The sequence below is a fragment of the Lynx canadensis genome, chromosome E2 (assembly GCF_007474595.2).
Source record: "Lynx canadensis isolate LIC74 chromosome E2, mLynCan4.pri.v2, whole genome shotgun sequence".
NCBI lineage: Eukaryota > Metazoa > Chordata > Mammalia > Carnivora > Felidae > Lynx > Lynx canadensis.
The window spans coordinates 47,839,134-47,975,332 of NC_044317.1; the positions used below are offsets into that span (position 1 = coordinate 47,839,134).

Sequence of the window (136,199 nt, forward strand, 5' to 3'; positions counted from 1 at the left end):
GATGCCCCCTAGGCCTTGGCTTGGTGGGGAAGCCATTCCCAGGGACCCCAGCCTCAAGACCTTGCCTAGAGGGTTGTTGTGCTCAGAGACCACCTCAGGGAGGGAGGGGTAGGGATTGCGTCTGGTCTGGAATGGCCTCCTGGAGGCCTTGGCTTGATGTGGGGTTGTGTCCTGGACCCCATCCCCAAAACCTTGCCCAGGGAGTTGTACCTAGAATCTGTCCCCCTGTCCTTGGTTTTTTTGAGGGGCAGGTCTACGTCCAAGATCCCTATCTTCAGGGCCTTGGCAAGAGAGGGCCTGTGCCCCAGACCCCCTGTCTCTCAAGCTTTGGCTTGGTGGGGGCCTGTTCTGGACCCCCCACCCAGGCCCACCCTCCCCAGTCTTGGCACCCTCTCTCCATCCGGGCGCCGCGGCCGCCTCCCACCCTCCGCCACATCAGCAGCGGCGCCGCCCCCCACCCGAGTCCCCCCTCTCCCGCCCTTCTCACGCTGGCCGCCGCGCTGCGGGACATCCAGGGCCCGGGCGCCCCCGCCTCCCGCGGCCCCGGCTGGGCCCGGATCCCCGAGCGCTGCTGCTGCTGTGGCGGCGGCGGCGGCGGCGGCGGCAGCGCGGTCTGACGCGGGCCGGGGCCGGGGGCCGGGGGATGGTGCGGGATGCACGCGCGCGAGCCTGCTCCGCTCCCCGGAGGATTCCGTTCCGGGGGCGGGGGAGCGCCCCTCCTGCCTCGGCTCCCCGCCCCAGCCCCGCCCATTGGCCCGCCGCCTGCGGGATATGCAAAAAAAACCCCGCCCCGGCCCGGCGCCTGGCCGGCTCAAGCCCCACCCCCTGGCCGGCAGACCACGCCCACACGCAGATATGACCCCCGCCTACTCCAGCGCGGCCACCGCCCCGCCACGCCCATTGGCCAGTCCCCGGTTGAGGCAGCATGTGAGCCTCGCAGAGACCTTCCCCCCCAGGCCCATCCTGGCGTGGGCTCTCTTCCCCTCCGTGACCCTTGACCTCCGGTCCCCTTCTGTTCCACGTCCGCAAAAGAGTTGCTTCGGGAAGCTCTTTGCCGCCCCACATACCCAAATCTTCCAGCTAACCCCACGGTTCTTCCAGCCTAGCGGGGGCGGGCAGGAGCGGTGACGAGGCACTTTTTGCAAGGAAGGGGAGGGGGAATGAACAGACCCCGGCATCCTGGTGCGGGAGCCCTTGGCTTTGGGGGCGGGGGCGCGAGGCTGGGACCTGGGCGCGGTTCTGGCCGCCACTGCACCCCAGCTCTCACTCAATCCTGTGGGTTTGGCAAAGCAGCTGGCAGGGGCATTACGGCCCATTAGCAAAGGCGAGGTTGCTGGGAGCCGAGGGGAGGGAGCGAGGTGCCTGGGAGGTGGCCGGGGCCGGGGGGGGGGGGGGGGGGGGGACGGGGCGGGGAGGGCTGGCCTTCTCAGCTGCCATGGCCTTTTCGAGCAGGTGGTCAGCACGTGCGGGAGGGGGGGGCGGGCAAGTGGGAGGGAATGGGTAGAAGGAGGTTCCCGGCAACAGATGGCCCAGGCAGGGCTGGGGCTTTCAGACCAGAGGATGGGAGGGGGTTGGCCATCTGCACCTGGAGGCTGGCTGAGAGCTCCTCCCCACCCCCACCGCCACCCAGCGCAGAGAAAAGAGCCGGGAAGGGGAGAGCCACTTTTATTCTGACTGAAGTTTCAAACACCCTCCCTTACCCCCTCCCCAACACACAGAAAGGATGGAGCCCGGGAGAACGCAGCTGGTGGAGGGGTGAGGGCAGCAAAGGTGAGGGCTGCCTCCACCAGCCACCGCTCCTCCCGTTTCACTGGCCAGATCCGTGAGAGACCTGACCCAGAGGTGTGGGGCTCCCCATCTAGATGAATCTGGATCTGCATGACTGGGTGCAGAGGGCCTAAGGCTCTTAAACGTTGGCAAAAATAAATTAATCCCTGGTGTAGAGTTCCTGGGTGCCCACACGGGAGTGGGAAGATCAGGATATGGGGGTGTGAAGTTGGGAGTTCCCTAGCTGGAGGTTTCCCCAGCCCCGAGGAAGGGAGTTAGGCAAGAACCGGGAAATCAGACCGGGTGGTCCCCAGGCCTGCAGGGGAATGGAAAGGAGGCATCACAGCAGTGGATGGCCTGCTTTGGGGCCAGAATCACAGGATGGAGGCCATCTAAAGGGTCTGACCCCAAGTCCCTTCTGGTCAGGAGGCTGCAGGCAGAGGCTAGGCCTGGCGACTGGCCCAATAGCGGTGGTAGGTGTCCTGGAAGAGGTCCCGGCAGGCGATGTGGGCACGGAGGCGGGCGCAGGCCAGGAAGGCCCCTGCCAGCTTGCGGTGCAGGGCATAGGTCTCCTCCGGCGGTGGGCGCAGCCGGTGCTGCAGCAGCACAGGGATGAGGCCCTGCACTCGGCGGGCAGTGTCACCTGCCCCAAAGTCGTAGGGGCCCTGGGTGGCGAAGGGCTCCCCCAGGATCATCACTGCCTCCACGTGGGCATCCGAGAATGCCTATGGACAGGGAGAGCAAGAGACCCGCAGTGTGGCATACAGCCCCCCACTTAACCCATCTCCCTCATAGTCTCAAGTATAAACACAAGCCCCCTACTCCCTGAGGAGTGTTAAGTATCTGCCACTCCTTCCAGAACCTCTAGGCCTCCCCCAAATGGCTCTCTACTTCCTCTCAGAGCCTCCAATAGAAAAGTGGCCCTCAGTCCCTAGAACAGAGAAACAGCCTCCATTTCCCCACCCCCAGTACCCACTAGCAGTCCCCCACTCCCTCCTTCTAGAAGAGATAAATGGGGCCCATTTCCCCAGGGTTTCTGTGTAGCCAAGTAGCCCTCATTCCCCCACTCCTCCCCAGAGCCCCCCAGTACAGATAAGCAGCTCCCTACCCACCCCCGCCCCCCAAGTGTTTCCCAACCTTGGTTTCAAAGCCTGTGAGGAATTTGAGGTCCCGGGATTTCTGCAGGACCCGGTCTCTGTCTCCATTGGCTGCTGCCATCACCACCTGGGAAATGGGTGTTCATCAGAAAGTCAAAGGCCAAGGGAGTGGAGTTCAAGGAGGGCTCTTGAAAACTGGAGATGAACCAGCTAGAAGCCTGGCCCTCCCTGTACCCACCTGCATTCTTGTCTACTTAAGCCCTCTCCCCTAGAAGCTGCTCCCTCCTCACCTTGCCCCTATCTATATCTCCCTCAAGACTGTTCCAGAACCTGGGGGTGGGGGTGGTCAGGGGTTCTACCCACCTGGCCTGGAACACAGTGCCTGCCTGGAAATTACCACAGTGAAACAGCCAGAGGGAAGTAAATGTCAAGTCTATTTGTGGGTCCACACACTCAACTGGACAAGGATGTGACCATGACCCAGACCTGCATGTGAGGTTGCCATGGGGCCATCTCTGTCATTGCCTGGTTGTCTGTCTCCTACAGGGGCTTGGAGCCCCAAGAGAACAGGGATCCCGGTTGTGCTTAGTCCCATGTGGCACAAGGTCTGGCATTCAGGAGGTCCTTGGTGAACCTTTGTTTGGCAAATTAGTGTGCGGAGCTAGGCACCTTGCCAGACGTGAGTGCACGTGGGGAGGAGAGCAGGAGTTGAGGGCGCGGACAGACAGAATCCAGAGCCAGCCTGCTTGGGCTCCATCCCAGCTACTTGCTGGCTGAGAGACTCTGGGCAAGTCGCTTTGCTCTGGGGCCTCCACTTTCTCATCTGTGAAGTGGGGATGATGAAAGTGTCTTCCTCATGGGTGGCTGCAGGGACAAAGGAGGTGGGATCTGTGGGGTGCTTAGCACTGAGCCTGCCTGTAGAAAGAGCCATAACCATGATAAGCTACCATTATTAAGAGGTGCATGTGAAGGTCCCTACTTCACACAAAAGGACAAAGGCTGACTGGGGGAATAGCAAGGCGAGGAGTGGAAATCTGAACCACTTTCTTGGGAGGAAGGGGAATACGGAATTAAATGTGGCAGTTCTAGTCTGTCTCAGTCCCCCCTGCCCGAGCCTGTCTGGCCATCTGTCAGGCCTGTGGTCCTCAGGGACTGGTGTGACAGGGCTTTTTTAAACTGGAAAAGGCTGGAGAGACTGGAGGAGAGCCTTGCCAATAGCCCTGGGGGAGAACGGGGGGACACACAAGATGTCCCAACTACACAGAGAGAGGCCTCAGCTTTGTGCCTCCAGTGGCCTTGAGAGAGGGCCCAAGGGGCCTGTGTGTATGTGTGTTTGTGGGGGGGGGGGGATTACCAGCCCCTCCTTCCTGTCCTTATGTCACCAGTGGCCCCAGCATCCTCTAGTCCCCTAGCCAGAGCCCTGGGTCTTGTCCTTTCTTCCCTGTCCTGGGCTCCCAGCCCCCAGTCTCCCAGGCTACCTGCTATTCTGAGGGAGTTTTCTAATTCTCTGTGCTTCCCTGCTCAAATCCCTTCCATGGGTCCCCATGGTACCTGGATTAAAGTTCAAGCTGCAAAGCATGGCTTTTCAGACCCAGAGTGATTTGGCCTCAGAGCTGGCTCCTACTCTGTCCTAACCTGCTGGCCCAGTCAGAAATGAACTTCCTTTTGGTCCTCTAGGACTTCCTATTGAAAGTGTGGTCCTGTACCAGTAAGCTTTGACATCACCTGGGAGTGTGTTAGAAATGCAGCATCTTATGTCTGACTCCAGACCACAATTTGCATTTAATAGGATCATGCTGGTCATGGGGGCTGTGGGGTTCTCATATACACTAAAGTTTGAGAAGCACTGCTCTAATGGGAATATCCCTTCTCTCCTTTTGGCCTTTTTATGTTATCAGTCTGGAATACCCTCTTTGCCTCTTCCTGACTGGTCTCCTCATCCTTCAGGTTTCTTCTCTGAGGCCTCCTCCTCCAGGAAGCTCTCCCTGACCCCCTAGGCTGGCCCAGCCTCCCCCTCTGGGGTCCTACAGTCTCCTGTGCTTCCCCATTCCAGCCCTGACCACTCTGGGTCCTTACTGTCTGTTCCCCTCCTGGTCTGTGAGCTCTGTGAAGGTGGACAGTAGGTTGGATTGGTTGCTGTTGTCCCTGGGCCCAGAAAAGGGCTGGGCACAGGGGGAATTATCAGAGAATATTTGGATTGATGAGTAAATGAATACAAGACCCAGGTCAAATGGCTAATCTCAACAAATAAATGAGATGCCTTGGAGGCAACGGGACGCCACCAGTAAGTGGGTGGGAAGGACGGGCAGCAGAAGTGAGGAAAGGCTTCCTGAGGAGAGCTGTGCCCCCCGCCCCCACGAGCAGCCTGCCAGGGAGGTATCTGAGTGTAGGGCTGAACACTAAGGCCTGGGACAGCCTGGGGTGTGGGGAGGTGGCAGGATGGCCACTGTGGACCTCTTAGAAAAGGGCTGGTCAGGGTTTGGGAGCCTGGGCTCTGGACCTAGGCTCCCTGAGTCTGGATCCCTAACTTCTTTGAGCTCCAGTAACTTCCTCTGTAAAGTGAGACTAAAAATGGTCCTGCCCCCACACACTATGATCAGGTGTCACATGTATAGCACCTAAAGCAGTGCCTGACATCATATTAAGGGCTTGGTATTTGTTAACCATTACTATTACTTTTGATTTCTTAACTCCAGACATGATACTGCTCCTTCTCCCCCTCACCTCAGTAGTGGGCTTAAGGCTTGGCCCTTCAAAGACCCCAGAGTTGGGGGGACTCACCTCGATGTAATGGTCTGTGAATTCAGTCCCAAATTCCCGGCTTGCACCGAAGTCCAGCAGGGTCACCTGGGAATGGGAGATGGTAAAAGGGATGCTGGGAGTCCACCCCCCACCCCCACTGTCCATGGTGGGGGGTGGGGCACCCAGGTCCATTCCCACACCCTGCCTCTCCTCTCAAGAGTCCCGGTCTGGCTGCCTCCCTGGGTTCCTGGCTTTGGGCCCACGCTTCCCATCCACCCCTGCATAAAAACTGAAGGGACATGGCTTTTATATTTCTGGTCCTGCTTATTTTTATAATAACAGGTTTTAGGCATAGAAAGAAATCTAAAGAATAAAATACGTAGAAAAGCGAAATGAACACCCACAAATCCCACCACCCGGTTTAAAATATTAAATACCTCCCACGGCCCCCAGCCTGTCCTGTCCCCATCCTCTCCTCCAGGGCCACCACTTTCCTAAAGTTATTATTACTAAATTATTATTTCCTGAAATTCCCATGTGTGAATTTCTATATTCTCTACATATTCGGGTATCTGTGAACGATAAATAGTAATGCTTTGTGTGTTTTATAACTTCCTTCCTACTGGGGGCACCTGGGTGGCTCAGTCGGTTAAGCGTCCAGCTCTTGGTTTTGGCTCAGGTTATGATCTCACAGTTTGTGAGTTCGAGGCCTGTGCAGAGCCTGACAGTGCAGAGCCTGCTTGGGATTCTCTCTCTCTCTGCCTCTCCCCTTCTCGCTCTTTCTCTCAAAATAAATAAACATTTAAGAAAACTTCATACAAAGGGTATTTATGATAGGTGTCCTGCAGCTTATTCTTTGTGCCCAGCATGGTTTTGCAATGTATCCCCATTGCTATGTGCAGCTCGAGCTCATTCATTTTTTTTTCACTACTGTGTAAGGACTTCGTTGTGTGAATATATCACAAGGCGTTTAGCTGGCTGATGGACACCATGGTTACTTCTGGGTTTGGCTATTAAAAACAGTGCCCCGTGGACACATGTGTAAGAGTTTCTTTAGGGCAGCGGGGTTCACACTATTGATCACAACCCACAGTAAGAAATACAGATTATATTGGACACCAGTGCCCATGCACACACAAATATAAGGTCAAACAAAAGCATCCTGAAATACTCTGGATCCCTCCCAGCTGCGACACACTGATATTCTCTACTCTGTGGCTTTAAAACAAAAAATGCTGTTAGGGGCACCTGGGTGGCTCAGCATCCAATTCTTGATTTCAGCTCAGGTCATGATCTCACAGTTGTAGGATCGAGCCCTATGTTGGGCTCTACACTGGGCGTGGAGCCTGCTTGCAATTTTCTCTTTCCCCCTCTCTCTGCCCCTCCCCCACTTGTTCCCTCTCTCTTCACTCTCTCTCTCTCTCAAAAAAAAAAAATAAATAAAAAAAGATGTTGAGACCCAGTAAACTGATGTCAGGACTCCTATCACACCCCCTTACCTGCAGTTAGAAAAATACTTCCAAGCAGTTTGAGCCTAGGAGGGATACAGGGTATCTGTGCTCTTGGGGGGGGAGGAGGTGTCAGGGGACTGAGGCTGGAGACTCAGTGGGGCCACATCACACTCAGCAGAAGGCTCAGACTTGATCTTGAGGCGGCTGGCGAGCTGCAGAAGGGACAGCTTGGCCAGATTTGTTTTTAGAAAGATCCCTCTGGGGACAGAATGGGTACAGACGACTTTGGAAAGCCATCTGGCAGCCAGGCACGCTAAGTCTTTCAGTCCAGACCCTCGGCCACCCTGTGTCCCCTGCTAGGAACACTCTTCGCTGCTCTTCAGGTGGCCCTCCCCTTCTCATCCTTCTGGTGTCAGCCTGAATGGCACTGCCTTTGAGAAGCCTTCCTTGACCTGGCCTACGCCGTGCTGAGTCAGCCACTTTCCCTGGCTTCCGCCAGCCCCCTGTGCTTCCCCATCACTGCCACTCTGGCCCACGTTTCGCCATCGTGGTACTGACTACTCAGTCAATCACTGTCTGGTCACGGGTCCCTCCGCTGTTCTGGGAACTCTGAGAAGGGCAAGGATCAGAGTTGTCTTGGCATCACTGTCAAGAGGCAGTAGGCGCTTGGCGCGTTCAAAGTGAATGACAAGCGCGGCAGTGATGATGAAGAGCCTTCCGTCAGCGGTGCCACTGGGCAACCACTGCCTCGCAGAGATTCCGTTTGCCAGCAGCCCTTGCACCCAGACAGGCTGTGTGACCAGGTCTTATCAATGGAATGGTATAGGGAATGATGGGCCACGTCTGGCCAAAGCAGTTAGGCAGGGCGCTACCCTCTTAGCTTCTCTTTCCCCTTTCACTGGAAGGAGAGCATGGCAAGGCCTAAGGGCATGGCACAATCACAGAAGGGAAGGTGCCTGGGTCCCTGAACCACCGTGCGGAGGACGGCCACTCCGGCCTGTTATGTGGGTAATAACTACTATTGTGTTGAGCTACTGAAATGATCGGGTACTGTGTGTTACGGCAGCTCATGGACCCTGATACACATCCTAGGGAACCAACCTGGTGGCTGGAGGCATCGTACAGGAAGTTGGCCCAGTTGGGGTCCGTCTGCATGAATCGGAATTCAAACAGCTCCCGCAGACACAGCCTCAGGAGCTGGAAGCAGATCTGGAGTGGGGAGGAGTAACAGACGTCACAGAGTCGGCCCCTGTAAAGCTCTTTCTGACCGGAGAGGGAGGACTACGTGTCTAGCCAGCCCTGCCAGCACTGACCTGGGGCAGTGCCCTCCCTACTGTCCCCTCAAGACCACATACCTGGTTCCGGATGTCCTGGCTTAAGCCCTGGCACTGGTCCAGGGGGACCCCTCCAGCCAGTTCCATGCCCAGCACCCGCGTTGTGCACAGCTCCTCAATCACAGCTGGCACTCGGAAGAAAGGGTCACCTGCCAACAACTGCCTGGGACAGAAGGGAAGGGAAGGGACGGGACTTCATCCTTCAGGCCCCTGGGGCCCAGCTTGAGGCCTCCTCCTCTTCCTCCGAGAGGTGCTCCATGAACAGCTTATGTCTTGCCTTCCCTCCTGCCCTCCTCTTGCCTGTCTGTCCTGAGTGATGGACGAGGTGACGTTCACTCAGATATTTCATTCGTTCACTCATTCACCAAATATCTCCATGGTGCCTACTCTGTGTCTACCCCTAAGCTGGACGCTGCTGGAGCCCCAGTTACTGCTTCCCTACCGAAAACACCTCTATGACTTCTGGTTGCCCCAGGAGGAGTTCAATGCACTAAGCTTGATGAGCATTACTTCTTCATCAATTTATTAATTAATCCATCCAAAAAGAAGTCGCCGATATACAAATCTCCAAGTCCACAGTGATACTCATCGGCAAGTCCTTGGGGTCATTACTCTGAGCGCTGGTTAATACTCTGACTCCTTCTTGGTATCTGTCCCTGTGCTGGACGAGGCTGAGTGCCAGAGGGGTGGATGAGCTCTGGGCCTGCCCCTTGGACACCAGAGACTCTAACAAATATACAAACAGGCCGATAATCGACTGAGGTAAGTGTGTCAACATAAGATTTGGGAGGCAAAGATTATGAGCAAGGCTCGTGGTTGGGACCAGTGGGAGGGCTGGGCGGGGGGTGGTGCAGGGGGGCAAGGAGGTCGTGAAGGCCAGGGGAACGATGTGGGTTTTATTCTAAGGGTACTGAGAAGGGGGCTTCCAGATCTCACAGACGAGTGCTCTCGCCCAGCCCGCTTCATCCTGTCCTCTTCAAGGCCCCGCTTTGACGCTTGTATTTTTGTCCCTGTTATAAAATATTCAGTATAAGGGGCGCCTGGGTGGCTCAGTCGGTTAAGCGTCCGACTTCGGCTCAGGTCACGATCTCGCGGTCCGTGAGTTCGAGCCCCGTGTCAGGCTCTGGGCTGATGGCTCAGAGCCTGGAGCCTGCTTCCGATTCTGTGTCTCCCTCTCTCTCTGCCCCTCCCCCGTTCATGCTCTGTCTCTCTCTGTCTCAAGAATAAATAAACGTTAAAAAAAATTTTTTTTTTAAATATTCGGTATTTGAGCCACTCCTGCTGGGCTGATTAAAGCACAATCCCCTTTTTCCTTCACTCTCCTATGAGGAGGATGCTGTCCCAAGCATGCAGATTTCAGCCACCCAGGCTGCTAAGGGCTGACCTGGGACTGAATCCCACATCCGAGTCCAGGGCCCATGCCCCTAGTCACTGTCTTCTACTGCCCCTTCTCTTGCTCCGTATCTACAGACCTTGGCTCAATAAACCCGTGGGCCATGCTGTGGAGGGTCTCACCGAATGTATTTTAACTGCTGCACATCACGATGCTTCTAAGATACCACCACATAGTTCCCTGTAGCTGGTTCATTGATTTTCGCTGCTGTATGATATTCCGCTGATGGGTTATGCCTTCATTTATTTATCTACCCTACTAGATGAACTTGGTAGTTGGGTTGTGTCCACTTTGGGGCTATTGCTGCTCTGAGCATTCTGGAAAAGACTGATGGTATACACAAGCCCAAGGGGCCCTGGAGCATTTATTTAGCAAGGAGGGCAATTATGGGGTTGTATGGGAATATTGAGCCTTGACGATGCCAAACTGAATGCTTATCTCAATTTCTCTCCCTGCCCACGGTATGTAAGGGTTGGCCTGGAGCCCTGTCCTCTCTCCCTCGCATCACTGTCAGACTGCTTATTCTTTGTCCAGCGGAATGACAGTATCTCGCGGCATGACTAAGTGCCTGTCGACAAGTCCTTCTTCCTCCTGACTCCATGTGGTTATGTGTCCCATTCGACAGATGAGAAAAGCGACAGAGAGAGGAAGTGGCGTGCCCAAGCTCCCAGAGGACCCAGGGGGTAAATCAAGGCAGGGGTGAGGGAGAGATGGATGAGCAAGTGAAGAGAATAAAGAGTTTGCAGGTCCCACCCCAGGGTTCCAGCTGCCAGCGGCTGGGGGGTGGGATATCCATTTCCCTCTCCTCCTGGGAGGGAAGCAAGGGGTCCCGGGGCTGGGGGTGGGGGTGGGGGGGGCGGGGCAGGGACACAGGGGGCTCAGCTCACCTGAAGTTCTGGGCACAAGCCGCCTCACGGCGGTAGTCACACTCCCAGGCCAGCTCCTGCTGCAAGGCCCGCAGGCTTTGCTCAGCAAACAGGCCTGAGGGGGCAGCCGTGTCAGCCAGGGCAGGCCACGGCCTGCCCCGCCATGACAGCAACCCCCAGGCTTCCACCCAGGGACGTTTTCTCTCGCTGTCCGTTTGTCTCTCGAAGCCCCTCATACCTTCTGCTCCGTGCCTCTTACCACGTCGTCTGTCCACACACCTGCCGTCCGGGCCCTCACACGGGCCTCTTCTGAAGTCTCTCCTGGGGCCTCTCCCACAGGCTTGTGTACCAGTCCCCAGGCATCTCTTCTATGGTCACACACACCACCTATTCTGTCTTTTTCATAGCCTCTCACACCGTTCTCACGGCCTCGAAATCTTGTGTCCAGGACTCTCTCTCTCTCTCTCTCTCTCTCTCTCTCTCTCTCTCCCTCTCTCACACACACACACACACACGCGCGCGCGCACGCAAGAGGTCCTGCTTACACTCCCTTCCTGCTTCTGTGCCTCTTTTCCAGACCTCCAGTCCCTCTCTGGGCACCCTGTGTGTCTGTTTCTGACTTTCAGCATAGCCTTCTGTCGCTGGTTGTGTCAGAATCTCTAAGTTCGTCTTTTTCTCACACACTCAGGTTCTCTGGGCTCTCCCTGCCGTGGTGTCCCTTCTGTCTCAAACGCGTGGACTCACACATTCGCCCACACTCACACCCTGCCCCGAGCCCCACTCTCTCCCTTCAGGGTGTCCCCGCCGCAGCCAGGGCTGGAGTGCCGCCTCACCCTCGGGCAGGGCCACATTCATCTTCAGCACTGCCAGCAGGTTCTGGATATCACTCTGGATGCTCTGGGCAACGCCTGGGTACTGCGAGCAGGAGCAGGGAGGGACGGAGAGCGGGGGTCACTCCTCCAGGACAGCGGGGTGCCCAACCCTGCCCTGCCTCTCTCCTCACCTGGATCTTCACGGCCACCTCTGTCCCATCCCTCAGCATGCCCTGGTGCACCTGCCCGATAGAGGCAGCAGCAAAGGGAACCTCCTCCAAAGAGGCCACCTTGGCCTGCCAGTCCCTGCCCAGCTCCTCTTCGAGAACTCTCTGGGGACAGTGGCCAAAAGAAACAACCATCATCACTGTTGTGGGCAATGGAGTTCACTCTGTGCTGAGCGCTTTATGTGTTAATGACCCCGTTCACCCCATGCTGGCCTCTGGGCTAAGCTCCTGGCTACTACCCAACTTTACAGATGAGGAAACCGAGGCTAAGTCTGTTGGCAAAGGTGACAAGCCAGGTGCTGGCAGACCGAGAGACCCGGCCTGAACCTGTACTCCTGAGGCCATGTGGGCTATTGTGGGGATTGCTATTACCTAAAGTCAAGACTGATAATAATCCTTCATTATACTCCTATATTGTATCATCAACTCAAGGTTAATGTGATAAAGAAGAAGGGGCGCCTGGATGGCTCAGTCGGTTGAGTGTCGGACTTCGGCTCAGGTCATGATCTCATGGCTTGTGAGTTCGAGCCCCATGTTGGGCTGCGTGCCGACAGCTCAGAGCCTGGAGCCTGCTTCAGATTCTGTGTCTTCCTCTCTCTCTGCCCTTCCCCTGCTCGCACTCTGTCTCTCTCAAAGATAAAAGAAAAACATAACGTGACGAAGAACTAAGGGGCACCTGGGTGGCTCAGACGGTTAAGCATCTGACTCTTGGTTTCGGCTCAGATCAGGATCTCACGGTTTGTGAGTTTGAGCCCTGCATAGGAGGCTGTCAGTGCGGAGCCTGCTTGGGATCCTCTCTCTCTCTCTCTACCCCTCCCCAGCTTGTGCTCTCTTCTCTCTCTCTCTCTCTCTCTCTCCCTCTCAAAAATAAATAAATTGGGGCGCCTGGGTGGCTCAGTCGGTAAGCGGCCAACTTCGGCTCAGGTCGTGATCCTGCAGTTCATGGGTTCGAGCTCTACATCAGGCTCTGTGCTGACAGCTCAATTCTGTGTCTCCCTCTCTCTGCCTCTCTCCCACTCATGCTCTGTCTCTCTCTCAAAAATAAATAAAACCTTAAAGGGGCACCTGGGTGGCTTAGTTGGCTGAGCATCCTACTTCGGATCTTGCAGTTCATGAGTTCGAGCCCTGTGTCTACGGACAGCTCCGAGCCTGGAGCCTGCTTTGGATTCTGTGTCTCCCTCTCTGTCTGCCCTTCCCCTACTCATGCTCTGTCTCTCTCTCTCAACAATAAATAAACATTAAAAAAAATTTTTTAATTAAAAAAATGAAAATAATAATAAATAAACTTAAAGAAAAAAAAAAAAGAGCTAAAATTTACAGAGGGCTTCCCATGAGCCGGGTCCTATCAAGAGTGGCTCGGAGAGGGGCAGTAATACCCAGGGTCACGTGGTGAGTGAGCAGAACAGAGATCAGAAGGAAGGGAGGCAGCTGGATCCAGATTCCACACCCTTAGCCAGTTATTAGAAGAACAGCTCGTGTCTTGGGCACTTACTCAGTGCCAGGCACTGTGCCAACCTATTTACAGACATGATCTCCTTTAATTAAAAAACCAGTACTAATAACAGTTAGAACTGGCATGTCACTTACCGTGTGCCAGTGGCCCTTTCTAAGTGCTTTACCTATACTGATTTATGTAACCCTATGATGTAGGTGTTGCCATCACCACCGCCATTTCACAGATGAGGTAACTGAGGCACAGAGAGGTCAGGCCACATGTCTGAGATCACACAGGCGGTACATGGCAGAGCCAGGATTTGAACTCACAAAGTCTGGCCCCCAACCACGGCACATCCCTGCCTCTTTAGGAGCCGTGACAGAGCCCTGAGCCTGCCAGGGACTGGACCAAGCGCCCTGCACCACTCTCTCATTTAGTCACCTCAGCGATCCTCTGAGACGTGTTTTAGTGGTCCCCATTTTACAGACAGAGAAACTGAGGCTCAGAGTCAGTCAGGGAGTAGGGCCATGAAGCCAGGAGGGTCAGGCGGGTGGAGCATGCCTCCCTCACCAGCCCTCCCCGACCGGGCACTCACCAGCATCTGCCAGCGGGGCATGAAGTCGGCACTCTGGCGGACCCGCTCGAAGATGCGCTGAAGCTGGGGGCTGATGAAGCTGTTGTCTTGGGAGACAGGGGGACAAGGGGAAGCGGTGAGGGAGGAGGCGAGGGAGGGGCCCCGTGGGAGTATCTGAAGTTGGTGCTTGTTGGTGTGTGGGGGTGGGGGAGACGTGAGGTCAAGGGTCAGGAGTTGAGGCTCACGCTGTACCCTGGATGCTGAGCATTTGGCCAACCTTGAGGGCGGCCCCCCGAACTGTACACAAGGTCTGCACGATCCGCTCGGCATTGGCCTCTGACAGGAAGGGACTGGAGCCTGGCCGGGTGCCGCTCTCTGTGGGGCAGAGAATAATCATTTGTGTCACAAGCACAAAAATAATCATTGTAGCACTACCGCATAATCCCCAGAATGGCTAAAATGAAAAAGGCAATGCCAAGTGCTGGCAGGGACGAGGAGCGGCCTAAACACCCACACTGCTGATGAGTGTCGTGGCACGGGCCCTCTGGGAAGTTTCCAGTAGAGCATACACCTATACCTGGTGTAACTTCTCTCCTGGGTATGTACCCAAGACAGATGCATGTGTGCGTCCGGAGAGTCCTAGAAGGTTCCCAAAGAGCACTCCTCAGAACAGTCCCCCACCAGAAACAACCCAAGCGACAGTCCATTGCATGAGCAAAGGCATGTTGGAAACAGTCACAAAGTGACTCCTACAGCATTGAATGAACAGCCTGCGTCAACTCACAGTGACACAGAGGCATCCCTCCAACAGAACGTTGAGCCAAAGCGGCCAGACACATGTGAGAATACGTTGTCCGATTCCGTTGGTCTAAAGAGCAAAAACAGTCAAAACTAATCTTGGGGGTCAGAAGCCAAGAGGGTGGTTTCCCCTGGAAGGAGAAGTGGCCAAGAGCGGGCAGATAGGAGCTTCCAGAGAATGAGAGGAAGTGATTCTCAAAGTGTGGTTCTAGGAACCCTGAGGGCCCCTGAGACGCTTCAAGGAGGCTCTGTGAGATCAAAACTACTTTCATAATAATATTAATGTTATTTGCCCCTTTTTATTCTCATTCTCCCATAAATGTTCGGTGGAGTTTTCCAGAACCTCCATGACCGGTGATGATGCCATTTTTTTTTGTAATTTTTTTTTTTAACATATATTTATTTTTGAGACAGAGAGAGAGAGAGCATGAACGGGGGAGGGTCAGGGAAAGAGGGAGACACAGAATCTGAAACAGGCTCCAGGCTCTGAGCTGTCAGCACAGAGCCCGATGCAGGGCTCGAACTCACAGACTGTGAGATCATGACCTGAGCTGGATCATGACTGAGCCACCCAGGCGCCCCGATGCCATTTTTTTTTTTTATTTTTATTTTTTTTAACGTTTATTTATTTTTGGGACAGAGAGAGACAGAGCATGAACGGGGGAGGGGCAGAGAGAGAGGGAGACACAGAATCGGAAACAGGCTCCAGGCTCCGAGCCGTCAGCCCAGAGCCCGACGCGGGGCTCGAACTCGCGGACCGCGACATCGTGACCTGGCTGAAGTCGGACGCTCAACCGACTGCGCCACCCAGGTGCCCCGCCATTTTTTTTTTTAAGAGAGAGAGAGAGCACAAGCAGGAGAGAGGGGCAGAGGGAGAGGGAGAGAGAGAGAGAGAGAGAGAGAGAGAATCTCAAGGAGGCTCCACACTATGTGTGGACGCGTGTGGAGCCTGACGCGGGGCTCAATCTCACGACTGTGAGATCATGATCTGAGCTGAAATCAAGAGTTGGACGCTTAATTTACTGAGCCACCCAGGAGCACCGATGCCATTGTTCTGACAGCTGATGGAATGTGTGTGTGTATTCTTGTGTTTTAAAATGTTCTGTTTTAATCTCTAATGCAGTAAATACCCATAAATACAACGCAAAAATATAATCCATAAAAGGGTCTTTGGGGTCCTCATTCTATTTTTTAACAGATTGAGATATAATTCACCAACCGTGCAATTCACCTCTTTAAGGTATACAGTTCAATGGCTTCTAATATATTCAGGGCTGTACAACTATTACCACAAGCAATTTTGGAACATTTTCACACTCCAAAGAGAAACCCCATACCTATTAGCAGTCACCCCCCCCCCCCCACATTTCTCCCAACTGCCTCCCTCTGAGCCCCTGGAAACCGTCAATTTGCTGTCTCTATGGATTTACTTATTCTGTACATTTCATATGGATGGGCTCACACAATGTGTGATCTGTTGTGTCTGGCTTCTTTCACTTAAGATAGTTTTAAGATTCATTCACATCGTAGCATGGATCAGTACTTCATTCCTTTTTACAGTCGAATCATATCCCATTGTATGAATATAACACATTTTGTTTATCTATTCTTAAACTGTAAGGGTGTGCAGACTCCTGAGACCAAAAAGTTTGAGAACTGCTGCCTTAGGGTTTCTTGCTCTGCGGAAGCAGATGTATCCACTTTGTGAAAATGAACCAAGCTTCGCGCTTAGGATACGTGCACAGCTCCACATATAAATTATACGGTTACTCACTAAAGCATTTATTTATTCATTTTTTTAAAATTAATGTTTATTTATTTTGAAGGAGAGAGAGACAGACCGTGAGCAGGGGAGGGGCAGAGAGACAGGGAGACACAGAATCTGAAGCAGGCTCCGGGCTCTGAGCTGTCAGCACAAAGCCCAAGGCAGGGCTCGAACTCACAAGCTGTGAGATCATAGCTTAAGCTGAAGCCAGACGCTCAACCAACTGAGCCACCCAGGCACCCCAATAAAGCATATATTAAGCTTTTATTTATTTGATAAAAAAAATGTACTGAGCTCTTTCCCTAGCTAGGGCTTGCCCTGTGCCAGGCAGAATTCCAAGTGTGTCTGTGGATTCTTTGGCTCAGTCCCCACAATCAGCTCAGGAAGTAAGAACTACCAATGCCTTGGGGCGCCTGGGTGGCTCAGTCAGTTAAGCGTCCAACCTCAGCTCAGGTCATGATCTTATGGTTCATGGGTTCAAGCCCTGCATCAGGCTCTGTGCTGACAGCTTAGAGCCTGGAGCCTGCTTTGGATTCTCTGTCTCCCTCTCTCTCTCTCTCTGCCCCTTCCCCACTCTTGCCTGCTCTCTCCCCCCCCCCCCCGCCCCTCTCTCTCACAAATGAAAAATAAACATTAAGGAAAAAAAAAAAAACAGACAACAACCAATGCCTTAATTTTCAAGGTGAGGAAGCAAGACATTCAGAGAGGTACAGTGCCTGGCCCTGGGTCACACAGCATAGAAGTGGCAGAACAGTGTGTAGACTCAGTATGGCCTTACCTAAAGCCTAATCCTCCACTTATACACGACTTTCTATTTTGAAAAAAATCCAAACGAACAGAAAAGTTGCACACACAGTATAATGGACACCTGCACACCCAGTTCAAACTTTTCATGTTCTGCCTCACCTGCATAATTTATCTGTGTGTGTGTGTGTGCCCAAACACTCAGTTTTGCAGACCATTTACATGTAGCTGCACTCAACCTGTGCTAAAAGTAAGGATATTCCCCTACACAATCACAGTGCCATAATCACGCCTAAGAAAATGAACACTAATTCTCTAATATCTCTAATACCCCTATTCAGATTTTCCCATTTGTCCCCAAAAGTCTTCGATAGTAACTTTTCTCAAACTGACATGTAATTATGGGTCACACATTTCATTTGTCAGTTCTTGTGGCCTTAGTCCCTTTTTAATCCAGAATATCTACCCCCATTTTTGTTTCCATACATTAATTTGTTGGTGGAATCTTAGCCACCAGTGCTAATTTCAACACCTCTCTTTCTATCTGTTGACCACAGACCCCCTGACACTCCTATTTTTCTCACATGATATACTTCTCCCCATCATGACCCTGAAAGCGTCTTCACAATGACCCGAAGAGGTGGGTACATCATCATCATTGACATCATCCATTGTCCAGAGGAGGAAACTGGGGCTCAGAGAGGTGAAGCCACTTGTGCCAGGTCACACAGCAAAAGGTCAAGGTCTGAACCAGGCAGTTGGCTCACTCACCTGATGGTAGATGTCCTCCTGGCAGGGACTTCTTGGCCACCTCAGCCAGCACTCCCAATCCCAGGCCGACAGCCAGTCCTGGGGAGTAAGAGAGAAGGCTGGGTACCTGCTTGCCCCGGGCTTCTCCCCCGACCCCCTGTCTGTGCTCAGCCTCTCCCTAAGCAAGCTGTCTCCCAGCTTTCTGTTGGCAACTCTTTGTCTGTCTTTGTCCCCAACTCAGTCTCTTACCCACTCTCTCCCTGCCTGGGGTTCCCTTCAAGGTACAGCTGCCTCTTTCCCTACTCCTCTCTCCACGTCTGTCTACAGGGTCAGCAGTTCTCACCCCTGGCTACACATCTCAGTCACGTGAGGAGCTTTGGCAAATACAATGCCCATTATCATGGCCTGAGATGATCCTTGGAATTTATGTGTGTGTGTGTGTGTGTGTGTGTGTGTGTGTGTGTGTGTGTATACATATACACACACATACATAGTTTAAAAATGCTTTATTTATTTTTGAGAGAGGCAGAGACACAGAGTGCAAGTGGAGGAGGGGCAAAAAGAGGGAGACAGAGAATCCAAAGCAGGCTCCAGGTTCCCAGCTGTCAGCTCAGAGCCTGACACGGGGCTCAAACTCACAAACCATGCGATCGTGACCTGAGCTGAACACCTGAGCTGACGCCTAACTGACTGAGCCACCCAGGTGCCCTCATATATATTTTTTAAGCATCCTAGATGATTCTAGTGTGCAGCCAAGAGTAAGAAGGCCCCCAAACGATCCCCCTGAGTCTCTCTGTCTTCCTATGACTCCCGTTTCTCTGTCCACACTTCATCTTCTTCGTGCCTCTCCTTGTCTAAGTTGGTTTTTCTCCATCTCTCCCCCTCCACATGTACCTCCACATGGTACATTTGTTTTGGCCTCTTTCTCTCTGTCCCTTCTTCTGATGTTATCTCTCAGCCTTTGATTTCCTCTGCCTCCTCTGTCTCCTTGTCCCTAAAGGCATCTTGAGTCTATCTGCCTCTTGCACTATCCCCATTCCTGTAAATAATTGAACTGGCATTTTCTGAGCACTTGCTACCTGCCAGGAACCATTCCTAGCACCTTATATGCATTGCCTCATCTTGTCCTCACACCTGCGTGAGATAAGTTTCACAGAAAAACTTCCATTTTACAGAAAAGGAAATGGAGTCTCAGAGAAGTTAAGTAACCCGTCCAGAGTCACAAAGCGAGGATGTAGCAGAATCAACCCCTTGAACCTTGAGCCTGGAATCAAAGCTCTAACCAGTGCATTTGACTCCCTCTTTAGACTGTGAATCAGTATCTTTAAAACTTGAACCATCATCCATACTAAAGAAGACACCTGCATTATAACAGTAGATATGTATACATACATACATATATATGGTATGTATATAAATAGATACATGATACATATGTAATATAATATAAATGTATGTTATATATACAATATATGTAATGTTTCATGAAACGAAAATTTCCTTTACATGTGCACCCACATATTCCATTCTATTCTTTTGGATGCTGGCTGCAATCCATTGAATTATTTCATGCAGATCGTGACCTGAAGTTTGAACAATCCTGCTGTATAACATAGGGTCAAGTCACTTCTCTTCCCTTAGACTCCATTTCCTCATCTACAGAATGGAAACTAACACTCATCACTTCTGTGCCGAGATCGAGTGCACATGGGGCCTTGCACATTCAAGCTCTCAATAAATGTTACCTTCCTTTCTATTTCTCTTAGTTTTGCAAGCGTTTGCCTTCCTTCTCTTTCCATCTCTTACTCCTCTTCCTGTCTCTGATTCACCCTCTCCCTTACTTCATTCTATAAATGTGGCCTCCTCTCTTCTAGGTCACAATTTCCCACAGTCACACCTACCCCCAAAGTTGGCCAAGCGGCTGATGCGGGAAGCGGGCACCTTGCGTTCTCGAGAGCGGTCGCTCAGCTGGGAAATGGGGAGAAAGTCTGAGGGTGGGAAGTGCCCAGGGAGTCCAACCAACCTGCCGCCATACCCTTCCCCAAGCTTGGGAGGCCAGCTGCCTTCAAGGGGTGTTGCTGGGTAGGTGGGAGACAATGATACCTGGGGCCGGGGTGTCTTCCTGATCCGAGTCTCCCGTGCCCTGCGAATGTCCTCCTCACCCAGGCCTCTGCTAGGCCCACCCTTATGGAACATTTGGGCCCAAGAACCCCCACATGGCCCCTGCAAGAAAAGTGGATATTGGTAAGGAGTGGAGGACACGGAATCCTGGCCCTTTTGGACCCCTCCCTGTTATTTTACCCCCTAAGGCCTCCCTCAGCCTCTTCCGCCTAGGAGCACTCCCCCCCCCCCCCCGCCCCCAGTCTCTTACCCACCAGTGGAGCCCAGGCCCCAGGGCCCCACAAGGCAGACCAACAGTCCGGCCCAGTTGTCCACAAGTCCCCCGCAGTAAGCCCCCCACCTCCAGCCACATCGCCTGGGGGAGAACAGGAGGGATTATTCGGGTAGGAGTTGGCACTGCCCTCCTTGCTTTGCCTTGTCTTTGCCAAGCCCTCACATTCCTATGTGTCCACCCTAATAGTCCCACCCACCAAAGATTTCCTCTCCTGTCGATAATTCCCCGAATTTCTCCTGGTTCCCTCTCTGGTTGCTAGGAACCCATAGCTCTTCCTGCGCACCTCCGAAAACCCACTTTCGCCCTGTCCCGCTCCCCGCCGTTGCTAGGGTCCTCCCCGGTTGCTAGACACCCACAGACCCTCCAGGGCTACCTCTCCACTCCTCTGAGCCCCCCTCTTGCTAGACACCGCCTTCCTCTCTGTTGCTAGGCACTCACAATTCCTGCCCCCCACCCCCGTCCATTACTGGGCACCTCCCCCCGTTGCTAAGCACCCACTGTTCCTTGGATCCGGGTCCACTACGCGCCGGGGCCTCTTGCGCTTCCGGGAATCTCCGCACGCCCGCCCACTCCGGCCAGCTAGCCAATGGCGGAGCAGCAACTCACTGACTGGCACGTAGAACACCCCGCTGTGCGTGAGGGGCGGGGCCTAAGGGTGGGCGTTGGGGCCTGCTGGGGATTGTCGCTGCACCGCAGCAACGCGCACGTGCCATTTCGTGCTCTTCCGCTCACCTGAGTGCCGTGTGCTTGGCAGACCTTTCTCTTCCCCACAGTCTTTTTTGCAAACATCCTTTACAAACTCCGCATCTCTGCTCTGCACGAACATCTTGCCAATGTCCCTTCTTACTTTTGCCCCTAGCAGGCTGGATGTCCCCTTTGAACACGTCCTCCCAGCAAACATTTCCATTGCCCTGGGAGCCCCTCCACTTTGCCTCTGCTTCAAACACCCACAACCTGGCACCCAGCCTCTTCCCTTGCACAGATAAACCCCATGCCTTGCTTGCCAACTGTCTCTCTCTCATACTCTCAACTCTCCTGTGTACATAAACCCCCTCATGCTCAGCCCCTTGCACACTGGGCCCCTGTTCTCTCATACACCCTGCTCTCTCCACTCCCCGCCCACCTGCGGGATGGTGTGAGTGGGGGCCCTCTGTTTCCTGTAGGCCTGACATTTCCCAGAACACACTCAGCCAAGATTCCCAGTGCTGAGTCAGGAGCCCTGGCATCCCAGAAAACCAGCTTCCAGTCCATCTGGGTGTGTGTTGGGGGGTGGGGATGGGGATACAGGCAGACTTAAAGCCTGCCCCCCCACCCCCCCCCAACAGGCTGACTCACCCCTCCTCACAGTCTGGAATAGAAGCAGCTGGCTGGGGCATCTCTCCCACGGCTGGGAGAAGGAGCGATGTGACTCTTCCCTCACAGAACCCTCCCCTCCCACTCTCTAACCCCTCTTGTCGGGAATCAGACCTCCCTGTCTCTGTGCCTGTGCTATGTGAGCCCACTTTCTGGACTTCATCTTCCCAGCCTATATGATTTGTTAGGGGGATCCTGCTATGATTTTTCACTGGTCTGTGAAGAGATGACTCATTTTAGAGCCCTGGGCCTGTGCCCGATGCCCCACCCCCAGATGACTCATTTTCAAGACAAAACACCCCCATCACCTTCCAGACCTAAGGGTCTGACTCAGGAGCTGGGTGACAGCTCACCCTTGGGGGCAAAAATACATAAAAAGCACCTATGACAATAACTAACCCCACAGGACCGTGGCTGATAGTGTGAAGTCCGGTGCCACATGGCTCACATTTATGGGGTCATATCAAATAGCCTGGTGGTGACCAGCAAAGACTAGCTAGAGGCTGGCCGATTTCTCAGCCTCAGGGTTCCATCTGTAAAACGGGGCCATAGCATCCTCTCTTGCTCCGTGTTAGTGAGAGAAAGAGATGCAGTGAAATAGCGTCTGTAATGAGGTTGGCACAGGACCTGGTACGGAACAAAAGCTCTATACATGAGAGAAACTTCTTATGGAAAAGTCATTCTTTCCAAAATTTCTATTAAACACTTATCATGTACTTTTCTAGGGGCCACAAAAGGAAGAGTCCAGGAAAAAGTATTTGCCCTCTGGGTGCTGGCTTCCAATGAGGGGGACAATAAACAAAATAAATAAGTATATTTAGTAAGGTGATACGTGTTAAGGAGAAAAATAAACCAGGGAAGGGAGGCAGGGAGTGGAGAGAAAATTTTGAAGTCAAACAGGGTGGTCAGGGAAGACCTCGCTGAGGAGGTAGCTGAGGAGGTAACATTTGAACAGAGACCTGAAAGACGTGTGGGAGGGAGCTATCGGAATATGTGAGGGAAGAACATTCCAGGAAGAGAGGACAACCAGTGCAAAGGCCCTGTGGTGGAAAATATCTCAGTGAAATAGCAAAGAGGCTGATGGGCATAGTGAGTGAGGGGGGAAAGACAGAGGAGAGCCGGTCTGGGATGTAACCAGAGCCGGGTCACTTAGGGCATCGTGAGGCACAGTAAAGACTACAGCTTTTACCCTAAGTGGGATAGGAACCATGGAGGGTTCTGAGCAGAGGAGGATATGATCTGATTTAGAGGAAATACTCAACTTCTGGCTCTTTCTCCAACACCCACAGCCTTAAACAAGTTATATTGCCCTGTAGGCAACCAAAGTCCAGGCTTTAGGTTAAGTAGGCCTGAATTCAAATCTACACAACTTAGATGTGTGATCTTGGACTCACTGCTTTGTCTTTCTGTGCCTCTGTTCTCCTGTTTGTGCAAGGGAAAATGATGATCCCTACCTCACAGGAGTTGGGGTATAAACTGGCAGGTACAGCACTCGGCACAAAGCAAGCGTACAAATGTAAATGTTGTTATAAATAAGTAAAAATTCCCATAACAGTCTTGCGAGAAAACTATTAACGCTAACCTTTTTACGGATGAGAAAACTGAGGCTCTGAGGAGACAAGACTGTGGGGAAAGATCATCCCAAAAGTGAGTGTTGGAGCCAGGATTTGAAAACAGGCATCCTCACTTTGCCTTTAGATAAATTCTTTCGCTGCTCTGGGCCTTAATTTCCTTGTTGTTCAAAAATGCTTGGCTCTTGTGGCATTGAACACACGTTTTCGAAAACAATACAATGGTATTATGTATCCTCATTTTACAGGTGAGAAAATGAGCCTGGGGCTGGGGCAGGAGCGGGGAAACATAAGTCACACACTCAAGGTAACACTGCTAGGAAGTGGCAGAGGCGGGTCTCGAACCCAGGTCACTAGAATTTCCGTCTTTCAAAGTCAGTCCTTGCCCCCTTTGAAGAATGGGCGCGCTGCTAGATTCGTCCCCGAAGGTTCCAGGGAGGCTAAACTGGATATTCGAGGGTGTAGGAAGATCGGATTCGTTGCAGGGGTCTAGGAAGGGATCCCACCGGCCCGCAACCAGGACCCCGGAACGCAGTACACAACCTGGACGAGGATCTAGCGCTCGGAGCCCACCCTGCTTCAACCCCCCAGAGGGCGGGGCCAGGCAATGCCCGTCCCCCTTTCGTCACGTCCGGTGGGGCGGGGCTTCGGGGCTTTCCCGGGGCGCGGGGGAGGGAGTATCGGTTAACCCCTGGGTGGCCGGGCGAGCTGGAGCTCCGCGGGCCGGAACCCGGGAGTTGGGGCTCCCCAGCCACACCCCTCGCGGGATTTAAAGGGGCAGGAGGGGCCGGGTCGGGTCGAAGCCCGAACCTAGGGAGCGGGCATGAGGCGCTGCCCGTGCCGGGGGAGCCTAAGCGAGGCAGAGGCCGGGGAGCTGCCGGGGGCGGCCCGCATGGGGCTAGAGGCGCCGCGAGGGGGGCGGCGGCGGCAGCCGGGGCAGCAGCGACCTGGGCCAGGAGCAGGGGGCCCGGCGGGGCGGCCGGACGGGGGCGGGCCCCGGACCAGCCCCGAGGGGTCCAGCCTCTACAGCGAGCCCGAGAGGGTCGGCCTCGGGCCTGAGCCGGGGACAGACGGACAGGTTGAGCCTGAAGCAGCTGGCCTCGGAGCGGAGACTGAGCGGCCCGGCCCCAAAACGGAGACAGACATATCTAGCCTCCGGACATATCCAGAAAGGAGCAGCCACTGCTCAGAACTGGAGACAGCTGGTCCCTGGACGGAAACTGGGACAGATGGCTTTTTGACTGATTCACACTGGTCTGACCTCCAGCCTCAGCCAGAGAAGGCCAGCCTCTGGACACAGCCCGTCGTTGATGGGCCCTGGACAGAGATAGAAATACATGGGTCACAGACCCAACCAGAGAGGGCCAAGACCTGGGCTGATAACCTCTGGACCCATAGGAACAGGTCCAGCCTCCGGACTGAGCCAGAGGGGGCCTGTCCCTCAACAGAGCCAAGTGCCGATGGCTCCTGGAAAGAATTGTACACTGATGGCTCCCAGATACAACAGGATACTAAAACAGCCTGGAAGCAGGTTGGCACTGATGGTTTCCCAACACAGCAAGATTCTGTTGGCTCCTGGACTCGGCCTGGCACTGATGATCCCCAGACACAAGATACTCATGGACCCCAGACAGAACCTGGGACAGACTGTCTTTTGGGGGAATCCAAGCAGGATGGCCTGTTAGAGGAACCAGAACCCAGGGAGTTGGGGGCTCACCTGTACTCTCGCCTGGAGTGTAGCCCCTTGACCCCTGTGCCCCGCCTCATCATCACTCCTGAAACACCTGAGCCTGATGCTCAGCCAGTGGCACCCCCCTCCCGGGCTGAGGGGGGCAGTGGCGGCTTCTCCTCTGCCTCCTCTTTCGACGAGTCTGAGGATGATGTGGTGGCCGGGGGCGGAGGTGCCAGCGACCCCGAGGACAGGTCTGGGGTGAGTGGGAACCGTTCTGCCCTTGGGCCACATCTCCCCAGACCCCTTATCCCCCTGCCTTTGCTTTGAGAAGTTTTCTAGCACCCACGAGCAATTTTATCTCCAGGTACCTCTTCTATCTGTCGACCTCCTCCCTCTGACAGCCAGGTTACCGACCCACTCCAGGCATCCTCCTGATCCTTTCCCTTTCTCCTCACCCACTGCCTCCGGTCCTGGGGTCTAAAACGGACAGCCACTGGCTGACTTAATGGTGCCCAGGGACTCCTGAAATTGTGTGATCGTGGGAGTCTGTGTGTGTTTACACACATATTTTTGAAGCAACTGTGTATGATTTCTGTCAGATCCTCTAGAAGAGCACAAGTAAAGGAGAACAGAAAGGGTACACTTTTTAACCTAAGTTTCTAAAAAATATTTTTATTTATTTTGAGAGAGAGAGCGAGCGCGCGAGCTCACCTGCAGGGGAGAGGCAGGGAGAAAGGGAGAGAATCCCAAGCAGGCGCAGCACCGTGAGATAATGACCTGAGCTGAAATCAAGAGTCAGACACTTAAACGACTGAGCCACCCAGGTGCCCCTTTACCCTAAATTTTTAAGGCACTGTGGCTGCCTTAAGGGGTCATGAACCTTTGCCACCCTTTAGCCATTTGCTTTTGTAGGGAGTGAGCCCCCCCCCAACTTTTATCAGCTTCTCAGAGGGCTGTGTGAGCCCCAGACGCTGAGGACCCCCAGCTTAGCCAGGGACCTTCTGGTTTCACCATTGCTTCCCAGCTCCCCAGGGGGCCCCCTGCACACTCTTGTTTACATCCTCCACCCTCACCGCCACCCCCCCCCCATGCCCCCCACCTTGGGTGCGGTTCTCTCCTGGTGAATCAGGAGGGCTGGCAGGGCAGGTTCAGGGAAGGTCAGCTGGGAGGCAGGTGTGACAGACTCAAGTAGGTTGGCCTGCTGGGCCCTCCCATTGTCTGGGGCCCCTGGCCAGAGTCTGCCCTGAGCCCCCCTCACCCCACGGGGGCTCCCTTAGGAATGTGCTCACACGTGTGGCCACAGGTAGAGACAGACCTGCCTCAACCTGCCTGTGCCAGAGCACAGGAGCTGACCCTCTGGTCTTTCTGCCTTAGCTGTTCCCTCCACCTACTCTCTCACGTTCTTGGCATCTCCAAACAGCTGATCTGGGAGTGAATGGGGAAAAAAAAATAGCAACTAGTACTCACGCCCAGCTCTGTACTGAGCTCCTTGCTCGTATTAACTTTTTTAATCCTTACAGTAGCCCTATGAGGGAGATACTGTTATTATCCCCATTTTACAGATGAGGTCAATGACACTTGTCCAAGGTCACACACTTTGGAAGACACAGAGCTGGGATTCAAACCCTTCGCATACCAGGCACTTTTCTAAGGTTGTGTATGTGTTAACCCTTATAACAGCACAATCACATTGGGACTATTATTGTCTCCATTTTATAGATGAGGGAACAGGTGTGCAGAGGTGAGGTCACTTGCTTAGGGCTGGCCAAGCCTGGTTGGAGCCAGGATTCTAACTCAGTCCTGGCTGAGTTGAAAACCCAGTTATTTCAAGCTCTGTGGTGTATGGGTGGATCCGTCCCTAACTTGCTTTCTTCCCACGCCTCCGTGTCTCCAGTTTTTCTTCATCCTTCCAGAATCTGCTTCCAAGACCCACCTCTGGTCAACTCTTGAACTCTCCCTGCTTTTCATCACCCTCCGTGGCTCCCCAGGGCCCTCCAGATAGCGATCAGGAGTTCAACCCTGTGTTTAGAGCTTCCTGTCTCCAGGCTGCTTCCCGCATTCAGCTTCCCTTCTCCCTTCCTAACCCCCCTCCACTGCAAGGAGGCCAAAGTGCACACTGTTCCTCGAACGCCCTGCCACCATCCTGCCTCAGCTCGTGAGCTGTTGCTCACTCATTTCCCACCGCCCAGAAAACAAACCCTTGCTTCCTTCTGGCTTAATTTTGAAATCCATCTGACCTTAGAAGTCCCACAACTTTCTTCCTTTCCTCCCCGCTTCCTTCCTTCACACATCCATCCTGTCCTCCTAATCAGACCACTGACAGTCTCTGATCCTCTGGTATGTGTCCAGCCCTGTGTTGGTTTTGCTAGGGACACAGCAGTGACTGAGACATTACCCTCATGGAGCTCCCAGGCCAGTGGAGAAGACAGGCCCATCACCATACAGAGTGGTCAGGGGGCTGGGATGGGGGACGCCTAGTGTCGTGGGAGATCGCAGGAGGTGATTGGCCACACCTGAGGTATCAGAGAGGACTTCCTGGAGGAGGGGACATGGGAGATGAGACCATCATGAAATCATCTGAGAAAGCGCAGATTAACCATCAGGTCCAAGAAAGAGACAAGATATGAACTGCTTATGATTAAAAAGAAAAAAAAAGATAGTTAGAACTAACCTCCCTCAATCCAAGCAATGCTTTTGGAACAGCTGTTGTGTGCTAGGTCATGGGCTGGGGACACAGTCATAACCATGACAACCCCAATCCCTGCCTTCAGCGTTTATAGCCCAGCAGGGCTGTAGTGTGTAAGCCCAGGGCAGTGGGTTCAGAGTTAGAACCCCAGCACTGTGCTGTGTGATTTAGGCAAGTGACTTCATCCCCCTGAGCCTCTGTTTCCTCTGTAACACAGTGTCAACAATCCTCCTGGGGTTGTGTTTTTAGGATTAAGTAGGTTATGGCTCACCGAGTCTTTGTCATTGTGCCTGGAATGTTCCAGGTACTTAGTAAACAGGAACCTTTATTAATCACCTCCCCTTCATGGCTGGCAGCTGGAGGGTGGAAGGAATAGCCCTTCCTGAATCCCGTAGTCCAACACCCTGCCTCTGCTTGACCTTCCCACTGTCAATTAGATGTCTGCTAGGTAGCTGGGCTCTGAGTAGGCGGGAGAGAACATGGCCTTGACCCCAGGGTAGTGGGGGGATGAGCCACACAGATTCCTTCTCTGGAGAGGACCCATTCTCCTAATACTTGTCTAAGGGACTGCCATATGCCTCGAGCAGAGAATGTATTCATGTGTTTGCACGCGTGCTCATACATGTGAATCAGACTATAAGCCAGTCTCAAGAACCTCTTGATTGAGTCAACGTGATACAATGAAATCTTTGTTTTCGGTTTGCTTTACTGGTTTTCTCTTGCTGTTCTCTCTCTTTCTTTGCTTCCATTTATTTTTTTCTTTCCCGTCATTACTTGGTATGCGTGTCTCCCTTTCTGTCTTTCTACATTTCTCTCTTTGTCTTTTGGTAACCTGTCACTGTATTAGTCAGGCTAGGTCAGGATTTGCTGTGGTAACAGGCAACCCCCGAACTTAGTGACTTGGAACCACGAAGGATTATTATCGTTGACACTGCACATGCACCATGGGCCACTGGTGGGTGACGTCTTCACTCAAGGCCCAGACCGAGGAAGCTTCTATTTCTCTTTCCACACTCCCCACCCACTTCCACAGCAGGGAAAGGAACATGGAGAATCACGTACTGGCTTTAACGCTTAGGCTCACATTTCACTTGCCAAAGCAAGCCAGTAGCCGAAGTTCAAGGTAGCAGGGATGTCCCTAGAAGGGAGGATGGGCTGGAGCTGTTTGGTGAGCAGCTCTCCTGACTGCCCCAGTGTCCATCTCTGTCCCTCTCTGTCTCTGTCGTCACCTTGCCATCTGTTTCTAATTGTGTCTTTCTCTGTGGTTCAGCCTCCATTCATCAAGTCCTGCCTCTATCATTTTCTCCAGAAGGTCTGACTTGGTTTCAGGACAGAAGTGAGGTTTCCAAGTTTTTGGTGTGTGACCTGGCCTATTTTTACTCGTTTGAAAAGGACAGAAAGACAAGGGTCTAAAGAAAATGATGACGAGGACAGAGAGAAATGGACAGACTCTTCCCCACCTTTGCTGAGGCCTATGGGGAATCTCAAGACTGCTGAACTAGTGGGCTTCGCTCACCCCAATGAGCTCGGGAGCAGCACTCCCAGGAAGCCCCCTGGTCCACCCGCTTCCCCTCCGTGCTGCATCCCATCCCCCGCCCTCCCCAGCCTCGGCAGTGACCCCACCCCACTGTACCTCACAACAGAACAAACCGTGGAAGAAGCTGAAGACAGTTCTGAGATATTCGCCCTTCGTGGTCTCCTTCCGAAAACACTACCCTTGGGTCCAGCTGTCAGGACACGCTGGTGAGAGCAGGGGTGCAGGGGACGGCCGGGTGGGGGGGCGGGCAGACAGGCTGGGCAGAGACAGCTGAGCTGGGGAAAGAAAGCTACAGGGCCATCCTCTGTAGTTCAAGTCTCCCCGTCTGTCAAATGGGCTTGAGGACAGTCTCCACCTCCTGAGGCTGTTACGGGAAGTGCTTAGGCCTGGGCAGGGGCTGAGGGCCGTTCCCAGTGCCAGGGGGATGGGGAGCAAATCCTCAACCCTGGGGGAAAAATGGTCCTGGGCGCAAACCCTAATTCTGCACTTATTTACAGGTGATCCTGGGTAAGTTACTTCCTCTCACTGGGCCTCCTCACTTGTAATATGGAGCTAATCCTACCTCCTTTGCAGGGTTCACTGGAGAGTTACCATCAAAATATATATATATGAAGATTGAGACACAGGCCCCTCATAAGTAGAAATAATCATTCCTCAGCCTCTCCGTGTCCAGAAAATAGTAGGTGCTCAATAAATAGCAGCTCTAATGGTTTCTCCCAGCACCTAGTGTGATGTCTCTGGTGCATAGCGGCACAATGCCTAGGACATAACATATTTTGTAAAGGGCTAGATGATAAACGTCCTGGGTTTTGTGAGCCATACGGTCTCTGTCACAACCGCACAATTCTGTTGTTTTAGCACGAAAGCAGCCAGAGATGATACATCAACACATGACTGTGTCTGTGTTGTAATAAAACTTTATTCACAAAAATGCGTACCGGTGGGGACAAGACAGATGGGGCCCACCAGCAAAGGAAGATAAGAAGGGAGCTTACCTACCTAGTGTATCCTTAGATCTGAGTCATCGAAAAGGCCAGCCCCCACCCCCACACCCCCGACACTGTAAACCCGGGGCTGCCGTCGCCATGTTTTCCAGTTACTGAGTTAAAATACCAAAGAACCCTCAAAAGTTAGTGGTGGTTAAAAGAAAACTTAGTGGGATAAAACAACTGTTTTATTGCACTCCCGGGTTTGGGGTCAGGAGTCCAGACCGGGCATGGCAGGGATGGCTTGTTGCTACTCCATGGAGTCTGGGGTAGGACAACCTGGAACTGCAAGGTGGAAACTTTTGAAGTTCATTCACTCACGTGCCTCACAACCGATTGTTGGCTGAGTCTCAGCTGGGGCCGCTGGCTGGAGAGCTTATATGTGGCTTCTCTGTGGAGCAGCCTGGGCTTCCTTACAGTACGGTGGCCTCAGAGGAGTCAGCTTTTTTTAGTATTTTTTTAAATTTTTAAATGTTTATTTATTTTTGAGAGAGGGGAGAGAGAGAGAGAGAGAGAGAGAGAGAGAGAGAATCTAAAGCAGGCTCCAGGTTCTGAGCTATCAGCACAGAGCCCGATGTGGGCCTCGAACTCATGAACCATGAGACCGTGACCTGAGCCAAAGTTAGACGCTTAACCAACTGAGCCATCCAGGCGCCCCTCATTTTTTTTTTTTTTTAAAGCTTATTTTTTTTTTTTTTTTTATTTTTTATTTTTTTTAATTTTTTTTTTTCAACGTTTATTTATTTTTGGGACAGAGAGAGACAGAGCATGAACGGGCGAGGGGCAGAGAGAGAGGGAGACACAGAATCGGAAACAGGCTCCAGGCTCTGAGCCATCAGCCCAGAGCCCGACGCGGGGCTCGAACTCACGGACCGCGAGATCGTGACCTGGCTGAAGTCGGACGCTTAACCGACTGCGCCACCCAGGCGCCCCTAAAGCTTATTTATTTACAGAGAGAGAGTGAGAGAGAATGAGCAGGGGAGCGGCAGAGAGAGAGGGGGACAGTGGATCCGAAGTGGGCCCTGCACTGACAGCAGAGAGCCCAGTGCGGGGCCCGAACTCACAAACCGCGAGATCATGACCTGAGCCACAGTTGGACGCTTAACCGACCGAGCCACCAGGCGCCACAAGGAGTCTGCTTTCTTACGTGGCATCTCCGGACTGCAAAGGCAATCGTCTCTGCCAACAAAGTGGAGGTCACATCTCCTTTTGTGACCTCGAATCTGAAGTCACGGTGTCACTTCTGTCAGAAGCCCTCCCGGATTCAAGGAGCGAAGACTTAGATTCCACTTCTTGGTGGGGAGTGGTGAAATTCTGGAAGAACCCGTGAGACAGGAACTGTTGTTGTGGCCATCTTTGGCGCGTACAAGCTGAAAATACGATTTGCCCCAATAAGGGTTTGTAACGCTGATCTACACGGTCTGTGCGGTCCGGGAAATGCCTGAGTTGTCAGTTGACATGAAGTGGCCCCGGGCGCCAGCACGGCGGGACTCCAGGCAGAAGCAGATGCAGAGCTGCTCTGGAGCCGCACGCTCTCGAATCTGACCTCACACAGACTCCCACAGCCCGTCATGAGCTCACAACCCGAAATGACAAAACAAGTGAGGCCCCTACATGCTGTGGTGAACAGGACTCTGTTGAAATGAGGAGCAGCAGTAGGCCCTTCCCTTGCCGCGTGTTGGCTAAGACTTCGAGAGGTGCAGGGAAGGAGAGAAAGCCTTCTGGAAGGGGTCAGGCAAGATGAGGGCAGCCAGGATCTGACGTTCGCGGGAGATGAGGGGAGGCTCCGGCTGATCCAGCTTCTGACCCTCTCGCCGGCTGTGCTCCCATAGGGAACTTCCAGGCAGGAGAGGATGGTCGGATCCTGAAGCGTTTCTGTCAGTGTGAGCAGCGCAGCCTGGAGCAGCTGATGAGCGACCCCCTGCGACCCTTCGTGCCCACCTACTACGGCATGGTGCAGCGGGATGGCCAGGCCTTCAACCAGATGGAAGATCTCCTGGCGGATTTTGAGGGCCCCTCCATTATGGACTGCAAGATGGGCAGCAGGTGGGTTTAGCCACAGGGCAGATGCAGAGGGCCAGCGTTGGGCATTTTGGAGATGGTGCCTGTCAGGTCTTCAGAGTGGTAGTACCCGCATGTGCTCCCACCAGCAGTGTGTGAGAGTTCCAGTTGTTTTTATCTTCTCATTGGGTGCTTGGTATTGCTAATTGTAACCATTCTGGTGAGTGTCTCATTAGGATTTTAATTTCTGTTTCTCTGATGACCAAAGAAGTTGAGCGTTGGGTTGGCTGGCCACTTGGAGATCCTCTTGTGAAAAGTGCCTCTTTGAATATTTTGCCCAATTTTCTTTTCTTTTCTTTTCTTTTCTTTTCTTTTCTTTTCTTTTCTTTTCTTTTCTTTTCTTTTCTTTCTTTCTTTCTTTCTTTCTTTCTTTCTTTCTTTCTTTCTTTCTTTCTGAGTTTATTTATTTTGAGAGAGTGAGTGAGCAGGGAGGGGGAGAGAGAGAGAGAGGGAGATGGAGAGAATCCTAAGCAGGATCCGCACTGCCAGCACGGGGCCCAGTGTGGGGCTCGAACTCAGGAACCATGAGATCATGACCTGAGCCAAAAGTAGTCGGACGCTTAACCAACTGAGTCACCCAGGTGCCCCTGCCCATTTTTCTGTTGGGCTGTCATTTTCTTTTGGATTTGTAATTCTTTATATATTCTGAATACAATTCCTTTGTTGGAGACTCACATACATACACACGCACACATTGTCCAGCTTTCCCATTTCACTCTCTTAATAGTAGCTTTTGATAAACAGAAGCACTTTTGATTTAGGCCAGTTTGTCGTTTTTTGTCATCATGATTAGTAGCTTTGTGTTTAAGAAATCCACCTACTCCAAGTTCATGAAGATCTCCTATGTTTTCTTCTACAAGCTTTATTGTTTTAACTTTCACATCTAAATTTGCAATCCATCTAGAATTAATTTTTATATATGGTGTGAGGTAGGGATTGGGGTTCTTTACCCTGCCCGCCCCCTCCCCCCCATGTGGCTATTCTCTTGACCTGGCACTGTTTATTGAAAAAATTTCCCTTTTTCCACCGAATTGCTGGGTCTTCTGTGTCATCATTTGGGTGAATGTACACATGTGTGTCTGTTTTTAGACTCTCTTCTGGTCCATCGATCTATTTGTCTGTTCTTGTGCCATCCTGTGGTTTTATAACTTGCCTTGATATCAGGGAGTATGTCCTCCATCTTTGTTCCTCATAGTTTCCTTTGCCACGTCCTCTTTGTCCCAGGACCTACCTGGAGGAGGAGCTGGTGAAGGCACGAGAACGGCCCCGGCCCCGGAAGGACATGTATGAGAAGATGGTGGCTGTGGACCCGGGGGCCCCCACCCCTGAGGAACACGCCCAGGGTGCCATTACCAAGCCCCGCTACATGCAGTGGAGGGAGACCGTGAGCTCGACCTCCACCCTGGGCTTCCGGATTGAGGGCATCAAGGTGAGGCCAGGAGCTGCTAGCCTGTCACCAGAGTGCTGGGAGCTAGATCTGAGGCCAGGCTTCTTGGGGAGCATGGGCATCAGGGAAGGCTGGAAAGAAGCAGGATGTGGAGAAAAAGCAGGAGACTGTAGAAGATGAATAGACGGGGGCTCTGGGAAGCCCTGTTTCTCTCTCACCCCCATCACTGACCAAGTTTTGTTTATCTGTCTCCTTGAGCAGCTCCAGATTCTGTCTCCATCCCTCCCCGCAGCCCCTGGTCCAGCCCATCTCTCCTGCCCTAACCTCCCTGGTCTCTCCCTCCCTAGCCTTCCTGGGCTCCTGGGTTGTGGTCTCACCCCCTCTGATCCTCATCCAACACAGCAGCTTGAAGAATCCTTTTCCCCCCTTATGGGGAGAGATTTTCTTTTTTCTGTCCTTCCTTCTTTCTCTCCTTTTTTGTAAATTACACCTAATTATTTGAAGAGGTATTCACACAGTTCAAAAATCAAAATAACATACTGGGATATACAGGGGAAATCTCTCTCCTAGCTCTGCTGATGTCCTTCCCATTCTGTCCCTCCACCCCCGACCTGCTCATGGGGAACCACTTTTCTATTTTTTCCTGCAAATACAAACAAATGCAACTGCATATCCTAACGTTTCCTCCTCCCAGTCTTACACAAACGGTGGCAGAAACCTGGACAGCTTTTCATTCCATAGCAAGTCTTCCTTCCTTCTTTCCTCCCTTCCTTCCTTCCTTCCTCCCTCCCTTCCTTCCTTCCTTCCTTCCTTCCTTCCTTCCTTCCTTCCTTCCTTCCTTCCTTTCCTCTCTTCCTTCCTCAGTTATATAATAGCTCTCTGTGGATGTGACACAGTCCCCTACAGATGGCCACCTGCGTTTCCACTTTTTGCCATTACAGACAGTGCCTCAGTGAATCACTTTGTACATGAGATACTTTGCAAGTGTATAGGTTTAACTGTAGACTAGATTCCCAGGAGGAGGAAGACGGGGTCAGAGATGAAACGCGCTGGGAATTTTGTCAGAGATTGCCACATTCCTTTCACAAGAGTAGAATCATTGTGCACCCCGCCTGTTTCCCCGCCTGTTTCCCCACGGCCTCGCCTGAGGCACCTTTCCAAGTTGTACAACCTACTGTCATTCTCCTATTCAAAACCCTTCCATGGCTCCCTAGTCCCCTCGGGAGAAGTTCTCTGGCCTAGAGGGCCCTCCAGGGTCTAGCCTCATCCCTCCTCTCTCCCTCCCTCTTTGTCTACCTTCAAGCCACAGTACTTTCATTTCCCTGAAAGAGTTTTGTTCTTTTCCTGCCACAGGACCTCTGCACATGCTCTTCCCCCTACTGTTCCCTCTGATTGATACCCGGTCATTTTCCTGTCTCCTTTCAAATTTTGCTTCCTCCAAGAAGCCCACCTTAATTTCCATCCTGCTCAATCAGGGCCCTCTCTTTACCTCCTCATGGCTCCCTATATTCTATTATTGTGTTCTCTCCCTTTGTGATGATTTTAGTGTTCTATACCTGCCTCCTTCACCTGACTGTGTCTGTCCTATTACCTCCATGTTATCAGCACCCACACAGCACCTGGCACAGTGTGGCAGAATGACTCAGGTGGCTTCTCTGTGCCCCCCTCAGACATAAAAATTATTAGTCTCATTTATGGAGTGCTTACTTAATTGTGCGCCAGGCACTGTGCTTTGCATCCTACATATCCAGTCTCCTTTAATCCTTATACCAGCTTTAGGCTGTCGATAGCAACGCAGTCCCCATTTTCCAGGTGAGGAAACTGAGGCTGAGGGCGGTGAGGTGGCTTGTTTAGGGCTGCCCAGCTAGGAAGTAGCAGAGTCACGGTTCAAAGCCAGATCTACCCTTCTCCAAAGCCCACTTGGCTAAACCGGCTCAACCAGGGGGTTCAAGGTTGGACTCAGAAGGACTGGTTGCTCTGGAGTGTGATTTGGGGCTGGGTGGAACTGGGCTGAGCAGGTGGGCTGGCTCCCCCTGAATAACCAGCAAGTGTGAGGGGCAGGCAGGGGGTCCCAGGAAATGCCTGAGGCTGCTTGGTGTCGGGCGTGAGAAGGAAAAGGTGATACTGGGCCTTCACCCCTTGCCCTGCAGAAAGCCAATGGGACCTGCAACACCAATTTCAAGAAGACACGGGAGCTGGAGCAGGTGACAAAGGTGTTAGAGGACTTTGTGGACGGGAACCGTGGAATCCTGGTGAGCGGGACACCGGGCCCTGTATTTAGCAGCTCAAGCCCACCGCCATCATCGCTGCTTGTAAGGCAACGGTCTTCTGCTTTAGGCCGAGGATGGCCAATACTGGCTGGCGTTGCTCACCATCTGCGGTCAGCTGGTGGCTTGGCTAGCGCTGGCTGGTCTAGGAGGGCCCTGCTCCTATGTCTGGTGATTGGCTCACGACTTGGCCGCTTGCCTCTCATGATGCAGCAAGCTAGCCTGGGCTCGTTCTCAGCGTAGAAACAGGTGGCTCCGAGAACAAGTGGAATTGTAAAGTGTCTTGATTGGCTGGGCTCAGAATGGCCACCATTATTTCCACCATGTTTTATTGGCCAAAGCAAATCTTCTGACCCAGCCGAAATTAAAGGGACTCGACTCCACTCTTGGCGGGAGGAGCTGCTAGGAATTATGAGTATGCACATATTCTCCCAACCACACTCTTGTCTGTGTTACCCCAGTGCATCCAAGCCCCCACCCACCACCCATTTTCCCCGTGGCTCCTTTGATCCCCTCCTGGCTGTGGTCTGCTCACTCCTTTGAGGGTATAGGATGAGGTCAGGCCTCAAGGTGGGTAAGGACCCACAAAGTCCCTGTGCTGACCGTGAAACGCTCCCTCTCACACAGAGAAAGTACGTGGCGCGCCTGGAAGAACTTCGTGAGGCTCTGGAGAATTCCCCCTTCTTCAAGACCCATGAGGTGCGAGCCCCCGCTGCCATGGGGAGCAGAAGGCCATGTGTGTGAGGGTGGTGGGAGGTGGGGGGTTGGGGGTTCAGTGGGGGGGGGGGTCAGCGCCTGGCAAACAGCTGACAGATTACCGGGCAAGGCTATTAAAAGGAACCCCCAAGGTTTGGGGTTTGCTTTTTGATGGTAGGCAGCAAAGGGGATTTCAGGGGCTCAAGACAGGTGGCCTGGAATGAAGGCTGTTCCACACTGGGTACGGGACTTACTTTCTAAGGCCTCAGTTTCCTCCTAACACGAAGAACAATGGTGCCTTCCTCGCAGGGCTGCTGAGGTGTGAGACCAGCAACTGTCGAGTGCCCTTTGGAGCATGGAAGTACATTTAACTCCTTGCTCTTAAAATTATTTTGTAATCATAATTATTTCCAACTATCCGTGTCTGCATTCCTATTTGGTGGCTCCCCCCCTCCCGCATCCCTCCCTTCTGCAGCCCGCGTGTCTCTGGAAGTCTGGGGCCGTCTCAGCAGGTCTATGAGGTGGGGATGTCGCAGCGTGTGTCCTTTCCCTCTCCCTCCTCTCTCCAAGCTCTTCCACCTCCCCTGTCAGGTCCCCCTCACTTCTTTTTCCTGGCGACTCCTGAAAGATCCTTGATCTGGGAGTCGGGCTGCCTGGGTTCGAATCCTGCTCTACACACCTCAGCCACCTGCGCCTGGGAGTGTTTCTGCAGACCCGTCTCCTTGACAGGCAGGACGGGCTAACAGAGCACCTGCCCTGTGGGCGTGGGGAGGACGAAGCAGGTTTATATACATGGGAGCATGGCCCACAGTAAACCCACGGCATGTGCCAGCTGTTACCGTCATGTTCATTATCATCAGATGTCATCCTCGTTGCCGTCCTCATCACTGCCCTTGGGCTTTACACACCAGTCACAAAGAGGAGGCCTGGGGACCTCATCCCTTATGTGCTCATGTTCGGTTTCACCCACCTGGTGACTTAGCATTTTAAAAAATGAGCTGCCAACATCTAAAACATGAGACTTCTGGTTTACCTGGCACTTTGGGAGATGTGGCAGCACCGGGCTGCTCACCATATGCCAGCAGGCCAGAGTGGGGTGGAGGCTGCCTCCTCTGCCAGCCACCTGCTCACCTGCCCCGTCACCTGGGTTCTCTGGGAGCAGTGGAGTTTGAAACCCGACTGGAAAAGGGGAGGGGCTTGCCCACCTGGAGTCACATGGAGGCAACGGAAGTACTGTTTCTAAAAAACAAAGCCAAAAAAACCCAAACCAGCATCTACCGAGGGCAGTGTGTCGAGCACTGCAAAGTGCTTCATGGAATGCTGCAATGACCTTAGCATCACCATTCGACAGATGGGGAAACTGAGGTCTAGAGAATGGAAGCCCCATGCCCTAGGGTCACCAGCAGCCCTCTGCTGGGTCTGAGCAGTTCTCCAAGGGGAAGAGATTATCCGCTTCTCCCGTGCAAGATTCTGCAGGTGTTTGTACCCCAGCTTGGAAAAGGGTAATGGTTAACATTGTCGTCTGTTTGCTATACTGGCAACTGTTCTAAGAGCTTATACGGATGAATTCCCACATGTAACGTGCAGGGCAGCCTTTGAGTAAATGGTACGGTTATTCCCTTATTCCCACTTTGTATGTGAGCAAGCGGAAGTACAGACAGGTTAAGTCACCTGCCCAAGGCCACCGAGCCAGTTAAGAGGCCGAGCCAGGATTTGAACCCAGACAGCCTGAGTTCAGGCTGCAGAGTTCAGCACCCTGCTCAGCTGCCTGCTGGGGAGGGGACCCAAGCCAGTGCCTGCCCCTCCCCCTAACCTCCCTCCTCTGTCCCTGCAGGTGGTGGGCAGCTCCCTCCTCTTCGTGCATGACCACACTGGCCTGGCCAGGGTCTGGATGATCGACTTTGGCAAGACGGTAGCCCTGCCTGACCACCAGACGCTCAGCCACCGACTGCCCTGGGCTGAGGGCAACCGTGAGGATGGATACCTCTGGGGTCTGGACAACCTGATCCGCCTCCTTCAGGGGCTGGCCCAGGGTTGACCCACTTGCCCACTGCCGGGTTGACTTACTGGATGGTGCCCATCTGGCTGGCGGTGCCCCGAGATTGGCCGTGGGGGTTGACCTCGGGGTTAGGAGAGGTTGCATTGTTCACCATGCAAGACATGAGTGGAAGGCCCGGAGGGCCCTGGAGCCCAGGCAGCGCCCGCCCCTTTCATGATACAGAGGTTTTGAAGACTGGAGAGGGGATGTGCCATGGCTGCATCCCACCTTGTATCAGAACCAGACTGGGCCCTATGACTAGCCAGGAAGGCTTCTGAGGGGCGACGTGCCTCTTGCCATAGGGATGACTGTAATCACCGTCTCCTTGTCAGTCCTCTCCCGGCTGCAGGCTGGCTCCCGGAGGCCTGGGAAGGGTGAATTTCCTCTCTGGCACCTGGGGGAACCAGACCTCACCTGTGAACAAATGCAGGAGCCACCTGTCTGCCTGGGAGAGTCACAACCCCATCTGTTCCTCTGGGGCCATTCCAGCGCTGACAGAGGTTCAGGAGGGTGTGACACCACAAGGTCTGAGAGCTGCTGCTGTTGGGCGGGGACCCAGTTCTCTCTGTCCTGCCCTCCCCTGACCCCATGGGATCCTCCCCACTCCTAAGAGAACTCTGCTGACCCCCTGGCGACCCAGGCCACAGCCACGTCCTGTGCCAGCACTGACTAGCACAGCCTCGTTCCTCGGGCACCAGCCTCAGCCTTGGGACCCCCTCCTCCCACCCCTGACCCCCTTTCCCTTGCTCCTAGCCGACTGGTGGCAGGAAGGGCTTTCAGACCTAGAAGAGGAGGCTTGGGAATCAGAGCTGCCTTCCTCTAGAGATGCAGGGTAGGTGGCTGTGACCGAGGGCTTGCCGCCTGGTCCAAACCAAAGACCCCAGCACCTTCTCAGGTGTGGGTGATGCCCCTCCGTCCCCCTCCTCCTGCACCTGTACCTTGGGCTTCCTAGTCTAGGAGGCTGGGAACCAGGCACCTCCCTCTTTCCTAAGCTGAAGCTCTAATGTGTCTTCCAGGCCTGAGGAGGCGTGCTCCTTTTTCTACAAACTGTCTTTATACTTATTTATATGAGAGGTAGTCGTTAGCTGGGGCAGCGCTGGGGAACAGGAGGCAAAATCGCTTCATGTGCTTTCCCCCTGTGACGACGCCCCAATAAATCACATTCAGCGTCAACTTTGTGGATTTTTTCTTTCGCATCTGGGGCGTGTGGGCTCAAAGCTCATAATTTCACCATTAGCGCTGGGCGGGGTAATGGGGTGATGACCCGTTCAGGAGAGATTCGGGCGCAGAGCAGGCTGGTTCACTCAGTCAGCATTTACCAAGCTGCTACTCAGGTACCTGGCTCTGTGTCGGACAATGTGGGGGACATATTAGTGACCAAGACAGCTCCAGGCTGTGCCCTCGGGGGGCTCCCAGGACAGTGCACTGGACAGCGCCAACCAGGGTGTCCGGGCTGGTGCAGAGTGGCCAGGGCGGGGACACCCCTCTCCTGATTAGAAACACTGCACCTTTGCTGGGCACTGGGCTACACGAGTGACCAAGGCAAACCTGTTCCTCCCCTTCCAGAGTGGAGGCAACAGGTATTCATTCAGTGAATAACCTTTCTCCACGTCTTCTAGGCACTAACTGCGGGGTTGGAATCCTGGTGCTGCCGCTTGGGAGCCAGGATGTGACCTTAGGCCAGGGGCTGCTCCTCTCCAGGTCCCTGTGTCTTCATCTGTAAAATGGGGGAGGATCTACTACCTTCCCAACTTGAAGAATTTGATAAATTAGCACTTACAGTCCAGTTTCTCAATCAGAACACCAAGGTCAGGGAGGGGCCTAGCCTGGGGCTAGGGAGTCTTCCCTGAGAAAGAGAGGCCAAAATAGAGAATGGAGTTCTCCTCAGCAGAGGGGCAGGGGCAGGCGAGTGACACTCGAGGGACCTGAAAGGCCAGTAAGGCTAGTGGCCTGAAGTGTGAGGAAGAACAGTCAGAGATCAGGAGAGATGAGCTGGGGCTGGGAGACTCCCTCCCATGAGCAACAAGTTGCTGCTGGAAAGCTTCTCTGGAGGCAAGTGTTGAGACCTGGTCTGCATTTTAATGCTTACTTATTTTTGAAAGAGGGAGGGAGCAGAGAGAGAGAGACACACACACAGAATCCCAAGCAGGCTCCAGGCTCTGAGCTGTCAGCACAGAGCCCGATGTGGGGCTTGAACCCACGCACCGTGAGATCATGACGGTGCTGAGCTGAAGTGGAATATTCAATGGACTGAGCCACCCAGGCGCCCCACCTGGTTTGCATTTAAAAAATTTTTTTAATGTTTTTTGAGACAGAGACAGGGCATGAGCAGGGGAGGGGCAGAGAGGGAGACACAGAATCCCAAGCAGGCTCAGAGCCTGATGCAGGGCTTGAACTCGCGAACTGTGAGATCATGACCTGAGCTAAAGTCCGACGCTCAACCGACTGAGCCACCCAGGCGCCCCTGGTTTGCATTTTAAAAAGCAAGGCTTCCTAGGCTCCATGGGAACAGACTGGGGGGCAGCAAAGGGTCTAGTGAGAAGGCTCCAGTCCAGAAAGAGGAGGATGGTCACCAGTGAACAATGGCTGGATGCAACCTTCAGGTGGGACAGACGGGACCTGCGGGTTGACCTGTGGTCAGTGTCTTTCCTGGACAGGGAGCTTGTCTAGCTGCTCCTGGCTTTGCCCCCAGCCACACAGTAGGGGCTTACTACCGGGGGCGAGTGTGGGAGGAGACATACGGGGAGTGGGACGGGGCCTCTGCATGGAGGATCTCTGGCTGGAGGTCCGCAGGAACAAAGCCCACTCCCACGGCTGTTGGAAAAAGGACACTGGGGCACTCTTCAAATGGTGACAGAGCCGAGCTGTGGCCGGGGGCCCTGTCACCTGGCTCAGGGATGCAGCAGGCTAGCAGCTGGAGTCCTTCGGGCTGAGGAGCAGGGCCTGGCCACAGAGGCCGGCCCGCACCCCTCCAGCGGGCACCACGTATGCCCGGCCATCAGCGGCCCGCGAGGGTGAGAAGTCTGTCAGCTGCAGGTTGCTATCCCGGACCCGGTCGTAGTCCCACAGCTGGTAATGCCAACTCTTGCCCTGCTTGGAGAGAAGGTAGACGGCTCCTGGGGAACCTTCCTCTGGCAGGGATGGCGGCTGGCGGGCTGTGCTGGGCACCGGGTGGAACAGACCTGGCAGCTCGGGGTCCTCAGAATAGCCGAGGCCTGGCACAGCCTGCGTCCCCAGCAGGACCCCTGGGAGGAGAGCAGAGGCTGTGAGCTGGAGTGAGCCCCCCGCCGCAGCCCTTCAGGGTAGGTGTGGTACCACCCTCACACCACATTACAGAGAAGTCAGTGGGTCATGGGCACACAGCTGGGCTGGGACTGACCCAGGGTATCTGGCTCCAGGCTCCAGGCTTTTTAAAGTCCCGCCTCCTCCAGCCTGGTAGCACAGGGAGGGGAGGTGGCATTAAACAGAGCAAGCATCAATCACCCGATCCTCTCCTGCTGTCTAGTGAAAAAAACAAAAAACAAAAACAATGCTCAGTGGAGCCCTCGAGGCCACAGACCCCGGCATGGGGGGAGCCTCAATCCAGGCCACCTAACGTGCGAATCAGCCTTCTTGTAGGCAGCTGGGAACGACCAGGCTGATCGCTGTTTACTGACACGAGCAATGTGCCTGCGTCGTTCAGATTTTATGTACTTTGCCCACTGTCATCCTGATTTCCAGAGGGAGAAATGGAAGCCCAGAGTCACAGAGCCTGGAAGTGGCTGGACCAGACCTGGAGTCCTGTTTGATTCTGAAGTCAATGCTCTGAGCTTCTGTTTACAGAAACGGTGACACTGGCAGATACTGAGTCACCTGCTCCCTGCCAGGTCCCTGCTGAGTACCCTGCTGGGACAGGGACAGTCCAGCCCCAGTCCCTGCCTCAAGTATGAGTGAAATGCCAGCATGAGGGTGAGAATGTAGGGGTGACGGGGGCTAGGGACATCCAGGGATGCGGGAGGGAAGACCTACCTGTGCTCACTGCCCAGTGGGCCTTGTAGCCCTTCCTCTGACACGGCTCGTGGTTGAAGTCCTCGTCGTAGCTGCCACCGGGGTTAAGGCCAAAGCTGCGGTGTGGTCCTGGGAACGACCCTTCCCCATCCCCACCCAGCTCCCTTCTAGGCCCTGGGATACGGGATGAGCAAGGGATGTCCGGAGACGAGGTGCCGCAGGACACGGTCTCTGTTGGGACCACCCAGGCCACCGCAGAGCAGCTCAGCCTGGCAGCCCAGTGCCTCCTGGGCCAGCTTGCCCATGTTGGCCACTGCAGGACGACACAGACAGAAGGATCACCATGTGCCTGGCTCCAAGCCACGGGCTAACTGAGGATCGGCGCCTTTAATCGTCACCACAACCACCACCTCTTTGTACAAATGCAGAAAATGAGGCACAGAGACGGCAAGCTGCGTGTCCACAGCCACTTGGCAGGAGGTGGCAGGGCTGGGCGGGGGAATGAAGACATCCTGTCTCCAGAGTCCAACTCATAACACTCTACTGGGTGGGGAGAAGGGCCTGAAGAACGGAACGGGGTTTCCTTGCACGCCTGGCTTGCGACCCTTCTGCACCCAACTCACCGGAGAACATCTCTCCCTGGGCCGTGTAGCCTCTGTCCACGGCCATCTGCACAAGTCTCTCCAGGGGGATGCCGCTGGGCGGTGCCAGGAGCGTGCCTGCCATCCACAAGGCCACCAGCCCACACCTGGAGAGAGACAAGCCCAGTCCCTGAACCCCTAAGTCGGGTCTTTACTGGGCCCTCTCTGTCCCGGAAGCTGGAGTGTGGGGAAGAGGTCTACTGCACTGGGGGTTTCCCTCCTTCTCCCAGGCCCGGTGGGGAGACCTCACTTCCCCCTTCCTAGGGGAGAGGGAGACCATGGCCTGTGGCCAGGGCTGGAGGGCTGCAGGGACAATGGGAGGGTGGGGAAAGTCACCTGGGCTTTCAGGAGGAGGACGTGTGGAAGAAGCGGAGTCAGAGATGAAGACCGTTCGCTTGCTTACTTGCTCATCCATTCCAGCAGTTTACTCCGCATGCGCCCTGGACCCCCGCCCCCTCAAGTTCCCCCTTTCCCACCCCTCCTCCTTGCCTCATGCGGGCTGAGATGAACTCACGCCCCCCACCCTACAGATAGGTTCTCTGGAAGCACAGCAAAGGCAGACAGGGGTTGGGGTCCCAGATCAGGGCACGTACTGAGGGCCTTCCTGGATGAGGGAGGGCAGGTCGGCACAGAAGAGGATCCACTGCAAGTCACTTCTGAAACTGAATAAGAGCCGTGCTCAGGTCACAGGGGAACCAGCTCCTCGGTCCCCCCTTGAGGTCTGCCTGTCAACAGTATGATTGGAAAAAAATAGGATAAAACAGGCAGAGAGAGAAAGGATTAGGACTGAGGTCCCTGGGTGGGGAGAGACATATTTTGGCACAATGCTGGGAGTGTCTGACCACAGCAACCCCCCCCCCCCCGCCCCCCCGCAACCAGGGGTAAGTCTCCTCTTAAGAATGTTAACAGACACTACCTACTCCCTCAGGAATTTGACAAAAGACCTGACTAAATATCAGACCCTAGGGGCGCCTGGGTGGCGCAGTCGGTTAAGCGTCCGACTTCAGCCAGGTCACGATCTCACGGTCCGTGAGTTCGAGCCCCGCGTCGGGCTCTGGGCTGATGGCTCAGAGCCTGGAGCCTGTTTCCGATTCTGTGTCTCCCTCTCTCTCTGCCCCTCCCCCATTCATGCTCTGTCTCTCGCTGTCCTAAAAATAAATAAACATTTAAAAAAAAAAAAAATATCAGACCCTAAAATCTTACAACCCACAAGGAACGGTGGGGCCATAGACCACCCCTCTTACAATGGAAACGAGCCAATCAGGAGTGGACAACCCAGCACCTAGAGTTGTCCAGCCAATAACCTGAGAAGGAACAAGGCGGAAGGGCGGGGACGGCGACCAGAACCTTAGAAAACAAGGACCCTTGCCTATAGTCCTTGGGCGTTCACTTTCAAAGGTCCCCTCTGCAAAGAGCACTTTCGTACTATTCTTACTTTCTCATCTTATACTCCAGTAAACTTTTGCCTGCTGCTCATTTTGTGTCCACCTCTTCACTCTTCGAAGCTGCGAGACAATAAACCCTGGGTATTGTGGCAAAAAATCCTGCAACAGTGGTGTTGAGGGGTGGTGAAAGGCGCCCGGTCTGGCTGTCCTAAAGCCTGAGGGCAGCTCCAGGCTCTGATGAAGACTTCCTTCTCCCCTGAGGAGACACCTCTCCCTTCCCGGGGCCTCAGTGTTCCTCATCTGCTCAGTGGGAACCCTTCTTCCACCTTCCGCTCCCTCCCTGCTCCTTCTCTCAGTTATTGAAGGAGCAAAGGACAGACGTGTAAAAGCTTTGCAACTAGGAGCCAGAAAAATGGACTAATTAGAGAACATTTCTCAAAGAGGTGTCTCTATACCTAAACGCTTCCTGCGATTTTTTCCCCCTTCCCGTGCCTGTCAAATAGGGATGAAGATTCCTTAACTCAGCCTAGAGTAGAAACAGGAAACAACATGCTCACGGCCTAAGAGATCACCCTACTAATGAGCCCTCGCAGGCCTGCCCAGCCCCACCCTTGGGGGGGGCCACTCTGAAAATTTTGATCCCGATCCTGCCCCAGGGCTCAGGAGGGGAAGGGCAACTTGCTTAGACAGTATTTCTGTTCCAAGAGCAAGACTGGGGTGGGGGGGGGAACCTAAAGCTCCTGGTTCCCAGTTTGGGGCACCCTCTGGATGAAAGGTGTTATCACAGCACAGTGGTTAAAAGCCGCCTGAATGCAAATTGGGCTCTCCCTCTTCTAAGCTCTTTGGCTAAGTGACTTCACCTTCTTGAGCCTCCCGTTTCTTTATCTGGAAAATGACATCATAGTTCCTATCTCATAGAATCACTGAGAGGATAAAGTACATACCTAAGAACACTTAGCACAGGGCCTGATAAACGGCAGACCTGGAATAACGGGTGATTGTTACTTGCGTTACATTTGCCTCCCTTTGGTTAGGGCATTTAGAACAGATTATAAACTTATCTAGAGAGCTGGGGGTTTCTTCCATGGGTCTGAGTAACTCATTGTATCGGCTCACCCACCACAGCCCCAAGGCCAGGTCTAGCCTCCTCCTGCCTGGGTCTCTTGGGCCCCCTGACTGTCTTACCACTCCTACTCCCCTCAGGTAGCCTCCCTTTCTGTGCAAAGCCCTTCAATGGCTCCCCGGTGCCCTCAGGGCAGTCCACCTTCCTCCACGTGGCGCCCGTGCTCTGTGTGATCTGGCTCCGGTCCCCCTGTGGAACCCCATGTTTACTACCTGCCCCCTACCATCCTGTTAAAGAAATATTTGCAGATGCCTGAAAAGAACACCTTTCCATTTCAGCCCGCACCTCTGAACAGTTTGTTTACTCCCCTCATCGCATACCCCTGCACCTACAGGATAGCTCTCAGGGGTCCCCTTCTCCACGCAGGCCCCACTAACACCTCCCCAGCCAGCCTTGGCCTTGTGATCCCTCAGGACTCCCTCATTACAGCTCTGTCACTGGTGAGGGAGGGATCTGTCTCTGCTGCCGGACTAGGTGCCTCTGAGGGCAAGATCTCTCTTCTTTGGTGAAGGTACACCACTGAACAGGTCTAAGTAGGGGGCTGAAGCACTCAGGCTGTTTGACCTTAGGAAATGGGAAACCCCAAGAGGAGATGGCAGAAGTGATCTGCGGGTGGGTGGTTCGGTGAGACCCTACCGGTCCTTCTGCAGCTTCAGGAGCCTCTTCACGTCATCTCTGCTCCTGGGGACTGGGCCGGCCTTCTCTAAAGCCTCCTTCAGGAGCTGGCTCTTCTCTAGACCGAAGACATGAGGGGGAGCCGGCCTCCCAACGGCGGGTGGAGGCGGCAATGGGGGTGGTGGGGGAATAGGGGCCTGGAGACTCGAGGCAGGGGGCAGCAAAGCTAAATTGGGCAGGTTTGGGGGCAGAGAAAGAAGTGGAGTGACGGGTCCTTGGGGAACAGGGATTCCTGGAGAAGGGGCTGGGGGCTCTAGGGGAGGAGAGAGTGGAGAACTCATTTTTGGGTCTCCCACAGCATGCATAGCCTGGAAGATTTGAGGATGGGAGAGGGATGGATCCTCTAAAATGAGTTAATCGCAGGGATGGAAGTTCTGAAGGTTTTACAGCGGAGTTCCATAACTTGGGTGCGGAGCAGTGGGATTAAAAGGATCAGGACTGACACGTGGAACTAGGGGAGCAGGGGTTAGGCTGACTCGTATCATCAGAGATCTAACAGTTAACAGGGAGTGGTCTTTTATCCGGGAATAGATTTGTGGTTTGGGGTTGCTTTGCCAGGCTCAAGGAGGGTAATTTAGTAAAAGTTACGGTATCATCCCGGGCCAGGTCTGAAAACTCGGGAGTCAGTTTTGGGAAAACGAAGGATAGGACCTGGGGCGAGGCCCTACGTGGTGGGACATCGGGGCCCAGGGCTAGAGACTAGGGAATTTAGGCTCTGTAACCCCTCACATTCCAGGCCCGAGTTCGGAACCATCAAGCTGACCTTTGAATCAGAGGTCAAGAGATCAAAAGGACACCCGGCAGGGAGAATGGCTTAGTCGTAGAGAAGGTCCTGGAATCAGAGCGCAAAAGGAAAAGTCCCGTGGGCTGGGGAAGGTTCAGGGATCGGAGGACGTTGTGAGCCGCAACACCGCCGGGATAGGTAGTGGAGCCTGAAAATAAAACGCTCCTCCTCTTCCAGCAAAATGGTGGCCGCAGCACACATTTTTTCCCATATCACGTGGTAGTACTCGCGACCCGTGTCCGGCCCAGTGGCGTCACGTGACGAGAGAAGGCAGGGCGGGAGGAGAGGAGAAGCTATCAAAGGACTGCCCTCGGAAGAGACTGAAGCGCGAGTGGCTTCTCCATTGGCAAGAAGCGCGTGAGGGGGCTCGGCCTTCACTGATTGGTCCGTGGACCCCCAGGGGCGGGTCCGGTGGGGCGTTTTCGGCCGAGGCGGGAACCCAAATGTCGTTTTGATTGGCAAGTTTTGGGCGAAGGGGCGAGGATTACTCTGATTGGTTTAGCTGCTGAGTTTCGGCACGGGATTGGCTTGCAGAAAGATAAGGGCGGGACCAGGAGAGGAAGCTTTTACAGTCGGCTCTCAGAAACGTAGGAGGCGACACTTGCGTGAGCTGCGCCTCTGTTGGTGAGTAATCTGGGGTGCAGGCGGCCATCTACGCCGGGCGGGCGGAGCGCTTGGCGCCTGGGCTTTCCCGTGTCTCCTGTGGAGAAACTATTTTCCCGCTGCGCGAGGTTAGGGCGCCGCGGAGTTGTCTCTCCTTAACTGGCTCTTACATTCGCACTTTTTCTCCTGGGCCGCCCTTTGAGCTCGTGGGCCTATGGGAGTTGCCACTTAGGACGCTCCGCCTACTGGTTCGCGTAGAGCATCCTGGGACTCGTAGTAAACCTCTCGAGATTTCCCACGCGGGGAGGCGGAGCCGTGTCCTGCTTTCGCTTTGTTTTCCAGTCTCTGCCTCCTTCCCGCCTCTCCTGGCTTCCTCGTGAAAGGAAGATCCCTGAGCAGCCCGTTAAGCCCGCTTTGGGGCAAAGGATTCGGAGAAACCCAGGGCTGAAGTTAACCTTTTTCCTTCTTTCAGCTCTACCTCGGCACCTCTCTCCATGGCAGTTCCCGAGACCCGCCCCAACCACACTATTTATATCAACAACCTCAACGAGAAGATCAAGAAGGATGGTGAGTTCTCAGTATAGTCCAGATTCCAGGTTACCTCGCACTCTTCCATCTCCAGCATTCACTTCTCTTCCTTCCCTTTCTCTAGCCAGCCAAACTGTTAGGGTTAATCCTTGAGCCTTTGCCCACGCTGCATTCTGTGTCTCTAACACTCCTTCAGTTCATCTTATCAACTTGGCCATCAACTTGGTCACTGTCCATCCTTCAAGGCTTCAGCTCACAGGACGCCTCCAAGAAGCTTTCCCCATCCTCTTTCCCCTCGGGTGCCTGCCTCTGACTTCCCATAGGCCCTGGACATCTCCCGCTCAAGCCCTGATTGCTCTGGGCTGTTACGTGAGCATGAGGGTAAGCTCTGGGATTGTCTTGGTTACTGTGGTGTTTGTTCTCCCCGATCAGCCCACAATGGATAGGTTTTAATTTCAAAAAGAAAATGAGATCATAGTAACGATGGCTAACACTGTTACCAGGTACTGGTATGTAAATCTCTGTTACAGTAAATTTTCAACAACAAACCTTCAGGAAGGAGCTATTACTCCTGTTTCTCAGATGAGGAGACAGGCTCAGGCATGATGTGATTTGCCCAGGGTCATGCAGCAAGGTAAAGTGGTTGAGGCCACCACTACGGAATTCTGCTTAAGACCTCGATTTTTGGGGCGCCTGGGTGGCTCAGTCGGTTAAGCGTCCGACTTCGGCTCGGGTCATGATCTCGCGGTCTGTGAGTTCAAGCCCCGCGCCAGGCTCTGTGCTGACTGCTCAGAGCCTGGAGCCTGTTTCAGATTCTGTGTCTCCCTCTCTCTCTCTGACCCTCCCCCGTTCATGCTCTGTCTCTCTCTGTCTCAAAAATAAATAAACGTTAAAAAAAAAATAAAAAAAAAACAACTTGATTTTTGACATTATCACCTTGATTGAACCTTATTTTCTATATTTGAAAATTGAGCAAAGTCCTCATATTTTCTTTGCGTGGATGTTACGTGGATTAAATTAGCTAAACATCCAAACAGTGTTGACTTTTATGGTACCTGGCAGTTAGTATGGGCTGGATGGAACTTAGCTTTTATTATCACCTTAAGAAAATTGTTGGGAGAACCAATGGAGCTTGCTGGGATTAAGTTTTGAGGTTACCAATAAAGTTACTGTTGAAGAAAGAAAAACAAGCCACGTAAATCCCTTATATACTCCTAGAGTATCATGCTCAGCCAGTTCTCTATGATGCTGGGAAAACACCCGGTGACAGACATTCCCCGTTTTGCCTTCATGGAGCCATATTCCATTGGGAAAGACAGACCTGCTTCCAGACAGTGATACCCCAGAGTCGCCAGGGCCATGATTGGGAAGCACAACCAGAGTGATCAGGACTGGGTTTGAGCACCTAGGTAGAGGGATTTGTTCCCTTTCGTAGAAGAGGAGATGTCTTGGAAAAGCCTTCCAGGTCGAAGAAACAGTGTGTATGATGTGAGGGAGAAGAACGTTCTGAACCTGGACCAACATATGATGGTGTCTAGGGGCAAAAGAGAGCCCAGGCTGTTCTGGAAACTACCAAGTAGTTGCGTGTGACTGAGGCTTGGGACTCAGAACCTTCCAGTGAGCAGTGCGCTGATAGCTCATGGGATCTTGTGGGAGGATAGGCCCATAGACTTTGTCCTGAGGGCATCTGGGAGCCAGGCGAGGGACACGATGTGTGGAGGGTGAACTTGAGTGGGCAGGAGAGAAGGGAAAGAGAGAGGCCCGGAGTCCGGGGGAATGGCCGAGCCTCAAACTGGGTTCACGGGTGTGGCGGATGGAGACCAACACCAGAAATGGTGTCAGCAGAATTTTTGGCTAACTGCGCCAGAACACCTTTTACTTCCCTCTTGACCCCACCCTCTCCTGAATTTTCTTTTCTTTCCTCACCTAGTCTTTCAGCAAGTATCTTCAGCTCGGGTGCCTTTTCTGTATGAGTTTTTTTTCTTTTAACATTTTATTTTTGAGAGAGAGACCGAGCGTGAGCAGGGGAGGGGCAGAGGGAGAGGGAGACAGAATTCAAAGCGGGCTCCAGGTGCCGAGCTGTCAACACAGAGCCTGAAGCGGGGCTCAAACTCACGAACTCACAAACTATGGGATCATGACCTGAGCTGAAGTCAGATGCTCAACCGACTGAGTCACCCAGGGGCCCCGGTATTCTATTCTGTTAGGTATGGCAGTTTGTTAGTGAGCTATGGGTTCAGATGGACTTGGGTCCTGGCCCCCATCCCAGCTCTCTAAGGCTCTTCCCGGTACCTTCGGGACACTCCTGTTGAGTCAGTGACAAATCCTCTGAGAGCCTATTTCCACGTTATTAAAAAAGTGAGACCATTACAGTTGCTGCCTCAGGAAGCGGTTGTAAGAATTTAGTGAAGTTCTTTCCGTAAAAAGACGTTTAGTGGTATTGTTATTCATACAACTGTTTTTGGAGAAGCGTGGTTGCTACAGCCTGCACTGAGCATGGGGATACTGCAGTAAACAGTGGAGAGGCTTGTGGCTCTTCAGGATAGCTAAACGGCAGGTTAGCCAGCGTGACGTCAGGAGGTGGGAAATGCCGTGAGGGAAAAGCAGTTAGGTACAAGGAGTGGAGAGAGCGACGGTAGGTGGCATTTATTTAGACAGGGTGGTCGGGGAAGGTCTCTGGGGTGGGAACACTTTTACTGAGACCTGGGTGACCAGAAGGAGAAAGGTCTTTACCGTGGAGGCGGCAGCCAGCGCAAAGGTCCTGAGGCCACACGTGTGTACCGGCCTGAGAAAGGGCTGTGAGGCCAGTGCGGCTAGAGATAACGGGAGAGGGGTGGAGTGTGGGGGGATGATATTGGAGATGTTGGCCAGGGCCGCGTCACACAGGCCTGGGTCAAGGTGCCGGTGACAAAGGAAAGAATGCTCCCGTGTATCGAGCATTTACTGTGTGCCCTTTGTTACGTGTGGCTCCTGTACTTTATGCGACAGCCCCAGTAGGCAGGTACCAGTACTGTCCGTGCACACAGGGGAGCGCACACAACCCATCCCAGTGATTCTTGGCCGCTGCTGGTGTTGCTTCCTCTTGGGGATTCCAGACCTGTGGCACCGTGGCCTTTGGCTGATGGTGTCCATTCTGGGCCATGCCTGGCTCTGAAAAAGGAACTCAACCCCCAGGACAAGGTACCAAGACTTCCAGTCACCCACGGGTGCTTTCCTTCCTCCCCCTGCAGAGCTGAAGAAGTCCCTGTACGCCATCTTCTCCCAGTTTGGCCAGATCCTGGATATCCTGGTTTCCCGAAGCCTGAAGATGAGGGGCCAGGCCTTTGTCATCTTCAAGGAGGTCAGCAGCGCCACCAACGCCCTGCGCTCCATGCAGGGCTTCCCCTTCTACGACAAGCCCATGGTGAGCGCTGTGGGTGTGGAGGGTGTGCGCGCACCGCGGTGCTGTGGCAGACTGGATGGGTCTGGGCTTCCCGTCTCCCGCCGTCCAGTCTCCTAAAGTCGGCAGTCCCTCTTGCTGTTTGTCAGCATTCACTGTTCTTTGTACTGGGGTGGGGGTGGAGGACACACAGTGCCCCCAGATGGTGACCTCTTAGAAGTGTCAGGGCTGGGATGGGGGAGGTGCCCAGAGCTTGGAGAGCTTAGAGGAGGCACCTTACCCAGTCCAGGGGTTCAGGGAAGGCTTTCTGGATTTGAGGCTCCAAAGTGAAAGACTAGCTGGGGGAAGCAGGGGGGAAAGCGTTAGATAACCGAGAACATTAGGAAAGTGGGTCAAGTCTGTTTGGCTGGAGCGAAAGGGTGGGAGTGGGGGCAGAGTATGGCCTGGAGAGCAAGTCAGAAGTCAGGCCCAGGGGCCAGAGTTTGTCTTGCAAGTGGACTTGACTCTGCGGGTGGTGGGGAGCCATGGAAGGGTTTAGGGAGTTGCCTCTGGCCGTTGGGAGAATGGATTTGAGGGGGGAGGTTAGGGGAGGCTGGGGTCAACTTCCCAGGTGTGAGGGTTTGGGCGAGGACCAGGGCGGGGGTGAATGGGGAGAATCGGGTGGGTTGCAGGTGTTCAGGAGACTAAGTGGCCGGCCGGGGGGGGGGGGGGGGGGGGCTGCCTTCTGGGAGGTGAAGAATGGCTTAAAGTGCCCGCCCTGAACTAGAATTCCTGCCACATCACTGGCAGACATCTTTGGTTCCTGGGGCCTTTCCCCTTGTCCCTCTTAACCAGTGTTTGAGTTACATCTGATTGGAATATGCCTCCCTGAACCTACTCCCTTGGGTAGGGAAAGCAATGCGCAGGTGTCCAGGTCCCAGGCAGGTCGCCTCCTGTGGAAGACAGTGGGCCCTGGGGGCCGTGGGGTAGCCTGGAACCCTTCCCTCCATGTTGGGAGGGGGCACTGATTTGCCTGCTGTTTTCTCTGGGCGTGGGAGCCCAGACTTGGCCACATCTTCTGATGTTTTTCTGGAGCAGCTAGAAACTAGTTTTTGAAGTATAAAGACCACGATCTTACTTGATCCTCCTCCCTGCTCTGCTTCCCAAATCACCCCTTGGACCATATCAAACACTCAAGCACCAGTGAGCTCTGTCGGGGAGCCTGTCAACCCTACCTTCAAAATATCCACCGCTACCTACTCCTCACCCCTCCCCTGCTGCTGACCTGGTCTCTGCTCTGACCCCTGCTCCCCACAGGCTGTTGTCTGTGCCGCAGCCACAGCGCTTCTTCCAGCACACCAGTGAAGTCTCATCACTCCCTGCTTATGACACTCCATGGCTCCCAGCTTTCTCAGGAAAAAAAAAGCCAAGTTTCACCAAGGTCTCCAGAGTTCCTCCGATGCCTCTGTGATCTTATCTCCTTCCTCCTAGTCTGCATTGATCTTGCCTTTCCTTGAACACACTGCACACCTTCACTCTGCTGGTCCTTTGCTAGAAGGCTCTTTCCCTAGATCTCCCTCCATTCCTCTGTCGCTACACCAGGGTCACATCATTGAGGCCTTTCCTGGCCACATCTAAAAAATTTTTTTTTTTTTTAACATTTATTTTGAGTGAGGGAGCATAAATAAGCACATGTGTACCTACAAGCCTGGGAGGAGCAGAAAGGGAGTGAGAATCCCAAGCAAGTTCCGCGGTCTCCAGACCCCAACACCAGGCTCGATCTCACAAACGACGTCATGACCTGAGCTGAAATCCAGAGTTGGACATTCAACCAACTGAGCCACTCAGGCGCCCCATGAAATTTTCAGTTCTTAATCTTTTTTTTTTTAAAGTAGGTTTCACACCCTATGTGGGACTTGAACTCCTGACCCTGAGATTGAGAGTCCCATGCTCTACAGACTAAGCCCACCAGGCGCCCCTGAAATTTTCAGTTTTTTTCAACACTTCCCATCCACTTCTCCAGTTCACTTTTTTTTTTTAATGTTTATTTTTGAGAGAGAGACCGCATGAGCGGGAGAGGTGCGGGGGTGGTGGGATACAGAATCAGAAGCAGGCTCCTGGCTCTGAGCTGTCAGCATAGAGCCCTACACGGGGCTCGAACCCATGAACCGTGAGATCATGACCTGAGCCGAAGTCAGATGCTTAACCGACTAAGCCACCCAGGCGCCCCTCCAATTCACTTTTTAATCTTTCTTCATTGTGTCTTCCTCAGTGAATTACAGCATGAGGGCAGGGGCCTTTTGATAGGCTCATTGCTGTACCCACAGAGTCTAGGTTCTCCATAGACTACTGAGGTTGAGATTTATTAGCCTGGGAGTCGAAACTTTGGTGTGACCGGAACCCCCTTGCACAGTGTTCCTGTGTTGCCCTTTTTTTCCTCAGGCTTTCTGCCTTTGGCCCGATGCCCAGGACTGTCCCATTTTCCCTTCAACACCCAGTGACCAAACTATGTGCCAGCTACTCTTCAAAGCACTTCAGCTCATTTAGTCCTTAGACTCATCCTTTCGAATGGGAAATACCACAGTCCCCATTTTACAGATGAGAATGTTGAGGCTGGTGATTTCTGTAACATGGCTCTCAGAGTGACTGGGAAGGTCTGCTCTTGTACCCGGGCCATTTGGCCTTGAAATAAACCTACATTCTTCACCCTTCTGCTCTCTATTTGGCAGCGCATTCAGTATGCCAAGACTGACTCGGATATCATTGCCAAGATGAAGGGCACCTTCGTGGAGCGGGACCGCAAGCGGGAGAAGAGGAAGCCCAAGAGCCAGGAGACCCCAGCTGCTAAGAAGGCCGTGCAGGGTGGGGCAGCCGCCCCCGTGGTGGGGGCTGTCCAGGGGCCTGTCCCGGTAAGCCAGAGCCCGGGGATACTGCTCTTTCCCCCATCAGGCCTTCCTCATGGCCTGGCTTATGGGCACAGTGTATGTGTAGGGGTCTCCCCTTGGGCATTCACACCCCCTCTCCTTCATTTCCTTCTAGAGATTGTGCGCCTGTCTCAGGGATTAAACACCTGTGTAATGGTGTCTGCACTTAGAAATGCCTCCTTGCTTGCCCAGCTTTCTCAGGATCTCTCTCTGTGTCTCAGTCCTTTGTTTTGTTTTTTTTTTTTTTCCTCCCCTTGACCTTGATCCTGCCGCCTGTGTCTTTTAAGTTAATGCCTGTGCAGAAAATCCAGAGGAAGCCATGCATCAACTTTTTCTGGATTAGCGAATTTAATTTAGCAGGGCCACCAGACATAAGGTCGGTACGGAAGTTTTATTTCCGTGTGCTAGCACCAAAGAAGTAGACTCCAAACTGAAAAAGAGCTCGGGAGTAAATCCAACGGAAGGTGTGTAGAACCCCCCACCAAAACAACAGAATCTCGCTGAGAGAAGTGGGAGATGAATTCAACAAATGGATGCGAGACTCAAGACTTGTTGAGATGTCAGTTCTCCACATTGGTCTAAAACTCAACACAGTTGCAATCAGAATGCTAACAGGAATTTTGGGAAGGCGCTGGCAGTCTGTTTCCAAGTGTCTGTGGAAAGGCAAAGCGAGGCAGGTGAGAATAAAGCTGGCGGACCTGCTGTAGTCATCAAGATGATGTGATGTTGGCCTAAGGGGAGGAAGATGGACCAGGAAGCAGACAGAACACAGTCCAGAAACAGATCTGCACAGGTGTGGTTACTCAGCCTATGAAGTTACCACTGGGGTCCAGTAGCGAAAGGCTTTTTTTTTTTTTTTTTTTTTTTTTTTTGCTGGTAAATGGTGCTGGGCCAACTGGGTATCTGTAAAGCAAAGAATTAGTTCTACCTCAACTGTATCAGTTAACTTGAGATGAATTGTAGACCTCGGTGTGACAGGTTAGAACAAAAAAGATTCTAGAAGGAAACAGGAAAATCTCTTTGGGACCTTTGTGAGGCCACAGAAAGTAGAGCCGTCCTATTTTCTAAACAGAATCGAGAAAGCCCCTAGTAGGATAGATGAATTGCATCTACTCCTTATTTCTGAGTCTCCACGTTGGCTTTTCTGACCGGATCACCCTGTATTTGTCCTACTTTTACCCACACCAGCTCCCCTTTTGTCTGGCATCGGCAACGGTGTCGGAGTCACTGCCCAGCTTCCCTGTTCTTACTCACTCTCCTCTTCTGCACCCAGCTTTGTGTCCACCTTTTTTTGTCTGCAGCTGTGATTTCAACTCTAGCAGCCCCACCTCCCGGGGTGCCTTCCCTGGGTATCTCCCCTGGGTGCATGAGTTGTGTGCCCTCAGACTGGCTCCCTTCTCCCCCTTTGCCACCACCTCTCCCGTCTCTTTCTGCATCTGCCCCGACTGTCCCTGTCCACCTCTGCCTTGCACTGTGTTCTTTTTTCTGCAGGTCCCTTTTTTTTTGCCTTGAAGTTTATTTTTGGAAGGAAAAGTACAGCTTGCTCATTATAGCGTTTCTTTTCACTCCTTTTGTTAACAATTGTCAGCATTTGATTTTTTCCAGTATTTTTTTTTTTTTCTGCTCCTATATTGATAAACAAAGTTAGGTCACGTTGACTGGTTTTTTTTATGTTAGAAAAAAAATTTTTTTTAACTTTCTGGCTTGAGTTTGCCCTTGAAGCTTGGGTCTGGTTTGCTCCATCCATTTCCCTTTGGGTGACCTTTGTCTCTATAGGTCCCTTTTTCACCTCTTTCCAAATCTGGGTCTTTCTCCCTGTTGTCTTTCACACCCAGGGTTTCTTCTGATGACCTCTTCTCTCTGCCTCCTGCTGACCCCAAACCTGCCTCCTGCCCGTCAGCCGCCCCCCTCAGTTCTGCCTCCCTCTCTCTGCAGGGCATGCCCCCGATGACTCAGGCACCCCGCATCATGCACCACATGCCGGGCCAGCCTCCGTACATGCCACCGCCTGGCATGATCCCGCCTCCAGGCCTGGCGCCCGGCCAGATCCCACCAGGGGCCATGCCCCCCCAGCAACTTATGCCGGGGCAGATGCCACCTGCCCAGCCTGTAAGTGTCTACTTCTGGGGTCTCATACAAACAGTCAGAACACGGGACTAGAAAGGGATGGGTGGGGGTGCTGTTTTAGGGTGGGTGATCCGGGCAGGCCCCCCGGAGGAGGTGCCGTCAGATGATAAGAATAAGGATGTGGCAGTGGGGCCAGGCCCTGGGGTAGAGAGGGATCGGTATGTTTATTGGAAGAGCTTCGGAGAGGCAGGGTGAGGCTAGAGCGGTGGCCAGAGCCTAGATTGATTTGGTGAACTTCTGCTCAGCACCTGCTAATGGATACAGCAGTGCTCTTTGTGGCTTATCGTCCCATGGGGGCAAGGCAGTGTCGACAGGCAACATCAGGTGTGTCAGGCGAAGGACCAGAAGGAACTCCAGCGGGGCAGGGGGTGGGAAATGGGAAGGCGGTAAGTCCCCACTAGACTCACGGGGTCTGTTGACTTCCTTGCAGCTTTCTGAAAATCCACCAAATCACATCTTGTTCCTCACCAACCTGCCCGAGGAGACCAACGAGCTCATGCTGTCCATGCTTTTCAACCAGTAAGTGGGGCCAGTAGCTGGGCAGGGGCCCCATGGGCTATGGCCAGGAGATGGCGCCATGGGGACCAGTCTCGGGGTTGTGCAGGTGGAGCCCTGAGCCCGCTTGGGATTTGCAGGCAGGACAGTGACTGGAGGCAAACACGGAGGAAGCAGTAGCTGAGCATGCTGGACCTTCCTCCACTTTTGTGAGGGGTGGGGGAGTCAAGGTTCTGGGCTTCGTCTTTCCAGCCTCTGAGTCAGAAATGCAAGGTGCACAAAAAACAGCCATGAGGTAGCATGGAGCACTGGCTGGATTGGCCATAATTGGCAACTCAAACTGCATTTGCTGGAGGTGGGGATATTTAAAATCCTGCGTGCCGGGGTGCAGGCCACTGTGGCTGTCGCACAGGGTAACTGTTCACTGGTTAGTGAAGGAAGGGGAGTGTGTGCTCACCTGGTGGCCCTGCTTATGATCTTACATTCTAAAGAACTTCTTTTGTTTTTTTTTTTAAAGTTTATTTTGAGAGAGCGCGTGCACAAGCGGGGAAGGTGGGGGGGGGGCACAGAATCTGAAGCAGGCTTCAGGATCCGAGCTGTCAGCACAGAGCCCCAGGCGGGGCCCAGACTCACAAATCGTGAGATCGTGACCTGAGTCACAATCAAGAGTTGGGCGCTTAACCAACTGAGCCACCCAGGCGCCCCAAGCGATAGGTATTTTGTAAGAATAGCGGCAGAAGAAAGGATACCTAGTAAACTTGAAGATGGTTGCCTGATGGGGAAGGAAGGTAGGGCAGAGAAGAGGGAATGGAGAAAAACAGCCGATCATAAAAAGGTGGTGTTTCTGGGATGGGGTGGGTGGGTTGAGATTGACGAAGGACATGGCGGCAGTGTCCTGTTTCTTGGTTTAGGTTATTTATGGTTGCATAGGTGTTCACGTTAAAGTATTTCCTTAAACGATATGCTTACGTTGTGTGTACCTGTTTGTGTTAGGGTTCCTCAATGTAGCGTTTTGCATATTTGGGGCTGGATAGTCCTTTGTTACTGGGAGCATCCTGTGCTTTGTAGGATGCTTAGCAACATCCCTGGCCTCTGCGCTCCAGATACCAAAACGTGGGAAGGAGATGCCAAGTCTGGATACCTGAGGTCTGTTCCCTTCTTTCAGGTTCCCTGGCTTCAAGGAGGTCCGACTGGTCCCCGGGCGGCATGATATTGCATTCGTGGAGTTTGACAATGAGGTACAGGCAGGGGCTGCTCGCGATGCCCTGCAGGGCTTCAAGATCACCCAGAACAATGCCATGAAGATCTCCTTTGCCAAGAAGTAGCACCTTTTTCCCCTGCCTGCCCCTGCCCCCTGTTCTGGGGCCACCCCTTCCCCCCTTGGCTCAGCCCCCTGAAGGTAAGTCCCCCCTCGGGGGCTTTCTCAGAGCCGTGTGTGAGTGAGTGGTCGCCACACAGCATTGTACCCAGAGTCTGTCCCCAGACATTGCACCTGGTGCTGTTAGGTCGGAATTAAAGTGGTTTTTTTTGAGGTTTGGTTTTTCACAACCATTTGTCGTTTTTATTTTCTTGTTCTCTGTGCCTCCCTTTTTCACACATCAGAATATTCTGGGTGTTTGGACCTCTCAGGGTATTGGGGTTTGCAACCTTGGGAAAACACAGAATAGGGTATAACTTTGTCTAAGTTTCAGTTACCTTTACTACTTTGGGAAAATTTCTATTTTGTCTCCATCAGCATTCAGAGCAGGAAATTGAAACCTAGGCTGCCATGTACAGTTGGGCAGGTTGTGTACTGCACAAGGATGCTACCTTTAAGGATACACTATTCATTTTATAGATTTATATGTTTTTTCTAACATGATAGAGTGTTAAGAGGTTTTTCTTTCTTGTTTTTTTTTTTTTTAATTTTTTTTTTCAACGTTTATTTATTTTTGGGACAGAGAGAGACAGAGCATGAACGGGGGAGGGGCAGAGAGAGAGGGAGACACAGAATCGGAAACAGGCTCCAGGCTCTGAGCCATCAGCCCAGAGCCCGACGCGGGGCTCGAACTCACGGACCGCGAGATCGTGACCTGGCTGAAGTCGGACGCTTAACCGACTGCGCCACCCAGGCGCCCCACTTTCTTGTTTTTTAATGTTTATTTTTGAGAGAGAGAGAGAGAGACAGAGTGCAAACAGGGGAGGCAGAGAGAGAAGACAACACAGAATCTAAAGCAGGCTCCAGGCTCCAAGCTGTCAGCACAGAGCCTGATGCAGAGCTCGAACTCACGAACCATGAGATCATAACCTCAGCTGAAGTTGGTCGCTTAACCGACTGAGCCACCCAGGTGCCCCAAGAAAGAGGTTTTTCTTCACCTTTTTCAAATCTTCACAAAAATGCTTTCTGTCATAGCAGCAGTCCCCCAAAAACCATGCTAGATACTTCAGGAAGAAAAGGATGGGAACAGGGTACTCAGGAACTCATTGGAAGAATAGTAGGAGTGGCAGCCTGGGTTGGGGACACTTGAGTTCAGGTTTGCAACCTGTGACTGAGCTGCAGTCTGGAGTCCAGGAAGGTGCCACTGCAGCTGATGGAACTGCCCCATCCCACACGGGGAGCTCCTAACCAGGCACAAGGGGTGTGGCCCCGTCAAACACTGCTGATCTTCCCTCCCGGCTACCCTCCAGCCAGGAGCCTGGGGCAGGTGACTAAACCAGCTCTGGCTCCAGTGCCCTGGTGGCAGAGGAAGGTCTAGGAAATGTAGTTTCCGGTTGGACAGTCGTGTAATCTAACTGAAACTGAATGGAAGGGAGATCGAATGGGGACCTTCCTTAGTCCCTCACACCCTTGATCTGGAATTTTGTTTTACTTTTGAGAGAGAGAGCACGGGAAGGGCAGAGGGGCAGAGGGGCAGACGGAGAGGAAGAGAGAATCTCTTTTTTTTTTTAATGTTTGTTTACTTTTGAGAGAGCATGGTGGGGAGGGGCAGACAGAGAGGGGGACAGAGGATCTGAAACTGGCTCCGTGCTGACAACAGAGAGCCCAATGCGGGGCTTGAACTCACGAACCATGAGACTGTCACCTGAGCTGAAGTCGGACGCTTAACTGACTGAGCCACCCAGGTGCCCCAAGGGGGAGAGAGAATCTCAAGCAGTCTCCACACCCAGCATGGAGCCTGATGCAGGGCTCAATCTCACAACCATGAGATCGTGACCTGAACCAAAATCAAGACTTGGAAACATAATGGACTGAGCCACCCAGGTGCCCTGATCTGGAAAATTTTTTTTTTTTAATTTTTTTTTTTCAACGTTTATTTATTTTTGGGACAGAGAGAGACAGAGCATGAACGGGGGAGGGGCAGAGAGAGAGGGAGACACAGAATCGGAAACAGGCTCCAGGCTCTGAGCCATCAGCCCAGAGCCTGACGCGGGGCTCGAACTCACGGACCGCGAGATCGTGACCTGGCTGAAGTCGGACGCTTAACCGACTGCGCCACCCAGGCGCCCCATGATCTGGAAAATTTTTAAAAGTATGTATGTATGTATGTATGTGTGTGTGTGTGTATAAATACATACACATACATACATACATACATACATACATATAAAACGTGTGTGAGTACGGGAAGGGCAAAGGGGCGGGGGGGGGGCGGGGGAAGGATCCGAAGTGGCCTCTGCGCTGACAGCATCGAGCCTGATTGAGGGCTCTAACTCATGAATCATGAGATCATGACTTGAGCCAAAGTGGGACATTTAACCAACTGAGCCACCCAGGCACCCAACTCCTGGAAACTTTTTTTTTAATGTTTTACTATTTATTTTTGAGAGAGACAGTGCAAGCAGGGGAGGGCAGAGAGAGAGAGGGAGACACAGAATCCAAAGCAGGCTCCAGGCTCTGAGCTGTCCACATAGAGCCCGATGCGGGGCTCGAACTGACAAACAATGAGATCATGACCTGAGCCTGAGCCACCCAGATGCCCACCCCCACCCCCCCCGGAAATTTGTAATTGACTAAAAAACATACATAAATCGCTTAAGACCCTTCTTCATGCCATATAGATAGAAAAATGAGATCCTTTGCCAGAAGTAGAAAATTGACCACAAAAATAAATACAGGAAGACAATGTTCTGTTTGGATATCTTCTGCAAAGGCTCTAAGCCTAAGCCTGCTTCTGCTCTGCTCTTTTTAAATTTTCACTTATTTATCTGTTTATTTATCTTGAGAGAGAGAGGGAGAGAATCCCAAGCAGGCTCTGTGCTGTCAGCACAGAGGCCCAATGCAGTCTTTGAGCTCACAAACCATGAGATCGTGACCTGAGCCAAACTCAAGAGTCAGATGCTCAACCGACTGAGCTTCCCCCAGGTACCTCTCTGCTCTTTCTATTAAAGAGGAACATCAGCATTTGTAGTGAAGACTTCACAGCACCAAATACAGTCTTTGTGCTCGTAGGATCTGAAAGGGGAAGGGGATTGTCTTCACTAAGAGGCAAGTATTATAGACAAATGCAAACACCTCGCCCACCACACTGGTGACCACGGGTTCTGTGATCAGCGGGTCCTGGTTTCTGTCGTCTGCCTGGTGGACTCCTTAGCTGCTCCCTTGTGTCGTTGATGTCCCCGCTCTAAGTTTCATTTTCTTCCTGTGTGAGGGGAGAATTCCTTGTAGGTTAATACTGCGGTATTGTCGGTACTCGCCACTGCCCCCAACACGCACACCCACTGCCAGGCACTTAGTAAACACCATAAATTCAGCACATGCTTGCCGAGTACCTGGCATGTGCTAGATACTGTTCTCGGGACAGGACATGCAGTGGTGAGTGAAACAGATGAGCTAACTGCAAACACTTTTGGTACAAACGACGGGGGTGGTGGGGCAGAAGGGCTGGGGAACGGTCCTGGGTGATCAAGGAAAGCCAGTCATTTGAGGGGACATTTGAGCACAGTGGTTTCTTCCACGGTTGTGGTGATGGGTGTTGGGTGCATAGAGATGGCTTCAGTCCAGGTTTTACGCCACGTGGATTCTTCCCCATCCCCATGCCCATATGCGCCCAATCTACTTCCCCCTCATGGAAGTTTGGACTTGAGGCCAAAGGTGGGAATACCTGAGGACAGAGATGACCACTCAGGAGAATGATCTTGGTCCGTGGGTCTATTTGAAGGGCAGTTTTAGAGGTTGAGACCTGAGATCAAATCTCCCACCGCTTTCTCTTGACAACTGACAACTCCACGCTGAGTAAGTGACGGGTATGGGCCTGGACCCCAATCTGGCCCCTCCGCTTGCTGGCCAGTTTCTTAAGGCTCCTCACTGCCATTTCCACGTTGAGTGGGGTTATAACAGCCCTCTTGAGGTGACAGAGAGTGTCCATTTGAGTTAATAAAAATGTATGTGGGTGAGTGCTCTTTAAAGGACTGCTAGCTTTCATTGTCCCTATTTTACAGAGGAGAAAAGCGAGGAGAAATAGCTGAGCCCAGGTCACCCATTCGGGAAATGGCTTGTGAGGATAAATAGTGGTTATGGTAGAGCGTTGCCTAGCCTAAGTAAGGCCTGGCATGTAATACTTGGTCCTTCGGAGTGGGGGCTGTTCCTGGGAATCAAAGGGCTGCCTTGTTCTGTCCTTTACAGGAAATTCCAAGGTAGTTTTCTGTACCGGCTCCCTGTTTCTGTTCTCGGAGGGGCCCAGGTACCCAAGTGGACTCTAGATGGAATCGAATATCTCAGCCTGCCTGTCCGGGCCTCTGGTTGTCGGGGGGGTGGCTGGCACCTGGAGTGGCCTGGGCTGCTTTGGGCCTATTTGGGTATTTCCTTGGGCGGGCAGCCCTCACCCTGTCCTTGAAATGGTTCTGGCTGGGTAGCAGCCTCTAGGTGGTGTGGATGAAATTTGGGACTGGTTAAGGGCGGAGACGAGACCAAGAACACAAGTTTCCTTGTGCTGCTGGGGAGAGGGAGGGCAGGAGGAAACTGGAGACCCCATTTCCACCCTGGCCACTCTCTTGCTCACAGTCCACAATGGCTGGGTCGCCAGTGTTCCTCGGTGTCATCATTTTGCTGTCTGCCTTCTCAGGGCCTAGTGTCGGGGGTCGCGCCATGCCCAAGCTGGCTGACCGCAAGCTGTGTGCTGATGAGGAATGCAGCTGTAAGAGGTGGGGGGTGGGGGGTGGGGGACTGGGGGCTTGGATTGCCAGCCTGTGTGGAGGGTGCTGTCATTCTCTTCTATTCCTCCCCCAGACCCCATCTCCATGGCTGTGGCCCTGCAAGACTACGTGGCCCCCGACTGCCGTTTCCTGACCATACACAGGGGCCAAGTTGTGTACGTCTTCTCCAAGCTGAAGGGCCGAGGGCGGCTCTTCTGGGGAGGCAGCGTGAGTCTTGGGAGAACAGAAGAGGAAAGGGTATGGGGCTGGGGTGGGAGTACACCCTAATTTTCCACCTAAAGGGAAAATTTGAAGCGGTGGACGGAAATAGTTTGGCAGGGGGAGGGGGTATTGTGATCTTGATTTTTAATTTGTTGAGCAATTATAGGGCATGAACTAACTATATGGTGCTAGTCTTACGGACACTGAAGAAAGAACAGCGAATGATCCCTTTAATTCTAATGGAAAGGGACAAGCCATCAAAAAACATCAGCAAATATATGCTCCTTTGAGAATTAGTACAGACTGGGTGACTACATCAGGTGGTCAGGGAGGGCATCCACACAGTGCCTCGAGGCTGAGATCTGAGTGACAAGGATGGAGCCAGCCATCTGGAGACCAGGAAGAAAAAATGTACAAAGGTCTTCAGCAGGAATAAGTTTGCCATCTTTCCGGACCCTGGCTTTTAATTCTTCCTCCCCAGGTTCAGGGAGATTACTATGGAGATTTAGCTGCTCGCCTGGGCTATTTCCCCAGTAGTGTCGTACGTGAAGACCAGACCCTGAAACCTGGCAAAATTGATGTGAAGACAGATGTGAGTCTCTTGGGGTCTGGCAGGGATCTGGAGGGGGGACTCTTGGGTTGTGATGATGGGCAATGATCCTCCTACCCTTGGCTCCCCGGCTGCCTAGCTGTGTGCCTCGGTTTTCTCATCTGTAAAATGCAGAGGGATTTCTAAGTCTATGTCAGTTGAGCGGTGCAGATTAGAGGGCTCTGGGCTAATTTGCATAGCATGTGTTTGGCCAAACCTGGCCCCTGCTGCTACAGCTTTTGCTAAAACCGCTAGATCCTTTGTGGTGTGACCGCTGGTTTTCTCCCCACTGTTTTCCCTTTCTCTTTTTCAGAAATGGGATTTCTACTGCCAGTGAGCTCAGCCTACCACTGTCCCTGCTGGGTTTTTTTCCTTCCCGGCTTTATGCAAATATATCAGCCAAGTGCAAACTGCGGGTCTCTGTGGTCTTTATGTGGGGGCGGCGGGGGGGGGGGTAACAAAGGAAATGTTTCCCCAGGTTTCTGAATTTGGCCAGTCAACCCACTGACTGTGGTAACGTCAGTGGTTGCTAGGCAGAGTTCCACTCACTAAAAGCTCTTTGCTCCAAGCTGGGTACTGGAGGTGGGCACCTAAGCTTAGATATCACACACAAGCAAATGAGAAGGTGGAATAACCTGAACATCCCGGTTGCGGGTTGTAGTGTCCTCTCTAGACCAATGGAAGGGAGTTGAACTATTGGGAATGAGCCAATCGGACTATGAGGAAGACATAAATCGCAGAATAGAGGTTTTCATGGAAGATCATCTGAAAAGGGAGGTGGGAGGTTAGCCTGCGCGTATTCCCGCAGTTTTCATCCTTGCCTTTGAGGTCAGAAAGAGCCTTTGCCCGCTCATTACCCGCTCTTCTTCAGGGTCTTTCTGTCAATTCTGCCCATGCCCCTTCTTTGCAGCTGTGTCCCCGCCCCCAGGTCCGCTCCTACCCAATCTGGAGTCTCGACTCTGCACCCATACTCCTGACCAAATCCGTTTCTCAGCTCGGCTAAGCACCTCTGTACGGTACCTTCCCACTTGCTCAGCCAATCGCTCGTCTTAGTCCCGCCTCCCTCGGCACGTCCCCCTCTCACGCCGCCAATCCGTGCTTTTTGTCCCGCCTCCTGGCCGTCGAGTTTGCCAATCCCTGCCTTTGGGCAGCGTGGCCTGGTATCCCGCAGCCCTAGCGGGTCGCGCCGTAGGGGGGTGGAGGCGGAAGTGGCGGCGCCGGCCCCGGGAGTAGGAAGGAGCCGGGGCTGCAGCCGGAGTGGAGCGGCTGCCAGCCGAGGAGCAGGCGCGGCCGCGGCGCCATATTGCGGCCCCAAGCGGCCGCGACCGAGTCATGGCCGAGACCTACGGTGAGGGTGGTGTGCCGAAGCCGGAGTCTGGGGTCTGGGCCCAGAGAGGATGCGGCCTTTGGGGAATGGGGCGGAGCCTTATGTGCCAGGGGGCGGGGTCTGGTATGGGGCAGGGCCTGGTGGATACTGGGAGGGGTTTAGTGGGTCTGAGGCTGAGCTCCATCTATTTGGGCGGAGCCTGAGGGTCTGGTGTGTGGGTTAAATAGATCTGGGGCGGGATTTGAGGTAGCCAGTCCTGGTGGATCAGCGCAGGCCTTGAGAGAAAGGGTGGGCCTTGATGTGTCAGGGCGGAGCCTGAGTGGATCGGGTGGGGCTGACTGTGAATGGCAGGGGTCGAGCCGGGTGGGCTAGGAGAATCCTGAGGGGATGCTGTGGACCCTGGGACTGCTCTGGCTTGAGAGGTCTGGAATGGGGTTGGGGATGAGTTGTCCTTGAATTAGGAGGTGGGAGGGACTAGTGACAAGGGGTGGGGCTTAAACTTGAGGCTAGGGGCAGGGCCTTGGGCCTGGGAAGGAGGGGCTGGGAATTGGAAAATCTGGATGAAGGAATGAATTGGAGGTGGGAGGACAGGGTGCGATAGAAAGAGCACTGTTTTAAGAGTCAGAAGGAGCTACATTCCTTCAACAAATAAAGGAAAAGCATTGGGATCAAGTGCAAAGATCCTGAGGTGGGAACCAGCTTGCCATTTTTAGGGAATAGACTGAAGGCCAGAGGCTAGAGCAGAGTGAATGAGAGAGTGGTAGGAGGTGAAATTGTGAAGGGTAGGATTTCAAGATGGCTTTCAAGAGGTGTTCACAACATAGTAGGTAAGATTTTGAACTCTGGAGTCAGTTGACCTGGGTTCGAATCCCTGTTCTGCCTGGCTGTGGGATCGTGGGCAAGCCAGTTAACTTTTCTGGCCTCAGTTTCCTCATCTGGAAGATGGGGATGATTGTTAGTATACTTCCCTCATAGAGTTTTTTCTGAGAATGAAGCAAGCTGTTGATATAAGTAAAGAACTTTAAAACTGTGCCTGGTATGTAGTAAGCTGTATATAAAAGTTGTCTGTTACCGTTCTTACCCATTGCTCTGATTCTGCCTGTGTCTGTTTGTCTCCTTATAACTGTGATGGTCTCTTGGTTTCCATCTTTTGCCCTGTATCATTCTCTCCATATGGGTTTTCCTGATTTTGACTCCACCTGCTCAGACTTCCTCTTCAAATTCCTGGTGATTGGCAGCGCAGGAACTGGAAAATCATGTCTCCTTCATCAGTTCATTGAGAATAAGTGTGAGTTTCTGGGAATGGTCCCCGGATCACTGAACTGTGGGCATGGGCATGGTGTGGGCAGGGGCAGGGCTGGCCAGAGGTACAGTTCCAGTGCCGGCTGCCTGGTCCTTGCCTTGGTATGTATTCTTTGCTAGACCCTCCCTGAGCCTCAGTCACCCCTGCAATGAGAATGGTTTTGTACAGGCTGAGGAGGCCTTGGAGGACAGGGAATCTTCTGAGCCCCTGCACTGCCTCTTCTCTCCCTCCCACTCCCAGTCAAACAGGACTCCAACCACACAATCGGCGTGGAGTTTGGATCTCGCGTGGTCAACGTGGGTGGAAAGACTGTGAAGCTACAGATTTGGGACACAGCCGGCCAGGAGCGGTTTCGGTAGGTGGCCTGGGCTCCCAAGGGAGGGGGCGGGCAGAGGACAGAGGAAAGAAAATGGGAGCAGGGGAGGGGGAGTTGTGTGTGCAGAATCACTTGGAGATATGACAGGAGCCAGGAGACATTGAGAGGGCAGGCAAGGTCGAGGGAGAGAGACAGAGACTGCTTACAGTTACCTCTAGCCAGAGAGAGCAGGAGTCCTGGAGAGAGAGCAGAGATAGTGAGAGAGAAAATGACATTGAGAAAGAAGCCTAGTGAAGGGAGAGACCAACAGACCCTAGAGCGACAGCGATAGATAGACTCATATGGCTGGAGGGATGGACACTGGCACCCAGGAGAGGTGCTTAGGTTGGGGGCAAGGGGTAGAGATGGAAAAAAGAGAGATTGAAAGAGAAAGGGAAACTGGAAAGAGATATACACACTCCGAAAGGGACAGAGAAAGAGAGACAGAGACTGAGCAGAAGAGCAAGATAAGAGTGATAAAGAGACACAAAGAGAAGCAGGTCAGAGCCAGAGACAGGGAGGGTGGGACAGGCAGAACCAGAGAGACAGAGAAATGGATGTGTTTTGGGGCGGGGGGTGGGGAGGAGAGAAAGGTGTAGGGCTCAGTGCACAGTATGTCTTCAGAAAATGGCTGCAGAAAAGGTGGGAGATGCATAGAAACCCTGAATCTGAGATACAGAGACAGAGGAGACACATGAGGGAACCCAATCCATGGGGAAGTGTGGTCCCAGGCCAGCACGTCATCGCTGCTACGTTAATATTGGCGTGTAGATCCACTGTGTGGGAGACACAGAGAAGGTGAAGGGTGTGCGGCTTGCGCTGGGTTTGCAGTAAGTGCTCAGTGTACGCTCATGGAATGATTGCCTGAGTTCCAGAGGGACCCAGACAGGTGACTGGGAGATGCATACAGTTGGCCACAGTGGGAGAGGGACAAGCGGATGTAGTTGCAGAGCACATGGCCAGGCCTGGGCAAAGGGGAGGTGAATGAATGAACGCATGAGAAATCAAGAGCGAGGGTGAGAGAACCAGGGCCACAGAGACAGACAGAGATAGAGAGACACAGAATGAGAGACATACACACGCGAGAGAGACGGACAGGAAGACACAGACCAGTGAGGACATACAGAAAGACACAGACAGACAGACAGACAGACAGCTAAAGGAGACAAGAGATTGAGGGAGACAAAGAAAGAAATTGTGGTGAGACCAGACCACTGCCAGCTTTTGGGGGATGGGCCAGCAGTGAAGGGGGGCCTCCGAACCACCAGTCTCTCTCCGCAGAGGGGGGCAGTCTCAGGGCAGACCCCAGCCTCGGGGGTGACTGGGTCCCCCTGGCCCCACAGGTCGGTGACACGGAGTTATTACCGAGGCGCGGCTGGAGCTCTGCTGGTGTATGACATCACCAGGTGGGTACAGGGAGAGGAGAGGGTGGGGCAGGGCCTGGGCAGAGCCCCTGTCCTGTGCCTGCCTCCCTCCTGTCTCCCTTCTCCATAGCCGGGAGACCTACAACTCGCTGGCTGCCTGGCTGACGGATGCCCGCACGCTGGCCAGCCCCAACATCGTGGTCATCCTCTGTGGCAACAAAAAGGACCTGGACCCGGAGCGTGAGGTCACTTTCCTGGAGGCCTCCCGCTTTGCCCAGGAGAACGGTGAGGGTCCTGTGGTGGGCCAGTGGCGGGGGGAGGGGGGGTGCTCAGCAGAGGAGCAGGGGCAGTCCCTGCAGGCCTGCAGGCCTCCCGGCCATCTGCGGCTATGCCCAGCAAGAGAATGTGGAGATTTAGAGGTCTGGGTTCAAATTCAAGTGTTGCCACATGTGAGCTGTGCCACCACTCTGGTTCCGTTTCCTCATCTGACAAGTGGGAGTCATGGCCTTTCTGTCTCAACATAGTACGTGATGGATGGTTCAAGGGATTTGGTCCATGGAGAGCCCACCGCACTGCCCGGATGTGGCAGCGGCCTCTTGAGGAACATTGGCTGCTAAGAAGGTTTTGGCCAGTGCAGGGTATTGGTATAATGTGGGGGTTGCAAACTTCGATGGCCCGAGGGGCCAGGCCTGTTTTGTGAATAAGAGATAGGACAGGGCAGACCCCAGGTTAGCAGGCACCAGTGTTAGGGGCGTGGACAGGACCAACGGCCACAGCAAAAGGTGTGCAAGTATAAACTCACTTGAAAACTTCGTGTGGGCCAAACATCTACTGGCTCAGGGTCTGTCTCCATGTTCCCCAATTTGTAACTTCCAGGTTTAGAGGATGTCTTGCCATGAGAAAGATGTGGGTTTGAGTCCTGGCTCTTACTTTCTGTGTGGCCTTGTCATGTGGCTGAAGGGTAGACTGTGGTGGGCCTGGGCCTGTCCTAGATGGTGCTGGGGACAGAGTGTGAAAGACGCCCTGGGCCCAGTTGTCGTGGGCTCACCGTTAGTGGGTGGGGAAAGGGGACACCACCCTCTGCAGATAATGACAGCCCAGAGAGGTCAGGGCTGGGATAGGGGAGACACAGGGGGGCCCTGGGAGCCCAGGGTGGGGCACCTGGTCCTGCTGGAAGGTCAGAGAGAACTTTCTAGGGGAAGAGGTGTGTAGGCGGGAACCTGGGGAGATGGCCCTTCACAGCAGGACAACAGAGGCCTGGAGTGAGGGCAAAATGAGAGGTGGCAGGTCAGAGTCAAGGGGAGGCTGGGGACTGACCCAGGCCCTGCCCCCTAGAGCTAATGTTCCTGGAGACTAGTGCCCTCACGGGTGAGAACGTGGAGGAGGCTTTCCTGAAGTGTGCCCGCACCATCCTGAACAAGATCGACTCAGGTGAGGCCCCTGACTGCCCAGAGTGGGAGTGGGAGTAGAAGGCAGGGCCCAGAGGTCTCTGGGGGACAAGTCCTGACCTCTCCCCTGCCCCCCAGGTGAGCTCGACCCCGAGAGGATGGGCTCAGGCATTCAGTATGGGGACGCGTCCCTCCGCCAGCTGCGGCAGCCTCGGAGTGCCCAGGCCGTGGCCCCTCAGCCCTGTGGCTGCTGAGACGTCCGGAGCCAGGTGGGAGCCCAGGGCCTGGGGACGGCAGGGGTGGTGTCCTGGCAAGGGGGGGATACGGAGCGGAGACGGAGACACAGAAAAGGAGAGGTGACAAGAAAAACAGAGTGAGAAAAGAGAGACGCAAAAATGGTTTAGTGAAAGGAGCCATCATCCTGGCCTCAGGGATGTCCTCTCCATCTCACCACCACCTTGCTGCCCTGGATCTCCGACCCACCCATTTGGCAAATATTTATCGAGTGTCCACTGTGTGCCAGGTCCTGTTTGAGCAGTGGGCTAGAGAATTCCTGCCCTCGCAGGGCCAACACGCTCTAGGGAGGAGACAGACAATAATCAAGACACATAAGAAAATGATATTGTAGTTAAGGAGATAAGAGCTATGGAGAAAAATAAAGCAAGGAAGTTGGGGTGGGGAGGTAAGGAGTGGAGTTTTACGATGATGCGGGAAAGCCCTTACTGAGGAGGTGACATTTGAGCAAAGACCTGAAGGAGGAGAAGGACGGGGTCATATGGGTCCCTGGGGGAAGAGTGTTCTAGGCAGAGAGAACAGCCAGTGCAGAGGCCCTGAGGTAAGTCATGCCTGGCCTGGATGAGGAAGTCCATGGAGGCCAGTGTGGCTGGAGTGGAGTATGTGTGTGTATTGAGGGCTGGGAGTGGTAAATAGGAGATGAAGTCAGGGATCAGGGGAAGCAGATCATCAGGTAGGGCCTGGCTGTCCTTGAGGTGGCTCTGGGTTATACCCTGGGTGGGATGGGAGCCACAGGAGGGCTCCGAGCAAAGAAGGGACAGGACCTGATTCAGGTCTTCCCAGGGTCCCTCTGGCTGCGTATAGAGGAGAGAAGGGGGTGGGCGGGGGTGGTTGTTGAGAGACCAGTGAGGAGGCTACTGCAAAGTCAAGCTGAGAGAAGATGGTGGACAGGACCAGGGTTGGGGGGGAGGAGGGACTGAGACGTGGATAGCTTTGTATCCTCCCTGGTCTCTGTCTCCAGTCTTGTACCCTCTTGATGGAGCCACTGGGTCTTTCTAAAGCACAAATCTGATCCTGTCCCTCCCCTGTTTAAAACCACCCGTGGCTCCCAGGGTTCATGGGACCAAGCTGAAGCTCCCAGCCTGGTGTTTGCCTCCGCCAGCTTCTCCTGCCTCAGCTCACACCTCTCCCCAGAACTCAGGCCACCGCAGCCACACCGAAGTTCTTTCCATTTCTCTGGCTCTTTGCTCATGCTGTTCCCTCTGCCAGGAACACCATCTCTGACCGCCTCCTCCTCCTCCAGCAAGCCTCACTTCCCCTATGGTTGGTCCAGACTCCTTGCCGGGCTTGCAGGATCCTACAGGATCAGGTCCCATCCCCACTTCTTTGGGAGGGTGTCTGTCTTGCCAATTATCCCCTGTGTTTCACACCCCCCCCCGCGCCCCCCCCCCCGCCTCCCGCTATTGGCAGCTCCAGAGTGGCTGAGGGGGGGAAGTGCTCGACCTTGGGTATACTTTGAAGGCAGAGCCAACCTAATTTCCTGATGAATGGATATGGCATTTGAAAGAGAGGAGTCAAGGATGAGTGTTTAGGGCAGAAAATTCTTTTCCTTCCATGCCTCTGCCTCTGCTGTGCCTCGGTTAGGTGTGCCTGTCTGTCCTCCAGCCTCCTTTCTTAGGCCAGATGCCACTCATCATCTGCTCTCTGCTAAAACGACTCTTGCTGCAGGACACCTTTATCAGCTTCCCAGATGGGGTCACTGCCTCTAGCTGAGTGGTCTCACAACTGCCCCCTATTTTTTAAAGCATTCAGTCTGAATACTTGATCATTATTGTTTGTGTTTGTCTTCCCCGTCTGAGAAGGAGGGAGGTGACAGATCAGAGATTCCCCAGCCAGGTTGCCTGTGTTTAAACTGACTCTGTCACTTGCTACCCGTGTGACACTGGGCAAATTATTTAACATCTCTGGGCCTTGGTTGCCTCACCTTCCAATTGGGGCTAATAATAGTACCTACCTCACGTAGGTTTTGTGAAGATTAATTACATTAATCCATGTAAAGTCCTTAGAACAGGGCCTGACACTTAGTGGAGACTCGATAAACGAGGGCTGTGAATTATTTTTCTTTTTACTATCCATTTTAAAGAGTCGTGCTGTGTAGAAATGGATGGGTGCGTATTCTTCACCCTCGGGCTTAGTATAGCATCCATTTCAGTGTTTACCCTCAGTGAATCAAATGTAATAAGACAGTGCTTTTTCAGATGTTACTGACTGCAGTCTGCAGGAGGAAATCAGTTGTATACTTTGATCTAATACAGTCACACACACATAAAAGACTGAAACACTTTCCTAGCACTAATGTTTTTTGATTGAGGTGAAATTCACATGACCTAAATTTAGCCCTTTTAAGGTGCACCATTCAGTGGCACTTAGTCCATTCACAAAATTGTGCAACCACCACCTCTGTCTTGTTCCAAAACATTTTCATTACCCTAAGGAAACCCTGTGCTCATTAGGCAATCATTCCCCGATCCCCCCAGCCTCTGACACCCAGCAATCTCTTTGCTGTCGCTGTGGACCAATATTCCTATTACACGTGATGCACTCTGATATTCTCTATTCTTTTTTTTTATTTTTAATTTTTTTTAACGTTTATTTATTTTTGAGACAGAGAGAGACAGAGCATGAATGAGGGAGGGTCAGAGAGAGGGAGACACAGAATCCGAAGCAGGCTCCAGGCTCTGAGTTGTCAGCACAGAGCCCGACGCGGGGCTTGAACTCACGGACCGCGAGATCATGACCTGAGCTGAAGTCGGCCGCTTAACCGACTGAGCCACCCAGGTGCCCCCTAATATTCTCTATTCTATTTTATTCGTTCATTGACAAATTGGCCAAGGCCCACCAAACTGATTTCCCAGCCCACTCATGCAGTGCCACACACTGAAATCACCTGGAGAGCTTTAAAAGCTACTGATGTCTGGGCCTCACCCCAGAGACTCTGAAGTGATTTCCAGATTTCTAGAAGCTCCCAGGTAATGCTATCTGTAGCTGAAGCAACAACCACTAACCAAATGCAGCTCTTCAGTTTGGAAAACACTGGAATGAGCCACGGTGATCCAGGAACACAGAGATAACAAAGGTGGAATGCGAAATTTAGATATTGAGATACTCCTCTATAGACTCCAGGGGTCAGCTCTCTGAGACAGATAAATAGGGAGATACAAGTACCCTCAAAGAGATAGCTCCAAATTGCCTGCAGAAAATCAGACGGCAAATGTAGGAACTTTGGGAGAAAAAGAAAGGTATGGGCAGACAGACACAGATAGGAGGGCAGGAAGATACCCAGAAATGAGGCAGAGATACCGGCTGGACAGACTGAGGATCCCTGTAGTTCACCACACACTTTTCTTTCAGCTCACCTGTTCTCCAGGACCAGCCCTGCCCTCTGGCTGGGGCCTAGCCCCAGGCCCTGGGAGGCAGAGCCCCTCACCTGTCCTGGCCCCAGAGAAGCTGCCCCGCCACCTATCCCCCTTCCCTGGCCTGGTGGGGCCTGGCTGAGGGGCAAGACTGAGCCACGGGGGAAGGGGGAATCCGTACCTGCTGCTGCTTCCTCTGTCTTGGCTAACCCCTGTCCCCCCTGAAACCCTAACCATACTCTAAGAGTTCCCAAAGCCTGAGACCAGGGCAATTGGCCCCAGCTCCCCGCCTGGCCCTGCCATTGCGAGTATGTGTTATTTATTGCCTGGAGGCCTGTTCAGTCCCTACTCCACCTCCATAAAGCATTGTTTACACCTGCGTCTTGGCCTCCGTTATTTTGGGGTGATGGGGAGGGAGGGGAGACAGAAGAGGTCCCTGATGGAAGAACCACGTGTTTGGGGGTCATGTTTGTGGTTTGGATATGATGTGGGGGTACACCATGACTCAGATGTTTGCTGTGGAGGGGGGTTTCTCACTGCACTTGTGACAAGGCATGCTGGAGGCCCACCTGTGTAGCGCTGATGTCCTTGTGTTTGTGATGTGTGTGATGGGTGTGTGATGGCATCTGTAGGAATGTGTGCTGATTGTGTGTGACACTGTTGCTTGTGACTGCTTTGTGTCCTCAGTGATTGTATCCATGAGGCTGGTGGTGTTGGGCACCAATGCCGGGGAATGAAAATTCAGGTTTGTAGGTGAAACCTACGTGTGTTTGATGCTTGAAAGTTCCAGGCAGTGTCTGACTATTGCGTGTGTGACTGTGTATGTATGCCCCTGAGGTGTGTTTGTCTTAGTGTGAATTTGGCATCTTTGATACACCTGTGTGTGACCATGAACCCTGAGTATGCCCCTGAAGGCTTTATGGGCCTTTGTGCAACCCTGACCCTTGCATACTTGAGACTGGTGTATATCTCTCTGCGTCCTGGTGAACTGACAAAACCAGGGACAGGTGCAGCCCCCCGAGACCCTCCCAATTTCTCTGCCATCCCCAGGTCAGCACTAACCCACTCAGAGGGCAGGCCTGAGCCCCTAAACCCCCGTCTGCCCTGGCGATGGTGGAGGGGGCAGGGTATTTAAATGACCTTATCTGCATAGTCCTTCCAGGCAGGGTCGCCCAAAATGTTCATAGACCCAAGGCTGTTAGACAAATGTCTTCTCTGCGTAGCCTTCCTAGGTTGCCCACAATTGTCCCGAAGAGGCAGGATGAAGCGGATCATATTTTGGCACACATCCCTTCCAGTCCGCTCTCTCTTCTTTCAGGGGCGTTCTGCACTTCTTTCCCTCCGTTATAGAAGGTACTTAAGTAGATTACTAATGTGTGCATTTACATACATTTCCCAACTAACTGTGCAGACATTTATCACATCTCTATTCTTGGACGGTGAGAAGGCGGGGCTGCCCATGTAAATAACCTCATTTGCATGCCACTGTCCGATCCGGCTACACGTCATTCTCCGGCGCTCTGGGCTCTGAGAGGGTGGGCAGGCCTATGGAAACAACCTTATTTGCATGCCACTCCCACATCGCCTGGCCTACCGCAGAACCCTCCCCCCTTTCCCCGATCCAGCCCTTTTAACCCCCTTCCTCCTCCCGGGCAAAAGGGGCGGAGTGCAGTACGCAAATGAGCCTCGCGTTGGCGGCCGACCCATTTCCCCTTCCTCCAGGAGGGTGTTCTGAACTTCCTTGCTCCGCCCCGCGCGGCTCACGCCTGCGCACGCACGGCCTCCTCAGCGGGTGAGGTCACGTGCCCAGCGGGCGAGGCAGGGGCGGAGCGTCGCGGGAGGTGGGGGCGGGGTATGGCGCGCTGTGCGGCGCTGGGCGGCTGGCACAAACGACGGCGCCGAGGCCGGAGGAAAAAGCTCGGTGAGGAGAGAGCTAGGAAGGGAGTGGGGCGGAGAGGGCGCGCGAGCCTGGGCGCGGGCGCGAGCCGAGCGAGGTGTGGGGGCGCCTGCCGGCCCGGCGTGGCGGAGCGCTGCGACCCCGGGAAGGGAAGGGTGGGGGTAGGGCGTGGGGGAGGGAACGCGCCGGGCGCGTTGAGTGCCGGCCGTTGAGGGCGGGGGAGCGGAGAGCGCGCGCCGGCCGACGGCGGTGGTTGGGGGGAGGGAATCCGGGGTCTGAGCGGTCCACGGGCCGGGCCTCCGTCGCCTGCGGCGCCCGGAGCTGGGAGGCCCGCACCGAAGGGGGTTGGGAGGGGCCGCCCTCTCTTGTCCTGTCCCCTCCCCCGCCCTTCCCCCTGTCGTTGTGGACCCTCCTCCCGCGGCTGCCTTCCGTCTGTCTGTCTGTCTTAGGCCCTCCCTTCCGTCTGGGTGTGTGTCAGCCGCCGGCTGGTTTCCTCTCGTTGGGCTTAGGTTGACCCCTCCGCCCCGTTCAGTCCGGCCGTCTCAGGCTCGCCCTCCCAGCTTCTCTCCGGTCGGCTTTTCCGTCTCTGGATCCCCCCATTCTCTTTGTCTCTGGACTCCCCGGTTTGCTCTGTCTGTGGAGCCTTACGTTCCCGCCGTGTGTCCCTGGAATCCCCAGGCAGAGTCCCCCCCCAACCTTGTGGATTTGTTTCCAACTCTCGCGCTCCCTGCTGCCCCAGTATTCCTTTTCTACTCCAGGCCCCGTCTCTCCTTGCTGTTCAGTTTCTGTGTCCGAGCCCCCACCGTAGTCCTGTGCCTTTGGGTCATCTCCCCAGTCTCACTCCTCTCTTCGGCTGTCTCCCTCACTGCCTTCTGTCTCCGTGATTCCCCCCTCCCGCCCGAAATTCCCATGATCTTCTCCCCGACTTGGCCTGGCGTTTGGGGGGGGGGGTGTCTCCGTAGCCGAGTCTGCCTTCCTCCCCACTGCCCCTGCCACTCCTCACCACTACCCCTACCGGACTGCCTCTAGCTCTTCTCACATTCCGTTTTTTCTCTCTCCCTCTTCAGCCACCCTGACGGGTCCTTTCCCAAGCCCCTAGGGGCGGCAGAGGACTTGGGGACCAGTGAGCACCCCCAGGGCACGAGAAGAGCCTCTGCTGCCTGCCCTGCCTCATCCTGCCCCACGCCAGGCTCAGCCGTTCCGGCCCCCGGCTGCATCAAGTGGAGGAGGCGGAGGCGGAGGAGGGTGGCACCATGGGCCCGGGCCGTGCCCTCCATGCCCGGGGGATGAAGACGCTGCTGCCATGGACAGCCCGTGCCAGCCGCAGCCCTTGAGTCAGGCTCTCCCTCAGTTGCCGGGTTCTGTGTCAGAGCCCTCGGAGCCTGGCCGGGCCAGGATGGGGGTGGAGAGTTACCTGCCCTGTCCCCTGCTACCCTCCTACCACCGACCAGGAGCACCTGGTGAGGCCTCGGCGGGGAGCGGGACCCCCAGGGTCACAGCCACTTCCACCACAGCCAGCCCCCTGCGGGAGGGCTTAGGCGGGCAGGATGGTGGTGAGCTGCGGCCCCTGCAGAGTGAGGGTGCTGCAGCACTGGTCACCAAGGGGTGCCAGCGCCTGGCGGCCCAGGGCGCCCGGCCTGAGGCCCCCAAACGGAAGTGGGCAGAGGATGGCGGGGATGCCCCTGCACCCAGCAAGCGGTCCTGGGCCAGGCAGGAGAACCGGGAGGCAGAGGCCGAAGGGGAGGGCGGGACGGGCTGCAGCAGTGACAGTGGCGAGGCCAGCGCAGGGCTGAGGGAGGAGGTGCTGCCCGCCACGCCCGAGCGCCTGGCCCTGGACTATATTGTGCCCTGCATGCGGTACTATGGCATCTGTGTCAAGGACAGCTTCCTGGGGGCAGCATTGGGTGGCTGTGTGCTGGCCGAGGTGGAGGCCCTGAAGCGGAGTGGGCGCCTGCGTGACGGGCAGCTGGTGAGCCAGCGGGCTATCCCGCCACGCAGCATTCGCGGGGACCAGATTGCCTGGGTGGAAGGCCACGAGCCGGGCTGCCGAAGCATCGGGGTTCTCATGGCCCACGTGGATGCTGTAATCCGCCACTGTGCTGGGCGCCTGGGTGGCTACGTCATCAACGGGCGCACCAAGGTAAGGCTGCAAGGGCCTTGTTGGAGGGGGATGGGGCAGCGCTTCTCTATCGGGTACCTGTGCGCTTGGAGACCGGCTTCTGGGGTCACAGAAGGGTTTAGGCAGCTCCAGTGGGGGGAGTGCTGGTGTTGGAGTTTGCTTTGGGCTCTGTCTCCGTGTGGGGACTTTGGGGGTCTGTGCACTTTCTCTTTCCTTGTTTCTCTATCTTTTCATCCATCCCCGTCTCCTGGTCTGTCTAGTCCCTCCTGTTGTCTGTCTCTGGTCCGTCTGTTCTGTCTTCCAGGCAGGAGAACCAGGAGACAGAGTGGGGAGGGTGGCAGCGGTGAAGCCAGTGCCAGGCTGAGGGAGGAGGTGCTGCCCGCTGCGCCTGGCTGGCGCTGGACTCCATTGTACCCCTGTGCCATGCTGTGGCATCTGCAGCAAGGACAGCTTCCTGAGGGTGGCGCTGGCTGCTTGTGTGCTGGCCTGGGAGATGGGGGTCCTGTCCTCCCCCTTTCCTGTGCTTCCCCATCCTAGACTCTCCCCTCATCCTTTCTGTCTCGTTTATCCATCACTTCGTTCCTGTCGGTCCTAATCTGTTTTCTTGATTTTCTATTTTGTGTCTTTTGGTACCTTTTTCTTGTTTTAGAGTAGTTGTTGTTAATCCTTTTTTTTTTTTTTTTTTTTTTTGGACACCTGGGCTTTTTTGACAATCTGTCAGAACCACAGACCCTTTTTTAAGAAAAATGCTCTTTTGTGGAGTTTATGGGCAGTCATCAGTGTCTCCAGCTGCCTGTTCAGGAACTTAGGGTCAGGAGCTTTTCAGAAGACCTTGGTCCACAGGGCCTTTCTGGACAAGGCCTCGTAGGGAGTGCCTGCTGCACGCCAGTGATGCCTGGCTGGTGGCGGGGCTGCTTGCTTCCCTGCGGGCATGAGGCTGTGCTCCTGATGTCTCCCTCTTCAGTCTGATCCCATCCTGGGTCCTGCCTCTGTACAGCTCTGTCACTGGCTGGAGCTGGCTTAGGGATCCAGGCTCCCTCCGCGCTGAAGCCGGCATCCTCCCCACCCAGCTGGAACTTGTCCTGTCCTACTTCCTTCCTCCTCCTCCCTTACCTGATAGCTGGAGAGCCATAGGAGGCCTTTCCCTAGGCTCTGCTCCTGCGAGGCAGGAGAGATGAGTGGGAGTCTCCCTGGCCACAAGGTCCTCAGCACCTGCACCCCAGGTCACCCACCTTCACAGGAGGGAGTTTGGGCGGGAGACCACGAGAGCTGAGTGGCCCAGAGCAGCATGCTTTCCTGAGCCTCAGTTTGCTCATCTACAGGATACGAAAATCAGTTAAGTCCCCAGCTAGTCTTTGGCAGTTTTAAGAGAGAAGGGGAAAGTAGAGGGAGCCGATTTCTTCTCCTTTGATGCTTTGGATGTGGTTGGGGACTGGGGGTGTTGGGACTATTTTAGTCTTGGGTGACTTCTGTTGCTCTGGGAGGTAAGAACAAACCAGGCCAACTGAGAATGGAGGGGAGGACCCAACCCAATCACTGGAGTTCCTCTCAGACCCTCCCCTGCCCCAGTGAGACAGCAACTCCAGGCTTTCCTACCTTCAAAGGGCAACATCTGGCCTCCCTCCCCAGGCTCTGGAATAAGAGTGAGCTGAGGTGGGTGGCCACAGAGGTGTTGGGGGCACAGATCACCAGTGTGGCTGGCGTCAGAAACAATCTGCCTATTGGTCATTCTTTTTTTTTTTTTTTTTTAATGTTTATTTTTGAGAGAGAGAAAGAGAGAGTGTGAGCAGGGGAGGGGCAGAGAGAGGGAGACACAGAACTCGAAGTAGGCTTTAGGCTCTGAGTGTCCTCACAGAGCCGGACACGGGGGTCAATCTCAGGAACCGCGAGATCATGACCTGAGCCAAAGTCGCACACTTAACCGACTGAGCCACTCAGGCACCCCATCTATTGGTCATTCTTGAGTGGAACTCCTGTGTTTTGTTCTCCCAACTTTCTCTAGTGTCTCTGCTCAGTTGACCTGCAGATGGGAGAGAGTTGACTCCCACTGGCATCAAGGACTGCCATCGGGGACCATAGGGCGGGCCTGGCTGGCTTGGGTGTGTCCCTTTCAGAGCAGCTTGGAGGTGGGACTGTCTCACTCCCCAGTTTCTGACTCTGTGTGTGTGTGTGTGTGTGTTTGGGTTTGGGTTTTTGGCACATTGTCACCAATAGCCCTTAAATCTTTAAGTCTCCTGGCTCTGACACAAGCTACCCCTTCCCTGAGATGGGAGGGTGAGGAGCAGACTTCCATGTCACTCTGCTTGTTGTCCTTTTCCCTTGTAGGAGCGGAAGTAGATGCTTCTCTGGGGCCATGGTGTGTGTGGGGGTGGGTGGGTGGGGGGATCGGTGGGAGTTTAAAGGGCCTGTTTCTGTTGCCAGCCTTCATGCACAACTCCCATTCCATGCCAGAATACAGACGCTGTCCCTGCATGCATGGTGGGAGACCCTGTGTAAGGGTGTGGAGGGCCGGACAGGTTGGAGTCCCTGAGACCCAGAGGAGTGCTTTCAGTCAGCAGCTACTGCCTGGGCGCTAGGGAGACAAGCTCGGCCCCAGAGGCTTCCATGGGCCTGCCTGTCAGGCCAGTACTAGGTAAACAAGTACTTGTGCTGATTTCACGTTGAGAGGGTAGAATGGAAGGTCAGCCCAGGTGTATTCAGCTGGATACTCAAGGTGCCCTTGGACCCGAGACGTGAACAACAAGGAGGACCAGGGGAAGTGTGTACCAGGCAGGTGCAGAGGCCTTGTGGCTGAGCTTGGTCTGGTGAGAGCAGTGAGGAGGCCTGAGGTGCTGGAGCAGAGTGATGGGGATGGTAGGTGAGGTTGGTGGCCTTGAAGGCTGAGGCTGTGAAAATACACAATTTATATTTTGTGTTTTCTTGGAATGTGGTGGGGGTCTTCAAGGGATCTGAGCAAGGAAGAGCTGGAGAAAAGGGTCTCTGGCTGCCGTGTGGGGATGGATTGTGGGAAAGACGCCACAGCACTGGACTCCCTTCCTCACCCCGTCCTTGTGCAGAACCAGCAAAATCTCTGCTTGGATTCTGTCTGGGGACGGCTTGATGGCAGGCCACCCGGACATAGCCACATTCTTCCTCCCAGTGGTGTGGTTGCTCAGAACACTGACCCGTTTGCAGGGAGTGAGTAGTGCAAAGAAGGTTCTCCTGAACCGGGGGTGTGGGGGCCAAGGTCTCGCCCTGGCGCTGCCAGAGAGAAGCATGGCTCTCCACGGCTGGATGGCCTTACCCAGCTGAAGCCCTCCTGGCTGCTCCTCCCCAGGGAGGCGCTGTGCTGTTTCGGGGACACGTATTTAACGCAGAGCTGTTTACCATGCAGAGCTGTTTACCATTCGTGCTGGGTTGAGCCCTGGGAGTGATGTGTTGGAAGAAGGCTGAGGATTGAGTCGGCCTGGCCTGCCACAGAGTGCTAGGCAAGGCCCCTGTTTTGGCAGCAGATGCCAGTCTTCCTGGTCAGGGCTGTCTTTCAGGGCTGTGGCCAACAGGTGTAGCTGAGCGTCAGTGGGGAGCATCAGCAGGTGGTCTGTGGCCTGGCACCAATGTGGGTCAAGGCGTCGAGACAGGTGGTCCAAGGAGCTGGAGGGTCTGCCTGCCATTACTCCCCTTTTGCCTTACACAGTCCTCCCAAGTGGCTTTGGGCAAAGGGTAGGATAGGGACTTTTTTTTTTTTCTTTTTAGTGTCATTTTAGTCTGTGCTTCAGCTCTCCATGTGACAGGCACCTTGCTTGGTGCCTGCCCAAACATCTGTCTTGTTTGCTTCCCACAATACCTGTGAGGTAGTTGATCAGCTCCATTTCATGGATGCGGGACCTGAGACAGGGAAGTGAAGTCTCTCACTTGATGTTACAGCTCGTGTGGCAGCACTGGGACTCGAACCTTGGGAGTTAGGTCTGAAGGAATGCCTGGGCCCTTTTCCTTACACCACATCCACTTTTCTGTCAGCTCCCTAACGAGAAACAGGCACCCCGAGTGGCCAGGGCCTAGGCCTGCATGTGGTCAAGGCTGGCCAGGGGGATGGCACCCAGCAGGGGGAGGAGGTCAGAACCCTGTGGCTAGACCTGTACACACCGAAGCCAAGAGCTGGAGTGATTTCTCTTAGGTCTGTGGGGGTCAGGAATCCAGAGTTCTGAAGTCAGAGGGCAGTAAACAGAGGAGGTGTTTAGTACAGATGAGGCCATTGAGGCCCATCTAGATGACGGGACTGTCAGGGGCTACCCAGCAGGTCATTCTTGGAGTGGGAGTTGGATTTCAGGTTCTAGTCACACTCAGGGTTTGGGTACCTTTTCATATGTGTAGGAAACACACAACTTGGGATTCTTTGTAGTCAAGGGCAGCAGTCCTCAGCATTGCTGCACATTAGAATTACTTGGGGGAACCTTTAAAATTTCCAGCCTCCACCTTAGACCAAATATTTCAGAACCTCTGAGATGGGCCTGGGCATCAGCATCCCAGGTGATTCCACTCTGAAGCCAAGGTCAGGAACTGTGGTCTAGAGCAGTAGGCCGCATTCTTCCATACCAGAAAACATTTAAATTGGTTTTATTCCACTGAAAGGTCTCAGAGGGGCGGGGGTCAGTTTATCTTTAAGAAGTAAAATCCTCAGTTGCTCACTGAGCCCCACCTGGGTGCCAGGCTCTGGGCCTGTGTGTACAGGGAGAGGGTTATTCAGGCCCAAGAGCTGAGGTTTCTGGTAGATGGTGGCTTAGCTGGAAAAGAAGAAAGTCTGGGGGCTGGAGCTCTTGGAGGAATCAGGGGACAGACAAGGGGCACGGAGGGGTGAAAGAGAGGAGGTAATGGCTTCTTCCCCAAATATCGCTGCCTAGCCCCAGTAAACCCACCTCCATCTGTCTCTGCCAGGCCATGGTGGCGTGTTACCCAGGCAACGGGCTGGGGTACGTGAGGCATGTTGACAATCCCCATGGCGATGGCCGCTGCATCACCTGTATCTATTACCTGAATCAGAACTGGGACGTCAAGGTAGGGGGTGAGGGTGAGGCGGCTGCATCCGCCCCGTTTTCCGCTCCCAGCTCAGCTTCTGGCATTCTCCCGTTCCTCTTCTCAGTCCACAGCCGGGCAGTGCAGTTAGCCTGCTGGTTGGCTTTTCCTGGGAAATGGCACCTCCTTCTCTCCAGCTGACCATGTGGTGGCAGCACGCACCCCCCTCCCCCTTTGGTGAATGGTGCTGTGTGCCTCGCCCCTGGTCTAAGGAACACTCCCCTCCCCTCCCCTCCCCCCCACCCCTACCCCATCCCATTTCCTGTCTTTAGTAGCTTCCTGCCCCGGCTCCTTGGTGATGCAGACTCTGGGCTGTCACTCACTTTAAGAACCTGAGTGGTGGGAGGGAATGATATGTGCAGCTGCCACATCCCCTTGGCAGGCTCCGGAGGGCAGGGTAGTGCATGGCAGAGGGTGGGGGCTGGACCGGCCAGCCTCCTGCCTCATCCTCTGGCCTGCCCTCAGGTGCATGGCGGCCTGCTGCAGATCTTCCCTGAGGGCCGGCCTGTGGTTGCCAACATCGAGCCACTCTTTGATCGGTTGCTCATTTTCTGGTCTGATCGGCGGAACCCCCATGAGGTGAAACCAGCCTATGCCACCAGGTATGACCCATGCTTGTGGGGATGTGCTCAGGTGTCCCGTTCTGTGCCAACAAAGACTTGTCAGACCCCGGGAGTGGCCAGGGAGTGGTGAGGTGCTGAGAGGGGCCTAGATGGGAACAGAACCAGGCTCCGAAGGGTGAACTCTAGTGTCACTGGATACGGTGGCTGGAATTGAAGAAAAGTAATCTCTAACTGCCCTTTGGGGCTGCTCTGGTCCCCAGGTACGCCATCACTGTCTGGTATTTTGATGCCAAGGAGCGGGCAGCAGCCAAAGACAAGTATCAGCTAGGTACCTGCTTCCCAAAGGGCATCCCCTCCCTCAAACCCTTACTATTCCGTGTGCCTCCCAAGGCCTCACGTCCCCTAATTCACCTTGTCAGTCTCTTAACTAAATTTTGTGACTCATTTTTTTCTCCTCTCTGCCCATCTTCTCTAGACAGCCCCACTCTCCCAGCACCCCCCAGCATGAGCCCCATTTCTTCTGGTCCTCTCCTCCATCTTCCCAGGTTTTTCTTGGCTTCTGTGTCCCTTCCCTGATGACTCCCCCTCTCCTCTCCTCTTAACCCCCAGCATCCGGGCAGAAAGGTGTCCAAGTACCTGTCTCACAACCTGCTACACCCACCTAGTGGCCAGCCCCAGAGCTGCATGGACAGACAGCTTGCCCTGACTTCGGGAGAGCCTTTGGCCCTTGTGCTGCTGGCCCAGCAGCCCACCGGTCTCGGTGCCTGCTCCTTTTCTGCCACCGCTGCTGCTTCTGGCTTTGCCTCTGTCCTGCTTGGTGTGGAGGGCTCCGTCTGACGCTGAGGACCAAGGAGGAGGAGAGACCTCTGCTGCCCTTTGATGGGGGCTGGGGTTGTGACCTGGGCAGGGGCCAGCGTTGGGAACTACCGTCACTGGAGCTGGGGGCCTGTGGCTTGCCCTGTCTGGTCGTGCTCCTCAGACACGGAGAGCTGGAAGGAGGTATTGCTGCCTCCCGCCAGGATGCAGGAATAGGGGTGGGAATGTCATGGCCTAATGCTGGCAAAGGTTTGTTGTGGCGGGGGAGTATCTCCAAGCCCCTCCCCGCCAACTCCTCCAGCCTGGAATGTGAAGTGACTCCCCAACCCCTATGGCCGTGGCACCTTTTGGACTAGGCTGCCACTACGTGGGCAGGAGAAGAGGTGCTGGGAGGAGCATGGGCGTGAAAAGTCCTGTCAGCCAAGAAATAAAAGTTTACCTCAGAGCTGCAAACTTCTGACTCTTCCTCTCCCTCTTACTGGTAAGGAGACCTGTCCATTTGCAATTCAGGGCCTTTACTGACCAAGACAGGTAAGGAGGTCTGAGAGCCAGTGAGCAGAGGGCAGCTGAGCCTGGCCTCAGCGGGCCACCAGGCGGAGCTGGAAGGCTGGGGGAATATTGCCCAGGCCGGTGTACCGTGGGGTGAGGTCGATGCTGGTGGGGCTCCCCATGGGGAGCAGACAGAACCGCTGCAGGATGGTGGTGAGGAAGAGGAAGATCTCGGACCGTGCCAGGCCTGCACCCAGACACATTCGCTTGCCTGAGCACACAGGGACGCAGGGTGGGAACCATGTAGCTGCTGGGGGTGGGGGGAGGGGTTGCCCAGGCTTGTCCCCTCCCTTCCTGGCCCATACCTGGGGCAAAGGGCATGAAGGCATCTTTGCTCTGGAACTCGCCCTTGTCCAGGAAGTTGGTGGGGTTGAAGCAGTCTGGGTCCTTGAATTGGGTGGGGTCCTGGTGTGAAGACACCAGGAGAGGAATCACAAAGGTGCCCTGGGGGATGCATAAGGATTACCCTGTGGACTTGATTAGCCACGGCCTTTTATCCATCCAAGACCCCTTGTAAAAGCCACTGGGAAGGTGGACCTTCTTTTCTGTTCCCAGGACTTTGTAACTCAGCATCGGACAGGCTCAGGTCTGATGCTTTAGGTTCTAGGAGCTCTGGGGCCCTGCACAGAATCCCCTTGCTCGGTGGGTACCTTGGGCAAAAAGTAGCCACGCAGGTGGGTGTCCCGGGTGAGGGCGCGTGGCAGCCCCAGCGGCAGCACGCTGATGAAGCGCTGGATCTCGTGCAGCACGCGTTGGTGTAGGGCGGGCGCTTGCGGTCCTCCAGCCTTGGGGTGAGTGTCCGACCTACCACTGCACTTTGGCTGGGGTGGGCAGAGGGCGTGAGCTGCGTGTGTCCTGACCCCCAGCCACCCCCAAACCCTAGCCCCTCATCCCAGGCTTTCCAGCTCACAGACCTGCCACCTCAGGGTACTTAAGCAGAATAAGGAGCCCGTAACGCAGAGTGGTGCTTGTGGTCTCAGTGTCGCCAAAGAAAAGGTTGTGTGTGGTCATCACCAACGTCTCCTCCTGGAAATGGCTCTCTGGGTCTTTCTGTTCCTGCGTACAGAGATGGGCGGCTGCCATGTGCCTGGCACCTCTTGTTGGGCGACATGGGTAGAATTTAAGGTAACGGGCCTGCACCTTCTCCATCTGATCGAGGAAGCAATCGATGAAATCGCGGGGCTCCCCTGGCTGCTGTGTCTGTTGGTGCTGCTGGATTTGCTCAGAGATGAAGACCTGAAGCTCCGTGAAGTTTTGAAAGATTCGGTGGTGTGGACCCGGGAGCCAGTCAAGGAGGGAGGGGAAAATATTGTACATCTGGGGGGACAAGATGGCAACTGGACCTTGAACAAGACCACTAGGTCCCCTGCAGGGGAAATTACAACCAGGACTTTTTTTTTTTTTTTTTTTTTAAAGTAGGGCTTTAGTCCCAGCACAGAGTCCAACTCGGGGCTTGAGCTCATGACCCTGAGATCAAGACCTGAGCTGAGATCAAGAGTTGGACACTTAACAGACCGAGCCACCCAGGTGCCCTTGCACCAGGATTTTAATGTTCTTAGTTCTAGAACTCTTCCCTTCCAAGATTCCAAGACTCTCAATCTAATGATCCAATGTAGGCAAAGTGTATGTACTTGGGGCTTGGCACAGGTTTGACACGGGAGGAAGGGACTGGGGTGGGCCCTCTCACCTCACCCCATCTGGAACTCATGATGCGGAAGTTGTCATTGAAGAGGCTGTCCAGGAGCCTCAGGAACTCTGGGTCCTCATAGCCATAGCGGTTCCCGAAGACCACCGAACAGATAACATTAGATACAGCATTATCTAGTAGCCGCTGGGGGTCAAACGGTGCTCCTGGGGGTGGCAACAGGACGGGGTCTTAATGCGGTGGCTTGGCTTACTGACTTTGTTCACTACAAATGTGCCGCACCTCCTTTTTAAGTAATCTCTACACTCAACGCGGTGCTGGAACATCCTGAGATCTAGAGTCCCACGCTCTACCAACTGAGCCAGTCAGGCGCCCCACCAACCCTTTCTTGATCATTAGCCACATCCACAAAAGGTCCCTTTCCTTGCCCGACCAGGCCGCACCAATGGTGGCTTGAAATTCGCCAAGCAGACAATCCGCCTCCTCCAAGATGCGCTCCTCTATGGTCCGCGCTCCCAGCCGGAACTCCTCCAGTGCTCCCAGTGCAAAATTTCGCAGCGTCAGCCAGCGCCGCCGGTTAGAAAACACGATGCCTGGGGGTGGGGCAGAGAAGGGGACGGCCCGGGGAGTTGGCCACGCCCGTCCTGGAAGCGTCCGGTCTTGGAGCCCGCCTCCTCGCCACCCTTCACTCTGCGGCTTTCCAGACCTTTTTGCTGCAAACCCAGCCTTCTCGGTCCTATCCGCACATTGGCCTCACCTCTCTACTGGTCTCGATCCCTTACGAGCGCCTGATCTCTTTGGCTTTGACTCTTAGGCTCTTCTCTTCTATTGGCTGCACGAGGAACGGACACCACCCCCCGCCCCCGCTCCTATTTGGTCCCTTTTAGCTCCGCCCCACCGTCCTGCTGTTTGCCTTCATTGGCCTTTATTCTTATTAGGCACCGCCCCATTGCCCCGGTCCAGCCCTTTAAATCGCTCGAACTGGGTGGTCCAGACCAGCACTTCCGCCGCCGCCGCCGGGGACTCACCGTTTCCGCGAGTGAAGCGTTCGAACACAGCCGTGGCCCCCACGGCCAGAGAAGGCATCCGCCTGCAGCACTAATGCGTCCCGCAGCGCTGAGTAGCCGCAGAGAACCACTGCAGGGCGCCGGCCCAGCCGCACTGTGAACACCGGGCCCCAGCGGCCAGAAAGCTGCGCAGAGCCGGTGCTCAGCGGGTCCCGGTCGGGACTCTTGACCGCTTCCTCCACCCCAGAGCCCCGCCCCCATCTCTCTCTAACTTCAGACCCAGGAGTCCCCATTTCAGCCCCTCGTTCCTGGCCGAGGCGCTCAGATCCCCACCTCCTCCTTCATCCGCAGGAGTCCAGGACCCCAGCTCCCTCTTCCCTCGAGATCTGGAAGACGAGGTCCCGAGCCCTCTGCGCCCTCAGAACCAGGCGTCTGAGCCCTCGGTACTCTCCTCCCCACCCTGAACCAGGAGAGCAGACCTCTCTGCACCCCTTCCCCCCGGATCCCCTATCTGACGTCCCACCCTAGGCTGTTAACTCCCTCAGGACCCAGAAACTGGGGCGGGTAGAGGGAGGCAGGGAGCGGGCGGCACCGGGAGCTCAGGCCCACTGTCCCCCTCCTCCTTCAAACTGATGCCGGGGCTCCCAGCTTCCACCCCTAGTCTCCTCCTTTCCTGGAACCCAGGACTCCAGGCCCCTCAACCTTCCTCAGGGCTCATGGGGTCAGAGCCCTCAGCTGTCTTCATTCAGAGAACCAGGTGTGTTCCAGCCCCCAGTCCCACCTCCACGAGTCCAGAATCCTTCCCCCCATCCCCACCCACTCTCGGGGCTACCTCCATGAGAGTATGGTCCAGCCGTCCAGACTCCAGCTGCAGCAAGTTCCCCAGCAGTGGGAGCGGCCTGGGCCCAGGGGGTAGGACCCCCGAGGCTGAGTGCCCTGTGCACCCCAACCCCGCCTGGCTAGCGCCAGCAGCAGTAACAGCGCTGTGACACCCGTGGACATCATGCTCTGTGTCCTCCATGCCTGCCCCCCTTTGCCTTTATGTGATTCCCTTTGGGTCTTGGGTGGAGCAGGGGCGCATACCGGGAGTGGGAGAGGTGGGCGTCTCCAGACCACTCATTCTGCAGATTCCCCATCCGAGGTCTCCACCCAGCCCCCCAGCTCTAGCTCTCTGTTGTGCCAGGCCCAGCGTGCCCTATTTGGCAACTTCCATGTCAATGCACCTGTTTGCATCTTTCACATCAATACACCTGGCCAACAGGTGCACCCTACTGAGCCTTTGGGTCCTTCAAGTCCATCTTACTTGGCCTGTAGATGTGCATTTCTGAATGCCCTGGCCACCTTTGGGCCCGAGACCCCCTGAATGCTGTACTCTATACTTCTGATTCCTAAATACGTTCTTGACTCCTAAAAACACCCCTGGTGACATACCCTTTAGCCTGGCACTCCTGTGCCCTGTGCTTGTGATTGCTAGGGACTCGCACCTGAGCCCTTGTCACTTCCATTCCCTTGCTCTTGGAACCTGGTATTCTGTACCTATCTACCAGATGCTCCCTCAAATCCCCTAGCCTCCTGGCACCCATCAGCCTGGCACTTCTGTGCCTAGCCTTAAGACTCTTGGGTGCCTTCCCACATGCTGACCGCCTTGTGCCTTACCCTGAGCCCCTCACCACCTCTATTTCCAATGCTCTAGTTCCCAGATGTCCCTGAATGTCCTATGCCCATGCTGCTGCACCCCATGTCTCCAGTTTCCCATGAGTCTCGCTGGGCACCCCCACCTGAGGCCAGGTCTTGATGGCCACGCCTGGGGGTGTGGGCCAGAGGGCACAAGGTGCCCAGGGGTAGGGTTGGGGATGGGGCTGAGTCAGAGCTCAAAACACTGTTCAGGAATGAGGCCCACCCTCCCACCAGCACCTGCCTCACCTGGCTGTGCCTCACCAGATCTAGCCTTCTGACAGGTGCCTGGCACAGGGCCCAGAGGTGGGGAGAGGGTGGGGGCTGTGCACTGTCTGGAACTGGGCTTGTTTCCAGGAATGTCTCTCAGTATCTCTGTCTCTATCTTTGTTTCATCTCTCACTCTCAATTTCTGTTTCTTTCTTCATCTCTCTCTCTTTCTGTTTTACTCTCAGTACCTGCTTCTGTTCATATCTGTATCCCTCCCAGTTTATCTTACCCTTAATCTCCCTCTTCCCTGTCTCCCTGCCTCTATCTCTGCCATGGATCTCCTTCCCTGTCAGCCTTTCTGTCCAGGAACCCAATGACTGGCAAGGAGTGTGGGCAGGCCCCCTGCCCCCCGCCGCCCTACCCCCCCCTCCCGGGTTACAGGCGCTGACTCCAGAGACAGCAGGGGTGCTGCGGGGTGTGCCCTCCCCTGACCTGGCCCCATCCCACTGTGTCAGGCTTTCAGATGAACTGCTTTCTCTGGGTCTCTTCAAGAGCTGGCATTTGTTGTTCACTTCTGTATCCCCAGCACTAAAATACACAGTGGGGGCTCAGTAAATGTTGAACCAATGCATGCCTCTCTGTATCCCGAATTCTGTCTGTTTCTATCTCTAGCTTAGACTATTTTTTTCAGTTTCTGTCTTGCTGAATCCTTGTGACTGTCTCTCTTCTTGTATCTCTGTCTCATCTTGTGTGTGTGTGTGTGTATATATATTTTGAGAGAGAGAGAGAGAGAGAGAGCATGAGTAGGGGAGGGGCAGAGAGAGAGGGAGAGAGAGAATCCCAAGCAGGCTCTGCACTGTCAGTGCAGAACCTGACTCAGGGTGCGATCTCATGAACCTCAAGATCATGCCCTGAGCCGAAGTCGGATGCTTCACTGCCTCAGCCACCCAGGCGCCCCTCTATCTCTGTTTTAGCATCTCCTGTCTTCCTTCTCTCTGAGCATCTGTCCACTGTCTCTCTGTCTCACTCCTGGTCTTTGGTTTTCATGATCTCTCCCATCTGTCTCTGCATCTCTTGGTCTCTCCTGTCTCTCTCCAACTCTTTTTCAGTATTTCCATGTGTTTCTCTTTGCTGTTGTCTCACCATCTTTCTTTCTTGGGACCTCTGAGTCTCTCCCTCTCTCTCTCCACCTCTGTGTCCCTGCCTGGGCCCTTGGGGCAGACTCTTGTTGGCCTGTGGTGGGAACAGCATGGGGATTAAGGAGCCGACGCCTATGGGTGTGGGGACCGCCTGTAAGTCTCAGCAGAGTGTGTTGTGTCCTAGCTTCTGGATGGCCTTGGGGAGGCCCCATTTAGGGTACGGTCACCTAAGCCACCTCCGCCCATGGCTGGGGGGCCACCGCCCCTCTGACTCTGGCTCCTTGGAGCTTAAGATGCCTGCCTACTCATTGAGAAAAGCTTCTGTCAGCAGGATGTCAGCCTAACAAGCCCAGTCTCAGGTTGGGAGGCCCCATGCCTGGGACTGCTATCCCTACCCCAAAGGGATACATTGCAAGACAAGGGAACAGTCTTTCAGGCTTCCTGGTGCCTCCCTTCCCCCCTTCATTGCCCTTCTCTGGCTTTCTCTGGCCATTTCTGGTTCTTTCTTTGTCTCTCTCTCTCCTCTCTGTCTCCCCATTTCTCCGTCCCTGTACCCCTCTGCATTGCTCTGTGTCTCTGACTTGGGAGGTGGAGGGGACCAGCGTTGGAGTCTGCATCCTGACCCCAGCTCTGTCGCCCTCCGGCCGTGTGATCTTGGCCAAGGCATTTCATCTCTCTGAGTCTCTAAAAGTGTAACATGCTGCTTTGCCTCACAGGGAGATTTAAACGGGGCCTTAGAGTGAATAGGAAGCACTGTGTAAGTCTGAGTAATTGTTATTTCTCAGTCTCTGTGTGTCTATCGCTCAGTCTCTCATGTTCTCCCTGCTTATATCTCCACCTTTGTACCGCATCTCTGGGCCGACCGCATCCTTATGTCTCTAGACTGCTGTCTTTTTCTCTGCCTCTGTGTCGTCAGGCCTCACAGCCCTTATTACCCTGGGAAACAATTTCTCCCAGTTTTTAGCCACTCTAAGGGTGACGGTAGAACCGGTCACTTTGGTGTCTCCTTTCTCTGCAGCCAGACATTCCTTCCCCCCATCCTGGGGGACGGTCCTATAATTCAGCTCAGGCAGTTGGAATCTTTTACAATTTACTAGAAAATGATTCAAACGGCCCCCAAGAGGGCGCGCAATAGGAACGAGGCAAGCACTTCCCCTTCCCTTTGCGCTTCTCTGCTTCTGGGGGGCGCCGACCAGGTCGAGATGGGGGCGCGGACGGACCGGTAGGCGGCAGGCTCAGGTGCGGGGAAGCGAGTGTGACAGCGAGAGGGATCACGGGCACAGTTGGAACGAGAAGAGGACGGCGCCAGCCCCACGGCGGGCCTCCCGGCTCCCTGGCGGATCTGGAAGGGCCGCGGCGTCAGCGCGCGCGCAGGCACACCTGGAAAGGCCGCGGTAAGTTGCCGAGCCCGGAGCTGAGCGGCGTCAGGTCGATGTCCTCGGGCGCCCCCAGCGGCTGCAGCGAGAAGTTCTGTAGGATGGCGGTGAGGTAGAGGAAGAGCTCCATGCGCGCCAGCGACTCGCCCAGGCACACTCGGCGACCTGCGGGGGTGGGGAGGTGGCCCAGGAGCGGTGAGATGAGACGGGGTGAGGGGCTCCGGTCCCAAATTCTCGGAGAAAAACATATGAAGCTAATGGTTGGAGACGTCACAGACCCACCCATCTAAAGATCTGTAAAGGTGCTTTAAGTCCGGGACCAAGAAGGATCTGGCCGACGATACAAGGGCGAGTTCCCGGGTTCCAATCCCGACTCTGCAGTTACGAGTTCTGTGATCTTGGGCAAGCCAGTTTCTGGGTATGTAGAATGGGGATGATAAAAAGTGAAATGAGGGGCGCCTGGGTGGCTCAGTCGGTTGAGCGGCCACTTGGGCTCAGGTCATGATCTCGCGGTCCGTGAGTTCGAGGCCCGCGTCGGGCTCTGTGCTGACAGCTCAGAGCCTGGAGCCTGCTTCGGATTCTGTGTCTCCCTCTCTCTGACCCTCCCCCCCTTCATGCTCTGTCTCTCTCTGTCTCAAAAATAAATAAACGTTTAAAAAAAAAGTGAAATGAAATAAAATGGGGATGATAATAGTACCTCATTAGAGTGTTGTGAATGGTAAATTCAGGTAAAGAAATGAGAATATGATGCCATGTAGGTCATTGCATGTCATAGGCTACTCTAGGCAGTATACTGATGTTAAGTTAATCCTCATAATAATTCCAAGAGGTGGGCCTTATCATTCTCCACTTTATAGACGTGGAAGTTGAGGCACAGAGAGGTGAAGTAACATATTCCAGGCCGTTATAGCTGGGGGATGACTGAGCTGGGGTCTGGCTGTAAAACCTAACTCTTAGCCACCACTCTAATAGGTCTTCTTAAAAGTTTTGCCTGGCACAGAGTAGACAATATGTAAGTGGCTTATTATTATTCCTCCTCCCTCCTTTTTATTTCTGCTACTGGGTTGAACAGGAAAGATATTTTTTCGGCAGGATAAAGACCAAAGCCAAAGAAAACTAGAACTGCTCACCTGCGCCACCCAGTGGCTGACGGTGACCCCCTCCCAAGTTGAATTAATATCCTGCCTCCCCTCTTCCCTTCGCAAGGATTTTAGTCATTATCCGCCTATAGGAACAGAGTTCGGAGTGAGAACATGAGGATGCGGTGGGATGAAGAAGTGAGAGGGTTTGAGAGTGGAGTTAGGACGGAAGAAAAAAAAAAAGGTGTCGGGGGGGGGGGCGGTGGGGGGAGGGGGGCGGTGCGTCTGGGTGGCTGAGTCCGTGAAGCATCCGGCTCTTAATTTCGGCTCAGATCATGATCTGGGGGTTGGTGAGACTGAGTCCCAAGTCTGGCTCTGCGCTGGCAGAGGGGAGCCTGCTTAGGATTCTCTCTCACCGTCACTCCCTGCCCTTCCCCTGCTCGTGCCCTGTCTCTCTCTCTCTCAAAATAAAAAAAAATTTAAAAAAAAAAAAAAGAAAAAAAAAAGGACTGAGGAATGTAGGTAGGAATATGGGGCCCCAAAGACCCTGACTCTTGCCCCTGTGGTTCTCACCGGCTGAGAAGGGCATGAAGGCAGGGCTCTTCTTGAAGGACTGATTGGCATCCAGAAAATGCTCAGGGTTGAATTCCTGGGGCGTCAGGAACTGGCTGGGATCATAGTGGACTGTATTAAGGAGGGTGATGACATCCGTGCCCTGTGTGAGTAGGGAGGCAGAATCAGTGGGGTAGAAAATCTGGGAGATTCTCAAGCTAAAACTTCTGTTTGACCGGGCTGGAGGTCCCAGGGACTTGAGAAGGCGATGTGAAGCGTAGGACTCCATCAGGGATTCAGGAAATGTGTGTCACTGTCTGGGGTCCCAAGTGGGTGCTGGAAGCTGTGTGCACAGGGATGGGGGATACCTCCCCTTGTCAGAGCAGGTTTGGGGTTTCTGGGAAGAGGGAGAGGTCTCAGAACAGTGCTTAGGCACAGGGGACCCCCAGGATGAAGTCTTAGAGCCTGGGGATGCTGGAGAGGGGTTAGGGAACCTGTCATGGGGAAGAGATCTGGAGTTCAGGGTCAGGATCCAGTCCATTTCAGTACCGAATAGGGTCTTGGGAAGGGGCTGAGGCTCTGCATTTAAGAGCCTCAGATGTCTGTTGCTGGGGCTTGGGATGCCAGTCGCTAAGGCCCAGGGTACTGATTGCTAGGGCCTGGGATCCTCCTTGCTAGAGCCCCGGAAGCCATTAGCAAATCTGGGATGCCTCTTCTAGTGGGCCAGCTGTCCATTGCCAGATGCCCAGCACACCTTGGGTATCTGGAAGCCGCGAAAGGCTGTGTCCCGGGTGACGCGGTGCGGCAAGTTCATGGGGATGACGTCTGCGAAGCGCTGCACCTCGTGGATCACCGCATCTGTATAAGGCATGGCCGCTCGGTCCTCCAGCGCCGGCAGCCGCTCCCGTCCCACAACGCTGTCGATCTCCTCCTGTACGCGGGCTGCAGGTGGAGAGGGGAGCCTAGTCGGGGGTACCAGAGGGCTCGACTGGGCTGGGGAGAGGGGTATGCTTGTGTGGGCGGGGTCCAGCCCCTGCTTCCCAGTAGGAGAGCCGCTGCAGAGGTCCCTGTGGGGGTTAGCGGGGGCCACGGAGGGAAGGGTTGGTTTGAGAGTTGTAGGTGAGGACGAAAATTTGTTTGGTGCAAGGGCTCCTAGGGGCGGGGTTGGGCGGGAGGGGCTTAGGGGCTGCCTGGAGTCCAGGTCCCCGATGGGAGGACCTGGCCCGCTGGGGGGTGGGTCGAGTGGGTGAGCTGTGCGTAAGCTCCGAGAGATCCCGGATGCGGCAGGCGGCGTAGACCCTAATAGACTGTGCCGGAGGCCAGGGTTCCGGGATCTGCCCAGAGGCGGGGTTTGGGCGAGATGGGGTCGCAGACCGTGCTGTGTGGGCAGGTGGTCAGACTTTGTGGGTCAGACTGATGGTTCCTGGCTGGCCCTGCGGCTGAGGCTCAGGGCCAGGCTCTAGGCGGACTGGGAGATCCCGGCTCCGAGGCCGGACGCGTGCTGGGTGGTCAGGGTCAGAGGTGGGCCGCAAAGCAAGACCATGAGGGCGGGGTCCGGGGTCCGGGGTCCGGCAAGCTGTGTGGACCGCGGGAACCGTGTGGGTGGGCTGGGCCTCCGTGTGGGTTTGTGGGTTTGGCTGTGGGTCCCGGGCGTAAGCCGGAGGATTGGGCTGTCTCGCATGCTGGGCAGGGCTTCGAGGCGAGCGAGCTGAGTGAGGCCCGTGGGGCACGCATGCGGAGCGGGTGTGGCCCTTGGCGCTGTGGGCAGGCTTGGGGCGCGCGCACCTTGCACTTTTGGGTACTTCATGAGCACAAGGAAGGCGTGGCGCAGCGTGGTGCCCACGGTCTCGGTGCCCCCAAAGAGCAGGTTATGCGTGGTCATCAGCAGGGTATCCATGTGGAAGTGGCTGTGCGGGTCTTGCTTCTCCTGCGGAGGTTGAGGGGCGGGGATATGAGCCTGGGCCAGGAGATCCCGCCCGGACACTGACCACAGGCTCAGCTCTGCACAACTCCTGTTGGGTGTCAGCTCAGTCCCTCCTCTGTTTAACTTTCTTTCGGTCGGGGAAGCTGGGGAGTGCGTAAGGGCCGGCTAGAGAAAATCTCAGCCGCAGGGCCCACAATTAACAGAGCCTCAGGGACTTCTTAATGAGCTGTTAATCGGGGCGGGCCGTGGCCCCCAGTGGCTCTGGGCTCCCGCCCGGGAGGCAGGGAGATCATTCTCAAACCCGCTCAACCCGGGATCCTCGTTGGCTTGAGGCTGGGGCAGCAGGTCAGATCAGGGATGAGACTTCCAGGCCGGGCTTACTTGTGCCATCTTGCTGAGGAAGCAATCGATGAAGTCGCGGGGAGAGCCGGGGTCGAGGGAGTCCTGGTGGTCGCGGACGCTGCGGGCGATGAGGTCCTTCATGCGCCCGAAGTTCCGGAAAAGGCGTCGGTGCGGCCCAGGTAACCAGTCCAGGACGCTTGGAAAGACGTTGTACAACTGGGGGTGGGGGGAGGGTCGGAGGGGTTTGGAGGATCAGGCAGTGTGTGGGGGGCAGAGGCCGGTGAGGTCAGGGCGGAGCAGGTAGGCACGGGCGGGCGGAGTCTTGAGGGTCAGTTAGGTTCTGGAGAGGCCGAGGTGGAGCGGGGACTCTGTGGCAACTCGGTGGAGAGAGTGACCTTAGGCTAGGCGGGGTGGGGCCAGACGGGAAAGGGCGGGGCCAGACAGGGTCAAGCGCACCTCTTCCCCGCCCGCTGTTTCGCCTATGTCCCAGGACGAACCCCAACCCTGTACCCCCGCCAACTAGGCCTCCTGACCTCTCCCCAGGGGGTGCTCATGATTTGGAAGTTGTCATTGATGAGGCGGATAATGGTGAGCAGACGTTCATCGTCGTAGTCAAAGCGGCTGCCGAAGATCACAGAGCAGATGATGTTCGACACTGAGCGGCTGAGCACGAACGTGGGGTCGAAGGGCTTGCCTGAGGGTCAGGGGCAGAATGAGTCAAGGGACACATTGTGCAACACACCGGATTCCTGAATGGCAGTACAACGAGGCAAGGTCACTTGGAGCACAAAACAAGTGCTCGTTGGCCACCCAGCATGCGTCATAAACAACCGCAAGAGTACCTGGCAACGCAGAACCCACAAGGCCCTGCGGCACATCCACACCACCACCAAGCAACGGAACAGGCTCCTCTTCGCCATCCGACCCGCAGCACGCACCACGCAAGACAACCCACGCAATAAACAACACAACACAATACTACGCCAGCGCCTGACAACACTACAGCCTCAGCCAGCAGTGACACAGCGACACAACCCCTAACACCCAGTGGTCTGACCACTGAAGGGATCACAGAAAATAGCCCATTGGCCATGCCACACAGCACGGCCCAGAAAACTGAGTCTGGAGGTAGATAGATACAGTTTGGACTTGGCCTTGGCTTCTTAATCTCTGTGTGACCTGGATAAACTGACTTCCCTTCTCTGAACCTCAGCTTTCTCGTCTGTAAAATGGGCTTGGTGACAGTCTTCTCCTCATGGGGCTGGTGGAAGGAGTTGGAAGGGTGGCTGGGTAAGGGCCTGGCCCATCCTGAGCCTGTATAAGCCGGGGTGCTGTGGTAGGCTGAATAATGCCCTGCCCCTCCCCAAATGTCCACGTCCTAATCTCTAAGAGCCTGTGAACCTGTGATTAAATTAAGGAGTTTGAGATGGGGAGATTATTCTCTGGCTTATCCGAGTGGATCTAATGTAATTACAATGGAGGCGGAAGGGTCTGAGTAAGAAAAGGTGATGTGATGATGGAGAGGGAGAGTGAGGGAGGAGGGAGAGAGAGAGAGAGAGAAATACAGATATTGGGAGATGCTGTGTTGCTGGCTTTGAAGAAGAGGGGAAGGGACCACGAGGTCAGGAACGTGGGTGGCCTCTAGAGGCTGGAAAAGGCAAGGAAATGGATTTTCCCCTAGAGTTTCCAGGAGTCAGCTCTGCCCACCCGTTTTAGTTTTAGACTTCGGATTCCAGAACTGTAAGAGAATAAATGTGTGCTGCTTTAAGTCACTAAGTTTGCGGCTTTTTTTTTTTTTTTTAAATAGCAGCTAACAGGAAACTAAGGCAGTTATTCCTTTACTTACATCCCATCATTCCAACCCTGCAGCATCATTTTTTTTTTTTTTTTCCTGTCAAAAGCCAGCAAGATTTGGAGATCAGGGTAGAGGGCTGTCTGCCTCTCTGTGTTTTAGTTTCTTCTCCTGTAAAATGGGGTTTAAAATAGGACTCCTGCTTAGGTTTGGGTGATTGTTCAAGGAGGTAATATACACGAAATTCTTGGAACAGTGCTGGCCCATGGTAGGCACCATGTAAGTGTCTTTATTCTTTTTTTTTTTTTTTTTTTTTTTTTTTTTTTTTTTTTTTTTTAAATTTTTTTTTCAACGTTTATTTGTTTTTGGGACAGAGAGAGACAGAGCATGAACAGGCGAGGGGCAGAGAGAGAGGGAGACACAGAATCGGAAACAGGCTCCAGGCTCTGAGCCATCAGCCCAGAGCCCGACGCGGGGCTCGAACTCACGGACCGCGAGATCGTGACCTGGCTGAAGTCGGACGCTTAACCGACTGCGCCACCCAGGCGCCCCAAGTGTCTTTATTCTTAACTCTCTTTTTTTTTTTTTTTCATGGGTGGGCAGTTTTGAGCTGGGTTTTACACCCCAGCTCTGCCACTTCCTGGGCACATGACTTAACCTTTCTGGGCCTGAGGTTCATCACTTGTAATAGCTTCCTAGGGTTTCAGGGGACGTGGGATGTGTTCATATGTGTGAAGAGTTTAGTACAGCCCCTGGTCTCAGGAAGTACTCAGTAAACGGGCATTCATGTGCAAAGTGTGGACCTTGGTGTCGGCAAGAACCGGGTTTAAACCTTTGCTTCTCCACTGACTAGCTTGATCATTTCAAGACAGTTGGTTGATCTCTATGCCTCTGTTTCCTCCTCTGCAAAATGGATCGTTCTGAGGCTCCGGGGGCTTATGCACGAAAGTGTGCTTAACACAGGGCCCCCATAAGTGGTGTGGTGTCAAGAGTATCATCATCATGGGGCGCCTGGGGGGCTCAGTTGGTTGGGCGTCCGACTTTAGCTCAGGTCATGATTTCACAGTTTGTGAGTTCGAGCCCTGTGTCGGGCTCTGTGCTGACAGCTCAGAGCCTGGAGCCTGCTGTGGATTATGTGTCTCTTTCTCTCTCTGTCCCACCCCTGCTTGCGCTCTGTCTCTCTCAAAAATGAATAAATGTTAAAAAAAAAAAAGTATCATCATCATCATCATCACCATCCACCACAATGATACACACTGCATTCAGAATACCACGCAGGGACAGCACAACGGAACAACCACCACATAACCCGTCTTGCTGCCGCACCTCAAAGAACATAGCACCTGGAGCTGACCCACCTCCAGGGGGCACCACTCTCACCGTGGGCCAAGTGAGGAGCCTCCAGCAGTTTTAAGTTCACGCCCACACTCTCTGGCAGTCCTGATGACTAAGTAAGATGGATGTGAGTTAGGCGTATCAGCTGCGTTCGAGGACCAACCTTCAGTTTTCCGTAGCTCCGCCAGCAGGAAGCGGCCTTCCTCCAGGATCCGCTCCTCGATGCTCTTCTTACCCATCCCGAAGTTCCGCAGAATCTGGATGGAGAACCTCCTCAGGGCCTTCCACCGGTCCCCATTGGAGAAGGCGAGGCCTGGCGAGAAGGGGAGAGGCCAGCTCTACCGATGGCTTATTTCCAAGACCGTCGCCACCTGAGTCCCCTTTCCCGGTGTCTTCTGGGGGAGAGACTCAGAGTGTGGAATCTACCCCCTCCCAGGAAGCCCTTCCTAACCCTCCAGGCCAGGTCAGGTGCCTTCTCTGAGGTTCCCTAGGGCCATGGGCTTCCTCACCATAGTCCTGATCTCTCTGTTTCCCTCATCACAGACCTGATCACTCTAGACCATCACTGTCTGGCCATGGGGCTATCTCCTTCTCTACGCTGTGAAGATGGGGGGTGGAGGGGCTGTCTTGGTCACCACCTTGTCCCTAGCATTGTCCAGCGCCGGCCTTACCACACAGGAGGTGCTGGTGATTGCTTATTAATTAATGAAAGCACAAACGAGGGAGAAAAGCAAGAGAAATAAACATTAGGACCTCGTCTAGGAACCTTCTTTCCCTGGACTCGGGGTCTTTGCACAGGCTAGTCCTTCCAGAACACTCTTCAACATCTGTCTGCTCCTGAATGGTGGTCCTCATCTTTTAAGTCTCAGCTTAGAGGTCCCTTCCTCCGCGATGCCCTTGCTGACCCTCCCTTGGCTGGCTCAGGCGCTTGCCGCTGGTCTCCTACAGCTCCCCATTCCAGCCCTGACTACGCTAGGTGGTCATAATTTGGTGATGGGGCTACAATAGGATAAGGTCTCCCGATGTGTTTGTCTCTGGTTTCCCTGGAGCAAGCAGAGAACTAGAAGCGAAAGAAGAAAAAACGACGCTGATTGCCTTGCACCGTCTGCCTTATCTCATTGACTTGGAGCAAACAGTTTTCTCATCCCAGCCAACTCAGGGTCAGAGAGAGGAAGCCACTTGTCCAAAGGCACACACCCAGGAAGCAGCAGAACCCTGTTGTTATCCTTTGTACTATGTAAGGAAGAACTAGTAACAGATAAAATATATCCAGATGGTTTCTGTGTGGCAAGTAGAAAGAAACCGCTACTGTCTCCACTTCCTTGCACCTGGCGTACCTGGACGGGTGAGGTCATCAGACCAAGACCGGGAAGGGGACACGAAGGTGGAATGTGTACTCAATGCGCTGGGTTTTTGTTTGTTTGTTTTAAAGCTTATTTTGAGAGAGAGGGAGAGGGGAGAGAGAGAGAGAGAGAGAAAGAGAGAGAGAGAGAGAGAGAGAGAGAGAGAGAGACTCCCAAGCAGGCTCCATATGCCATCACCGCAGAGCCCGATGTGGGGCTTGATCTCACCAACAGTGAGATCATGACCTGAGCTGAAATCAAGAGTTGGATGCTTAATCCACTGAGCCACCCAGGTGCCCCTGTTCTTGCTTTCAACTAGAGCTCTTTGCTTCCAAATCCTGGAGCAGCTGGTACCCACCTAGTGAAGGGGACAGGAGGAGCCCCAGGGGTTCTTTAGGGGGAGAAGGATAGTTGAGGATGCAGGTCTCCAGGATCCCCGTTTCAATCAGAGCAACTTTCTGCCAATCTTATCTCTTTCTCCCCCTCCCTTTCCCTTGTCATTTATTGGCTTTTTTCATGTCTATGGCTTTCTCTGAATAAAAGATTTATGTTAAAAAAAAAAAAGAAGAAAGAAAGAAACAGGGTGCCTGGGTGGCTCAGTCGGTTAAGCGTCCAGATTTGGTTCCGATCATGATCTCATGGTTCATGGCTTTGAGCCCCGCGTTGGGCTCTGTGCTGATAGCTCGGAGCCTGGAGGCTGCTTTAGATTCTGTGTCTCCCTCTCCCTCTATCCCTCCCCTGCTCACACTCTGTCTCTTTCTCTCAAAAATAAAATAAACATTAAAAAAATTTTTAAGAAAAAAAAAAGAAAGAAAACCCGGAAGACTAGGTGATTTCCAAACCTAAGGAGGACAGGGTATTGAGATAGGAGAGGTTTGGAGTTGATGTGAGTTGTTGGCTAGGTGGGATGGACCTGGGTTTGGATTGGGATGGGATGACAATGGGGGAGGAGGAGGGATTATGGGGTTGATGATAAATTGAGGTTGCTGATGGGAATGGAGGTGTATAGAATGGAAAAGACTGGTAGATTGGGCTTGAGGTTAGCTTGGGGCTGGGTGGATATGTGCTGGGGTTAGTTTTGGTGATGGCGGTTTGATTAGGGTTGAAAATGAAACTGGGAACGAGCAACTTCAATGGGTGATTGGGATAGAAGATAGGGCTGGGGCTGGGGAGAAAAATAATGGTGGAGTTCAGTTTGATGGTCAAGATGGGGTTGATAACAGATTTTTTTTTTTAATTTTTTTTTCAACGTTTATTTATTTTTGGGACAGAGAGAGACAGAGCACGAACGGGGGAGGGGCAGAGAGAGAGGGAGACACAGAATCGGAAACAGGCTCCAGGCTCCGAGCCATCAGCCCAGAGCCTGACGCGGGGCTCGAACTCACGGACCGCGAGATCGTGACCTGGCTGAAGTCGGAAGCTTAACCGACTGCGCCACCCAGGCGCCCCTGATAACAGATTTTAATGTGGGGTTTGGGAGAGGGTTCATAATGGGAATGGAGGTTGGAGGGAGATGAAGTCAGTGTTGCAGGTAATGATGAAAGTTGAGGTTGGAATGGGGAACATGGAGGTAGGGTTGACGAGGACTGGCTTGAGGTGGACAATGTGGGCTGGGCCAGATAATTTGGCCACTTGACTGAGATGGAGATTTGATAATGTGGTTAGGCTAGAGATAGGGATTGGGATGAGAATGGGGCTGGAGTTGGACGCAGGTGGGAGATTGGTGTGGAAGTGCATTTCAAAATGGTGGTGGGATTTGGGGATGGGGAAGGTGGAACTGAGTCTACCTAGACTAGCACTGTCTGGCTCCATCCCAGCTGGTGTCATTGGTGAGATCGGTAGCCCTGAGTGTCACCAAAATTGGGAGGACAGTCCCCTACCCTTATCCCCTCCCTCAATGTGGAGTGAGCTGGAGAGGGGAGAAGATGGGGAGCAGGCTTACCATTGCCCTTAGTGAAGTTGAGAAAGGTGGGGTAGTCACCACGGCCACTAAAATCGTCCCCTTGGTCCACAAGGGCCTCCTTCACGGTTTGGTACCCGCTGAGGACCACTACGCGTCTGGGCCCCAGGTACACTGTGTACACCGAGCCATAGACCTTGCTCAGCTGAGGGTAGGAAAACAGACGTCATGGGGGGGAGGGTCTGGGACCCTGGGACCCCTCCCCCTGTTCCTCCCTTCTCACCCAACCCTAGGTCCTTGCACCTTGGTAAGAGAAGTCAGCATGTCTTGGGAGCGCAGCTGCAGCAGGTTTCCCAGGAGTGGGAGAGGCCTAGGGCCTGGGGGCAGCTGGCTCTTGCCCCTTGAACTGAGCATCAGGAACACACAGGTGAGAGCCAGGAGCAGGAGCAAGATGGCTGTGCTCATACTGTCTATGGTGAAAGCAGCCGCAGACATCTGGGGAGCGAAGTGGGAGAGCATAGGACCCGCAGGGCCAGGGAGGGAGCAAGATCCCTTCACTCTGCAGCTCCTGGGACTTGCCTCCCCCACACCCTGGAAATGGGGGCAGAAGAAAAGAAGGAAGGAGGGGCACCTGGGTGTTTCGGCTGGTTAGACATTGGACTCTTGATTTCTGCTCAGGTCATGATCTCGTGGTTCCCTGAGTTTGAGCCCCGCCTTGGGATCCTCTCTCTCCCTATCTCTCTGCCCCTCCCCTGCTTGGGCTATCTCTCTAAATAAATAAATAAATAAATAAATGTTAAAAAAAAAAGAGAGAGAGAGAAGGGAGGAGATAGGCAGGGAGAGGGAACAACCAAGGCCTGAGGGGACAGAAGTGAGGGGTGGGGACAGAGAAGGAAAAAAAGGGCATGGAGACCAGGAGAAAACAGAGGCAGAGGCAGTCAAAATGCAGAGAGACCGACAGCAAGAGAGACGGCAACAGAACAGAGACCGATGGAGAGATGGAGACAGAGAGACAGAGATACACATGGAGATAATGAGGTATTTGGAAAAACCAAGTAAGATATAGGAATATCTAAAGATGTCTCTCTGTCATCTGTCTGTCTGTCATCATCTGCCGTCTATCATGAGATTGACTCATGCAGAGAGTGATTAGAGATAGAGACACGCAAGGACAGAGACAGACAAATCAAAGCACAGAGCTAGAGACAGACAGAAGAGAGGCGGACAGACAGACACACACTTCCTGAGAGACTTAGAGATGGGCACTGAAAGGTAGAGAAAGGGCAAGAGAGAGACAGACACACACACACACACACAGAACATTAGACAGACACCTAGAAACAGAGGCCAAGACAGACTGAGACAGAGAAGGGGGCAGAATCAGATAGAAAAGAATCAGGGGTTCTGACCCCATGGGCTCAGGGTTCATTCCACAGATGCCACCCGCTGGGTAAAGAAGCCAGTGATCAAGACCCAGTGCCCAGCCTACTGTGAGGTCTAAAACATTTGTCCTATGAATGAACAGAGCCAGAGAGAGCCCCAGAAACACAGGCCCAGAGACCCTGAGAACCCTCAGAAGAGGAAAAGGGAGATCCTGGCCAATCATAGTGACAAGGAAATGAAGCCGATGACCCCGCTCTTGAGAGCCACCCTCCTTCTCTGTGACCCGCACTTGGCCCTTTACCTGCTGAACTTCTAGGACGGCTGAGATATGATCTGCTCCAGGCGTGTGCCGTGTGGCTCTGTGGCCTGGGGAGAAGGGGGCTGCTCTTAAATCACCTCTGTCCACAGCCCATGCCCCTCCACACCCAGTTTTCCCAGTGACTTTTAATCCCTTTCACTTTTATACCTTACCTTGGGAGCGGCCCGGGCTTGCAGCCAGTTGGAGTGATGCCTTGGGTGGGTGCCATCCCTTGGGAACCCTCCACTGGCCTCTTTCGGGCTGACCTCAACACCCATTCCTGTGGTCAGTAGTGGCCGTTTTCCCTGGAGTGGGGCAAAATCTCCATTTGTTTGCCATTCGGAGCCCTGAGTCTGGTTTTGGGTTTGACCCGGGGTTTTGGGGCTGGGCAAAATGAGCCAGGGGTGGGCGCAGGGTCTCTTTGGTGTTTTAGGCACTTGGTTCTATTCATCTGGGGTCAAGTTCATTTCTGCCTGTGACTGCATGTGACCTCAGGCAAGTTCCTTTCTGTCCTGGGCTGGAGTTCTCCCATTCTCTGGAGCCTGTTCACAGCCCTCTGGCCATTCTCCGTCTCTTGTGGTTGGTCTCTGAGTTTCGGTATCTGTCTCACTTTGCTTCTGCCTCTGAATCTTTTTTGTCTCTCTTTATGTCTCTGTCTGTCTCATTCTCTCATCCTCTGCATTTCTGAGTCTCTGTCTCTCATCTCTGTTCTGTCTCTAATTCTCCCCGTGCCTTTTCTCTTTCTCTCTGTCTCTCTCTCCCTGTACATCTTTCTCAGCCACCATCTCCTCCTGTCTCCGAGCATCTCTCTTTCTGTCTCTGTCTCTTTCTCTTTCTGTCTCTTTCTCTTTCTGTCCCTTTCTCTTTCTGTCTCACACCTCCATGAGTCAGACTGCAGTGGGCAGGACTGAAGCAGGGGGAAGTTGGAGGAGGGTTTGGGAGGAGGGTTTGGGAGAAGGGTTTGGGAGAAGTGGAGGAGAAAGGACCTCAGATTTGGGTATTTTTTTGGTTTTGTTTAAAAAATTTTTAACATTTATTTATTTTTGAGAGAGACAGAGAAAGAGAGACAGAGAGAGAGAGAGAGAGAGAGAGAGAGAGAGAGACAGAGCATGAGCAGGGGAGGGGCAGAGAGAGAGAGAGGGAGACAGAGAATCTGAAGCAGGCTCCAGGCTCTGAGCTGTCAGCACAGAGCCAGATGCGGGGCTCAAACTCACGAACCGGGAGATCATGACCTGAGCCGAAGTCAGACACTTACCAACTGAGCCACCCAGGCACCCCTTATTTTTTTTTTCCTTTTTAAAGATTTTATTTTTAAGTAATCTCTACACCCAATGTGGGGCTCAAACTCACAACCCTGAGATCAAGAGTTGCACACTCCACTGACCGAGCCAGCTAGGTGCTGCCAGATCTCAGATTTGAATGATTCCCCTGCTGCCTTCTGCCCACATAGTCTTCCCACTATTCTCCTCAGCCCCCACCAGCTATGTCTGCTCTGGGCACCTGCCCCAGTAACTGGCCAGATCAGAAGGGCAGGTTTCAAAAACATGGAGTGAGCCTAGGACTCTAGTGGCAGAAGATAGGATGGGAGAGAGAGCCCCTGAGGTCAAGGGCCTGGGAGGCCAGGTGGAGCTGTGGGTGCCCCCACAGGTGTGTGGGTATACACCATGTTCACCTTTCCCATGGAGGTGGGGGAGGAAGTGCTTGAAGGTCCTGGGGAACTTGACACCCCAGGTCTCAGGCACATGGCCGGGATGAGGGCGGGGCCCATGCTGTTGTTTAAATCTCAGAAAGGTGGGTTAGGGCAGGTCCTGGAAGAAGGCTTAATTATGAGATTATATATCTCTAGTTTCCCTTGGCATCTACACCTACTTCTGGGGGAGGAGGCAGGACTGGATCCATCTGAAGCCCATAACTGACCCTAGAACTGGTTTGAGAGAGTCCCAATGGGACTGCCTCACTAGGGAACGTGGCCTTCATGAGGAGAGCTTTTAAGGGGCTTTGAATTCTTCTTGCAGCCTGACTTGCTTTCCTTGCTACAGAGGAAATGTGGGGGTAGGAAGGGATGTATTGTAGGGTTTCTCAACCTTGGCACTATTGATGTTCGGATGAGATAATTCTTTGTGTGTGTGTGTGTGTGGGTATACTGTGGTGGTAGGATGTTTAGCCATATGTCCTGTCTCTACCCATCGCTCTGATGCTGAAACTGAGGTTAGAGGTTGACCTCTGTGGAAGCTCAACAGTTCTAAGAGGTTCCAGAAGTGGCCTTTCATTCTGCCTATAAGCCATTCTACCTTAAAGGGGGTTCAGGGGAAGGTTACACAGGAGGGGTCAATAAATATGACTCAGAAGAGCTGTGGTTTAGGGTAATTAATGAAGGAAATGATGTTAAAGGGTTTCAGAATTCCCTTTCATTATCTGATCAAAAGCTTTCATGCAGTGGAAAGACACCAAGGAAGATAAAAAATGGCAGATATTTGAAGAGTCTTTTATAAAATCATATATTTGGGGCACCTGGGTGGCTCAGTCTGACTCCTGATTCAGCTCAGTTCAGGATCTGATCTCATGGTTGTGGGATCAAGCCCTGCATCCGGCTCCGTGCTGGGCATGGAGCCTGCTTGGGATTCTTTCTCTCCATCTCCCTCTGCCCCTCCCCTGCTCCTTCTCTAAACAAACAAACAAACAAACAAACAAACAAACAAACAAATTTGAAATGCTTTCAGAAGTGTAGAGACGTTGCAGAGAGTACAAAGATATTTTGCTTCCCCTTCACCTAGCTTCCCCTCATGAGAACCTCTTGCAAGATCATGATACGATGAACACAACTAAGAAATTAACAGAGGCACCTGGGTGGCTCAGTAGGTTAAGCATCCAACTTCGGCTCAGGTCATGATCTCACGGTTGGTGGGTTTGAGCCCCGCATCGGGCTTTGTGCTGATAGCTCGGACCCTGGAGCCTGTTTTGGATTCTGTGTCTTCCTCTCTCTCTGACCCTCCCCTGTTCATGCTCTGTCTCTCTCTGTATCAAAAATAAATAAACGTTAAAAAAAATTAAAAAAATTAAATTAAATTAAAAAGAAATTGGCATTGGTACAACACTACTGGCTACAGACTGTATTTCAGTTTATGTTTTTCCATGAGTGGCCTTTTTCTCTTCCAATATTTCATCTAGAACTTCACATTGTGTTTAGTTTTTTGTGTCTTCTGAGGCTCCTCCAATTTATGAATATTTATAAATTCCCCATTGTGTATTCTTAGAATGCAGATTTTTTGAGGTTTACTTATTTATTTAGGCAATCTCTGCACTCAACGTGGGGCTCGAACTCATGACCCCAAGATCAAGAGTTGCATGCTACCGTGCCACTCCCTCCCCCGACCAAGCCAGACAGGCATCCCCTTAGAATGTAGATTTTTTTAAAAAAATTTTGTTTTACATGGTTTTAGAAGAGGACTTGAGTCAACCAACTGCTTATCTCATAATCAGATCCCCTCATTTTCTGATTCCTTTGAAAATCCAGGGCTGTGTCCTTTGGGAGTCCCCCGTCCTTACTCCCTGACACCCAGCATCCAGGATGGATGTCATACTGGATGACGGTTATGTCAATTCCTCAGCCTTTCATGACCTTGATACTTGAAAAAAGTACCAGTACCTGGTCAGTTAATTTGCAGAATGTGCCTCCCATTCTTTCAGGAAGAGCCGGGGGAGATGTTGGGCTTCACATCTACAAAGTCATCAGCTGCAGAGAATGGAGATGAAGGGCAGCAGACAGAGGGGTAAACAATAGGACTGAACGTTTCAGTAGGAAATTTTTTTTAATGTTTATTTATTTTTGAGACAGAGAGAGACACAGCATGAGCAGGGAAGGGGCAAAGAGAGAGGGAGACACAGAATGTGAAGCAGGCTCCAGGCTCTGAGCTGTCAGCACATAGCCCGACACGGGGCTCGAACTCACGAACTGTGAGATCGTGACCTGAGCCGAAGTCGGGCGCTTAACCGATTGAGCCACCCAGGCGCCCCCTGTAGGAAATTTTTTGTAACTGCCTGGTGTGGGCCCTCACCAGCAACCTTGACTGTCAGAAACTACTGGGTGATTGTGAACTACTAGAGCTGCTGAATGAATAAATGAATGAACCAAGTTTCCTGTCTTATGCTCTCACCTCTAGCTTGGAGGTCAAGGAATAGGGAGAGTTTGGGGAGAGATGTCCTGGCTCAAGTGTCACCATCCCGTGCTGGAAGGGAACACCTCACAGACCCCGAGCTCCTCTGCAATGTCAATGAGACTTGTTTTTCCTTCTTCAGAACCTGGTACCTGGACAGCACGATTCAGCGTTGGAAACCCAGGTGGGCTGCTGTGCTCAGGGGCCACACTGGATTGTTGTGTTGGGGAGTGTGATGGGGACTCCCAAAGGATACACTCTGGCTTTTCAAAGGAATCAGAAATTGGGAGGATTTGGTTATGAGATAAGTGTCTTCTAATACCATGTGAAACAAGATTTTGAAAAAAATATGCATTCTGAGAATATAAATGGTGAAAAGACAGTCTCTTCAATAAATGGTCCTGGGACAACTGGACAGATACATGCAGAAGAATGAAACTGGACCATTTTCTCACACCATACACAAAAATAAACTCAAAGTGGATTTTTTTTAAGTTTATTTCTTTTTGGGACAGAGAGAGACAGAGCATGAATGGGGGAGGGTCAGAGAGAGAAGGAGACACAGAATCTGAGGCTCCAGGCTCCGAGCTGTCAGCACAGAGCCCAACGCGGGGCTGGAACTCACGGACCGCGAGATCATGACCTGAGCCGAAGTCGGACGCTCAACTGACTGAGCCACCCAGGCGCCCCTCAAAATGGATTAAAGACCTAAATGTGAGGCCTGAAACCATAAAACTCCTAGAAGAAAACATAGGCAGTAATCTCTTTGGTATCTGCCTTAGCAGTATTTTTCTGGCTATATCTCCTCAGACAAGGGAAACAAAAGCAAAAATAAGCTATTGAGACTACCAAAATAAAAAGCTTTTGTACAGTGAAGGAAACCATCAACAAAACAAAAAGGCATCTGGGGAAACATATTTACAAATGATATATCCAATAAGGGGTTAATATCTAAAATATATAAGGTACTTATACAACTGAACACTAAAAAAGCAGACAATCTGATAAAAAATGGGCAGAGGACCTGACTAGGCATTTTTCCAAATAAGACATACAGATGGCTAATAGACACATGAAAAGATGCTCAACATCACTCATCATCAGGGAAATGCAAATCAAAACCACAATGAAGGAAGCCTGGCTGGCTTAGTCAGAAGAGCGTATGACTCTTGATGGAGGGATTGTGAGTTCAAGCCCCATGCTGGGTGTAGAGATTACTTAAAATAAATAAAACTTAAAAAAAAAAAACATAGTGAGATATCACCTTACACCTGTCAGAATGGCTAGTATCAAAAAGATAAGAAATAACAAGTGTTGGGGAGGATGTGGAGAGAAAGGAACCCTTATGCACTGTTAGTGGGAATGAAACTTGGTGCAACCACTGTGGAAAACAGTATGGAGGTTTCTCAAAAGATTAAAAATAGAGTTACCATATGATCCTGCAATTCCAGGGCTGACTATTTACCCACCGAAAATGAAAACACTAATTTGAAAAGGTATATGCCCCCCTACATTTATTGCAGCATTATTTACAATAGCCAACATTTGGAAGCAACCCAAGTGTCCATCCATAGATGAATGGGTAGAGAAGTTGTGTATACACGTGTGCACGTGCGTGCACGCACACACACACACACACACACACACACACAATGGGATATTACTCAGCTATAAAAAAGAATGGGGTCTTGCCATTTGTGACAACATGGATAGACCCAAAGTCTATCTGTCTGAAATGCATCAGACAGAAAGACAAATACCATGTGATTTCATTTATATGTGGACTCTAAAAAACATAACAAACAAAAAAGAGAAATCGACCCATAAATCTGAAGAACAAACTGATGGTTGCCAGAGCAGAGGGGGTAGGGGGCATGAGCAAAATGGGTGAAGGGGAGTGGGAGGTACAGGCTTCCAGTTATTAGCCACGGGGATGAAATATAGGGAATATAGTCAATGGTATCATAATAGTGTCATCGCGTTGTTCGGTGACAGATGGTAGCTACACTTGTGATGAGCATAGCATGTCGTATAGAGTTGTCCAGTCACTATGTTGTACGCCTGAAACTGATGTAACATTGTGTGCCAACTAGACTTCAATTAAAAAAATAATCTACATGCTGGGTGTAGTTCCACAGACTGCCTTCTCTGTTCTTCAAACTCATCTACATGGCTCACTCCTTCACTGCATTCAGATCTCGAAGCAAATTCTCGTCCTCACTGTTGCTTTCGCTGACCACCTTATGGGAAACAGCCACCTCCACTCCTCTGCAGCCATTAATTGCTATATTTTTTTGAGGGGCTCGCTGCTCCCTGACCTTAGAATGTATGTGTGCTGGGGCGCCTGGGAGGCTCAGTTGGTTAAGCATCCGACTCTCAATTTCAGCTCAGGTCATGATCTCAGAGTTCGTGGGTTCGAGCCCCGCATTGGGCTCTGTGCTGACAGTGCGGAGCCTGCTTGGGATTCTCTCTCTCTCCCTCTCTCTCTGCCCCTCCCCTGCTTGCTTTCTCTGTCTCTCAAAATAAATACACTTAAAAAAAAAAGAACCTATGTGTGTTTGTCTATTTACAGCCTCTCTGCCCTCCTAGAAAGTAACAAGAGGGCAGGACTTGAACTGTCTGTTTGCTACTACATCCACAGTGCTTGCCTCATAGTAGGTGCTCAAGGAACGTTTAGTGAATCAACAGTCATTGCAGAGGGGTTGACTCTGGAATCAGACAGACCTTGTCCTTTCTGTGTGTCCTGGATAAGTGAGCCACAGTGACCTCGTCTGCCAAGTGGGGGTATTGGTTTCTGCACCGCCCGGCTGTTGAGAGAGTGCTGTGAACTCAAGCATGTCATATGCTTAGCAGAGCACCTGACCATGTAAATACCTGGTACCTGAGAACTGTTATTATTATTTTTTAATGTTTATTCTTGCAAGAGAGAGAGAGAGACAGAGAGAGAGACAGAGCATGAACGGGCGAGGAGCAGAGAGAGAGAGGGAGACACAGAATTGGAAGCAGCCTCCAGGCTCTGAGCTGTCAGCACAGACCCTGACACGGGGCTTGAACCCAGAAGCCGTGAGATCATGACCTGAGATGAAGTCGGACACTTAACCGACTGAGCCACCCAGGTGCCCCTAATCTGAGAATTGTTTTTAATGTCCCTCCCTGGCCTCCCAAAGCCCAGGTAATGGCAGCCTGATATCTTCTTCCCAGGTGGGGCACTGATGAAAACGGGGGGAGAATCCCGAACAAGAGGTTGTGTGTGACAGTGTCAGCTTGTGGCCCTGGGGCTGGGTTGTGCCCTGGTCCTGACCCTTTCTTTTATATATATATATATATATATATATATATATATATATTTAATGTTTATTCATTTGTGAAAGACAGAGAGTGAGTGGGGGAGGGGCAGAGAGAGAGAAGGAGACACAGAATCCAAAGCAGGCTCCAGGCTCTGAGCTGTTAGCACAGAGCCCGACATGGGGCTTGAACTCACTAACCGTGAGATCGTGACCTGAGCTGAAGCCAGACGCTTAACCGATGGAGCCACCCAGGCGCTCCCCGATCCTTTCCTCTGAGTCAGTGGCAGGTAAGGGAAAGGGGTGGTGGAGTAAAATGAAAGTTCCTGTTCTCCCAAGGGCGTGTCCGGCTCTGAGAGCCCCTTGCCATCCCAGGAAAGGTGTAGAAGGGGTCTGAATCATTGCATTCTAGAAGCTGAGAATCCCAAACCCACTCTATTAACAGTAATACCTGGATCCCTGCAGAAGTGAGAGAAGACATTGCTCCCACTTCCACCAGATCCTTTGCTGAGACTACTTCCTGTCTGTGTCCATGCCGGAATGCTTGGTGGCACTCTCTTCTCCTCAGTTCCTGGGCACAAGGCACTCCCTGCAGAGAAGAACACTCACATCCCCACAGAGCTTTCTCCATTTCAACCCTGGGGACCCAGAGACACTCCCACTCCTTATCCCTTCAGCCTCTCTTTGGCATGCAAAGGGTTCAGGGCAGTGGGAACGTGGTTTCCTTATTCAGCCACAGACCCGGAGAGGTGACCTGGGATTCGAAGAAAAGATGGGGGAGCTGATGAAGTGAAGACGGACTTAAGGACCTGGGGCTTTGACTGGAGCAGAAGGGGACGAACCCTCTCTCCTCCCATGGGCACCTCAGTGCTGGGGTGAGAACACAGGCATTGACCAGTTCCCTTAATAGCGGCTGGATAGGAGGATAAGCAAAGGGGACACTGGGTAGAGGGCACACATGGAAGAAAGGTACAGGCTGAATCAAACAATCACAGACGTTCCATATTTGTGGGACAGACAACAGGCCGGGGGTGGGGGGAACACTTGAAGGGCTTCAAGGAAAGGCTGGCTTTAGAGGAGAAAATAGCGAGACACTACAAGCACAGGAGCTCCGGAGTAGAGCTTTCAGGGAAGAAGGGGCAACAGAGAAACACAGTTGGAAGACATTGGGAAAGGAGTTATCACATGGGGTGCAGTGTGGGAGTCAGGCAAAGACACACTCCTGGGGGCAGAAGATCCCAGAGGTGAGAGTGACAGAAAGACAGAGAAGGTCAGGAGGACTGTCCTATTTGTCTCCTGGGCTGGTGGCAGCTTCCTATTTTAGATGGGACACCTGCTGTCAGCCCCAGTCCCCTTCCAGCCCAAATCACTTGCTGGTGACCTGTCAGTCTCCTGGAGTGGGGGAGCATTTGAGTGTAGGGGAAGGTGGGAATTAAAGGGCATTGAATGCCAGGCTGAGGAGCTCAGACTGTTTCCTAGATCCTGGAACAGGGTTTCTGAGTGATGAGTCCCATCACACACGATGCTTGACTCTCAATTTACTGAAGACGAGTTTAAGAACATCTTGGCTGTGGGACACCTGGGTGGCTCTGTCTGTTAAGCCTCCGACTTTGGCTCAGGTCATGATCTCACGGTTTGTGGGGGGTTCAAGCCCCTGTTTGGGATTCTCTCTCCTCTCTCTGTGCCCCTCCCCCATTCACACTTTCTCTCTCTCTCGCTAAATAAACTTAAAAAAAAAAAAAAAAGAACCTCCTGGCTGAGTGGTGCAATAGGGGAGGGACAGCCCCTCCCTCTGGACTGGTCTGACCTGGTCTCCATGATAGAGGACACAGTCACTTTCTACCTGTATCACCCTACACCGCTCTTCCTGCCTCTAGTCCCCACCTCCTCGATGGAGCCAGAGCAATCTTTCTCAATATTTCCATGTCTTCAGTTCATTCATTATCAAGTCAGCAAATATTAATCAAACACCGACTAGATGTAGGCACCGAGATACAGAAAAGAATAAAACAGACAAAAATGCCCTGCTCTCACGGAGTTGACATTTTAGCTGGGGCACCTGCTGTGCTCAGCTGTGAGCGCTTCTCCAGGGTGGATCGCTGGGGGTGGAACTGCTGGCTTGGACTTGGCATTGACAAACTGCTGTGCAAAGCAGTTGAACCAATTTATACTCCCATGGCCAGTGTATAAAGAATCCTGTATTGCCATTCAATACTCAGTGTTGTCAGTTATGGAATTTTGCTAATCCAGTGAGTGTGAAATTCTATCTTGCTTTCATTTACTTTTCTCCAAGTGGCGCTGAGTTGAGAATGTGTGTCGGCCATTCAATTTCCTCCATGGCAGACTGCCTCTGAATATCCTTTGGAGTTTTCCTTATTGGTTTATAGGAGTTTATTGTTTAGTCTGATCACTAATTCTTTTTTTTTTTTTAATTTTTTTTTCAACGCTTTTTATTTATTTTTGGGACAGAGAGAGACAGAGCATGAACGGGGAAGGGGCATAGAGAGAGGGGCAGAGAGAGAGGGAGACACAGAATCGGAAACAGGCTCCAGGCTCCCAGCCATCAGCCCAGAGCCTGATGCGGGGCTCGAACTCACGGACCGCGAGATCGTGACCTGGCTGAAGTCGGACGCTTAACCGACTGCGCCACCCAGGCGCCCCTCTTTTTTTTTTTTTTTTAACGTTTATTTACTTTTGAGAAAGAGAGAGAGAATGTGAGAGGGAGAGGGCATAGAGAGAGACACACACAGAATTGGAAGCAGGCTTCAGGCTCTCAGCTGTCAGCACAGAGCCTGATGCGAGGCTCAAACTCACAACCTTAGTTGAAGTCAGACGCCCAACCGACTGAGCCACCCAGGCACCCCAAATATTAGAACATTTTTATTTTTGGGGCACCTGGGTGGCTCAATCAGTTAAGCATTTGACTTCGGCTCAGGTCATGATCTCATGGTTCATGGGTTCAAGCCTCACATTGGGCTCTGTGCTGACAGCTTAGAGCCTGGAGCCTGCTTTGGATTCTGTCTCTCTCTCTTTGCCCCTCTCCTGCTCATGCTCTGTCTGTCTCTCTCTCTCAAAAATAAACACTAAAAAGAAGAACATTTTTATTTTTAAGGGACTATGATTCTGTGTATAATGATTGCAATATTTCAAGTATTTGGTACTGAGACCATAGTTCCCAGATTTCATGAATCTTTATGCCATACATTGAAGATTGTGTGAGTCAAGGTTTTCAGCCATCTCCCAAGAGTCAGTGCATGTGGATGGTTATGGTCTGAACAAGCACTTGTTAAAGTCCTTGTTATGAAACAAGACACGTGGATTTGGAGTTTGCTCCCATCACCCCCCTCCACCCCCACCCACCATGGAAAGCATCTGAAATTGGAACCTAAGCTGTTCACACAAATCTGAACATGTTTGGACTTGGACAACTATGGTGTATTATGAAACATGCAGAGCTCTGGAGGTTAAGTTACTTCACACTTGATCTTTCTTTTTGCCTGTGTGTAGAATACAAAAGGGCAAGAAAGAGCCAAAGAGATCTGGTTCAAGTCTGGGTACTGCTACTTTTTAGCTGTGTAATTGTGGGTATGTTGTTCAATGGCTCTGAGACTTAATGTCCTCACCAGCAAAATGAGAATAATAATAATAAGGAATCAAGGGCTCTAAAAATCATCAATTTGCCTGCCCAAGCATGCTGTATTTTGCTATCCCAACTCAGTTTCCCCAGCATAGCACTCGTGCCATCTCAGAAATTTCCCACCCAAGTTTGGTAAAATCCGACCCTTTCCTTATGCAAGGAAACAGTGGTGCCTTGGCACATTATCCTCAAGTCAGAAAGCTGCCCCACCATATTCTCCCAGCCCCTGATATTTATATTTCCTTCACCCAACTACCAAATTGCATATGGTTCTTTTTCTCTCAACCAGGACCTTAGTTGGTGGGGCCACTTACAAGTGATATGACCCAGATTTTTGTATCTGAATTACCTAAATCTTCCATAGCTCTATTTTTTTTTTTTTTGCAGTTGTTGTAATTTTCCACTAACGTTTCCTATATTGGACATAGAAGTCCTGAGAGGTACCCAGAGACTCATCTAAGTGCTAGATATATTTTTTCATGCCCCGCTTATATATCAGCAATCCAATTTTTCCTTCCTAATCAGGATCGCCCGCTCCTTCTAAGAGTGTTTCTTTGCCCATTGGTACCATAGGATGAGAAGACCAAAATGTTGAGATGCAATCTCAACCTCCCCTTCAATTGAACCAATGTCAGGTACTCTGTTGAAAGCTCTCCTCCTTTCAGGTAAGACCTCCCAAACTGCAGAGCTTAAAACTGCAGGGAAAAGACGCTACAGGTGAGTTATTAATGAAAGGCACCATGCCCCATGCCACCACTGATTCTTGAATCCTGTGGGAGAAATAAAATCATGTGTCAGTCACTTATTCAAAGTATCAACAGCATTATGTAAAAGAGAACAGGTTTTTCAGGGTGTGGCATTCCAACTGACATTGTAACTGAGTCTTTAAAGTTTTTAGAAGGTTTTTCTGCCATTCTCTGAGGCTAAGTCCTTCTGGGTAATGAAATATATTGTAAAACCAGTGAATTCTATGGACTAGAATACATTGCCACACTTCCTTTGCTATAAAATGAGTTCCTTGATAAGAAGCAATATTTTATAGTATGTTACAATTGTCAGTAATGCCTTCTTTAAGTCAGTGGATGTCAATGCAGATATATTATGGTCAAGGAAGGTAAATCCATATGCCAAATAGGTGTCTATTTCAATAAGGAAATATAGCTTCCCTCTTCATGATGAAAGGATTCAATGTAATCAATCCACTGAATTGCTAGCTGGTATCCCCTGAATGATGATCCTACATCAGAGGCTCAGCTTTGGTCTCTGCTGGTGGCAGGCTAGGCTCTCAGCATTGGAGATAATGAGGTTAGCCTTGTTGGGATTAGATCTGTGTTTTCAGTTCATGCATAGCCCTCCCACTGACACTGTCTGTTCTGTATATGGGCCTATTGAGGAAACACTTAGGTGGCTGGAGGTAGAGGCTGAGTGAAATCCACATGCCATGAAATCATGCTATACATCTGAGCCCAAACTCTGCATTGGATGTGCTTTACTGAGAATTCATATCAGAAAAAAAAAACACCCCCAAACTTCCTATTCTAAGGCCATTCTGAGAGGTCTGTCCAAACACCTCTTCCCTGGATCTGCTTTTCATCAGTCTTCTTCTAATCTTTTTCTTTCAAAGTCCCTGAGCATTTGGCTTCCCACGAGTTACTATATATTCATACTTTCGGCCCTCTCTCAGTCAGGTCAATGTGGACCATCAAATACACTCGTCAAAGTTCTTACTCCTTCACTTTCTTTGAGGAAGGAATGTAATGAATTTAATGAATTTTAATGCTCCATCAGCCCATTTCCACTTGGTGTCAGTATGACTTAGAAACATACATAAATCAGGCCCACAGTTGTTTCTGTTTTGTTTTGTTTTGTTTTTGTCTTTTATCAGTCGATCATAAGAATCTTCTCCATGAAGCCAAGGTTGGAGATGGAAAGAGAGGACAATACATCAGGAGCTGGTGTGAACCAAACCTGAGCCAACTTCTCACACAACTACCTTGACAATAGATTATTGCTACAGACATCCAACTTTATGGCTTGGCAAATAAGAGAATTCTCAGCTCATGACAGTACAGATTGTGTGGTCGTTTAATGTTCCACAATGAGGCCTTCAGTCTCTGCTAAGGGACACTAGCAAGCTAGGAACTGTTTCTCTGGGGAATAAATCTGCTAATTCCTCCTAGTGGATTCTTTGAGGACAGGTTTCTTTATGAATTATCTCTGGTCCAAGGAGGAGCCCAGTCTAGAGAGACAGTATAAGATAGTGAGTAAGAGTCTTAGTTTTGCATCTAGACTGCCTTGGTTCAAACGCCCAATTCCCTGTTTACTCCCTCTGTGAGTTTAAGAAAATCATGGAAGTCTTGCTTTTTCGCTTTGTAAAATGAACATAAACCAGCGGTGTGTTGGAACTGGCCAGTACCAACTCACAAGAGCCACCAGGCATCTCTTCTCAATCCCACTGTTTAGTGACTTTATGTTGAGTTGATAGCTTGAAATCAGCTCTAAGTTAGAGGATACCCCCCACCCCTACTGCTGCAAGTCAGCTGTTAGATACTTCCCATTATACCACTGATATTGTCCCTTCCTCCCAAATTTGTTGTAAAGACATGGTGACACCATGCAAGAGAAATGGTTATTATGTCTACCGAAATGCTCAATAAATGTTAAGTAATCATTATTTTCATATGGGTAAGACAAAATAGACCCTCAACAATATTTGTTTGTTATTATTATTTGATTGCTATTTTTTAGGACAGGTGCAGATGGTGTTTGAGTCTCAGGTCAGAGGGCTCAGCATGGAGGAAACAGGGTTGCTGAGACATATATGACCCAACAGATAACTGGTGTTGAACCTGAATCCCCAGGAGAGTGTGGTAGAAAAAGGAGCAAGTGACCTGAAGCCAGACTGCCTATGTGACTTGGGCAAGTACTTAACTTCTTTTTGGCTCATGTTATTCATCTGTAGAATGCAGGTCATCACAACATCTCCCTTTTGACGTTGTAAGGATTAAATGAACTAAAAGGACAGTGTTTAACAGGAGGCGCTCAGCACATGTTAACTGTCCTTATGCCTGTAGCCAGTGACAGTTTTCCAGGCCCTGTATCATCTGGTTTCCATTTAAAAACATTTTTTTTAATGTTTATTTACTTTTGAGAGAGAGAGAGAGAGAGCATGAGCAGGGGAGGGACAGAGAGAGAGAGGGAAACACAGAATCTGAAGTGGGGACCAGGCTCCGAGCTGTCAGCACAGAGCTGGGTGCGGGGCTCAAACCCATGAACCACGAGATCATGACCTGAACTGAATTCCGACGCTTAACCGACTGAACCACCAGGCACCCCGGTTTCCATTTTGACCTAAAAGTGAGGCTTTTAAGTAAGGAGGCAGAGGTCATCACCATCCCCATTGCACAGAAGGGGAAACAGTGGCCAATCATGGGAGCTAGGATAGTACAGGTGGCTCGTGACAGATCCTGGGCTAAAGCCAGCTCTTCAGCCTTCCCCACATCCAGACCTCTCAAAGCTGCTTCACCTTCCAATGAATGTCATGAGTTCATATTTTCATTAAATGGAGAGTAACCTTTCAAAATTCTGGAACTGGGCACGGGCAATGGTTGGTCAAAACAGCAAGGTCATTGGTGGCTTGAAGATGATTCTGCTCAGCACCTCTGCTGAAATCTGATCACACCTACTTTCTCTGTTAGCTCTGTGACAATAGGATTGTCTTTCCTCCTTCCCATCCATCCTCTCCTGCCAACCAGATGCCTTGTCTGGGAATAGCCCTGGGTTTACAGAAGGAAGCCGAATGCAGCCACCTCCTTCTTTATAAGCAGTGGGTGGGAAGGATTTTTCACAGGTGCTGGGAAGAAATACCAATTGCTTCCGATTGACATCTACCATGCTAGGGGATCGTCTAATGTAATGCCTAGATGTAAATTAAAAAGAATTTCTAATCCTAAAATGCAGTGTCCCTGATGCTCGGATTGAGAGAGTTAGTGATTCTCAGATTCTTGGTTTACCACTTTGGTTCTGCATGTCGAGGTGTGGATCATTGGGGAGAACTAGGAAGTGAAGTTGTTTGCTTTGAGGTGTCTTAGTGATCAGCTGTTCATGTTAGAACAGATTCCAATTTGAATTGATTTATCACTCAAATTCCTGGTAGAGGTGTAGGACAGGAATAATCAAAAACCTTTCCAATATCCCCGGGTCAGGACATCTGTTGCAAGTGGTAGAAACTCAATTCAAAGCAACTTTAGCAAAAATAGTTGGTTAACTCACACTGAGTTGACAGACGTTACCATGTTTGGATTCAGGTGCTCAGATAAGCCTTCTGGACCCTGTCCATAACTGTATCTTTTGGGTCTACTAGTCTGCTTATGACTTTGTTCTCTTCTAGGGCTTCCCCAACTGGTTGTAAGATGGTTTTTCAGAGTCTTAGGCCTACATTGTCTTTGGCAGATTATATTCCTTCCCTACTGAACCTTACCCTATGGACAGATTAAATTTCTCACCCTCCCATTTCAGGTTTGCCCACTTAACTTGTCTTGGGGAATAAATCATCAGTGAAAATGAGGTAGGAAGCTGGTAAGCATAAACTTTAAGGATCATCTCATAGTTTTGCTACTTTCCTTCCCTCACATGACACTGGCCTGCTCCAGGTAGATGCTCCTCCTCAACCTTTGCCCAGCAATGAAGAAGACATGATTCAAATTCATAGCTAACTAAAACTGAACATGACTTTATGTGAGCACGGTACCCTTGTTGAATCATTTGTTAGTGCTGCATAAATTAACCTAAGCTGACTGACACATTGTATTTATGGTTCTAATTTTTAAAGAAGAGGAAACTCTTTCCCCAATGGCTCAAGCAAAAGTTTCAGAAAGAAATCTGAGTGGTCACGTGGCCATCTCTGATGAAATCATTGTGGTGGCAGGAAAGGTGTACTGTGATTGCTCATGCCTGCATCGTGATCCCACTCCTACCTTCTCCATCCCAAACCACATGAATTTGAGCAAGTTTCCAATGGAATGGGGGAACACTGTTCTCAAAAGAAGAGATACTGCCTAAGGGATGAAGTGTGTCCAGTGCAGAGCTCTTCCCCAGTGCAGAGCTGGTCGCTGGGTTAGAGTGAGGTAAATTTGCCCAGGGATCAAGGTACCCGCAAGGACACTCTAACCTTCCCCCTTTTGAAGCTCCTTTTTCTTAGAACTCCTTTCATAGATTGGGATGCATCTGGCTCAAGTCTGATGCCATAAAAAACTCCAAGAACCCCAGAGGGAATCTCACTTTGAGGGCAGAAGAGATCTGTAGTAGATAACCTTGCATGCATGTTGATGGAAAAGGACTGGTCCAGGCAGAGTGCAAGATGGAGGCTGGAAGAGCCTTCAACCCCAGTCATTATGATTTGGGAAAACATCTGAACATGTGACATGAAGTAGAAGAGCCATAATCCTAGAAGCCCAAACATGAAGGGCCATTATTGCTTGTCAAGAGAGGCAACATAGGGGCCCGTGGCTGGGTCAGTTGGTTAAGCATCTGACTTCGGTTCAGGTCATGATCTCATGGTTTGTGAGTTCAAGCCCTATATTGGGTTCGCTGCTGTCAGAGCAGGCCCACTTCAGATCCTTTGTCCCCCTTTCCATCTGCCTCTCTCCCTGTTCACACTCTCTCTCCCCCAAATAAATAAATATTAAAAAAAAAAAAAGAAAGAGGCAGCATAACACCATAGTTAAGTGCACAACTCTGAGATCAAGCTGGCCTGGGTCAAATAGAGCAAGGGTCTACCTCTTGCTCTCTGCTGTCTCCTCTTGTCTCTGCTGTCTCTTAGGGGAATGACTAGGCCTTGATGTGATGCAGTTTAATTATCTGTGAGATGGACGTGATAATGGTATCTGCTTCAAATGGTTACTTAAAGGATTAAGTGAGTCACCAAATGTGAAGCTCTTCAAATAGAACCTAAAGACAATAAGAACACTGCGACTATTACTTGAGATTATGTCAACTGGTTTCTCTGGGGCTTGTGGCCCAATCATTCCTCTTTCCTTCACTTGGAAACAGACACACCCTCTGCTCAGGTTTGCGAAATTACTCTGTTTGAACAAGTAACACATTCACTTGATTCCAAATTCAAAAACTATAAATGGATATAAAGTGAAATCGGTTTTCTCCAACCTATCCTGCTAACTTTAATGTCCCTCAGCCAAAGGAAACTACCTAAAAAAAATTATTTCCTCCTTCTTTCCTTCCTTCCTCCCTTCCTTCCTTCCTTCCTTCTTCCCTCCCTCCCTCCTCCCTCCCTTCCTTCCTTCTTCCTTCCCTCCTCCCTCCTTCCTTTCCTTCCTTCCTTCCTTCCTTCCTTCCTTCCTTCCTTCCTTCCTTCCTTCCTTCCTCCTCTCCTTCCCTCCATGAGAGAAGGGGTGGGAAGGGGTAGAGGGAGACAGAAAATTGCAAGCAGGGTCCATGCTTGGAGGCTGACATGGGGCGTTATCCCATGATCGTGACCTGAGCCAAAATCAAGAGTCAGACTGATTCAACTGACTGAGCCACCCAGGTACCCCAGCAGCTTGTTCTTTTTTAAACTACTATGCAGAATATCATTGTGTGAATAGGCTATTACTTATTTACCTACTCTACAGTTGATGGACAGTTGAGTTATTTCCACTGTTTGGCTATTTTGACCAACTCTCTGTAAACATCCTAGTAGTTACATGTGCCCTCATCACATTTGGGTATGTACCAAGGTTTTGCTTCCTCACTGGTTAGGCATATGTTTAATTTCAGTAAACGGCCAGTTTCCTAAAGAGACAGTGCTACTGTCCAACTCCAAGAGCAAGGTGTGAAACTTCTTATTGTTCCACATCAATGGCAATCCTTGGATGTGCCTGGTCTTTCTATTTTAGCTTTTCTGTGGCTGTGAAGTGGCATATTTTCCTGCAGTAAACCCATTTGGCTTTGAACATTATTCCATCTATGTATTTCAGTACTTGATTTAACATATTGTTATAGATTTTCTTGGCACCTATTCTCATGACAAATATTCAGTTGAAATTTTCTTTTCTTGTAAGCTTTTGCAAGTTTTTGTCAATAAGTTGAGAAGCCTTGGTTCTTTTTGTATTTTCTGTAAGCGTATTCTGCCCCCCCTCAATTGTTCTTATATATTTCTTAAATGTTTGGACAAATTATTATTCTTATTTATTTTAAAATTCCAGTATAATGAACATACAGTGTTATATTAGCTTCAGGTGTACAATATAGTGATTCAACAATTCTATACATTCCTCAGTGCTCATCATGGTAAGTGTACTCTCGATCCCCTTCACCTGTTTCATCCATCCCCCCACCCACCTCCCTTCTGGTGACCATCAATTTGTTCTCTATAGTTACGAGTCTGTTTTTTGGTTTGCTCTTTTTTCTTTGTTCATTTGTTTTGTTTCTCAAATTCCACATTTGAGTGAAATTATGGTATTTGTCTTTCTTTGACTGACTTATTTCACTCAGCGTAATACTCCCTAGCTCCATCCACATTGTTGCAAATGGAAAGATTTCATTCTTTTTTTATGGATGAGTAAAATTCCATTGCACATATACATACCACATCTTCTTTATCCATTCATCAGTCAATGGACACTTGGGATGCTTCCAAATCTTGGTTATTGTAAATAACACTGCAATAAACATAGGGGTGCATATATCTTTTCTTTCTTTTTTTCTTTCTTTCTTTCTTTAAAAAATTTTTTTGGGGGGTGCCTGGGTGGCTCAGTCGGTTGAGTGTCTGACTTTGGCTCAGGTCATGATCTCACGGTTCATGGGTTCAAGCCCCACGTCGGGCTCTGTTCTGATAGCTCAGAGCCTGGAGCCTGCTTCGGATTCTGTGTCTCTACCTCTCTCTTCCCCTCCTCCTTTCTCACTCTGTCTCTCTCTCAAAAATAAATAAGCTTTAAAAAAGTGTTTTTAAGTGGCAATAAGACTGCTTTGCTTTCTTATCATTCATATGTTCACTGGGGTAGCACTTTTAATTTCCTTCAAAACTTTTCCTTTGCCTTAACAACTTGGCTAACTGTTTGGCACAAGACGCTGACCTTTTGGACTATGCTGGCTTTTGACATGCCTTCCTCACTGAGCTTAATTATTTCTAGCTTTTGATTTGAAGTGAGAGATGTGTGACTTTTTCCTTCGCTTGAACACTTAGAAGCCATTGTAAAGTTATTAGCCTAATTAAAAAAAATTTTTTATGTTGATTTATTTTTGAGAGAGAGAGAGAGAGAGAGAGAGAGACCAAGAGTGAATGGGGGAGGGGCAGAGAGAGAGGGAGACACAGAATCCGAAGCAGGCTCCAGGCTCTGAGCTGACAATACAGAGCCTGATGTGGGTCTCGAACCCATGAACTGCTAGATCATGACCTGAGCTGAAGTTGGATACTTAACCGACTGAGCCACCCAGGTGCCCCTTAATTGGCCTAATTTCAATATTTTGTCTCAGCAAATAGGGAGGCCCAGGGGTGGGAGACAGGGAAACAATCTGTGGGTGGAGCACTCAGGACACACACTTAAAATGTTATCAATTAAGTTTGCTGTCTTATATGGGCACAGTTTGTGGCCCCCTGAAACAGTTAAAATAGTATCAGCAAAGGTCACTAATCGCAGGTCAACGGAGCAAATATAACAATAATAAACGGTCTTGAAATATTGTGAGAGTTATCAAAATGTGACACAGAGATACAAAATAAGCTCATGCTATTGGAAAAATGGCACAATAGACTTATTCCAGACAGGATTGCCATGAACCTTCAGTTTGGAAAATATGCTGTATCTGTGAAGTGCAACAACACATGGTATGCATGTATATAGAATGTGGGGGTCCCCCCCCCCCGACTCTAGATCTTTCCTTTCTGAGATCCTATCACTGCTACCACCAGGCTCTATAATCATCCTGCGTTCTGTCCTCTGGTCCTTCAACTCAGAAAACTTAATAAAGCTTCTGCCTGGGTTTCAGCCATCCTCAAGGCACGGTCCCCACCTGCCTTCAGACCAAAAGCTTTTTTTTTTTTTTAATTTTTTTTTTCAACGTTTTTTATTTATTTTTTTTGGGACAGAGAGAAACAGAGCATGAACGGGGGAGGGGCAGAGAGAGAGGGAGACACAGCATCGGAAACAGGCTCCAGGCTCTGAGCCATCAGCCCAGAGCCTGACGCGGGGCTCGAACTCACAGACCGCGAGATCGTGACCTGGCTGAAGTCGGACGCTTAACCAACTGCGCCACCCAGGCGCCCCCAAAAGCTTTAATAATAGGACATTCCCTTCTTATAACCCCATTCAGTATCTTCCTGCTTTGATTCACTCTCCAGTGATCTCAGGGAATTGTATGTATGTATTTATTTATTTATTTTTAAAATTTACATCCAAATTAGTTAGCATATAGAGCAACAATGATTTCAGAAGTAGATTCCTTAATGCCCCTTACCCATTTAGCCCATCCCCCCTCCCACAACCCCTCCAGTAACCCTCTGTTTGTTCTCCATATTTAAGAGTCTCTTATGTTTTGTCCCCCTCCCTGTTTTTATATTTTTTTGTTCCCTTCCCTTATGTTCATCTTTTTTGTCTCTTAAAGTCCTCATATGAGTGAAGTCATATGATATTTGTCTTTCTCTAAGTTTGCTTAGTATAATACCCTCCAGGTCCACCCAAGTAGTTGCAAATGGCAAGATTTCATTCTCTCTGATTGCCGAGTAATACTCAATTGTATATATATACCACATCTTCTTTTTTTTTTATGGACTAGTTTGATATTTATTTTTCACTGTTATAAGCATTCCTGATATTGATTAGTTTATTTTCATTGATTCTCAGTGTTCTTTTTTTTTCAATATATGAACTTTATTGTCAAATTGGTTTCCATACAACACCCAGTGCTCATCCCAAAAGGTGTCCTCCTCAATACCCATCACCCACCCTCCCCTCCCTCCCACCCCCCATCAACCTTCAGTTTGTTCTCAGTTTTTAAGAGTCTCTTATGCTTTGGCTCTCTCCCACTCTAACCTCTTTTTTTTTTCCTTCCCCTCCCCCATGGGTTTCTGTTAAGTTTCTCAGGATCCACATAAGAGTGAAAACATATGGTATCTTTCTCTGTATGGCTTATTTCACTTAGCATCACACTCTCCAGTTCCATCCACGTTGCTACAAAGGGCCATATTTCATTCTTTCTCATTGCCACGTAGTACTCCATTGTGTATACAAACCACAATTTCTTTATCCATTCATCAGTTGATGGACATTTAGGCTCTTTCCATAATTTGGCTATTGTTGAGAGTGCTGCTATAAACATCGGGGTACAAGTGCATCAGTACTATGCATCAGTACTCCTGTATCCCTTGGGTAAATTCCTAGCAGTTCTCCCGCTGGGTCATAGGGTAGAGCTGTTTTTAATTTTTTGAGGAACCTCCACACTGTTTTCCAGAGTGGCTGCACCAATTTGCATTCCCACCAACGGTGCAAGAGGGTTCCCGTTTCTCCACATCCTCTCCAGCATTTATAGTCTCCTGATTTGTTCATTTTGGCCACTCTGACTGGCATGAGGTGATATCTGAGTGTGGTTTTGATTTGTATTTCCCTGATGAGGAGCGACATTGAGCATCTTTTCATGTGCCTGTTGGCCATCCAGATGTCTTCTTTAGAGAAGTGTCTATTCATGTTTTCTGCCCATTTCTTCACTGGATTATTTGTTTTTCAGGTGTGGAGTTTGGTGAGCTCTTTATAGATTTTGGATACTAGCCCTTTGTCCAATATGTCATTTGCAAATATCTTTTCCCATTCCGTTAGTTGCCTTTTAGTTTTGTTGATTGTTTCCTTTGCTGTGTAGAAGCTTTTTATCTTCATGAGGTCCCAGTAGTTCATTTTTGCTTTTAATTCCCTTGCCTTTGGGGATGTGTCAGGTAAGAAATTGCTATGGCTGAGGTCAGAGAGGTCTTTTCCTGCTTTCTCCTCTAGGGTTTTGATGGTTTCCTGTCTCACAATCAGGTCCCTTATCCATTTTGAGTTTATTTTTGTGAATGGTTAAACCACATCTTCTTTATCCATTCATCCATCGATGGACATTTGGTCTCTTTCCATACTTTGGCTATTGTTGATAGTGCTGCTATAAACATTGGGGTGCATGTGTCCCTTCGAAACAGCACGCCTGTATCCCTTGGATAAATGCCTAGTCGTGCAATTGCTGGGTCGTAGGGTAGTTCTATTTTTAGTTTTTTGAGGAACCTCCATACTGTTTCCAGAGTGGCTACATGGGGAGTTGTTGTTGTTGTTGTTTCTTTTCATTTGTTTTTAAACATTTTATTTGGAGTTGGTGGCTGTTATTTTCAGGATGCTTGATCCAGTAGGAGCTACTCAACCATGACCAGAGTCAGAAACTCCCCACAGCACCTCTAGAGTATAGCCCTCCACCCTCTTAGGAAAACCCTTCCCTTTTTTTGAATCTGTCTCCTTTGGCCCTGTCTTCTCTCAAACTTTCTCCCTCTCTCTCCTCCAAGAGCAGCCCTGCTCCTGCAAGAAGGCATGAGAGTGGCCTTTGGCAAGAGCTGAGTCAGCAACCAGACAGAAAGCACCTTGACTTTCTCCTTCTCCTTGGCCTTCCCTTGATGCCATTTCAGCCACACTCCCGCAGCCCACGCTGATCCTGGCCGCCATCTGAAACCTGAACACAAACACTTCAGTCTGTGATCAAACACCTTGTTCTACTCATTCTCCCCTTCACTGTGTGACACTGGTTACCCAGTCTTTGGTTAATGTCCCAAAGAAGCAAACACAGCTGAAGGTCAAGCCTCCCTCCTATTGAAAGACCGGTTTTACTTTTATTAGCTTAACATTTGGATTCTTTGGTTTTAGGCTTACAGGGAAGTTTTTCAAGAACCACAGGATTATCAGCAACAGTTTTCTGATGTCTCATAAAGAAAAAATGTGGGGCTTGGCAGCCCAGAGTGGGGTTAAGAGCATGAAATCTAGAGTCAACATAAGGCCAGGCCCAGGCTCTACCCTGATCATCCGTGGAGCCCCAAACAACTCATTTCCACTTCTTTGGGCCTTACTTAACTCATCTGCAAACTGGGCATGATAAACCCAACCTGACAGGCTTGCAGTGGGACTTGAATAAGATGCCCATAGAGAGCTTCACAGGGTCAGATCATAGGCTCACAGAATGCTATCATTGTCAGCAGTACTAGCATTTAGATTTAAACCAAGAAGGGGCACCTGGTGGCTCAATCTGTTAAGTGTCTGACTTTGGCTCAGGACATGATCTGTCAGTTCATGAATTTGAATTCCATGTTGGGCTCTGTGCTGACAGCTTGGCCCTAGAGCCTGCTTCGGATTCTGTGTCTCCCTCTCTGTTTGCCCCCCCCCCCCCCCCCCCCGACACACACCTCATGCTCTGTCTCTCTCTCTGTCTCTCAAAAACAAACATTAAAAAGATAAATTTAAACCAAGAAGGCTTACCTAAAATTCTCATTTGGAAATGCTTTGAAACTAGTGAGAGGTGGTTCATTTCTCACCTCTGTGAATGTAGTAAATTGTAGTAAATGCTATGAACTGTTTTCATTAAAAGGGTTAATTTTTTAGATAAGTATTTTCTTGATTTATTTACTTACATGTATGCATATACATATATACATATACATATATACACATACATATAAATGTATATACGCATGTATGTATATGTATAAATGTATATATACATATAAACTTTACACCCAGTGTGGGGCTTGAAATCACAACCCCAAGATCAAGAGCCATACGCTCTACTGACTGAAAGAGCCAAGGTGCCCCCTTTACTTCAATTAAACAAAAAATCTCATTTGGGAGAGGGTCATAGATTTCAGGCACACTTGTGACCATGAGCCAGCTTTTTCTGGAGTTTGGGTCAGGCTGGGGGTAGAGGACAGAAAGTTGATTGATGAGGATGGCAGAGGGAGCAGGGGGTGTAGCGGTCACAGATGTCTGCTCTGTCCCCCCATCTCACATGGCCAAGCCTGGCTTGTGAGGCTCTCTCTGCCCTGCCCTCCTCTCCTCCCCCACCTGTGAGCTCATCCTGCAAGACCCAGTTCAAACGACACCGCCTCTAGGCAGCACTCCCAATCCTCAACCCCAAGTAGTAAATTATCACAAATAATTATTAATGGATACTAATGGCATCATTGAAGATTTTGGTTTATCCGGATCTGCTCTCTCACCAGTCTAAGAAATCCCTAGAAGCAGGGATTGTGCCCGGTTCCCCAACATGTCTCCTGCCTCAAACCGGCTCCTGATCTGTGTCCCCAAACCAATACATGGCACTCCCACCTACCCCCACACTGGGCTCTACCCCACCTTACCCCACACAACCACCGCATAACCAAGGAAGAATTCGTTTGTCCTTCCATATCTTTCTCCAGCCCATGCCTCCTCCCCATGCTCATGGCCCTGTCCTCTGTCACCTGGAGCCTATAGAAGCTCCTTCTATGTCTCTCCATCTGTAGTCTCAGCTTCTCCAACAATCTGAACAATCCCTCTGAAACACAAATTTAGCCATCTTCTTCCCCTGCCTACACCCCTTCTGGGGCTCCCCATCATCTTAGGACACGGTCCAGCTCCCCACCAAGTCACATAAGGTCCAGCAGGTCTGACCGCTGCTGATGGCTACAGCCTCATCAGTGCGCAGGGCCCCAGATCCTTCCACCCTAACAGCACCCGACCATGCTCCACTGCCTTGGCACTTGGATTCCTCTGCCCAGAATTCTCCCTCCCTACTCTCCCTATCCTGCCCTGAAAAATCCCTACTTTGCCCTCAGGTGACTCAGCCTGAGTTGACAAGGTTGAAACAGGTACCACTTCTGGGCCCCTACAGACACCTGTGCCACCCAATCCTGCCCTGACCCCTCTGTCTGTCTCCCCCAACCTTGCCCTGACTCCTCTGTCTCCCCCATCCCCACCATGACTCCTCTGTCTGTGACTTCTCACCCCAGCCCTGTGTGTTCTGAGCTTCACTGACTTGTAGCTGCTCTGTCTCCCTTGTGGCATGACAGCTTCATGAGGGTGGGGCACAGTCTGTCTTGGTCACCTTAGTGTCCTCAGCATCCCTCAGCACAGGCGTCATGGAGTGGTGGGTTGACTGAGCACTGGTTGGATGACTGTCTGGAAATATTTTAATATGTTTTTAAAATGTTTATTCATTTTTGAGAGAGAGAGAGAGAACGAGTGGGGGAGGAGCAGAGAGAGGGGGAGACACAGAATGGGAAGCAGGCTCCAGGCTCTGAGCTGTCAGCACAGAGTCCGACATGAGGCTGGAACCCACGAACGGCGAGAACATGAACTGAGACCAAGTCGGACACTTAACCGACTGAGCCACGCAAGCACCCCTGGATGACTGTCTTAAAAGTGTTGAATGGCTCAGGAGCCTGGGGGAGACTATGGGAGAGAATTTTCTGAGTGGATATTTGAGTTCATGCAATAGGAGTTGGCCCACCTCAGAATGCTCTCAGGACACATGCGTCCGATGCAGGCTTTTTCTGCTGAGTGTAACCCTTGGAAACTGAGCGAGGCAATACCCTGAAAAATAAGGGAATCAGCTGATGTTTGGAGAAGGGAGACAGAGCCGGGTCAGCATTGTTTGAATGCAAACACAGATAGGCACAAGCAGATCTCAGACATGTGTACACAACGTGACCCACGTGCCTACACACTGTGCCTGAACACACACACACGTGTCCATCCACATGCCCATACCCAGTCACCAGTAGTATGTGCACACACACACACACACACACATTAACACACAGACATGAGGTGCACACACAGACATATGTGTAGACATCCCTTAACAGGCATACCCCAAAGCATGTATGTACTCACTTACCCATAGACAGACAAGGGCTGGTGTGCATTCAGGCACACTGGTCTGCACACACACCCAAGGTCAATGTCGTATTATCAGCCCCAGGGGGGAAGGCTCAGCTGTGCCAAGGAAGGAACGGCAGAGAGGTTCCCACAAGGCTTTCTCTCCCTTCCTCTTTTCCCAAAGAAGAAGTATTCAGAACTTTAGACCAGAAAAGATCAAATCCAGAAGGGGATTTAGAGAACCCCTTACTCATGTCCTTCATTCTGTGGAGTAATAGGAACAGCTACCATTCGTTGGCACTTACTGCCATGTACTTCACATGCATGAATCCATGACTCCTCTGAAAATAGGCTAAGAGGTGGGTCCTGTCATTGGCCCCATGAGACTCAGAGAGGTGAGGTGACCTGTTCAAGGTCCCACAAAAAAGAAGGGACAAGGGATTCCAATCCATGCCTTAACCATGCTCTTAACTGCTGTGCTATTGCCTAGAAAGGGAAACTGAGTCTCAGCAAGGGAAAGGGATTTTCCTGAGCACACCACTACCTCACTGTGGAAGCTGATACTGGGACCCCTGCTCACTGGCGTGGCACACTCCTGCCTCTAGGGGAGAAGGCATGTGATGACAGATGCTGGCCTTGCTCCGAGTTCCAGTGTGACCAACAAGGTCAATCTCACTTGACCTCTCTCTCTTGATATACTTCTGCCTGTCATGCACCTGATTCTCTGCCCTGCTCATGACAGGCCGTCTGAACACTCAGTGCCCTAACTGGTGCCAACCTCATTGTGAAACAAACTCTCAAAATTCTACCTCCCTCCTTGCCAAGAAAAAGTGGGAAAGTGGCAGGGTTTGCGGGGGGGGGGGGCAGGCTTGCAGTCCGGCCAGGTGGAGACTGGTGGTTGGGATTGGGGGATTCATACTTGCCAAGCTTCTGCTAATCCTCTTTCCCTCCTGTGCTCCCTTTACAGCCAACAAACAACATTCCTCTTTCTGCTTTGTTCTCTGCCCCTTGTTCCCTCCCCCATAGGACTCTGGCTCAGGGGCCTAGAGCAACATGCCAGTACTGAGAGTGCCAACCTCATGCACCTGCACTCCTCTAAGGTCAGGGCTGGCATCTGAGCAGGGGGTCCAGCTATCAGATGCTGCCTTGTGCCCATCGGGGCCCCTCTCAGGCCCACTGAAGACCAGTCCAGCACCCACATGGTGCTCATGTCAGAGTCTGCTGGGACCAACCCCACAGTTGCATGATGCCACCCTGAAGCCACCCCGATGGCCACCTGGGCCTGCTCTCAGACCCTCCTGGCACCAGACATGGCTCTGTTAACGATCTCCTGATATCAAGTTCAGGGCCAACCTGTTTTCAGTCCTAGACACTAGGATTGAAAACAGAGCCTGCCACTGTATCTCTGCGTCCAACACTGATGCTAGTCTCCACACCACCCATTGCTAAACTTGGTCTCCACTTGGCCTTCAGGGTGGGCTAGGCCAGTCAATGGAGGAAGGAATGGACAGGGTTCAAATCCCAGATCCCTACCTGCCACCTGTGTGACTTCCAGCAGGTAGGGAGGCTTGTTCTTCTGAACAGCAAAATGAGGATGCTATGACAGAGCCCCACTGCCAGAAGGATTCCATGAGATCACAGTTTGCACACTGCCTCTTCATAGTTAGTGCTCACCAAAGGGGAGCATCCTCTTGTTAAGGAAGAAGGTCACCGAGGAGAGGACAGCAGGACCACCATCTGTCCTCACACCCACTTTCAGCATCCAGGGCCCGGCTATCTCCTAAACAAACATGGAAATGAACCTAGCAAGCTCCCCCAGGGACCCGGGTAGGGCCAGTGTGGCTTTCTGTAAATCACACCCTTTGAGACAGCTGGGCTTTTTGGCACCATATTGGTGGATGTCATTACTATTTTCAAGTTCTGCCCAGTCTCTCTGCCACTGAGACCATGAGTTAGTCTTTTTTTTGTTGTTGTTAAGAAAAAATTTTAAACGTGTATTTATTTTTGAGAGAGAGAGAGAGGAGACAGATGCAGGGGGGGAAGACCATGAGTTTCTCTTCTTTCCTAAGGAAAGTTCCACTTGAATGTGGCTCTGGACTTCTACCCCTTTCCCAACCACAGATGGGCCGTGGTACTGACCCTGACCTTTCTCTGAGGCCCCAGTGAGGATTCTGGGTACCAGAGGTGACACTGTGTCCAAAGCAAAACCAGGTCAAAGTTTGGGTCAAGTGCTCATTCCCTGATCGTGCTGGATTCCCATATACTTCTCCCAGGAACCCTCATCACAGCCAGGGGTCCTCCCTTGCCCCAACACCCTCAAATTGACTCCCTGGAATCTCATCCTCAAACCCAGATATTAGATTCTTCACTCTGGAGACCTCAAAACCTACATGTTGGGGTCTGTTCTCACTCTGAGATCCCAAATCCAAAGTTCAGGGGGCTCCCCATGCAAATATTATAAATTCTTCAGTTCTGGAATCTGTCTCACCCAGTCTGCAGCCCTGGGGTGGACTCCCTTGGGGGGTGACACATTCTGTCTTGGGGCCCTCTCCCTGTTAATTTCCTTGGGGTCCCCTCCTCCTGCCTTGCTGGCTGTGTCTCAAGTTCTGTGGTGAGCCCAGGAGGGCGTAGTTGGAGGTGAAATGACACAATTACATAATTAGAATCAAAGTCCGCCCTTCTTGCTCAAGTGGTATAAAGACAAACTACCCCAGCAATCTGTCACTCCCACTGCCATCATGCTGGCCTCAGGGCTCCTTCTGGTGGCTTTGCTCACCTGCCTGACAATAATGGTCTTGATGTCTGCCTGGAGGCAGAGGAAGCTCTGGGGGAAGCTCCCTCCAGGACCCACCCCATTGCCCTTCATCGGGAATTACCTGCAGCTGAACACACAGCAAATGTACAACTCTCTCATGAAGGTACCATGAGGCAGGGGATGGTGGAAGGGGGTGGGGCTGGGGGCCTGCCTAATTGAGCTGGGGCATTGTGGCAGGGGGCAGGCAAGGTTGGATGGGAGTCTTAGGAAAGTGGAATTGTGCAGCTGGGGCAGCAGGGTCCTAGGCAGGGAAGAGCAGATCCTGGGATACCCGCCCCTTGAGTGCCAGAACCTGGGGGAAATGCATGCAGTGGGTGAGGTCTGGGCACAGGGCCAGTTCTTAGTGGGGCCGCTCCCTCTAAGCACTCTCATTTTGGTTAGATCAGCGAGCGCTATGGCCCCGTGTTCACGGTCCACCTGGGGCCGCGGCGCATTGTGGTGCTGTGTGGACACGAGGCCGTGAAGGAGGCGCTGGTGGACCAGGCTGAGGAATTTGGCGGGCGAGGAGAGCAGGCCACCTTCGACTGGCTCTTCAAAGGCTATGGTGAGGGGCTCGGGATGGGGGCATGTGGTCAGGAACACTCGATGGCCTCAGTTTCCCCACTGTTCTTCTCTTGACTCACCTTCCCACCCAAGGCTGAGGCCAAGTTCTCCCCCTGCTCCCCTCCGTCCCTGTCCCTGCTAATTGTCCCTTCTCCCTGGTCTTCTCTAACTTGACCCTGAGTGCCTGCGTCTCTATTTCCCCTGCTTCTTGGTCCCATGTCCCTGTTCTCTCTCAGATATGCCTCTTCTTTCTGTGTGTCTTTGAGGAGCTCTTGGGATTTCCGCCTCAGAACTGTGGTCAGTCCACCTCCACGTCCTTGTCTTTTTCTCCCTCTAAGCTTCTGTGCTTCCCCTCCCTTCATCCTCCCTCTACTCTTTTCCTCTTCTGTGTGAGAATCTCACCCTGTTTCTGCGTCACACCCCATGCCTCTGTCTCTGGAAACAGTCTTTCTCTCTCCCGACCTTCTTTGTTCTCTCTCCCTATTTTCTTCTTTCCCCAGCTCAGTGTTAGAATCCTTCAGGATTTTTATTGCCACCTCTCAGATATCCACAGATGTCACCTCCCTCTGGCCCTCCTTACTTCTTTCCCTGTCTTTATGTGTCTCCAAATCTCTGTTTCTCTGGGCATCTGACTTGCCTCTCTCCTTCTGATTCTTTTCTTCCAACTAGGTCGCCATCTCTTTCAGTATGTCTCTGACCTTGAGTTGAATCTCTCTCTGTCTCCCACGGTTGCCCCCCTCTCCCCCCCCCCCAGGTGTGGCGTTCAGCAATGGCGAGCGAGCCAAGCAGCTCCGGCGCTTCTCCATCACCACGCTGCGGGACTTTGGTGTGGGCAAGCGCGGCATTGAGGAGCGCATCCAGGAGGAAGTGGGCTTCCTCATCGAGGCCCTCCGGGGCACGCATGGTGAGCCAGGAGGGAATGAGGGAGAAGGAGCAGGAGCATTCACGTGGATATGTGCGCTTTCTGGTCCTGGAAGGGGACTGACTGGACTGGGGGAAGGAGTCCAGGCTCCTGGCTCTAAGGCCTTGTGCTGGGAGCTTGTCTCATCACCCTGGTGCTTTTCTCCAATTCTTGACCTGGTGTCAGACTGCCTAGTGGATGCTCCCCCAGATCCCTGTTTCTCCTCAACCCCATCCCATTCCCTAGGTGCCTTCATCGATCCCACCTTCTTCCTGAGCCGGACAGTGTCCAATGTCATCAGCTCCATTGTCTTTGGGGACCGCTTTGACTATGAGAACAAAGAGTTCCTGTCACTGCTGCGTATGATGCTGGGAAGCTTCCAGTTCACAGCTACATCTATGGGTCAGGTAACCCATCCCAGTCTGTCTCTACAACACCCCTACTACAACCCTCCAATTGCTTCCTCACATGGAGACAGGTGCCCCAAACTCCCTTCCTCTCCCAGATAGGGTTCCATCAAAACCACTCTTGGACAATGGAACAGCTACACCAGAATACCCCATTTCCAAGGACACCTGAATATCTCAACAGATGTTTCTCCCACCAAAAAACCCAAAACCCAAACCAAACATACAAAAAACAGCCTGCAGGCACGACAGCTGTTATAAGCCCAGCCTTCCTCCTTGGCATGTGCCCCCACCCTACCAATCTTAATATCTAGAACTGGCTCCCTGTCAAGACATTCCATCTTTTCATCTTAATATCTTAACAGCTGAACAAGTGACCACCTCCGTCCATGTCCTGAATACATGAACACCTGGTGCTATAAAATACAGTCTGCCAAAATCATTTGAGATTTACACAGGTGTCCAAACCAGCCTACTGGGCTACCTAGATAAGTACTTCTTCATAGCCCACTGAAATATCTGAACATCTGGACAGATAACGCCAACCAACAAGGCCTCTAAACATGTAAACATCTGGATAGATGGTTCCCCAAACACCCAAATTATGTTCCTCAGTGCAGCTCACTCAAACACTTACAGCAGTGCTCCCCTCCAGCCCAGTGTGAATACTTGAAACACATGAACAGGTATTTCCCCCACTTCAACACTTGCATACCTGCCACACTTTAATACCTCAATACCTGCATAGAAATCACTATTCCATAGCCTCTAAATATCTGGATAGTTGTCTCCAACTGAGCTTACTTGATATCTAGAGACCTAAACAGGTACCTACCTCCCCCTCATATCAGTCAGAAATAAATAGGTAAACACCTGGACAGGAGTTTCCCAATGCAACCTCACCTGAATATCTGGATGTATCCCAAACCATCTCACCAACATGCTGGGATAGGGGTTCTCACACTTTAACTCATGTGAAAACTTAGATATCTCCTCCCATCAGTCCCATATAAATCCTTAACATCTGGATGGGGGCCTTTAATTCAGTGCTTTCCTTGCCATGAGAAAGGTTCCACTCCTATCAAGACCTGCCTGCTGACAGCTGTCCTTCCCGTCCTTTCTTCTCTTCCCATCCTCAGCTCTATGAGATGTTTTATTCAGTGATGAAATACCTGCCAGGGCCACAGCAACAGGCATTTAAGGATCTGAAAGGTCTGGAGAACTTCATAGCCAAGAAGGTGGAGCAGAACCAACGCACGCTAGATCCCAACTCCCCGCGGGACTTCATCGACTCCTTCCTCATCCGCATGCAGGAGGTACACCCCAACAGCCAGTGCAGAGAGCTGCAGAGCCAGGCAGAGGGAAACCAGGCTGGCATGGGGAGAGCAGAGGCTCGTTCAAACCATTCCCCTCATAACATCCTCACAATCCCAAGTATAATAACCATGGTTGCTCCCTCTACTGAGCCCCTGCCCATGGGCAGGACCTGTGTGTGCCAACCATAATAGCAAGCAATTCCGTACCATGCACTCACTGACTCTATTCCTCTCCTTCTCAATATCCCCACCATAAAAAAGTGTTCTTGAAGAGTAAAGGACAGATAGGCAGGTGGGTAAGGAGTGTGGGAAGGGCATTTTGGGCAGAGCCAGCAGCCTGAACAAAGAGCTAGTAGAACCAAGTCCCTCCTCCCACCTCTGGTCTGGATCTAAGAGAGAGGGGTCCAAAGAGAAGGACCCCAGAAGGGCCCTGAGAGCCCTGAGGGGAGTGGGCTTGGCCTGAAGCCCTCTCTCCCTATAGGAGCAGAACAACCCCAACACAGAGTTCTACTTGAAGAACCTGGTGCTGACCACACTGAACCTCTTCTTTGCGGGCACTGAGACAGTCAGCACGACCCTGCGGTATGGCTTCCTGCTGCTCATGAAGCACCCAGATGTGGAGGGTAAGGCTGCAGGGTGGGGGGCAACAAAGTGGCAGCCACAGGCCCTCAAACTTCCTCTGAGCCCACTGCAACATCCCCACCTTCCCCAGATCCCTGAAACCTCAGATATACCCTGTTATCCGGAGACTAGGTGATAGTCTGCTGATGAGCACCAGCCGAGTTTCACTAGGTGTTTAAGTATTGAAACTATCTGAACGGATTGGTAAATAGCTTCCATGCCGGGTCAAATGTATATCCACTGCCTGCTCTCCAAACCATTCCCCAAACTCCTCCCTTATGCCTACTCATGATTCTGGCACGACCGGGTGAACAGGATGCTGCACCAACAATGC

The 136,199-nt window shown here is 52.2% G+C and overlaps 10 protein-coding genes across 17 annotated transcripts in view; 6 read left to right on the forward strand and 4 right to left on the reverse strand.

The window, feature by feature from the left end:
* Positions 1-1,649: 1,649 nt before the first annotated feature.
* On the reverse strand, positions 1,650-20,718 carry COQ8B (coenzyme Q8B). 3 transcript variants are annotated; one of them, XM_030297674.2, is made up of 15 exons: positions 20,649-20,718; positions 20,127-20,231; positions 19,859-19,978; positions 19,657-19,723; positions 17,777-17,854; positions 13,951-14,073; positions 13,720-13,805; positions 11,654-11,794; positions 11,484-11,565; positions 10,672-10,765; positions 8,413-8,554; positions 8,159-8,266; positions 5,646-5,711; positions 2,905-2,991; positions 1,650-2,492 (listed from the first exon to the last, which is right to left on the reverse strand). In XM_030297674.2, the coding sequence occupies exons 2-15, from the start codon at positions 20,226-20,228 to the stop codon at positions 2,211-2,213; spliced, it is 1,578 nt and encodes a 525-aa protein (XP_030153534.1). In that variant the 5' UTR covers positions 20,229-20,231; positions 20,649-20,718; the 3' UTR covers positions 1,650-2,210. The 3 variants fall into 3 exon arrangements, 2 of the variants coding, with proteins under 2 accessions (XP_030153534.1, XP_030153535.1); XM_030297675.1 differs by having other exon boundaries at positions 20,645-20,682; XR_003965076.1 differs by lacking the exon at positions 1,650-2,492 and adding an exon at positions 7,106-7,269 and having other exon boundaries at positions 2,965-2,991; positions 20,649-20,703.
* Positions 20,719-23,771: 3,053 nt separating this feature from the next.
* Positions 23,772-39,577, forward strand: ITPKC (inositol-trisphosphate 3-kinase C). The gene is made up of 7 exons (XM_030297669.1): positions 23,772-25,004; positions 29,076-29,175; positions 31,788-32,001; positions 33,241-33,445; positions 35,554-35,655; positions 36,298-36,369; positions 38,201-39,577. Exons 1-7 carry the CDS (start codon positions 23,898-23,900, stop codon positions 38,402-38,404), a joined length of 2,004 nt encoding a protein of 667 aa, XP_030153529.1. The 5' UTR covers positions 23,772-23,897; the 3' UTR covers positions 38,405-39,577.
* A 1,112-nt stretch (positions 39,578-40,689) lies between these two features.
* Positions 40,690-47,224, reverse strand: CE2H19orf54 (chromosome E2 C19orf54 homolog). Of its 4 annotated transcripts, none has more exons than XM_030299272.2 (6): positions 46,177-47,224; positions 43,626-43,694; positions 43,015-43,139; positions 42,575-42,704; positions 42,413-42,483; positions 40,690-41,649 (listed from the first exon to the last, which is right to left on the reverse strand). In XM_030299272.2, the coding sequence occupies exons 1-6, from the start codon at positions 46,518-46,520 to the stop codon at positions 41,312-41,314; spliced, it is 1,077 nt and encodes a 358-aa protein (XP_030155132.1). In that variant the 5' UTR covers positions 46,521-47,224; the 3' UTR covers positions 40,690-41,311. The 4 variants fall into 4 exon arrangements, with proteins under 4 accessions (XP_030155132.1, XP_030155134.1, XP_032447309.1 ...); XM_030299274.1 differs by having other exon boundaries at positions 40,827-41,649; positions 46,979-47,223; XM_032591418.1 differs by lacking the exons at positions 43,626-43,694; positions 46,177-47,224 and adding an exon at positions 43,369-43,495 and having other exon boundaries at positions 40,827-41,649.
* Positions 47,225-47,530: 306 nt separating this feature from the next.
* Positions 47,531-63,326, forward strand: SNRPA (small nuclear ribonucleoprotein polypeptide A). Of its 2 annotated transcripts, XR_003965103.1 has the most exons (8): positions 47,531-47,623; positions 48,075-48,169; positions 51,361-51,533; positions 54,218-54,397; positions 56,348-56,521; positions 56,970-57,058; positions 58,200-58,433; positions 63,240-63,326. XR_003965103.1 is itself a non-coding variant. In XM_030297887.1 (7 exons), the coding sequence occupies exons 2-7, from the start codon at positions 48,097-48,099 to the stop codon at positions 58,357-58,359; spliced, it is 849 nt and encodes a 282-aa protein (XP_030153747.1). In that variant the 5' UTR covers positions 47,531-47,623; positions 48,075-48,096; the 3' UTR covers positions 58,360-58,582. The 2 variants fall into 2 exon arrangements, 1 of the variants encoding a protein (XP_030153747.1); XM_030297887.1 differs by lacking the exon at positions 63,240-63,326 and having other exon boundaries at positions 58,200-58,582.
* MIA (MIA SH3 domain containing) lies at positions 61,650-64,366 on the forward strand. The gene is made up of 4 exons (XM_030297889.1): positions 61,650-63,147; positions 63,240-63,373; positions 63,849-63,959; positions 64,270-64,366. Exons 1-4 carry the CDS (start codon positions 63,021-63,023, stop codon positions 64,291-64,293), a joined length of 396 nt encoding a protein of 131 aa, XP_030153749.1. The 5' UTR covers positions 61,650-63,020; the 3' UTR covers positions 64,294-64,366.
* Positions 64,367-65,146: 780 nt separating this feature from the next.
* Positions 65,147-73,720, forward strand: RAB4B (RAB4B, member RAS oncogene family). The gene is made up of 8 exons (XM_030297888.1): positions 65,147-65,304; positions 66,491-66,571; positions 66,827-66,941; positions 68,285-68,347; positions 68,436-68,590; positions 69,641-69,736; positions 69,832-69,962; positions 73,339-73,720. Exons 1-7 carry the CDS (start codon positions 65,289-65,291, stop codon positions 69,945-69,947), a joined length of 642 nt encoding a protein of 213 aa, XP_030153748.1. The 5' UTR covers positions 65,147-65,288; the 3' UTR covers positions 69,948-69,962; positions 73,339-73,720.
* Positions 73,721-75,181: 1,461 nt separating this feature from the next.
* EGLN2 (egl-9 family hypoxia inducible factor 2) lies at positions 75,182-84,237 on the forward strand. 2 transcript variants are annotated; one of them, XM_030297891.1, is made up of 6 exons: positions 75,182-75,261; positions 76,305-77,377; positions 82,268-82,387; positions 82,871-83,007; positions 83,229-83,296; positions 83,578-84,237. In XM_030297891.1, exons 2-6 carry the CDS (start codon positions 76,541-76,543, stop codon positions 83,631-83,633), a joined length of 1,218 nt encoding a protein of 405 aa, XP_030153751.1. In that variant the 5' UTR covers positions 75,182-75,261; positions 76,305-76,540; the 3' UTR covers positions 83,634-84,237. The 2 variants fall into 2 exon arrangements, with proteins under 2 accessions (XP_030153751.1, XP_030153752.1); XM_030297892.1 differs by lacking the exon at positions 83,229-83,296.
* Positions 84,238-84,300: 63 nt separating this feature from the next.
* Positions 84,301-88,006, reverse strand: LOC115502146 (cytochrome P450 2F5-like). Its single transcript, XM_030297343.1, is given in 10 exon segments — positions 84,301-84,544; positions 84,639-84,777; positions 84,984-85,084; positions 85,087-85,177; positions 85,255-85,389; positions 85,474-85,650; positions 86,021-86,184; positions 86,422-86,714; positions 87,007-87,170; positions 87,806-88,006. Coding segments are annotated over 10 exon segments (1,647 nt in total). The 3' UTR covers positions 84,301-84,362.
* A 3,346-nt stretch (positions 88,007-91,352) lies between these two features.
* LOC115502481 (cytochrome P450 2F5) lies at positions 91,353-103,394 on the reverse strand. The gene is made up of 10 exons (XM_030297890.1): positions 103,336-103,394; positions 101,955-102,146; positions 101,694-101,856; positions 98,572-98,721; positions 95,815-95,975; positions 95,321-95,497; positions 94,801-94,942; positions 93,770-93,957; positions 93,037-93,178; positions 91,353-91,549 (listed from the first exon to the last, which is right to left on the reverse strand). The coding sequence occupies exons 2-10, from the start codon at positions 102,144-102,146 to the stop codon at positions 91,368-91,370; spliced, it is 1,497 nt and encodes a 498-aa protein (XP_030153750.1). The 5' UTR covers positions 103,336-103,394; the 3' UTR covers positions 91,353-91,367.
* A 28,579-nt stretch (positions 103,395-131,973) lies between these two features.
* The window catches only part of LOC115503333 (cytochrome P450 2A13), a 6,067-nt gene continuing 1,841 nt past the window's right edge, over positions 131,974-136,199 (forward strand). The window contains exons 1-6 of the mRNA XM_030299472.1: positions 131,974-132,180; positions 132,459-132,621; positions 133,375-133,524; positions 133,768-133,928; positions 135,068-135,244; positions 135,726-135,867. Of these exons, the coding sequence (XP_030155332.1) occupies positions 132,001-132,180; positions 132,459-132,621; positions 133,375-133,524; positions 133,768-133,928; positions 135,068-135,244; positions 135,726-135,867 (973 nt within the window). The 5' untranslated portion in view covers positions 131,974-132,000. The remainder of the gene's footprint in view (positions 132,181-132,458; positions 132,622-133,374; positions 133,525-133,767; positions 133,929-135,067; positions 135,245-135,725; positions 135,868-136,199) is intronic.

Excerpts from the sequence above, each read along its gene's own strand:
- COQ8B (XM_030297674.2), bottom strand. The coding sequence starts at position 20,228 with ATGTGGCTGGAGGTGGGGGGCTTACTGCGGGGGACTTGTGGACAACTG. Across the intron at positions 11,566-11,653 it reads AGGTGGCCGTGAAGATCCAG|TACCCAGGCGTTGCCCAGAG; the intron begins GTGAGGAGAGAG and ends TCCTGCTCGCAG. Across the intron at positions 2,493-2,904 it reads TCACAGGCTTTGAAACCAAG|GCATTCTCGGATGCCCACGT; the intron begins GTTGGGAAACAC and ends CCCTGTCCATAG.
- ITPKC (XM_030297669.1), top strand. The coding sequence starts at position 23,898 with ATGAGGCGCTGCCCGTGCCGGGGGAGCCTAAGCGAGGCAGAGGCCGGG. Across the intron at positions 35,656-36,297 it reads ACGGGAACCGTGGAATCCTG|AGAAAGTACGTGGCGCGCCT; the intron begins GTGAGCGGGACA and ends CCTCTCACACAG. Across the intron at positions 36,370-38,200 it reads CCTTCTTCAAGACCCATGAG|GTGGTGGGCAGCTCCCTCCT; the intron begins GTGCGAGCCCCC and ends CTGTCCCTGCAG.
- CE2H19orf54 (XM_030299272.2), bottom strand. The coding sequence starts at position 46,520 with ATGCATGCTGTGGGAGACCCAAAAATGAGTTCTCCACTCTCTCCTCCC. Across the intron at positions 42,705-43,014 it reads CCAGGGAGAGATGTTCTCCG|TGGCCAACATGGGCAAGCTG; the intron begins GTGAGTTGGGTG and ends GTCGTCCTGCAG. Across the intron at positions 42,484-42,574 it reads GGACATCCCTTGCTCATCCC|CTACGACGAGGACTTCAACC; the intron begins GTATCCCAGGGC and ends CCCCGGTGGCAG.
- SNRPA (XM_030297887.1), top strand. The coding sequence starts at position 48,097 with ATGGCAGTTCCCGAGACCCGCCCCAACCACACTATTTATATCAACAAC. Across the intron at positions 54,398-56,347 it reads CTGTCCAGGGGCCTGTCCCG|GGCATGCCCCCGATGACTCA; the intron begins GTAAGCCAGAGC and ends CTCTCTCTGCAG. Across the intron at positions 56,522-56,969 it reads AGATGCCACCTGCCCAGCCT|CTTTCTGAAAATCCACCAAA; the intron begins GTAAGTGTCTAC and ends ACTTCCTTGCAG.
- MIA (XM_030297889.1), top strand. The coding sequence starts at position 63,021 with ATGGCTGGGTCGCCAGTGTTCCTCGGTGTCATCATTTTGCTGTCTGCC. Across the intron at positions 63,148-63,239 it reads TGCTGATGAGGAATGCAGCT|ACCCCATCTCCATGGCTGTG; the intron begins GTAAGAGGTGGG and ends TTCCTCCCCCAG. Across the intron at positions 63,960-64,269 it reads AAATTGATGTGAAGACAGAT|AAATGGGATTTCTACTGCCA; the intron begins GTGAGTCTCTTG and ends TCTCTTTTTCAG.
- RAB4B (XM_030297888.1), top strand. Across the intron at positions 66,572-66,826 it reads TCAGTTCATTGAGAATAAGT|TCAAACAGGACTCCAACCAC; the intron begins GTGAGTTTCTGG and ends TCCCACTCCCAG. Across the intron at positions 68,348-68,435 it reads CTGGTGTATGACATCACCAG|CCGGGAGACCTACAACTCGC; the intron begins GTGGGTACAGGG and ends CCTTCTCCATAG.
- EGLN2 (XM_030297891.1), top strand. The coding sequence starts at position 76,541 with ATGGACAGCCCGTGCCAGCCGCAGCCCTTGAGTCAGGCTCTCCCTCAG. Across the intron at positions 77,378-82,267 it reads TCATCAACGGGCGCACCAAG|GCCATGGTGGCGTGTTACCC; the intron begins GTAAGGCTGCAA and ends TGTCTCTGCCAG. Across the intron at positions 83,008-83,228 it reads AAACCAGCCTATGCCACCAG|GTACGCCATCACTGTCTGGT; the intron begins GTATGACCCATG and ends TCTGGTCCCCAG.
- LOC115502481 (XM_030297890.1), bottom strand. The coding sequence starts at position 102,146 with ATGTCTGCGGCTGCTTTCACCATAGACAGTATGAGCACAGCCATCTTG. Across the intron at positions 95,976-98,571 it reads GGAGCTACGGAAAACTGAAG|GCAAGCCCTTCGACCCCACG; the intron begins GTTGGTCCTCGA and ends CCTGACCCTCAG. Across the intron at positions 95,498-95,814 it reads TGAGCACCCCCTGGGGAGAG|TTGTACAACGTCTTTCCAAG; the intron begins GTCAGGAGGCCT and ends CCCCACCCCCAG.